Consider the following 112462-nt stretch of genomic DNA (forward strand, 5'->3'; position numbering starts at 1 on the left):
TAGTTTAACAATCTCTGCTATATATAACTGTCTTTTTCTTCTATTTCTAGATTTTCTAGATAACATTATAAAAGGTTGATAGATCGAAGCACAGGGTAAGCCCTTAGGGCTTTCGCTAGACGCGATAAAAGTTAAGTTAGTTTCGACAACCAGACGTTTACTTCAGGAACTAGAAATTTCGCACACGTCATGATCTTCTTGTGATGTAATCGTTTACTATACCTACAAAGGATTTTTTTATAGAAAATTAGGTAGCGAACGAGCAAACGGTTCAACTGATGTTCGCTCATGGACACTCGCAACATCAGAAAAATTGCAGATGCGTTGCCGGCCTTTCAAGAGGGAATACTCAATAGGTACGCACTTTTCTTGAAGGTTTGCAGGTCGTATTGGTCTGCAGGGCTAAAATCGTCGCTTTGGAGAATCATTTAATGAATCATAATATGATTCACTTTTTTAAAATCCCAAAATGCTAGTCTGCTTGCAAGTTGCAATTCATTAATTCGTACTAATTTGACATTTGTCAGTTTGACAGTTTTGACAATTCATTTGCTGAATTGATTGAGAGGAATTGCTATGTGACAATTTTAGCCCCGCAGTAAATGCTACCCCCAACGGTTAGGGAAAAGCTAGTTATGATGTGTCATTCCATTGGAACGAAAATGGCCGAGAACCATTAGTAAAATGATTCTGTTGTATCCTTCTCACAATGGCGTTTTGAGCCCTATCACACGTGGGTAAATCCAAGATTATGCTCATCTGTATGCGGGTCGCGGTACAATCCTTCCATACCTTTGCACCTTCACTCACTCGTACGATTAGCGTACATTCACTGCCACGAATAAGGCAGTAATTCAAATTGTCTGACTTTTGGAAACGTTTCGAAAACTGAGCCATCGCTAATTTTGTCTATGGGTGAAAATAATTGTGACATCGGGTGGTGGAGTTAATATGGTCATTATTTCTACGTCCATGGAATGAGGGTTAAAAGACAAACGGGGTGACTGGTGACTAAGGCCGACCGTATAAATAGTTTATAGTCAGTACTCAAGATGCATCTCGGTCTCAAGACACGGTTCAGGCTCTGTGATTGGTTGGCTGTCAAAATTTGGACCAATCACAGATCCGAACCGCGTCTTGAGACCGGGTCGCATCTTAAGTGACTATTTATACCTAAGGGTCCCCAGCCACCTTACTGTCGCACTCAGAGTGGAACATTATTTAGTTTAATGTAAATGTAATTAATTCAAAATTTTGACATAAGCCCCATGCATGATCTGTCAAACTCTTAATTAAATTAAAGGTTAATCATAATTAAATGTCTCTGAGTACGGCGGTTAGAGACTTTAAATTGTTGATGTATGTAAATTGTAAGTAGGTAAATGAAAAAGACAAGAATATTTTATTACTCATTTTATAGCTCAGTTAAGTAGACAATCTACAAAGTACTTATCTACTTTCTTAAACAAAACATTTCAGTATTTCCTTCAACCTCAAAAAAGGACCAGACTAAGTTACAGTAGGAAAAAGCTGAATACTAAAAGTAATGGAAAATAAAATGTCTGTGAGACAATGGGTACACGAATATGGCTAATGAATGCCCCGGGAACAGGGAATTGCCTCGAATCGGCCTCGAATAACAAAGAACCGAAAAAATTCAACAATTCAATTAATTCTGGACTTCTATTCAGAATACTTACATGAAAAGATTTTTATGTTAGGTTTGTAACGATGTTTAAAGACGTTATATATTTTATAAAGTTGAGTAGGTAATATTTATAATACTAAGGGCGGATTCGACCAAACTGGAGTAAAATTTTACTCGAGTATAACTGTTTCCTGATCTAAGAGTAAGCTGGTTTTGCGTTTTTCCAACTTCTAATCCAAGAATGAGGTAATTACACGGGAGTAAATATTTACACGGGCTATTTTGGTGGAGTAAATATTAAACTGAGAATAGTTGCACAACAGGGTTCAACTGTCACGGTCGGTGTCATTGTGAACTATAATTGACATTTTATTTAATACTCTTTGAGTAACTTGGTAAAATGCAAACGATAATATCCTAGAGTAAATTAAAGGAGTAAAATTATTCTCATGATAGTTATACTCGTGTAACTTCAAGTTTGGTCGAATCGGGCCTTATTAGGTATTTGTAGAAAATGAAGATGTAGTTGGTACCTAGCTAAAAAGTCTTTGGTTTCCTGGAGGTGGACTGTATTTGATTATAGTAACTATATATTATATTTCAAGTTTTAACGTTGGCGATTGTACAGAGATCTGAGGAATTGTTCGGAATCATACCTCTTGCAACTTTTCGCCATCGTTCCAAGCATAAAATATACCATCCACATCACCAGTCACCTTGATGACTGGCAGTCTTCCACCGTGCGTTTTTCGCGTATCTTTCTGCCGCGCACTGTAAAACTCTGGAATGAACTGTACCCAGTAGTATTTCCGGACCAATATGACCTGCAAACCTTCAAGAAGAGAGTGTATTACCTCTTAAAAGGCCGGCCATGCACCTGCTGCTCATCTGATGTTGCGAGTGCCCATGGGCGACGGTAGTTGATTCATAGGCAGATGGCACCCTATGCAATTTGTTTGCAGTTTGTCAAACCCAGCCTTTTTTATCCCCTTATCGATTCGTCATGTCTGTCTGTCTGTCCGTCCGTATGTCACAGCCACTTTTCTCCGAAACTATAAGAGCTATACTATTGAAACTTGGTCAGTAGATGTAGTCTGTGAACCGCTTTAAGATTTTCATACAAAAATGGAAAAAATATTAAAAATTTTAGGGGGGGATAGGTACAACTGAAACCAAAAAAAAATTCATCTAACCTATGCGTGTGGGGTATTTATGGATAGCTCTTCAAAAATCATATTGAAATTTCTAATAGCATTTTTTTCTAACCTGAATAGTTTGCGAGAGAGACTCTTCCAAAGTGGTAAAATGTGTCAGTCCCTTCCCCCCCCCCCTCCCCCGTCTAACTTCTAAAGTAGAGGCATAATTCTAAAAAAAATATATGATGTACATTACTATAATAACCACCAACGAAAATTGATTTGAACGAGATCTAGCTAGTAGTTTTTTTAAACGTCATAAATAGTAAACCCTAATTTAACTTTCATTGAATCAACTGTAATATAAAAATAAATCGAAAACCTTTTAATTTCATAGAAATAAACCTTATTGCTGCTGCGGAACCCTTCATGGGCGAGTCCAACTCGCACTTGGCCGGTTTTTTTTATTCTTATAACAAATCATGACAAACAGGAAAAATCGTAAGGAACTTTTTTCTTGATTAAGTTTGAAATGATATTTTGATATTGACAGATTAGCAATATAGATTAAGTACTTGTCTAACTTAACCCTCCCTCGTATTCTTAGTACAAAATTTTTCATTTTTATATCAACTATATAGTGAAGTGGTGAAGGCGCGTCATTTCAAATTAGACAAGCTATCTACCATAGTATATTATTTTTGAATAATTAAAATTAAAAGTGTAATTATCGAATTAGCAATGGAGATTATTCGCTCGGCTAATCACACACATAACATTGTTAGGACTTTGTATTACAATATAATATTTATATTTTAGGTGTGGGAAGAAAGAACAAAGAACAAAATATCTGCCACGAAAATAACAAGGAATATAAACTGAAAACTCAACATAAAATGTAAATAAATCATCCATAGTAGGTAGCTGCCTAAAAGTCTTCCTAAAAAGTGAAAGAAAAATCGACCGAAACTAAAAGACTCCATGCAACGAATTCAGAACAAACTATTATATGTGACTCCATGTTTGCGAATGAGAAGTGAGTTTCACAAAAACTGTAGTTTAGTCCACAAAGTCCACAAACTGACTCGAAATACATGTAACCACAGGTAACTATGTTCTCTAGACTCTACATTGTGTCGAGTTAGTCGAGTCCGTCGGGTCCTCGTCGGACAAAGTGTTCTCGTCGCCAGTTAGACGAGTCTAAACTAATTAGTTGTCAACTTGTCACCGGGCCGTGGCCCATAAAACATACTCCATACAACTTATCCCATTTTGCGAGGGCCTCATGAGAAATTAAAATGAGTTTAGAAACTTGGCGATGTGTTTTTCTTATGCTTTTAAAAGTTTCTTGTTTTCGGATTGTCCTAAAGCTGAAGACAAGTAGGAAGGTGGGTACGTTTATTATTTTTTATGACAATTAGAAAAAAAAACCTAAATCTTTCGAGATATGGCGGCTAGACCAAGGTTTGTCTTTCAGCTTAGGGAGCATACCCATACTACGTGACCGACTTTTTAAGATTTTGTGATCCCATTGTTTATAAGATAAGTTGTTTATAAGATAAGTTATCGTTTTACAATACAAAATTCGTAGACAACGCGCCAACGTCACCCCTGTGGGCGCAGGTACACAAACTCCGCGAGTTTATGTACGCGGGTCCGCGCCGCCCGCTTCCCCGCGGGTACCCCTCCGTTGCTCTGCGCAAGTACATTCGTTTCACTACACTGTAGGGATATGTCATATTGCTATACTGTGCTTTAGGGGAGGGGGGGCCAGGCCTCATTGCTTATCTCCAAACCAACTAGCAACAGACTAGTTATAGCCACGATTAATCTACCATGGTCTTAACCAGACCAGTAGCTTAGACCCTTTCGAAAAAAAATCGTTTATCGCGCGGGAACCGTACATTTTTCCGGGATAAAAAGTATTCTTCCTTGTCCTTTCCCGGGACTTACAGTATCTCCATACCAAATTTTAGCAAAATCAGTACCGTACAGTGTTTGGGGGCGAAGATAAATTAGTAGATATAAGGGCTCACACATAATATAACTGTGAATTCGCATCCCATCGCAAATATCTGCGACAAAACTCGTAATGGCATTGCATATAGCATACACATCAGATACACGTACAGCTGCGAATTCGTACAAATTTGCATGCTCTGTATTGTGTGGAAGCCCTAAGGCTGATTTTCCTGTCACGCTAACTACGTGCGCACCGTCGGCGCTGATGGCCCGTGATATATGAAATTGTAGGAAGCGTTTTCAAATAACGCGTAGCCTCAGCGCGTAGCGGTCTGCGCTGATATTTCATACATTTCAGTATCGGCGCCGACATCGGAGCGGTCAGCGTGACAGGAAAATCAGCCTTACAGACAGACACACTTTCGCATGTACAATATTAGTATGGATAAGCCGTTAATGGTCCTTGGATAAACAAAGTAGTGCCCTGTGAAACGCGTCAGTCTGTAGGCTCGTTGACACAGTCGATCGATTCAGCAACAGGTCGGCCGGAAAAACCCCATGCGCGTTTCGCTGGCTAGGTACATCGTTCACTCTGTTTTAATGTTAATCTTTGGATACTAAGGCAAATGCGTGTTTGTCTGTCTGTCTGTTACCTGATATGTATAGTCTGTCAAGAAAGTGAAATTAAAAAGTGGCAACATCGCAGTGTCATCCTTCTCAAATCAATCCAAGAAAAAAGGGATGACACTACGATGTTGCCACTTTTTAAAACCTTCCCTGGACTACTACAAATATTTTAAGACTAAAATCAGCCCAATCCGTTCAGCCGTTTTCGAGTTTTAGCGCGACTAACACATTTAAAAATTCATTTTTATATACAGTGTGTAACAAAAATTAGTGATAATACTTTAGGGTGTGTACGTGTTCCTTGTAGAGAGTTCACTGTGAAAGTAGCAGCTCTGAAAGACGAAACATTTTTTTCACTTTTGTTTGGGCAAGGGTCCGAGCGTCACGTGTTTCCCTATACAAAAGTGAAAAAAAATTTTGGTCTTTCAGCGCTGCTACTTTCACAGTGAACTCTCTACAAGGAACACGTAAACACCCTAAAGTATTATCACTTATTTCTGTTACACCCTGTATAAGATATAGATCATTGGATAAATTTTTATATTTGCATGTTTCACACACATAATTTGCCTCTTTAAGGAAAAAAGGATCAAAATACTTCCAATCATCCCGGTATTGCTAGAGTCAATTTATTTTCTCACTGTTTGCCATCAGATCCTGGTAGACCTATAAATGCTATAATAGCAGGCACGAAATACTTTTTGTTCATCTATCAGACTTTTACCTGAGCCTTTTTGTTTATGTAAGGACTTTTCCGTTGGGCTCTATTTTTTGTATTTAAATAAATAATTGGAGGCCTCGTGGATCGTAGGTTATCATCCTGAATAAGTGTTTAGCTCCCCGGGAGACTGAAATAAACTAAAAAAATATACGATTTTGGGGCCAATTGGGCTATTCTTATCTAATTTTAGATATTTATAAAGTAATACCTATCTATTATTATAAAACTCAGTCTGGATGCATAATCTTATATCTTTAAACGAGCAATTCTTGCATATATGTATAATCTCGGAATCGGCTCCAACGATTTTCATGAAATTTAGTAAAATAGCACGAAGCTCACCGGGACAGCTAGTCTTATATATAAAAATGGACTTTCAAATATTAGTCGCGCTAAAACTCGAAAACGGCTGAACGGATTGGGCTGATTTTAGTCTTAAAACATTCGTAGAAGTCCAGGGAAGGTTTTAAAGTGACACGAAGTTTACCGGGACAGCTAGTCAAGGATATTTTTTTGAAAATCTGCCATCAAAATTTACCATGTGATCCTGGTAGACCTATAGTTTTTATCTAGAACAGCGGTACGCAACCTTTTTATACGGACCACAAACACTCATAAAGTCGCGGCCGGCCGCATATTGAGTCTAGCTGAACTAGAGGTACCTACTTACCTATCAAAGGACTAGTGCATTACTCTAAATTAAACAGCAAGTTAAAAATATATTTTGTCTTTCTCCGAGGTCTTTTGGCATTACAAAAATATATCGTCGAAATCGGCCCCGTATTTTCATCGCGACCAATCATTAATCGAAGCGAATCACTATATGAATTGCACGCAAAGTGGAGTTTAAAAATGAATTATATTATGATTCAATATATGATTCTCCAAAGCGACCATTTTAGCCCCGCTGTAGGGCTAAAATGGTCACATTTAGCAATTCCTCTCAATCAATTCAGCAAATGAATTGTCAAAACTGTCAAACTGACAAATGTCAAATCAGTACAAAAATACAGAAATGAATTGCAAGCAAAGAGATTGCATTTTGCGATTTTAGATATAACATTATGATTCATATCAAGATTCTTCAAAGCGACCATTTTAGCCGTGCTGATCGCGTAAATGATACAAATGTGGACGAAGCCTAACACGGTGTTCGTGTGCGTGCGACTAGACGTAGGTATGCGAATTGTAATTGCATATAAGTTGATAAAAATGCTATATAGCTTTACCGCGGCAGTCCCCGAGTGCCACACGTATCTTTTCATATTTTATTTGTACTATCAGAGAAGCTTTGATTCCTAGACAGTTGGCGGACCTAGGTAATTTGGTCGCGTTTTTAAGTCAAACTCATTCGACTGAACACAGGCCACAGCTAAGATTGAATTGACATAAGCCGACCAAACGACGTAGGCTCAGACGTAGGTCTATCAATTGACAGCCTAGGCAGTTGCTTAGGAATCAATTTCCTCGGGTATACCCATAAACTTATATATTATAAGTTTATGGGTATACCTAATTAGATACCATCACACCAACTGTACCAGAAAATCAAAAACATAGATTGGCTGAAATAACTATCTAGGTTGTTCTTAACTACCTGTATGTTGAATGAATCGTCAGATCTTCACAAATGCACCCCTGAGCTGTTGACATAGATCTATTGACTATTGCAGGCTATGTGGCACACCCTAACCCCACTTCCAGACCCTCCTTTCAATTCATACATACACAATATTATATATAACTTATAAAAAAATTGCGTGTATATTTTGCATACCTACTTAACTATATAGTACATACTTAGAAAAAGATACATAGAGTCAAAACTTACCTATGGCCTCACCACTTACTCACAAGTGCCAGCTATCCGCAACTTATCTGACAGATACTCTACTGTCACAACTTATCTGACAGAGTATCCGTCAGATAAGTTGTGGATAGCCTCAGTACCTAGTTGAAACAGGTTTCTTGAAAAAAGACCACTAAAATTTCGTCATCGTTTTTAACGAAAGGCAGGACCGGAAGAAATTCAACCTGCTGATCGCCGAACTTCGATATAAAAAGCCAGAAGGCACTAGATGACGATGAACACTATTAGATCATCATAATAGTGCCTTCTATTAGACTAATAGAGAGGCCAGGCCAGAATATGCTGCAACTTCCAAGCGCTACCTTAGATATATTTTCTTACTATCACTAAACAAGGATGTCATCGTCATATTGTGTCACTCGTTACAAGCCATGGCCAAGGGGCGGCAGCGTACATAGAGGCCCTACAGATTAGAAAGGGGCATACGCTCATTTAAAAAAAATTCAACACCGTGTCCATATTATACTATCCTGTGTGTCTGCTATTTATTTACTTTAAAACACACGTATCGTGCAAAATCAACTCATTAATAAGGTCGAGTCCAGTCTTTTGATCAGCGTGAACTCTTTTCAGTAAATAATTGATGAGCCCCGAAAAGTGAAAAGGTAACAAATTGCATGTGTCGCCGCGCGCCGCTTTATTATCTCAATTACTGCTGATTCCGTCTGACGAACCCACCTTTATTGATTGGATAAACAGACATCTGTATGGTCACTGGTCAGTTTATATTGTGATATGGTCTATTCGGGGTGTAACAAAACAAAGGGATAATACTTCAAGTGTGCGTAAGTTGGTTCCCACTGCTAAGCCTCAAAGTTACAACTTACACTAAATTAGGGTTTCTCAAGCTTTCGGCTCTACGAACCCTTCACTAAGTAATGAAACCCCCCCCCCCCCCCTCTCAAGAAAGTAAAAAAAATGACTATTGTAATAAGGTTTTTATTCGAATAAAAGGTAACATATTAATATACTAGCTGTTGCCCGCGACTCCGTCCGCGTGGACTTTATTTACATTTGATCCCGTACATCGATTGAGTCGTTTACGCGCAAATAAAAAAGTACATTTTTCCGGGACAAAAAACATTCCTTATCCCAGATTCAAATTAGTATCTCCAATCTCCATGCCGAATTTCAGCAAAATAGATTAAATAGTTTAGGCGAGAATCATAAAAGTTTATTGTGCGGGAACCGTATATTTTCCGGGATAAAAAGTATTCCTTGTAAAGGACAAGGATACTTTTTACCCGAGACTGAAAGTATTGCCATACCAAATTTCGTCAAAATAGATTAAATAGTTTAGGCGATAACCATTAAAGTTTATTGTGCGGGAGCCGTACATTTTCCGGGACAAAATTAGTATTCCTTGTCCGTTCTCGAGACTCAAAGTATCTCCATACGAAATTCCATCAAAATAGATTGAATAGTTTACGCGCAAATCATAAAAGTATATTGTGCAGTAAACCCACATTTTTCCGGGACAAAATGTATCCTATGTTCTTTTTCGAGACTCAAAGTATCTTTATCCCAATTTTCAGCAAAATGGGTCCAGCCGTTTACGCGTGATGTCGTGACCACGCGAAATAAAATCCGCGCAGCTTCGCCCGTGTAAATTAGATATTTCACAGACAAATTAGTCTACAAAAAATAGCCTATGATCCTTCACGTGGTCTACTTCTTATCTGTGCCAAATAACAGAGAAATTGCTCCAGTAGTTAGTTAGAGATAAGCCCTTTCAAATAATTTCCCCCGTTTTTTTCCACATTTTGCTCTATTTCTTCGCTCCTATCAGTCTAAGCGTGATAAAATATAGCCTATAGCCTTTCTCGATAAATGGGCTATCTAACACTGAAAGAATTTTTCAAATCGGACCAGTAGTTCCTGAGATTAGCGCGTTCAAATAAGCCCTTTCAAATAATTTCTCCCCGTTTTTTCCACACTTTCCTCTATTTCTTCGCTCCTATTAGTATTAGCGTGATAAAATATAGCCTATAGCCTTCCACGATAAAAATGAGCTACCTAACACTGAAAGAATTTTTCAAATCGGACAAGTATTTCCTGAGATTAGCGCGTTCAAACAAACAAACAAACTAACAAACTCTTCCGCTTTATAATATTAAGTACTAGCTGTTGCCCGCGACTTCGGCCGCGTGGACTTCAGTTTATAGCGAGCGATGTCAACAAAATTCATGTCAAAAGCTTTTATAAAAAAAACCCTGGTACCCCTTTTAAATCAAAACAGCTGTGCAGTGTGCACATAATATTTCATTTTTTAAAATTAAACTTTATATTTTATGCCAAATTTTAAAGCTTATTTAGCCCCCCAATTACACAACTTTACCCATAAACTATTTATCATTGATAGGTTTAAGGTTACGTCACCGCAGGGTTGCCAGATGCAATTTTACGATTTCCCCCAAACTGATTTTTATATTTCCCCAAAATGATACGTTTTCAAAAAAAAATCCCCAATCGCTTTGTTACAGAAAAAAAAGCGAATATAAAATTGAAACTACTTTTATTCGATCTAGTAGTTTCAATCACTCGACAGTTAAACAGATACACAACACCTGGTCGCTCGCTCGACCAAAGAGACAATTTTTTTAAGAGGGTGACAGACGTGCGTGTAAGTACGCGGACTATGGCTCGACGATCTTAGGAGTTAGGCTGGTATATAGATATGGTCTCAAGACTCCAAATTTTGACAGCCAACCAATCACAGAGCCTGAACCGTGTCTTGAGACCGAGATGCATCTTGAGTACTGACTATTTATACCAGCCTTAATCGCCTGTGTGTCAGCAAAGAGCCGCGAGCCTGGGGGCATGGTAATCCAGTGTGAGCGATTCTCGTGTGTCACCTACGCGAGCCGAGTAAGTTCGCGAACTTAAAACCCGCGTAATTTAAGTTCGTACGTTTGTCAGGCCTTTTACGCACTCGACCAAACAAACAAAACAAACAAACAACAAATTTGCCAGGATGTTAATCGAATGAAAAGGACGTTGGTTTCATATTTTGTTTGTTATGTTTTTTAGAAGTGCTAACCCCAAAAAATCCCCATAGTGTATTTATTTTCCCCAAACATTTACCCAAAGATATTGTTTCCCCAAATTTTCGCCTAGAGTCAAAATTTTCCCCAGAATTGCGAAAAAAACCCCCAATCTGGCAACCCTGCGTCACCGTATATAATATAAAGTACCTACTGACTTATTAAATAACGTAAAAAAGAAATAACAATCGAAAAAAATCAAAGTTCTAATGTATGATGATACCACCTCTTATAGAAAGATGTTGGGCAAGCGTTAGCGCGATGTAAGAGACGCACGGCGCCATCTAGTATGAATTTTTGGAACTAACTTAATTTGAACAAATTTTCGTATTTTCACCCCCTTACAACCCTTTTTTCCAGTAAAAAAGTAGCCTATGTCCTTTCTCAGGCTTTAGACTATCTGTATACAAAATTTCATTACAATCGGTTCGATAGTTTTGGCGTGAAAGCGAGACAGACAGACAGACAGACAGATAGACAGAGATACTTTCACATTTATAATATTAGTAGTATAGATAGATAAAGTGCCAAAAGAGTGCCGCGCGTGCCAGCCAAGTGCCAGTTATCAAGCCACCATTAGCGCGCGTTCAGACGTGCGCCTTTTTTGCACATGTGAAATTGCTATGAATGATGAATCCGCGCGAGTAGAAAACGCGCCGAAAACGCGCACGTCTGTACGCGCGCTTACTAAAATCTTGTCGCGAACGCCCTGCCGTCGAATGGCGAACCCCTAAGGGTTCGCTTACCCCACTTTGAGAGACCCTGCACTAAACTCTAAATGTGGGTTGCACCAACTTACTTTAACTATAACTGTATCTATAACTACAGTGCAAATGTCAATCTTTGGTTAAGGACGCCTTATTTAACGATAACCATAACCGCTCATTACTTCGAAATTTTTTCATGAAAATTCACTATGGCTCAAAGTGTTGTTATAACAAATATTTTTCCTGTCGATTTTTACGGATAGGTAATTATTTTTTTTATACTCTCAATCCCATTAACTGTAGCTTTATAATAAAAAAATATACACAACAGACATCTATCAAATTCTAATTTAAGTTAGCCTTAACTATAACCATAACTTTGACCATAACTGTAACTATAACCACGCCTCTGGTGCAACCCACCCATTAACTTTAGGGGTCTGGCAATAGCAAGCCACTGTCAAAAACGTCCAAAGGTGGAAGTCGAAGAAGATGTTACTTCGGAAAGTTATCCTGAAGAAAATTAGAAGAAAAAACGTGTGGCACTCGGGGGCTACCGACGGTAAAGCTAATGCATAGCATTTTTTGTTTTTTGTCAAGTTATGCAATTGTTATTCCCATAGTCTAGTCACAAACACCGTGCCGATTCTGCCGAAGACTGGCAACCACGCGCACGCACAGACAGACAGGCAGACAGGCAGGCAGGCAGGCAGGCAGGCAGAAAAATGACCTTATTGCTCGATTTGCACGGGTGACGGGTCGATTTTAGTCGTGCGGCAAGTCACCAGTCGAATCGCCCATCCAAGCCGAATCGCCACCCCATTTACACAGTTCTATAAAAATCGCCTGTGTGTGTGTGTGTTTATGTATATTTTTGTAATAGCTAGGTAGAGTAGCCGTGACAAAATATTGTGACGTGTTACTGCGCCGCAGGCTGAAAAAGATTGGGAACTGGATTCCTCCTAAAGTAACCGCAACCGAAACTACATAGTTGGTGGTCGGTCTTACCTCTACAGGGGTAATAAAGAGGTAAACTCTCAGCTTTTATAAAATAACGAAAATCTGTCTGTCACTAGCTTTTGGGGTATCAGCTTCTAACACCTCGCATGCTGGCGCCATCTTCTGGACACAAAGTTTGATTTCAACTACCAACAACTAGATGCCTATTAGAAGTAATTTTAATATTAACCCATCAATCATGGAATAACGAGACACAATAGCTTATCTATTGTTATCCCGGCCGGATGCGGCCGCTTAGGGCTTCATGAATTAAGCTACAATTAATAATTTTTAAGATACTAATGTACTTATAAGAAAGAAAATCTATTTATTTAAAATTGTTATATTAATTTAATTTAATGCAATACAAAGAAGATCTTGGAGTTACTTAAAAATCTCCATTTACTGAGAGTTGAGACTTGATGGGATTGCTTTATATCCTATAAATTGTAATTCCTATTTTGAAGTATCCAGACCACTTTGTACATCATTGTGTTTTTTACATAGCATTGAAATAAAGGCTGACAATATATTATATTATCTTGCTTTTGCACGAGCAGCCCCTGTTACTAACTTTTCCTCTCTGCTCTGCAGTAATTTTTATTTTGGTTTAGAGTATTGTATAGTTTCATCAAAAGTTATTGTAATAACATCAGGAGTCCTTAATAATGCAGAACTCATTTTTATATTTGCTGGTGTCTTCAAATCGGTAACTAATATTTCTGATCCATTTGGCTTCCATGCTGTAAATGTTGCTTCCAATTTAGATTGCTCGTATGTAAGGATCTTGCATGATTTACCTAAAAATTTATTAGACATTTAATTTTAAGGTTTTTGGTGGTAAAGTTTGCAAGGAAAAATTGTGGACTAAACTTTAAAACTCAGAGAGGGCTCACACAAACATTGATGTACTCTCTCGTTCTTTATAATATTTATAAAATGAAGGAATCACAACACTGCCTGTAGATTACCAATAACTAACAACAGATGGTGCAAGAATAATACCTTATTATGAGCACTACATAAACCTCTTTTAACGTAAATAGAATATTAGGAATTTGCTGGAATTAATTACCGTTTAAATGGGTAACTTCTCTTAAAAATCTTTCCCTCAGTTGTGCTCTGATTTGTTTTGTTTCTTGCGAAGATTTATTGTCATTTTCTGAATCTGATACCATTTTATTACTTTTGATTACAGGTAACAAGATCTAAAACAAGAATAATATAGCGTTTTGTTACGAAAATATGCGATAAAACAAATTTAAAAACGTAAAATATCAATCAAAATAAACAACGAAATGCACATACTGCTTATTCTTCTTCTTAGACATGTGTCAAGTGTCATTTGTCTTTGACGCTCTATTTTTTTAAATTTGTTGGTAGTGCACAAAACGCAAAAATGATCGTAGCTCGTTTAAAATAGTTTCTTTACCTCTAGGCTCTATCTTGCCTCTGTCCATCGTAGCTAAAGTTAAAACAGATTCTTAAATATCCTACAGAATTTAGCTGTGCTGTATACTACATTAGTGTAGTATTTCTATGAACATTTCATATTGTTTTTGCGACCTTCTAAAGAGGAGTCCACACCGCCGTTTTTCCATACAAACGTTGTCCCCCTGTTTCCTCCCTGGATAATGCCGGTAGAGTTAGATTTTTTTCCTGAATAGCTATTGCCACTATTAGCATGTCCCTATTGTTTTTTTTTTTTTATATAATTTTATTATTTATTAAAAAAGATAAGAACGTCCAAAAACCCAAAAAAATGGCCAGATTTTCCTCTGTGTTCAAACACCCAGAAAACAAAACTAGCTAGAATATACAAAAAAATAAAACATAGGAACACAGCTCAAGCCTTGCATTAATTTTTAATGAAAAAAGTACTTAAATCGGTTAAGTTTTGGAGAAGGAATCAGCGGACAACGAATCGAAGATTTTCTGTTCTTTTATTAGAACTTTTGTCGTGTTGTCTCTATCGCGCTCTGCGGTGGGAGACTTGAGATTAGTGAGACAGCAATACATTTTCAAATACCTATTTTAATTTATCTCGCCCTTGGTGCTTCTTCAACGCTTCACCCACTTTACTTACGCCTTTGTAACGGCCTGTCAGCTGTCCACTTCTCCACGTCACAACGCGACACGCGACCTCACATCGTCAACGTGGAACGGTGCGGTAACGTGACGCGAAAATTTACGTCAACGTAACGTGAAAATGCACGTCACTGTGTAGCAAGTAGCAACATTTTACGTCTTTTTTTCTTAAATCTCTCTCTCCGTCTTCTTTACAATTATAGCAATAGCAGAATACGTATTGTGCGGTCCATAACAAGATAAAGTAGTAAAGAATGTAGCAGTTTTACAAGGCATGGTGACGTACAATGTTGCTACATCGTGATTCGTGACGTGCATTTTTACGTTACGTTGACACTAATGACATCCGTTGACGTAAATTTTCACGTTACTACAACGTACCGTGCCACGTTACCGCACCGTTCACGTTATAACGTGGACATGTGAAGGCCCTAATGTAGCTTGTAAAATGTAAGAGTTGTAACTTGTAAGCAATGATATTCTACTCAGATCTGTTACGTTCATACTATTTTCCGGCTATAAAATCTCTTCCGAACAACATTGACAAATTTTACAGATGTGTGAAACAAAAGATACGAAATGCCATTTACATAAAAGAGACAAAATAAAAGACGACCCAATTGGGTCGTATTTGAAGCTTCACAACGCGCGCGGTAGTAACATATAGGAGTAGATGACACGGCTACCGTGTCATCCGCCACGTTAAAAAAGCTTGATGGTTTTTTTTTGTTTTTACGCTTGTATTAACTTAATTTATTTAATTGAACCCAAGCTATTGTTGTTGACGGAAGGCTACGTTGTTTTAAGTTGATTTCGAGTAGTTTTACTAAGTGTAAACCTGAAAATGGCAGGTAAGCGATTTTTTTATTCAGATGTTGCAAACCTTTTGTAGGTTTCAAAGTTAGAAAAATGAGTACCTACCTATATTAAATAGATCTGGGTTTCCAAAGTAAATTATACGTTCGTAGATAAATTTAAAGAAGTTCGTAGTTAATATTTTTTATCCGACTTCCAAAAAAGAGGAGGTTATACGTTTGGCTGTGGATATTTTTTTATGTGTGTTCAACGATTACTCCGCTGTTTGTGAACGGATTTTCAAAATTTTTCTTTTGTTGTATAGGGTATTTGTTCCGATTGATCCGGTTCCGAGTGTGTACCATGTTCACAAAAGTGGTGATCTGATGATGGGAACGGCTAAAAAAGGAGACAGCCCCTACTTTTTTCAATTCACAGAATATTCAGAGAGGAAGCCTATAAGCTTGTTTAACGTAGAAAATTTAGATGGTTTTGTTCGGAGCAGAACCTTCTAAAGTGTAATCAGGGCTGTAGCTAGAGTCAAATTTGAGGTAGGGCAGCGTCGGTTACAGGTAGGGCGGAAGCAAAAAAAATCGGTCAAGTGCGAGTCGGATTCGTGCACGAAGGGTTTCGTACCGTTATAGATAAAAAATAGGCCAAATTGTGTTTTTTTGTAATTGAGCCCCCTTTAAATATAAATGTTATTTTAATTGTATTATTAATTAATTAAGTGATTTCGCAAAAATGTCCAGTGCCTACTGTTGCCATTAATATCAATATGCAGCAAAAAAGGCCAAAAAACACGAATCCTTAAATATTGATTTTATTTTGTTTTTATTATAATTGTTGTTTTGATTTATCTCTAGGTCAATGATGTATTTAATTCATTCAATAGTTATTCTTAGATACTTAAAAAAATTCAGTGACAAAGCATGAGCACTATATCTAAGAACTACATATTATTAAATCCTCAACTACGAAGAACAAGCGAACAATATGGTTAAACTTCTGGATGTACCTAGCGATCCACGTGTGAGTGAGAGTGAGAAAATAATAATTAATTGTTGGGTTGGGTGATACGAGTCAATAGATACGACTAAAAATATATTTAGATTATTATTGTTTCTGCAAACTTATTAAAATAATAATTAATAATAAAATAACATAAAATATTTAAAACAGCTGAATTCTAGGTTTCGCCATATTATTAAAAATGCAAAGAACTTCGTTCAGATCAACTTTTTTTGTTCTTTTTTTTTCAAAGGCCAGAAATACCATACCAGCCATTCTTTCGTGACCCATTGACAGTCTTTGAGGCCTATTAATTGCAGTTAAAGTTGAAAACGTGGACTCGCACACTGCAGTACTACATCTTTTTTTTCATTAAGATTATAATTAAATGGACGCATCGCTTCATGTAATCGTGATTCAAATGCCATCTATACACAGAACAAAGAATTATTATCGACGACTTCTGTGGCCCAATGGTTGGGCGTGTGGGCCCTGTGGCCTGTGGCCCTGTGGGCCCTGTGGGCCTGTGGCCCTGTGGGCTTAATCCGGGGGTCGCGGGTTCGAATCCTGCCAACGGAACAAAAAGTTTTTAAAGGTATAATAAAAATCTTAACTATATAATGTATAGTTTATATAAGAATAAAGTATATTTCTGTTGTCTAATACCTGTAATGCAAGTCCTTTAGGTCTTCCTTTTTAGGGTTCCGTACCCAAAGAGTAAAAACAGGACCCTATTACTGAGACTTCGATGTCTGTCCGTCTGTTTCCAGGCTGTAACTCAAGAACGGTAATAGCTAGAGAAATGAAATTTTCACAGATTATGTATTTCTGTTGCCGCTATAACAACAAATACTAAAAACAAAATAAATTAAATATTTAAGGAGGGCTCCCATACAACAAACGTGATTTTTCTAACATTTTTTGCTTAACTATCAATGATGACAACAGGTAGGGACTTGATTAATAATATATGTAATTTAATAAATAAGTGATAATAAAAGTTAAAAAAAAATATTTAAGGGTTAGGTAGGTAAGTAGGTCCCATACTATTTTTGCTCTATAACGGTACGTGCGCGGTATAACCCTTCGTGCGCGGGTCCGACTCGCACTTGGCCGATTATTGGTATTTTTAAGGTAGGGCATTGTGATTTTAAGGTAGGGCATTGCCCCACTATGCCCCCCCCTAGCTACGGCCCTGAGTGTAATTTGAGGGAGATACAATCGCTTTTTAAATGACACGGCTCACGTGTCATACGCCACACGTTAAAAACCCATAAGACGCGGCTGCCGTATAATCCGCAATGAATGCACCTTTTAAAAAGGGTTGACGGCCCCTACTTTTTTTCAATTCACAGAATATTCAGAGGCGAAGCCTATAGACTTGTTCTACGTGGAAAATTAAGATGATTTTGTTCAGAGTAGAACCTACTAAAGTGTAATTTGAGGGAGATACAATCGTTTTTCAAATGACGTTACGAAGTTAAAAACGCGTATGACACGGCTCCCGTGTCATCCGCACTGAATCGGTTAACCGGCGGTCCACGTACCACTGCAGGTGGTCCCTGGAGGCATTCCAAGTGGTCCGCGAAGCCATCCTAATAATATTATGTGAGAATTCAGAAGTTAGTAAAGTATGGGCTACCTAAGTACCTATGCAGTCACAAAAATCACATTTAAATAAAATCTGTACTTAACTTTTAGATTTTTGCCAAATAAAAAAAATGTGTGCTAAAAGTTGTCCTTGCTTTCTTTATCCAAAAACCAATAGTTTAGGTAAACATGGGTAAACCAACCGGGTGGTCCCTATCTAGATAAACATTTGGTAAAATGGTCCCTCATCAGTCATCACTCATGAGTCATGACTCATGAAGTCATGAGTTATGAATTTATGATTCATGACTAAAAGTGGTTCTTAACCTTTTAGTTTCTGGTATAGACAAAGTAATCAAAGGGGTAAATAAAACCATAAAATATGCTATAAGTAATATTTTAATATCCCTAATGGTTCACACAAATCAATGATAAAATCAATCACAATAGCATTATTTAAAAGAAATAAAAGGTGATAAATACCTGAACTCATCCAGTGGAATCTGGGTTACAGTAATAACCTCCTTAGGGATAATAGCAGAGGTAGCGTTTACACAAACTTAAATCTAAGTCGATAACAAATTTATTTAATGCAATTTAATACATGCATTTATATTATTTGGAAATTGTATTTTTTTATTTATGTCACCTCAAAACCGATGGCCCAGTGACTATTTGGTGGTAACAGCCAGCAGGATTTCTTCGCTCTTAATTTCAAATACCTCTTAGATGTTGAAGACTCCGAGACTTCTGCTGCCCCAATCTCCATCTTCGTTAAGTATTTGCCAACTGAAAAGCCCATCTATATGCTAATCATGACAGTAAAAGATACTTTATGTGAAATCAATTGATGAATGATAAGTTTTTGGACCTCAAGCTTTATATTATGTTACATATTTGTATAAAATATTTTCCTGTCACTTTATCATTTTCATTTGACTTCATAAGGGTATATAGAGTGTATTTTGAATAAAGTATGGCAACAAATGTGTAGAGCTGATTCTTGAGATATTTGTTGCCATCTATGGGTACCTGGAAATTCACAGCTGATGTAAAAACAGCATCCTTTTGTGTCATAGGAGCATATAGCATGCTCTCTGACATCTCGATCATGTCTAAAGCTAAATTAGTTATTTGCAGGTTTGTGAATCTAATATGGTTAATCCCTGAATGGAGCCCTACATCCCTTGAGCCCTAACAAATACCTGGCAATCAACGGCACCGGTACTCCGGGTCTCCGGTAAACGACGAAACATATACATGAAAATACCTCAACAATCGCCGCGTACGCAGACCGCTTATTCGAAAAATTCATAGACAATCGCTACCTTTTTTTAGACAAAAGAGTATGCGATCGCCGCAAGTTTTCCAATCGTCTGCAACCAGCAGCTATAATACCAATTAAATACCTGCCAAGTCCGTCGGTGTGACGACTAGCAAATCGAGTGCATGTGCACATTTTCCCTTACGTTTGCCAAATACCAAGCTTTAATTTTGGCATGTAACTAAAGCTGTAAAACAAGTGTTCACTTTAATACTTATCACGGTACCAATATTTGGAGGTGGAATATGGATGTGTTAGGATATGCCGGTCGTGTGAGTTGAAAGGACTTGGCATTCACAGAGTGATACAAAAGTATGCTTACCGGCTCGTGGTGCATTGTGATACCTCAGTCATACGCTAGTGACGATCGCGCGACCGACGCCGCGACCGCTCGCGAGAAGACCCTGCAACGATATAGTGTTATAATAAAACATTAACGGCCGTTCCCAATATTCAATCTATCTCTGGTTTGACTCACAACCGATCGCAGCTAGCATTGAATTGACATAAAATATATGTCTCTAATGTCTAATCAGGCCTGTAGCTAGAGTCAAATTTGAGGTAGGGCAGCGTCGGTTACAGGTAGGGCGGAAGCAAAAAAAATCGGTCAAGTGCGAGTCGGATTCGTGCACGAAGGGTTTCGTACCGTTATAGATAAAAAATAGGCCAAAATTGTGTTTTTTGTAATTGAGCCCCCTTTAAATATAAATGTTATTTGTATTATTAATTAATTAAGTGATTTCGCAAAAATGTCCAGTGCCTACTGTTGCCATTAATATCAATATGCAGCAAAAAAGGCCAAAAAACACGAATCCTTAAATATTGATTTTATTTTGTTTTTAGTATTTGTTGTTTTGATTAATCTCTAGGTCAATGATGTATTCAATTCATTCAATAGTTATTCTTAGATACTTAAAAAAATTCTGTGACAAAGCATGAGCACTATATCTAAGAACTACATATTATTAAATCCTCAATTACGAAGAACAAGCGAAAAATATGGTTAAACTTCTGGATGTAGCGATCCACGTGTGAGTGAGAGTGAGGAAATAATAATTAATTGTTGGGTTGGGTGATACGAGTCAATAGATACGACTAAAATATATTTAGATTATTATATTTTATGTTATTTTATTATTAAATATTATATAATAATAATTAATAATAAAATAACATAAAATATTTAAAACAGCTGAATTCTACGATTCGCCATATTATTAAAAATGCGAAGAACTTCGTTCAGATCAACTTTTTTTGTTCTTTTTTTTTTTCAAAGGCCAGAAATACCATACCAGCCATTCTTTCGTGACCCATTGACAGTCTTTGAGGCCTATTAATTGCAGTTAAAGTTGAAAACGTGGACTCGCACACTGCAGTACTACATCTTTTTTTTCATTAAGATTATAATTAAATGGACGCATCGCTTCATGTAATCGTGATTCAAATGCCATCTATACACAGAACAAAGAATTATTATCGACGACTTCTGTGGCCCAATGGTTGGGCGTGTGGCAGCTTAATCCGGGGGTCGCGGGTTCGAATCCTGCCAACGGAACAAAAAGTTCTTAAAGGTATAATAAAAATGTTAACTATATAATGTATAGTTTATATAAGAATGAAGTATATTTCTGTTGTCTAATACCTGTAATGCAAGTCCTTTAGGTCTTCCTTTTTAGGGTTCCGTACCCAAAGGGTAAAAACGGGACCCTATTACTGAGACTTCGATGTCTGTCCGTCTGTCCGTCTGTTTCCAGGCTGTAACTCAAGAACGGTAATAGCTAGAGAAATGAAATTTTCACAGATTATGTATTTCTGTTGCCGCTATAACAACAAACACTAAAAACAAAATAAATTAAATATTTAAGGAGGGCTCCCATACAACAAACGTAATTTTTCTAACATTTTTTGCTTAACTATCAATGATGACAACAGGTAGGCACTTGAAATTTTCACAAAATAAATAATAATAAAAGTTAAAAAAATTTAAGGGTTAGGTAGGTAGGTAGGTCCCATACTATATTTGCTCTATAACGGTACGTGCGCGGTATAACCCTTCGTGCGCGGGTCCGACTCGCACTTGGCCTATTATTGGTATTTTTAAGGTAGGGCATTGTGATTTTAAGGTAGGGCATTGCCCCACTATGCCCCCCCCTAGCTACGGCCCTGTGTCTAATGTGAGCTATTCCTATCTCTAGTAGGGCAAAACCAGAGATAGATCAAATATTGGGAACGGCCGTAAGAGGGCGACTAACCCCAAAAATCAAACATCGTCCTTCTCTCTTCACACTCACGCCCGTCTTTCATATTATGTCAGGTGAAAAAGAACGACGCGGATTCATCGCCAAATTAGTTTTCTCTCAATAACTCGATAAATATACAACATTTTAAAAATCCGCTAGGGCGATCTCACAATGATAGAATTTTATACAATGTGTTAAAATATTAACTTAGTTCAATGCACGGTTATGGCAATAAATGAAAAATTTGTGAAAATTAGATGCATCTTTGTGATTTTTTCTATCGAGAAAATTTTTAGATATCGTGTTTTTCTCAGATCGAATTCTCGGAAATATAATGTAGTATCTAATTTTAGAGAATGAAACAATTCGGGGCTTATTTTCAAGTATAAAAATGAAATACAACACTTTAGGGTTAGTCGCCTCCTTAACATCAATCATGAACATGTTGGATCAACTCGAGTCATCGTAAAGAACCGCATAATTTATCTTTTAGAGCTATCTTGCCTTTTTTTAAGTTTAAAATTTTTATATTTTTATAATTAATGCCATGGCCTATCCTGTGTTACACAATATTGTACCTTTCTTTATAAATAATATCAAGAACAAAGCTAACACTAACTTAATTTGCAGTAGGTATTGGAAAACAAAATAAACGACGTGTCGAAATTTAAAATTTAAATCACCGTCAAACTAAATTTAAATACAATATATTTTATTTAAATTTGAAAAAAAAAACAATATGAACCCTGCACAATTAACATGATTGCATCTTTTACAATACAATTTTAATACTTGAAAATTAAATTACTTTTCTATTAAATTAGCTGACTTTAACCCAAACCTATTTATATATTGTATTCAATAGTGTTATCAACTGACTATCGTGTTGAATGTCTGCTAATCAAGTGCTAGTTTATTTATTTATTACGATCAGTCATCGATCGATCGATTGATCGATCAGATCAACAGAATATCATCTGGCACAGTAAAATAAAAGACAAACAATGGTAACTTATGATAAGATGACTTCCAATAACAGCATGGCTAGCATGGCGTTGCCCAGTCGATTCTTCGAAAGAGAGTAATGGCAGTTTCTTTCCCATGTCTACTTTTTTTTCCCATAATATATCAGTTTGATATCAGTTTCGGGAATAAGACTGCAGGTTTTTTGAACCTAAGAAATAACTTCGTTCCAATCGGGTGTCCCTTGACATCTCTCAAGTTTTTTATTATTGTAGGTCTAGGGGCCGCAGTGTTGCAGAAATGACATTTAGGAATCGGTGTTGCTACCAACTAAAAATCGTGAGAAATAGGGAGATTGCTAGCAACTAAAAATCGGGAGATTGCTGCCTAAATAAATCAAATTAAAACACGTGTTAAAGTTATTAATCATTAGCCTCCTCCTTGCAGCTTAGACAATAGGCGTAGTTTGCATCTTTAATATTACTGCTTGCCTGTAACCACCCAGCAAACTCCGGGCGTGTTTCCTACTCTTTTTTATATTTTTGTAGTAAGTAGGTATATATTTTTCTTTTTGTTTCGAACGTACCACTACTAGTGGTTGGCAAATCACTGGGTCTGAACTAAACATTTGATTTGCGTTAATACACTACGGGAAGTTGCGTATCGGACGAATGTTTATTAATGAAAAATTTAAAAATGAAAATTGAAAATTTGAAACCTGTCGCATTCATATCGACGTATTTAAAAAATATATTCCCCTACAATAATATTCAACTTTAGTGAGTATGAATTACAGCCTAAATTTGCTTGTTTATTGAAAGGCCAATCTAATTCCTTGCCCCTTGGGGAATAACCCTAACTTGGGGAGTAAAATAATAATAATAAAAATGTTAAATTTGGTGTTACAAACTACAAAATGAGTATAAATTAGGTTTAATGTTTTAAAATTGAGTAAATCGGGAGATTATACCCTAAAATCGTTTTATCGGTATTTGTTTGCCAAAATCGGGAGATCTACCGATAAATCGGTAACTTTTACAACACTGAGGGGCCGGCTAAACTCACTTCTCTCTTTTCTATGCTTCCTGTCCTTGTCTCTCTCACGGTCGCGGTCCCTTTCCCTCTCGCGGTCCTTGTCCTTGTCGCGCACACTCTCCCTGTCCCGCTCGCGCTCCCGGTCCCGGTCCCTATCCTCGTGGCGGCTTTTCTCCTTCTCGTCTCGGCTGGACCTGTAATAGAAAATGTAAGTCATCATTATCCGACTTTTCCGACGATTGTGCAAATTTTTTTTATAGATTTTTTTTTTTTATGAAATAAGGGGCCAAACGAGCAAACGGGTCACCTGATGGAAAGCAACTTCCGTCGCTCATGGACACTCGCAGCATCAGAAGAGCTGCAGGTGCGTTGCCGGCCTTTTAGAGGGAATAGGGTAATTAATAAAGGAGGGTAGGGATGGAAGGGAAGGGAAGAGAATAGGAGAGGGTAGGGAAGGGAATAGGGTAGTGGATTGGGCCTCCGGTAAACTCACTCACTCGGCGAAACACAGCGCAGGCGCTGTTTCACACCGGTTTTCTGTGAGAACGTGGTATTTCTCCGGTCGAGCCGGCCCATTCGTGCCGAAGCATGGCTCTCCCACGTATAAATATATATAATCATATATATTTATACCACATATTTATTCCACATTATAAGATCATAGATAAAACTATGATCTTATAATGTGGAAAAAATTGATACAATCACTTATGTCCTGTAGTATTTTGTACAGCTTCTATAGAATCAAAGCTATATTTATGTTTTTATTACATGCAAACAGAGAGTTTTCTATTTTATTGTATTTGCCCCAACCCTATACCTGTGGCGCTCTCTATCTCGCTCACTCTCCTTGTCCCCCCTATCTTTATCTCTGTCCCCCCTGTCTTGTTCCCAGTCTCTGTCCATGCACTCACTCAACTGGCTGCAACTACACAACTGCTATTCAAAATCAACTTGCGACTGCGCAACACCCCTAGCTCGACTGTGGCGCTCTCTATCTCGCTCCTTCTCCTTGTCCCCCCTGTCTTGTTCCCGATCTCTGTCCATGCACTCACTAAACTGGCTGTAACTACACAACTGCTATTCAAAATCTACATGCGACTGCGCGACAACCCTAGCTCACCTGTGGCGCTCTCTATCTCGCTCCTTCTCCTTGTCCCCCCTATCTTTATCTCTGTCCCCCCTGTCCCGTTCCCGGTCTCTGTCCATGCGCTCGCGGTCTCGGCGGTCCGATCCCAGGCCCCCGCTGCTGCGGCTGCTGCGGTCTCTGTCCCTGTCCCTCTCCTCTCTCCGTCTCTTTTCTTGCTGCTCCTTCTCGCGAGCTTCGTTCATCTCCTCGTAGGCTTGACGCAGTTTAAAGTAGCTACAATAAATGATTTCATAATTTTAATGCTATGAATTTTTTTAAACATATATTATTGAGGATCCTAGGCAGTTGACGGACCTACGTCATGTGGTTGGCTTATGTCAATTCAATGTTGCTGCCATCTGCCTAGAAATCAACTTCTCTGATAGTACATTAGCATAATATAGTTTTTTTATGTTATTAGGGCGAAGCCAAACGAGCGTAATTTGTGAGTTATGAGTCGCAGAATTCCAGTTTGGCAGAATTCTGCTGCAATCAGTTTCATACAAAAGTCCTGTTTGATTCTCTCACCGATAAACTTTGGTTTGGCGAGGTTTAAATGTATTAGTTTTTAAGTTTTTTGAAATAAATATATTTAAAAAAAAAAATCACACAAGCGTAATTTTGTGAGTCATGATTTGTATGAAAAGATATTTACGCGACCGAAATTCTGCGACTCACAACTCACAAATTACTCTTGTTTGGCTTCAACCTTAGTAGGTGACTTTAATTTTAGCATTTTCTTACATAATGTTATATTATACTAGATGACGCCCACAACTCCGTTGCGCTTGAATTCTTTTATCGCGCGGGAACCGTAAATTTTATCAGGAAAAAAAGTTCTATGTCCTTTCCCGGGTTTCAAAGTATCTCCATGCCAAATTTCAGCAAAATCGGTTCAGCCGTTTGGGCGTGAAGAGATAACAGCCAGATAGACACACTTTCGCATTTATAATATTAGTATGGATTAAAACAATGATGATATTTGAAAATGATAAAGCATATTGGAGTAACCTAGTACTAAAATATCTTATAGATGTAGCAAAATTCAATGCCAACATTTTAGTAACTCTATACATTTTTTTTTTACTCAACAGTATGCATTTTTTTTTTTATGAAATAAGGGGGCAAACGAGCAAACGGGTCACCTGATGGAAAGCAACATCCGTCGCCCATGGACACTCGCAGCATCAGAAGAGCTGCAAGTGCGTTGCCAGCCTTTTAAGAGGGAAATGGGGTAATAGGGGAGGGAAGGGAAGGGAATAGGGGAAGGTAGGGAGGGGAAGGGAATAGGTTAGGGGATTGGGCCTCCTGTAAACTCACTCACTCGGCGAAACACAGCGCAAGCGCTGTTTCACGCCGGTTTTCTGTGAGAATGTGGTATTTCTCCGGTCGAGCCGGCCCATTCGTGCCGAAGCATGGCTCTCCCACGTATGAAATATCATACCCAACATGTTGCTTGCCGGAGAGATGGTCATCAATCCGCTGCTGTGCATCACCGACAATGAGGAATGCTCCACACACAGGACACACTTCCATTTGCTTCTCCTGGGCGGCAGCCAGTTCAGCTGTCATTGACCAGTGGCTAAAAAAATAATGTTATTAGTGACAATGATTAGATAAAGGGACTTTCTTACTACAGTTTCTCCTTGATTATTTAAAATTATTAGTGTAAGCCCCCACTGCAACTGGACAATCTAAATGTTATATTATGTATTCTCCCAAAAAAATTTATTAAATGAGTTAATAGAATAATATAGACTGATTATCCTTATTCAGTCAAAATATGCTTATGTGGGAATAAAATAAGCCTGAACACAACTAATTACCTATTCTCTTGTTGCTTCAGCAGTGAGTCTTTCTCCTCTTTCAGACGGTCGCAGAGCTTCATGAGTCCCTGGGCCTGCTCCACATTACCACAGGTTCCGGCTTCTTCTGCCTCTTGAACCAGGGCAGTGATCTTCTCCGACAACAGCTTGACCTAGTAAATAAAATTGTGATACTGTGACTTAAGTCTTAAAGAAACATGATCAAAGTAGATATATGTATTCTGAACTATAATATGATACACATATTTTTTTCAATGTAAATTTTAAGTAATCATTTAAAAGTATTCAAACTAATTAAGTTGAATTTCTGTTTTATAATTTGGTGTTGGATGAATAAAGTTTGTCCTTATCAAAACAAAAGACCAAGGAAATATGAATCAGTATTTGCAATCATTTCAATGGCTATTACCTGTTCTTGGTTCTTTTCAGTTTGTGCTTGAGTCATTGGTGGACATTCAGGCTTGGAGTTCATCAGTTCTAATCTCTGCTTACCTTTAAGTATTTTACCTGAAACAAAGAAGTTAAAATGTGAAACTTTTATACATAAATTTAAGTTTTTATGTAAGTACTTACCTATTCCTTACAGAAATTATTTTGTCAAGTAAACTAGGTATATTCATTACATATTTTAAATTAATTTTAAGCAAAGTTAACTCACGTTCAACTTCATTAATCATATGGCGACAGTATCTTAGGAATTCTTCAACATATTGAGATTTCTTGTATGATGGTTCAGCTTTCTCAAACAAGTCTTTAACCTCCTCATCATGGACTTTGGGACATACACCGAGATCAGCTCTTGTGTTCACAAACAAATCGTGAGGGCAGAACTTCACCATGTAATACTTACAGTACTGCAAATATTGATCAAATAATATTTGTTAAAAAAATTGTAACAAGATAGGTTAGAATTGGTTTTGTCAATAAAAATGGAAATCTCACTTCAGGGTCCTCCCAGTTAGGCTTCTTTATTTTTTCATTTGGATTTGTATTTCGATGTCGCCCCATCAATTCGTCCAATAACTGCGCGGCCGCTAACACAGCCATGGTTACAGTTTATACTAAAAGTTGAAAATATAAGTAATTACATTATCATACCATATAAATTTATGCACACAAAAAGAAGAATTAATAATTTAGTTCTTACTAGTTACAGAACACGAAAATTATATCACTATCGCAATGTATTTCGAAAAATCATTGATGAAACAACGCCATTCATTGAAGTACGAATAGACTTTTTTTTTTTTATTCGTCCCGTCGGAACAGGCAGTACGGTACATGGGCATTGGGCAGTACCACAGTCCACAGGGCAGTACTAACTACGAATCATAAACTTATAATGCATAGACCTCGCATAGACCAACAAAGAGTGCGAGAAAGAAGAAAATCCTTTATGGAATTATAACAAGATGAAAAGAGAGAGGTAGTGTAATGTGAACTGTGACCACTTTTATTTGACAGGTCGTCAAAACTCGGCCACCGTTTTTATGACCTTTCAGTATATTGCAATTTATTATTTAAAGCGTTTGTTATTTTCAACAAATACTATTATATATAACAATAATAACTTGTTATGTGAGTGATTGCAGTGTAAATCATAGGAATAATCATGAAAAATATACATTTCGCAAATAATTAATCTTAATGTCCTAATTGCTATGACGTGTTTATTTTTGCTAATATTCTGTCTTTAGTTCTCTATTTCAAATAAAAATATAAAAATATTGTTAATCCTCCCTTTTACTTCCATATTTTGCGTAACTAAGCCCCAATTTCACCAACGTATGTTAGTGTTAACAGCTTGTTAAAATGTCATATCTTCTCTTTCATTCATAAGAAAAATGAAAGAGGTAACGTGATACTAATTCGAGCGTTAACTTTAACAGTCGTTGGTGAAATTGGGGCTAAAGGTACTATAATTGTTCTTAACTTAAATTACACAATGAGAGATTTTCATTTATATTTTTTAATTTTAATTTTAACAATCTTAACTAGATGGCGTAAGGATAGACACTTCTAGATTTTCTATTGGTTTCTCACTGAACTGAAATTATCTGCAGGTTGGCATCACTGACTACATCTTCTTCTTCTTTTTTAATGGCTAGCTCCATGAGTTGCCAATGTCAGAGTGGTTTAGAAAGACTTTGCTCTATAATCATTGACTTTTATAAGTGGATACGGCATAATGGTCTCTAACTCTCTACCAAATCAAAATACTGTGGCCGTACAAATCAAAATTTTATGTTCCGGTTCTCCGAGGTACATAAACTGTCAAAGTGTCGTATTAAAGGGATGTCGAAATTGAAAGAAAATATCGATATATCGATACATAGATATTTGAAAAAATATCAATATCGGTCTCGATATATCGCGAAAAAATGTCGATATATCGGTAAATTTTTCGACCAATTTGCTTTTTTTTAAATTAATTTATAGTCCGTCAAAAAAGTGAAGAAATTTTAAAAAGTTTGTCCTTGGATCGGTACGTTTATATTTTTACTAAAATGTTTGTTATTTTACCGATGGCTTGACTTCGTATGTGCTAATTTAGTTAATAATTAGACAATAAATAAGATTTGTGATAGAATAGTAATATAACATGGCTTGATTTTCGATATTATTTAATCATCATAGAAATTAGTAGATTTGACGTTTAGTGTTGTACTTTTTTATCGAATTAAAAAAATATAAGGTGAAGAATCTGAGCATTTATTTAAAAGATTTTAACCTTAATAGCTCACTTATAACATCTTACTTATCGATATCCTCGACAAATATCAACCGAGTGTCCCATCACTATAGACCGCCATGTTTAGTTCTTGGCAATATGGCGCCGGCCACACTTTTTTGTCAGCTACAAGTGATGCATATATGCCTTGTTTTTGAATTAGAAAGCAAAAATATGATGATTTTTGGTTTTTAGTTCAATTTCATCAATCCGGTCAAATCCGGTCCGGATTGAAAATGACGCCGGATTGCAATCCCTAGGACAGACGGACAGGCTGATATTTTATCTTTGTGATCGGGTTCCGTTTTTACCCTTTGAGTAAGGGACCATAATAAGGAGAAAATTATCTATTTCCGTTATTATATAGTATAACATATATAGCTATAATATATTATATTTATAATTATATGATATAATATATATAGCTAACGCGGATGAAGTCCCGAGCAACATATTTTATCCATACTAATATTATAAAATATGCGAAAGTGTGTTTGTTTGTTTGTCCTTTCTTCGCAGCCTAGCGAAGCAACCAATCGACTTGATTTTTGGCATAGACTTAGTTAAAAGCACGGACGTAAAAAAAATACGGACGGATCGCCATTAAGAAATGAGTGAAGCACCCTTAATAAGCCCAGGCGATCATATGTACACATCTTGCACAAACACTCGCACTGTAATAAGCCGATCGTACCGCCATTACGCAATTAGACTGCATCGCGGTGACACATCTTTGTCATTCATAAATAAAAATAAATATGCCATCTTGTGTTGTAAAATGGTGCAAGAACAATACAACCTTACACAAAAAACATCAAGGAATAATATTTCATAAGTAAGATAACATATTTTTAAAGTATTTTGATAAAATAATGTAAATATTAATTCAACTTCAACAGGTCAGTAATGTCCATAACAAAGTGGGGAAATTTTCCCCAAACCGGGGAAAATTTTAAATTATTTTTAAATAATCAAATAATTAATTTTATTGTCTTTTATTAGTGGCATGTAAGTATTTAGCATACTATTGACCAGTAATTAGGCAGGAATACAATAATAGGGGTGTAGACAGTAAACGAAATCTAATACAAATTATTGTTTTTTTGAGAGTTTGTATTATAGAATTACCGAAAATGGACATATTTTACCTAATAACTTTATAATATTATTTATATTTAATAAGTGATTTTTTTATTGAAATAAGAGTGTATTTATTTTTTATACATATTTTTAGGTGTAACAAAATACTTATGTACTATCAGAGAAGTTGATTCCTATGCAAATCGGGGACATAAGTAGTTTGGTTGCGTTACGTCAAACCCAGCCGACAGATCACAATTAACATTGAATTGACATAAGTATTCGACCAAATAACGTTGGTCTGTCAGTTGCATAGGAATCAACTTCCTTGATGGTGCATCTGTAAAATAAATATATTTCCTAAAAATAGTCTACACCCCTATTAATTTCTTAATTTACAAAAGTGGATTATATCCATGTTTGACGACCTCTGTGGCTCAGAGGGTGGGCTGTCGGTGGCTCAAGCCGGGGGTCGCGGGTTCGAATCCTGCCGACGGAACAAAAAGTTTTCAAAGTTCCTGGGTCATGGGTGTGTATTAAATATGTGTATCATATAATAAAAATCTTAAATATATGTATAGTATAACAGTATTAAATATATTTCCGTTGTATGGTACCCGTAACACAAGTCCTTCAGGTACTTAGCACGGGGTCAGACTGACGTGGTGTGAAGCGTCCATAGATAAAATTGTTGTCTTAGATTTCCTTCAGTAGTAGGGGAGGGAAGGTGCTATTGGTGTAGTCACCCGAGCGTCATTGAGACCTAGTAGGAATGAAAATATTGAATGGACCTCTAGACCAGGAATAAATTTAACACCATGTTAGGTGATTTGATTTGACGTTAGCGCATGGTAGAACTCTCGATAGCTCTAACAGGCCGTTAACTGATTTAACAAGCCATTATTTATTTAACATTTCTTGATTGTTTGATGAAACGGGTTACGGGACTTAAGTATTTTATATCTTTTCGTATACAGGTTTCTTATATAGGTTTCGGGGGCGATAAATCTGTCTAGCTAGGAATTATTTTTAGAAAATGTCATTTTATTCGTGTTTTATCGAATACCGAGCAAAGCTCGGTCAAATAGCTAGTAATAATTTTATTATTGTAAATGTTTGTACATAATCATTATTACTAATAATGTTATGTAAATAATATACTTCTCTGTACGTAACATGTGTTTTTTTTCTATCTATAGTGTCATAAAAATAATATTTTCATTATGACATCTTTAACAACCGCTTACATTTCTGAAGCGAAAAAAACATAAAAATATGTTTAAGTATAAAAAATACATTTAACTTGTCTGAGTTTACAAAATTTAAAAGTAGGGAAATTTATGATTTATATGGCAACCCTCATATCACGCACACGTCCTACACGGGCGGCCATAACTAGGCTTCACTCGTGATTAGAGAAGGTTACGTCCGTACTTTTTTTACGTCTGTGTATTTTGTATATTTTTTTAAAATCTGCTGTCAAAAATTGCCATCAGATTCTGTTAGACCCGACAGTATATATTATGTCTATGGTTAGACCTATAGCTGTACGAGTTACCTATGTAGAGTAAAAGTTGCATAACTGTGTCAAATGACACGCCGAAAAAGTTGACGCAACAAAATTCCAAGTTTGAACTCATACAATGTCAAGATCAGATAATCATTATTCATTTTACATAGAATAAACACGGACGTAAAAAAAATACGGACGGATCGCCATTAAGAAATGAGTGAAGCACCCTTAATAAGCCCAGGCGATCATATGTACACATCTTGCACAAACACTCGCACTGTAATAAGCCGATCGTACCGCCATTACGCAATTAGACTGCATCGCGGTGACACGTCTTTGTCATTCATAAATAAAAATAAATATGCCATCTTGTGTTGTAAAATGGTGCAAGAACAATACAACCTTACACAAAAAACATCAAGGAATAATATTTCATAAGTAAGATAACATATTTTTAAAGTATTTTGATAAAATAATGTAAATATTAATTCAACTTCAACAGGTCAGTAATGTCCATAACAAAGTGGGGAAATTTTCCCCAAACCGGGGAAAATTTTAAATTATTTTTAAATAATCAAATAATTAATTTTATTGTCTTTTATTAGTGGCATGTAAGTATTTAGCATACTATTGACCAGTAATTAGGCAGGAATACAATAATAGGGGTGTAGACAGTAAACGAAATCTAATACAAATTATTGTTTTTTTGAGAGTTTGTATTATAGAATTACCGAAAATGGACATATTTTACTTAATAACTTTATAATATTTTTTATATTTAATAAGTGATTTTTTTAATTGAAATAAGAGTGTATTTATTTTTTATACATATTTTTAGGTGTAACAAAATACTTATGTACTATCAGAGAAGTTGATTCCTATGCAAATCGGGGACATAAGTAGTTTGGTTGCGTTACGTCAAACCCAGCCGACAGATCACAATTAACATTGAATTGACATAAGTATTCGACCAAATAACGTTGGTCTGTCAGTTGCATAGGAATCAACTTCCTTGATGGTGCATCTGTAAAATAAATATATTTCCTAAAAATAGTCTACACCCCTATTAATTTCTTAATTTACAAAAGTGGATTATATCCATGTTTGACGACCTCTGTGGCTCAGAGGGTGGGCTGTCGGTGGCTCAAGCCGGGGGTCGCGGGTTCGAATCCTGCCGACGGAACAAAAAGTTTTCAAAGTTCCTGGGTCATGGGTGTGTATTAAATATGTGTATCATATAATAAAAATCTTAAATATATGTATAGTATAACAGTATTAAATATATTTCCGTTGTATGGTACCCGTAACACAAGTCCTTCAGGTACTTAGCACGGGGTCAGACTGACGTGGTGTGAAGCGTCCATAGATAAAATTGTTGTCTTAGATTTCCTTCAGTAGTAGGGGAGGGAAGGTGCTATTGGTGTAGTCACCCGAGCGTCATTGAGACCTAGTAGGAATGAAAATATTGAATGGACCTCTAGACCAGGAATAAATTTAACACCATGTTAGGTGATTTGATTTGACGTTAGCGCATGGTAGAACTCTCGATAGCTCTAACAGGCCGTTAACTGATTTAACAAGCCATTATTTATTTAACATTTCTTGATTGTTTGATGAAACGGGTTACGGGACTTAAGTATTTTATATCTTTTCGTATACAGGTTTCTTATATAGGTTTCGGGGGCGATAAATCTGTCTAGCTAGGAATTATTTTTAGAAAATGTCATTTTATTCGTGTTTTATCGAATACCGAGCAAAGCTCGGTCAAATAGCTAGTAATAATTTTATTATTGTAAATGTTTGTACATAATCATTATTACTAATAATGTTATGTAAATAATATACTTCTCTGTACGTAACATGTGTTTTTTTTCTATCTATAGTGTCATAAAAATAATATTTTCATTATGACATCTTTAACAACCGCTTACATTTCTGAAGCGAAAAAAACATAAAAATATGTTTAAGTATAAAAAATACATTTAACTTGTCTGAGTTTACAAAATTTAAAAGTAGGGAAATTTATGATTTATATGGCAACCCTCATATCACGCACACGTCCTACACGGGCGGCCATAACTAGGCTTCACTCGTGATTAGAGAAGGTTACGTCCGTACTTTTTTTACGTCTGTGTATTTTGTATATTTTTTTAAAATCTGCTGTCAAAAATTGCCATCAGATTCTGTTAGACCCGACAGTATATATTATGTCTATGGTTAGACCTATAGCTGTACGAGTTACCTATGTAGAGTAAAAGTTGCATAACTGTGTCAAATGACACGCCGAAAAAGTTGACGCAACAAAATTCCAAGTTTGAACTCATACAATGTCAAGATCAGATAATCATTATTCATTTTACATAGAATAAACACGGACGTAAAAAAAATATTTTTACGTCTGTGGTTAAAAGTATGGAGAGTAACATGGTCTACTTTTGGTCTTGGAAAAACATCATGTTTCCAAAGGAGATTTGCAAGAATATTCGTATTTTACGCGATTTTTGCATTCCACGTGAGTGAAGCCGCGGGCAAAAGCTAGTAAATAACAAAATTGAGGTCAAGTCACAACTCATATGCTATAATAGCTAGGTGACTAACTTGTTATCTTATCTAAAAGATAAGACTTTATCTACGGCAAAATTCATTTCGTTGATATCATCAACGGAAGACAGCGTTTTGTTATTGTTATCTGTAGTGTTCTTATATTTAGTGATCCGTATATTAAATTAAACAAACATGGCTAGAAATAGATCTTTATTATTTTATTTTGCAGTGTTACTGGGTAAGTAACTAATTTGCAGAAGTATATATATTTTTAATCAATGTAGGTATCCAATACATTGATTAAAATATACCTACTAAGTATATTAGTTTCTTGACATTCAATTAATTATTGTTTGAACCTGTGATAATAACAAATCCAAATTTTGTATTTAATGTACTTATTATATTTTACTACGAACAAGTTGGCTGTCGACTGTCGCCTCACGACTTTCGTGTCTCGCCACTTAGCCTGGGAAAATTAAGGAATTCAGACCGAATAATTCGTGTAGTTTTGAATGTTGGTACAGTTGTGCCTAAAGGTGTCCAAATGAATTTATTCTTTTTAAATATCTTCAGGAAGAATGAGACTATTACCACTACGTTTTTATTTTATCGTAAGCATCTTTGAAATTTATTTTATGGTCGGTCGATTGGCGGGGTACGGGGCATTAATTTTTTTGTAATTTTTAAGGGTCATATTTTTTATTTATTAGTAAACTTAGAAAAAATCGAACGTAACGTAACGTAAAGCTTTAACAGATCATAATATTGTATAAAATCATTTGTCTAAACGTATTGTCCAGGGAGTAAATTAGGGAATACGTTTGTATGGAAAAACAGTGCGAGCGTACCCTTTTAATACTCTATATTTTCTAAAGTGGGTGCCTGCAGATTACAGATACAATTTCAAATTCGCCGACTATCGTACAAACCTCAGAAATAGATCAAGATAGAAGCGCCATATTGTCGCTCCAATTTGTATGAACACGAGCGTGTCACTTTTTTCATACCTACTGAGAGCGCTTTAGTGATGGGAATACCCGTACGCGCGGAATCGATTCGAAATTCGCTCTTGTGACGTCACAGTAGGTATGAAAAAAATGTCACGCTCATGTTCATACAAATTGGAGCGACATGGCGTTTCTATCTTGATCTATTTCTGTGGTTTGTACGATAGTCGGCCAACTTGAAATTGTAAGTCTGCGGGTAGACTAATGATCGTAAGTAAAAATATTTGAATATAATTTATAGGAGATTTAATAATAAATAATTATTAATGTAGAAGTCACTAAAGAGATAGGTATTATAAATAATTTTCGAGTCACAAGCAAAAACCTTGAAAAAGAGACTTTTCCCTTCTCCCCCACCGCCGGCTCTTGTCCCACCCTCGGGGACTTTTAGTATATTCATCTGGACACCTTTAGGAACAACTACCAACTTTCAAAACTACACGAATTTCGGTCCGATCGTCGATTTTGAAACTAATTTTCTTATGGTGCCTTCTCACGGCACGTATTATCGCAAGCCACGCCGCACCCGCTCGAGCCACGTGCCGTGTGAAGCTGTGGCGCGGCGCGGCTCGTGCAGGCGCGTCCCGATTCGATTAAAGTCGGTAACTTCAAAGGCGCGGCTTGAGCAAACGAGCGAGCACGAGCCACCCCTTCTCACGGCGCGTGATATCACAAGCCGCGCCACGCCGACAAAAATTCAAGTAAAATTAAACTTTATTGACACCATAATAGATATCATTTTGCTCTAAATCACTTCGTTAAATAAGTAAATTTAAATGAAATGCAACCTTATTTACTAGGCAACTAGGTTGCATTTCAATCTTTGCCGCTAATTTTATTAAATTAAGTGTAATTCATTTATTTGATAACAGATGCCGCTGCTTGGCGGCTACATCGCGCTATAGCTAGCACGAAGATTTTTATTATAGGTGATTAACTAATATGAAACTCTTTTCACCTACACTCATTCTTGGTGTTGTAATATTATCACGCCAGAGGGATTTTAGAATTTAGTCCCAGGGTGGGATACCCTGGGGGCTGAGGCCTGGGACTAAATTCCGATACTGGTGGTCCTATACTGGTAGTCTTTAAATACTGGTGAGTTCATTCCTGAGTTTTACAGTGCATGGCAGGATGTTACGCAAAAAATGTACGGTGGAAGACTGCCACTTACCAAGGTGATGAGGATTGATGATGGTATGTTTTTCGCGTGGAATCATGACGAAAGCTTGCAGGATGTACGATTCCGAACATTAATAATTACTCAAAAGCTTCGCAGTTCCCCGTGATGCTATACTACTTTTATATTCACAATATTAATAATTACTAGCTGTTTGACCGAGCTTTGCTCGCTATCCGATGAAAATGACATTTTCTAGAAATTATTCCTAGCTAGCTAGATCGATTTATCGCCCCCGAAACCCCCTATATACTAACTTTCATGAAAATCGTTGGAGCCAATTCCGAGATTCCAATTAATAATAATAATATCTATGGACGCTTCACACCACGTCAGTCTGGCCCCATGCTAAGTTGAAAACTTTTTTGTTCCGTCGGCGGGATTTGAACCCGCGACCCCCGGCTTGAGCTACCAACGCGCTCACCACTGAGCCACAGAGGTCGTCATTATATATACCATTTTGCTCTAAGTCACTATATATATATATATATATATATATATATATATATATATATATATATATATGGAAATATATATATATATATATAATAAGAATTGCTCGTTTAAAGATATAAGATTATGTTTCCACAATCCACTCGTACTGGTGGAAGAATGACGCTTCTGTTCGAGCACAACACGAAATTTATCTGTACTGGGACTAAAATCGCTCTGGAATGATAATTCTACAATATCAAGAGTGAGTGTGATTTGTGAATGGAAATAATTTCATACTAGTTAATCACCTTATACCTATAACAAATATCTTCGTGCTAGCTATAGCGCGATGTAGCCGCCAAGCAGCGGCATCTGTTATCAAAATAAAGGAATTCAACTTAATGTTTTTTTAACTTAAAATTAGCGGCATAGATTAAAATGCAACCTAGTTGCCTAGTGAATAAAATTGCATTTCATTAAAATATACTTATTTAACTGTGCTCGCCTGTGGCTCGTGCTCACTCGTAATAGCTGGCTCGGCGCGGCGCGGCTTGTGATATCACACGCCGTGAGAAGCCAGCTTTCTCTCAAGTCTTGATTGGTGTTAAGTGTTGACCGTTTGCATTGCAACTTAAGTCACCAATCACCATTCATCAGTCACCACCCATTAAATGAACAATTTACTGACTATACTGTGCCAATTCCACTGGCCACTGCTGTTATATTTTTATAATATTATTTGATATTATGATTTCAGTCATTCTGAGCACCCTCACACAAGAGACTGAAGCAAGGAGAAAAATTCTTCGTGGTAGACGAGTTATGACCCGCACATACTACCGTAAGTGCAATTTAATGTTACAGAAATTTCGTATTTGCCAATGATATTCTACTTATACAGATATGTTACGTCCATACTATTTTCCGGCCTAAATCTCTTCCGAACAATTTTCTAATTCAAAATTGCAAACATTGACAAATTTGACAGATAAGTGAAACAAAAGATATGAAAAACCATTTACATAAAAGAGACAGTTCGATTCTTAAACGTCGAATCGTATCGCTGTCTCTTTCTTCGTCTGAGCTATGACGAAAATTCGATTTTTTCTAGATTGTTCAAAAATAATTGAAAATGTAAATAATCGAGGTATTTATTCCAATCAAGACATGTGGTAAGTATGCAGATACGTTATGTCTCGGGAAAGGACAGAGAGTTCCCGCTTCTTCTTCCCTTCCCGCGCTTCCCGCAGAGTGCTCTTAAGAGGAGTCCACACCGCCGTTTTTCCATACAAACGTTGTCCCCTGTTTCCTCCCTGGATAATGCCGGTAGAGTTATGATTTTTTTCTTGAATATCTATGGCCACTTAATAGTGGCATGCTAATCATGTCCCTATGTTTTCTTTTTTTCATTATTTTATTATTAAAAAAGATAAGAACGTCCAAAAACCCAAAAAATTGGCCAGACTTTCCACTGTGTTCAAACACCCAGAAAACTAAACTGGCTAAAATTTACAAAAAAAATAAAACATAGGAACACAGCTCCAGCCTTGCTTTAATTCATAATGAAAAAATTACTTAAATCGGTTAAGTTTTGGAGAAGGAATCAGCGGACAACGAATCGAAGATTTTCTGTTCTTTTATTGGAACTTTTGTCGTGTTGTCTCTATCGCGCTCTACGGTGGGAGACTTGAGATTGGTGAGACAGCAATACATTTTCAAATACCTATTTTTAATTTGTCTCGCCCCTGGTGTGTCCTCTTAAGTATTGCGAACACATTTGGGCACTATAAAATTAATAATAATAATAATATCTATGGACGCTTCACACCACGTCAGTCTGGCCCCGTGCTAAGTACCTAAAAGACTTGTGTTACAGGTACCAGACAACGGAAATATACTTAATACTTTTATACTATACATATCTTTAAGATTTTTATTATATCATACACATATTTAATATACATCCAGACCCAGGGAATATTGAAAACTTTTTTGTTCCGTCGGTGGGATTCGAACCCGCGACCCCCGGCTTGAGCTACCAACGCGCTCACCACTGAGCCACATAGGTCGTCAATTACTCCTACTTAACTGGCTTTTTTAATGTTTTCATTGAAACCAGAGTGCTCTTGTGTATTTTAACGTGGGAGAGCCATGTTTCGGCGCGAATGGGCCGGCTCGACCGGAGAAATACCACGTCCTCACAGAAAACCGGCGTGAAACAGCGCTTGCGCTGTGTTTCGCCGAGTGAGTGAGTTTACTGGAGGCCCAATCCCCTACCCTATTTCCTTCCCTACCCTCCCCTATTCCCTCCCCTTCCCATCCCTACCCTCCCCTATTACCCTATTCCCTCTTAAAAGGCCGGCAACGCACCCGCAGCTCTTCTGATGCTGCGATTGTCCATGGGCGACGGAAGTTGCTTTCCATCAGGTGACCCGTTTGCTCGTTTGCCCCCTTATTTCATAAAAAAAATTAAAAAAATTGCGCACACATTTGGGCACTATAAAATTACTCCTGCGTAACTGGCCTGGTTTCATTGAAACCAGAGTGCTCTTGTGTATTGCGCACACACTTGGGCACTATAAAATTACTCCTTAACTGGCCTGGTTTTATTGAAACCGGCCACGGCCACCGAAACTAGTGTGGGAGTTTTTTATTTATTATAATATTCTTTTTCCAGTTTCCAGCATTGGACATTGGGCATAATTATTAAAATACTCGTTAGTCTAATTAAATTATTAATCTAATTGCAAACTAAAATTAGAATACATTTTATACATATTATTATTAATCAACTTACGAGTTACGGGTAATTTCAGATGCACAATTACTTCATCAATCTGATTAATTTGTAATCTGATTAAAATTACTAATTTATTTTTGCCCAAATCTGCACGTGACAAACTAATTATTTCTACATTAACTAAATTTAATCAAAATCGGTTCAGCAGCTTAAACGCAAAATAAAGTTTATTGCCTGAAAACCGAACATTTTTCATGATAAAAAATATTATCCCATGTCCTTCTCCAAAACCTTACGTAATATCTATGTCGTAGGATTATTTGATAAATCGAATTTTCGCGAAAATTCTAGGGATTTTTCGAAAACACGGATAATTAGATAATGGTGATAACATTTTTCCATTATCCCAAAAAATTAGGTTTTTTGGGAAAACGCGAGTTGCCTTAGTAACATTGCACATTCTTAACGCTGATTGGCTTGATTTTTGCTTACTGGCCAACTCTTATTCTTATTGGTTACTATCTTTTTCTATGTATCTTTGAGGTAATACACCATAGAATTATAAAGGACATAACCTCAGAATTAGTTTCTGGTTCTGTTAAACTTTCAGCACTAATACACATGTATCAGTCATTAATTGTAAATTTACAGACACACTTTTAGATAACTTTTCGCACTTATTTTCAAGTCCAACTGCAATTTTAAACACATTAAATACCAAAAACTGCTAGCTGGCTTACAAAAACAACCACAAACAAAACAACGCGTGACAATGAACTGACATTTAAATCGTCAAGTCTTCAACCAATCAGAGAAGATGTTGTTGTGAGGCGCTTAAACCGACCAATCAGTGAGTTTTTTCGATAATAACTAACGATTGGTTTCGCAATCGTACTAAGGCGACTCGCATTTTCGGGAAAACACTAACTTTTTTCAGTAAGATTGAAAAATGTAATTAACATTGTCTAATTATCCGTGTTTTCACGAAAACCCTAGAAGAAAATAAAAAATTCGATTTATCAAATCATCCTACGACATCTACATGTACTCAATTTCGATATCATAAGCCAAATTCATTTTTGTTGACTACGCGGGAACCGTCCATTTTCCGGGACAAAAAGTATCTAATGTCATTTTAATTGATTCAAAGTATCTGCATACAAAAATTTATCAAAATCAGTTCAGCGGTTTAAGTGCAAATCATTTTAGAAACATAGTACATAAATACTATATACAAAACCTCACTAATAAGAGAAATATAATAAGATAAAAGGATAAATAATTATAAGTAGTATTAGTATTGTAGATAAATTATAACTTGAAAGACTGTATAAAATTTGTACGCCACCCAACGGCAAAATAAGAGAGCTTGATCACATAACTTTAACATCATATTGTACCTTATTTCAGCAAATAAATGATTTCTATTTCTATTTCTAAGCATTAACCATTTTTGTACTCTAGAATATGCTACAGTGGGTTTTAAAAAAAATGGATTTCACTGTCGTAAACCTTAAAAGGCCCATTCACGGCAGGACTGCACGGCAGTTCTGCAGTGAATGGGCCTCTTCCTACTAATATTATAAAGGCGAAAGTTTGTTTGCATGTATGGATGTGTGGATGTGTGGATGTTTGTTACTCTTTCACGCAAAAACTACTGAACGGATTTTAATGAAACTTTACAATAATATAGCTTATACATCAGAATAACACATAGGCTACAATTTTAACCGACTTTCAAAATGGGGGAGGTGTTATGTTCATTTTCTTATATTCAACGATTACTCCGCCGTTTATTAACCGATTTTCAAAATTTTTCTTTTGGTATATAGGGTATCATCCCAATTTGGTATGATATTCACAAAAGTGGTAATCTGATGAAGGATCCATAAGTAATCGAGGGAACTCCTCAAAACTTATAGGGAAACATGTGGTGACTTCGGTTTCGTGAGAAGTATTCTAAGCATATGCTACCAACAACTAAGATTTGCACCGAGATATACCTGGTATACCGTGGTTCGGAAGGTGCTGAGAGAACTCCTGATTCTTTATAGATACAAGTTTGGGAGTTTCGGCGTTGTTTTAAGAACAGAAAGCATATGCTACTATGCAAATTATATTCATCATCATCACTACCATATTATACCATTTCATAGTCTTTTAGATCGAGACTCCAGTTTGTCAAGCGATAATTAAAAAAATCTATACCTACCTAATATTATAAACCTGAAGAGTATGTTTGCTTGAACGCGTCAATCTCAGGAACTACAGGTCCGATTTTTAAAAACTTATCTCAGTGTTAGATAGATAATTTATCGAGTAAGACTATAGGCTATATTATATTATCACGCTAAGACTAATACGACCGAAGAAACTCAGGTAAATGTGGGAAAAACGGGGGAAATATTTTTTATGGGAAAATGTACGGTTTCTGTAAAATTCCTAATTTACGCGGGCGAAGCCGCGCGGGACATCTAGTTATGTTATAAAGAACAAAACTGCATTATTAACTCAAAACCCGATTTTATGTGGAATGGAACACCAATGCTAAACAGCAGTCAATTGTTCTGTGAAATATCTAATTTACGCGAGCGAAGCCGCGCAGAACGTCTAGTTAATAATAATTATTAATTATTTATTAACGTCGAAGGGAATAATAATGACAAAATAAAACATCGAATAATGACTACTTTTATTTTGTTTCAGATGGAAACGCAGTGCCGGCTTGGGCAATAAGTTTGATGGCAGGTATAGGAATGTTAATAGTTGGAGGTATTTTGTACGTAGTGATGAGAAAAATCGTTCTATCAGCGGAGACTGGATATCTCAATACATATCAACCAGCCATGCGAAACGAAGTTTGAATTACAAAACTATATAAAATTTTAAGTTTTACTGTACAGTCATTTTGGGTAACTTTGAATTGCAGTTTAACTTTGAACAATACAATAATGTATTGTTCAAAGCTAGGTACCCACAATAAGCATATTAAAATGTTGTTAGTTATTATTTTATATATTTTTTTTATCTGGAATATTTTAACAATGTATTGTAAAGTGTAAGTTTGTTTTTTATTTATTAAATTATTATTTTTATTTAACTGCACATGCACATTATTGAATTTGTAGGTATTTGAAAAAGCGTAATTTTAATTGTTTTATTAAAATAAAATAAAAATTTCTACACTAAATTTTTAGTTCTGCTTTGAAACCTACGAATTTTTAAACATAAAGTTAATTAGCCGTGTTCGTACACATTTTGTCGAAAGTGGCAAATCTAGATAATCTTCATATCACGTACAATGCCTATGTTGACACAGTATTAAGGCACAGTTATATAGCAATATTAGTGTCATAATGCTATACTGTGATTAAGGTATGGAGTGATATTTTGGGGGAACTCCACAGATAATGAACGTGTGTTTAGGGCACAAAAAAGATGCGTACGATCCATGTGCAACCTAAAACAATCAGATAGTTGTCAGTCATATTTCAAAGACCTAAAGATATTAACGTTACCGTGTTTGTATATATATGAGTCTTTAGTATTCCTTATGAAAATTAATATACATTTATATGAAAAATTCAGTACCACACTTCACAAACGGAAATTAAAAATGCCACTATCAAAAACTACAAAATTTAACAAAAGTACGTAGGTATGTAATGATGCCGAAACTTTACAATAAATTATCCAATGAAATTATAGAAATTGACGATTTAAATAAATTTAAGATAAAATTAAAATCATTCCTAATCAAAAAAAGTTTTTACACAGTTAAAGAGTATTTAAATGAAATTCAATGATAATGAATAAAGTATTGTCCTGTAATGTTCAATTCCATTTCAATCTATTCCAATTTGTATGTTAATTAATATCAATGTTACATATTTACTTGAGAATCAATGAATATTTAAATATTTTGGCTGTTAATTTAGTGAATTTAGAGGATCCTATTTATTATAATATTTGCATGCCATTAAAACGGCAAAACATGTTCTGTTTTCGCAAACTTGTAACATCTTCTTATCACGTTTTGTGCAATTAAAGATATTGAATTGAATTGAATTGAATTGAATTGAATCTTTGATTTTTCAACTACGCATGCGTGGCTTTTTTGTGTGTCAGTGTGAGTGTCATATTCTAAAATACCATCAATTTCTGTCAGATTTTAGAAAATCTGACAGGTATTTTAGAACATGACATTCACACTGACACAAATTTATAACCTTGCGCATGCGCAATGTGCATTGAAAAACGAAATGAACATGACTAATTATGTTACATGGTCATGTGGGTCAAGTGTGCGCAGTGCGTCTAAAGAGACCCATCACGGCAGGACTGCACGGCAGTCCTGCCGTGAATTCAGGGCCTTTTTAGTGTGCGCATTGTAAATATCTCGAAAAACATATGACGCTAAGGCCTAAGGAACGGCAACCCCCATCTTCAATAACCCACAGGACTCCCTGCACGCGCGCCATTTTGGATTGACAGATAAATGAAGATTTTTGCATAAATGACGAAATAGAAAAACGATTCAGAAAATAATGAGGCATTTTCTTATTTTTTTAATTTGATTGTCAAACAGTTTCCATTTTAGTAACTAGATGGCGCATGGGTAGACAACTATCGGTAATACCCATTGAGGTACTATAGACTGGAGAGAGCCTTATATCGGTGTATAAGCGTCAAAAGCGTGTAATGTTATGTCCTACTTACTAGGACATAACAAAGGAGTCGGTCTGCATATTTCATGTGATAAAAGTGTTAATAAAGGTTTTTAGTGAATATTTAATGCTATATAGATTTGTTGAGTTTTGTGGTTCCGCTAAATAATAAACCATAAGAATGGTCAAAGAATGCCTCAAACACGTGGATTTAACATTAAATAAGTTTTGAACGTTTTTTGGGCTTTTCAATCGGTATTTTTGTAAGCTAAAAAGATAATTTATAAGTTTATTAACCCCTTATTCGTGCTATGTAAGCCATTAGTGCTAAAAATATCACATCAATTAATAATTTGGCTATAAAAATTGCATAGCTTTTTACGTGACGTGTTTACGGATTCTCATCACTTGAACTATAGTTAATCGATATCAGGAACTAATTGACTTTCTTTCCTGTATCATAATGTGCTTCGAAATAATCGACAAATAGAAATATTCAAGAAAATAAACGCACACTACTTGTATGAAAATAAGCACAAAATGGCCACGCGATGACGGGCTACTACATCTATACTTACTTAATCTATGGTAATACCAGGCAATACCATCAATTATTGCTACAAAAGTGGGCAAAATAATAAAACTTAATACATTTCAATTTGAAAAAGACACGATGATATTCCAATGAATAGGATAATAAAGTTATTATATCGATGTTTTAGTTAAAACTCACGGAAGAAATAGCCCTATTTATCGATATTTACACCAAATGTCACAGGAACAATCACAGGAATTATAAATTTTGGTTTTGACAACATCTTACCTGCACTTTTGCACGAAAACGGATATTTAATGGCCAATATTTTACCAATGATGAGCATCGTAAACCCAAGTAACACAATTTGGGAAAAAAATAATAAAAACCACACCAACAATAAATAGTAGAAGAAGTTTCAAAGTAACATGGCCGCCAAAACTGTTACGTAGTATATGACATTCTCTTTGGCCAAAACTCTTTCATTAGTTTTCAGTTTGACAAGTTTTTATTATGTCAGCGTGTTCCGAAACTATTACCAGTATACTGCTCTAATCGGTTAGGCCAATGATCGCTTAGGTTTAAGCATAAACTTGTATATTATAAGTTTACGGCCATTCCCAATATTTGATCTATCTCTGGTTTTGCCCTACTAGAGATAGGAATAGCTCATAATAATTGACATAAAATGGGTCTAATGTCTAATGTGAGCTATTCCTATCTCTAGTAGGGCAAAACCAGAGATAGATCAAATATTGGGAATGGCCGTTATGGCTTTAAGATATATATTTGATTTATGTCACACTTGACAGTACACTGATATTTTTTGGAAACGCAACCCATATGTAGTCAGTGATGCCAACCTGCAGATAATTTCAGATCGGTGAGGAACCAATAGAAAATCTAGAAGTGTTTTTCCTTACGCCATCTAGTTAAGATTGTTAAAATAAAATTAAAAAATATAAATGAAAATCCCTCATTAGTCATTACGGTATATTTTAATACAAGAATATATTATATTGTATTACTTCACACTGGCCAATGGCCATGGTTCTAGAGCCGAAGTGCCATAATAAGAAAAAAAAAGTGTCAACTGTCGTTACTCGTCTAGCTGTCTGCTGTCACCAGTCTGTCATTAGAATTGACAATACTGGTTCTAACCACAGAGTACTTTACTATATACTGGAATAGAGACCTCACTCTCTTTATTTTGTGGAAACCGCAATAAAGCGCCATCTGTAACTTTATAACAGTCTAGTACCGTCGTAAAGTTACAGATGGCGCTTTGTTGCGGTAAAATGGATTGATTATAGTATTACCATAGGTAAGTACCTAAATATTTATAGAATATTAGATGTACATTTAAAATTAAAATAAAACAACAGAATTTTATAAATATTATTTATTACAAGAACATTATTTTATTTCAAAACATTTTAAAGGAACAGAACACTTACAAAGTACCTACAAAGAGTCCTATCTCAGTTCTTGCACAGGAGCACAGACTAAGAAGAGATACTACGTATCACAGGAGCAATCTCACAGCACTTACAATTTACAAACACACAAACCGGAGGAACGGAGACTCTACTCGACGGACATATGCACAGAAACAAACAATTTTCTCCGTAATTCGTAAGCCGCAAGAAAAAAGCCTAGACCACAGTGTAGACGCATATCTATGACTGATAGCACCACACTCTTCTTCTTCTTTTTAATAATGTCTCCTTGGTGAGTTGCCAATATCAGAGTGAGTGGCAAAGACTCTGTGCTGAAGAAGGTCTAATGCTTAAACAAGTGTACGGTGTACTACTTTTATAAAATGAGTCTGTTGAGAGAACCTAAAACAACACAAACATTTAGGGTTAGTAACTACTAACTAATTACAATTTTATTTTATTAGTTTCAATAAATGTACATAACACTTTAAGAAAATATGACGTATTTATAGATTTAAAATTGATAGGACGGGGAATGGTTGCGGGGAGAAATTCATATAGGGAACAATGGTTATTAGGACAAGAGAAAAATATATGATCCAAGGTACCTTCGTGTAACCCACACTCACAAAGGGAACTATCCCTTACCCTAATTTTTGCAAGAAAGACAGGTGAGCAACAATGTCCGAGCCTAAAGAGCGCTACTCACACACCTGCCGTAGGGGCAAACTAGGGTGCATGGCGGTTGTGGTGATATCGGGAGTATCTCTACACACTTGCCTGCCGTGCAGTGTTTCCGTGAAGCTGAGCTGAGCACACGTTTTGAGAATGGCACCCGTATTATCGACCAATCAAAAGATTGGAGTAGCCTTGGTGCTTTCTGTGGTGCTATCTCAAAAAAAAGGAAAAGGAGATACTGGGTGAAGAAATGGCTACTGAAAAGAAGTGAGTTATGGCACATGAATATTATAAAAGAACGGGAAGTAGATGACTTCAATAACTTTTGATGGATTTTGACTCTTTTGAAGAGCTTCTTGCAATGGTGGCACCATTTATAGAAAAAAAAATACATTGATGCGGAATGCCGTAAGCGCTAGAGAACGATTAATTGCTACGCTCCGGTTTTTGGCCAGTGGACAAACCTACGAGGATTTGAAATTTAGTTGTATCATATCACCACAATTATTGATGTCAACAATGATTCCTGAGACTTGTTGAAACTGACTGAGAAATTGCCCCAATTGCGCTACACACGCAGCGACGGCAGGGACGACTTAGGGATCAAGGATGGTCTCGCGACCCTGCCGCCCTGCCGCAGGGCCAATCCTCTAAATTGCCCCTGCATACCTACACACATCACAATTAAGGATGCAATTAAGGGTCATCCCCACTCCTACACCCTAATTTGCCCCTGCGGCAGATGTGTGAGTAGGGCGCTTAACTCGACAAATTGTAGAGCACACTGTTTTACATCCTTCTTTAGCACCACACTTGAAAGCAAAAAGTTTGATTGACTTTGACATCTTTGTTGGGATATTTTTTATCGATGTTACCAGAAGGAAAAATAATATTATAGCTGTTATGTTACAAAAACACAACACAGTACCTTTTATTGAAAATATTTTATTTTAAAATACTATTTTCATAAAAGATTCACAAATTTTTTATATTTACATATGTATTTTAGTTACAAATAACTCAGTAGTGACATCTAGTACAATTTATGATAAAAATCTGACGTGAAAGCTTTACAAGCGCCATCTCTTATTTTGCGACAGAGTTATTAACTATTATTATCCTACCAAATTAAAAAGTAAGCATTTCATACAATAATTGGGTACTTGGCTGGTCTTCTTTATTTTGGAGGTTTAAAATTCTTGTTACCGTGTCAAACATTCTAAGATTGTACACCTGGTTCTAACTTCTAGGCTTTTATCACAGAGTACTTTATTATATAGGTACTGCTTTTATTTTGATGATTTTAAATAATTAATCTGTTCGCAATTAATTTATTATAAAGCGCAAAGTGGTGAAGAAATATATAGTTTAAAAAAAACTATGCTCATACGTGAAAAGTAATTATTATAAGTCAATTTCATTACTACGTTTTTAGAATCTTCGATCATCATTGTTATCTGATAAGTTTGAAAGTAAATAGTAATAATAATGGGTGGGTTTTTTTCTAAAAGTAAGAAACCTGTGAGTCGTATAACTCCACAAGACAAAGCAGTTTTGGAGCTTAAACAACAGAGAGATAAACTGAAACAGTATCAGAAGAAAATTGAAATAAATTTGGAAAGGGATCGCCAATTGGCTAAAAAACTTTTAGCCCAAGACAAACGTGATAAAGCGAAATCGTTATTGAAGAAAAAGAAGTACCAGGAACAACTTTTATTAAATGCAGACATACAGTTGGAAAAAATAGAACAGCTCACCCATGACTTAGAATTCACACAGATAGAGATACAGGTATTTACAAATACATTTCCTATGTTCCTAATAAAAGGTCTTCGATTTGAGCAGGTCAAGAAAAAGAATAGTAGAATAGTAAATACCTTACCACAGTATAAACTACATACACATTTAAGATAGATTCATAATCTATAAAATATATCTTTTACTGGGTGTGGCACATTTGTTTAACAGAATATTATCGAAAATTGTTTATAGGTAACTAAACAATAAAAGTTAATATGATTTTATTAAATTTTCAGGTACTGGATGGACTGAAAACTGGAAATGAAGCACTTAAGAAGGTGCACGCTATATTGAACATTGATGAAATTGAAAAGATATTAGACGAAACTAAGGAAGGAATTGAAAAACAAAGGGAAATAGATGAGCTTATATCTGGGCAATTGACCGAAGAAGACAATGAGGCTATTGAGGCAGAACTAGAAGACATGCTCGATGTGAAAGACCAGTTACCTGAAGTTCCTATGGATGAAATTCCAGAAACCGAAAAGGAAGACATTCCAGAGAGGCCAGAAAGAGTCAAAGCACCAAAAATTGCCCTTGAAGCTTAACTTGAGCATTAATTAATAATAATTGTATAATTGTAATATTGTACATACTAAGCAAATAAATTATCTATTTTTGTTAATTTTAATACAGTTTTAACAACACTACATTTTTAGGGTTCCGTACCCAAAACTATCACTCCCTATCACTAAGACTTCGTTGTCTGTCCGTCTGTCTCCAGGCTGTAACTCAAGAACATTAAAGCTAGAGTTAAAAATTTCACAGAGTATGTTTATGTTAGGTTTATGTATTATCTGTTGCTGCTATAACAACAAATACTAAAAACAAAATAAAATTAATATTTAAGGCGGGCTCCCATACAACAAACATAATTTTTTTGGTCTCTTTTGCTCTATATCAATAATGGCAACAACAGGTTGGTACTTGAATTTTTCTCAAAGTCCTTATTTATAACCAAGACACACACACCAAGCGAGCAGCCTCGGGCGAGGCAAGCTCATTGCTCACCGAGGGTGAGGCGGACGGACGTACACAGAGAGGCAGCCTCACTCGAACAGCCCGAGCCATTGCTCATTTGAGTACAAAAACACGATGGTACCGCACGTACGCACAGCCGTGACAGCTTATGGTTTTATTTTGCTATACACGACTATAAAAAATAGGAGAATCTCATCTGTATGATCGATGATCCTAACAAAGACTCCATTTTTTTAGATCCTTAACAGGAATGTATATTTTGCGGCTGATTTCTATCTAAGAATCTTACCTCATCCCCCGTTAGTGTAATTGGGATCTCTGGCATCCCAAAGCCATTTGCGGCGTACAAACTTATTAATTGTCGACAGGGGCGTCTTTCCCTTAGGTGCAATGTGTGCGGTGCACACGGGCGCCGCGGTCCTAGGGGCGCCGAGCGCCGCTCGCACTCGGCGCGCGCCCGCCACGGTCCACGCTTTATCGACTAAATGACGTAAAAAGAACTACAGTTTGCAAACATTTTTGTGTAATATCCGAAGCTCTTTTTATATTTTTGTAGAATTCCAGCAAAGCATTTCGCGCCATGAGCGGCTCGGCTTTTGCAATATCAATATTATATCAATATCAATCTTTATTTTTCAATGTGAAATGAACCTTATAACACATAAATGAAGATTATATTATTTGGTGTAATAGTGAGTGTCCTATCGCTCGTTTTTTCAAAATAGGTAGTGGGAGGATTTGGATTTAGATACAAAAAAGCTCAGTGTTCTAATTTAGAAAGCAAACTGTGCCATGCTGGCTCTTCGGATGTAGAGAAGTTAGAGCTCTTCAATGAAATCGAATTAATACCGATGTTGTGATGTTTAATAAGCTGCCCCTCTTCCTGCCCCTACCTGGGTACGCTCATGACAATGACTGTAGCCAGTTAGCAGGAATAAGGATAGTCAGTAGCCATACTGGGCATAAGTTGTATTCTGCAGGGGATCATAATTTTTTTTTTTGCATTAATTAGCGATAAGAACAGTGCAACTGAGATCTCAAAACTTAATTTCTAAAAAACACAAAGTCTGCTAGCAATTCAAGTTTACTTTAGCCCTACCCTTGACTATACAATATATAGTTGATAATGTTTTATATACTTTGATCAAAACTTTCAAATCTCTTTGAATAAAGAAAACAAAATCTTTATATTTTATTGTTTAATCTCATCATATCAAATTACAGAACATAATTTATATATTTAGCTTGATATTCTATGTGATTCTAAAAGTTTCAAATCTGTAAAATATAAATTAAGTGCCACCATTGTGTGCATACCTTCCTGAAGTCTTCGCAACAATTTACAAAGAAAATCCCTACGATACACGATTTTAAATCGCGAAACCCTTTACAACCTATAACACATAATATTATCATCGCTATTCTGACCGTTAACATAATATGATATATTTTATTAGTCTTAAGTAATAACTACATAGTACTAAATATAAAGTTACTTTTATATACAATTGTCGTGTAAGCTATAATTAAGTTTACAAGCTTCGAAACCCATGCCGATCAACAAAGAATTCGTAAATGGCAGATGTTATGATTCAAGTGGCTATGGCGTTATATTACTATTACCTACCAAATACAAAGCACGATGGATTTAAAAATAAGAAGACTTAAATTAGACATGTCAAATGTCGCACAAATACGCACTTGCGTCACTTTACGCCGACACGCGACGCAGCGCGGCACTTTTTGATGGCGATAAACAACTTTATTTAACACACACAGAAAACTTTCTATGCGAGTTCAAATTTCGTGCAAGCACCACGTTAACTATTACTAATCTCGCAATAATTCTTATTGTGTGGTAAGTAAAGTTCAAAAATTTTAAACATGCCCCAACATATCGCGTGTCTGTGTGAACTGACCCTCAGAATTGACGTTGCCTTTTTAAGATTCATTTTCCTCTACTCGTCGTTTCTATTGATTAGTAAATTATGCAGCTATTGATATTTGATTAGCAGTTCTATGCAAGTGAATTCCTTAAAAATTAGTAGGCGATATTTCAATCTAATAATAATATACATACTCATTAAAAAAATATATAATAAAAGTGGACAAAACCAAGGCCCGTTATGAATAAAGATGTTTACGATTACGCTAAATGTTACCGCCATCGTCTGAAACATTAAAAAAAAAAAACCATTCGACACATAAAGAGAGTAGCATTTATTACTGTAAGCCCAGGCGCGCACTAACGGCCAGGTCGCGTATTTACAAAGGCTATACCATTTGAGTCACGAGCCAGACTCTAATAGATGAGCTTTTGTTTATGCATATTACTCGACAATACCTATTCTATCTCAGCAAAAAAAATTGACTCAAGTGGATTAGCTTTTTGCCTTGATATTTTCAAAGAAAATGCATGGACAAAACCTAGTACTGTATTATACATATTTACTCAAATAGATAAGCTTTTGTCGATATATTTTCAAACATTACGTACGAACAAAACCTAGTCGAGTAGAGGCTCACCGCCATATTTGTTTATCGTGCCCACGGAGGTAAAAAATATTAATAATATTTTTTTTACGTCCGTGATCGTGCCATACTAAGTATGGCACGATCTGACTGTTACCTACTACGTTTAAATTGTAAAAATACTAAGCTAATCGTAAATTAGATAAAAATGATGGCTAAGGTTCAGAAACCTACCACAATTTTTTGGTGCTCACATATATGTGCTATGCTTATAATACTTATAATATTCATTACTTTTTTTCGTAATTTATTTAAATATTGTGATTATTTGCAAAAAAAACCCACCAAACTGCTAATCTCGCGAGATCTCGAAATTGGCGAGATCTCGCGGTATTGTATTCATAAACTCGCGGGATCTCGCTTGAGCCCCAATCTCGCGAGATTTGCATTCCCTAACTGTGACTGTGCTGCGGCAGCAGCCGGCGATCGTCACAAAACACGCCTCAGAATTACAAAAATTTCAAATATTCAAAACACGCATCAGAATTCCAAAAATTTCAAAGGTTAGTAGCTCCAAAACAGAGGGGTTTCTCAGTGTGGATTTGGTACGGGGGGCGTTTACCCCTTCTCCCCACTCCCCTCTCACCTCCGCTCCCCATAAATCTTGGGGTAGGTTTCCAAACCTTTACCAAAATTATTATACAGGATGTAACAAAAATAGGTGATAATACTTTGGGGTGTGTACGTGTTCCTAGTAGAGAGTTCACTGTGAAAGTAGCAGAGCTGAAAGACCAAATTTTTTTTTAACTTTTGTATGGGGAAACTCGGGATCGTCACTTATTTTTGTTACACACTGTAGACTGCGTTTTGTATTTTACATTAGAGGTACCTAACTACTCTAGAAAAATATTATAGTTTTACATATAGAAACGTATAATTTAACAATAAAATAATAACATCCACCTACATATTTTTAAAGATAACGATGACCTTATTTACCATATCGGTATCAAATTGAATAGTATTTGTAGCTGTAATGTTAGAAAGAATTTAGCTAACAAAGCCTAGGCGATTTCGATCAATTTCTGTACTGTAATAGATTAGGGTTTTGTCAAGTTTTTGTGTAACAAAAGCTAAGCCAGTTCAGTTCACGCTTTCACTCTAATGGTATAGCCTTTGTAAATACGCGGCCAGGTCGCGGCGGCCAATGAAAGTATGGTGTGGCCGCAGGTCGCGCTGCGGCCAGGTGCGCGTCGTCTATGGCGGTTTCATATTAAGGTATCTATCTCGATGGCAGCTAGTGCGCGCCCGGGCTAAGTGTAACGTATACTATTATTCATAAAGAGTTTCAATTTTAAATCAAATTCGCGCCATTATCAAATATCTTGGTTAGATGACATGGATTGTTGGTTGAAAGTGATTATAACACCACTTTCATGGCGGTCCACTAAGCTAAGTATACAGCCACCAGTTACTATACATTTTCCCTTAAAATTAGAATTATCACACCTTTTACTGTACACGAATGGCAAAAACGAGCTTATATTATAGGGGGATAAAAACTAGCATAATTTAATACATAGTCCCATGATTCAAGATTAAAACAAAATATTATGTGCGGCCGCACTGAGCAACATGTGACTTGATCATTAATTACATAGCGAATTAGCCGCACTCAGCGATATTTAAAAAAAAATCACTTGACTTTAATGAAGTGAAAATTTTCACATAAACATTTTCTGTTCATTTATTGATGAGATTCATCAATAAATGACTCTGACGGGGGTCTTTAGTGGTTAGGTTTTGACATAAATTTCTGTCTCCTAAGTAGTTATTTGATGTTTTCATGAAATAAGTACTTAAGTAATTATTTACCTACCCCCTTGCTAATAAATATTCAGGACGCAACTATTAAGGGCCGATTCACACCGAAATGGCAGCGCAGCGGCGAGCATTTTCAGTGTCATACGATTTTAAACTTTATCTTCATTATTGTTATTATACTATGACACTGAAAATGCTCGCCGCTGCGCTGCCATTCCGGTGTGAATCGGCCCTTAGGGGTTGGCTTCCTTTATCTGTCATGTGGTTTTTCCAATGTGCCAGACAAGGAGAGGGTGAGTATTTTTTTATTAGATAGGGGGTAAGTGTGTACGAGTATGATTGTAAGCATCAGTTTACACTTTACACCAAGAGTCAATTTATTTTCTCACTTTTTGCCATCAGATTCTGGTAGACCTATTCGCGGCACTGCATGGCAGTAGTCTAGGTGGCAGCTGACTCAAGCCTTTTGCCGATTTATAAAGAACAATTGACAAAAGTCCTTTTTATGGGTTTCAAAAAATACTTTCCGCTAACATGGGCGTACCCAGGATTTCAGCGCCTGGCTGCCCCCCCCTGCCCCTACCTGGGTACGCCCATGTCCGCTTACGCTCATTTATATTGCTGTCTGTGTATGATAAGTTAGAAAAGTCACGTGCCAACCAGTAGGATATTATGCATAAATGTAATAAATATATTTTTTTAAACAAGGCCGTAACTATTGAGTGAAATAGAACGGCAGTAGTCATTAGTCAGTTCTTATTTAATCGTGCTGTAATTACGGTCTGGTCCCTACTTAAATCATAAATGTAATGAAAACATTTAATAGTTTTAAAAGATCACATTATTTGTCTTTCAGAACTGTCGTTTTTATACAACCATTCCTTTCTGAAAAAAAAAGAAGATAGCCGAGCATCGTCAGCAAAATAGTGGTACTATACAATAATGTACGGTAAGTAAAAAAAATATGTGAATATATGCTGCAATAATTTTACAGACAATAATAAGACAAATTTACACTCTTGCCTTTGTTAGGAATGTAATGCTTGTATTCAAATGTTTTTCGATTTTAGATGCCATATTTAAAAAGTAGTCATACTGTATATTAAAAATAACCTGCCAGTGCGAAAAAATATTTTTATTATCAAAGGTTAAAACTTATAATAAAAACAATAATTTCTAGTAGCTTTCTACAAAATTGCATAATAATATGATGTTGAGTAAAATCTAAAAGTTATTGTGATTATAATTTTTGCTTCAGTGCATTCCATAATCCATTTAGAAAATATAAAAATCATCATTTTAAAACAAAATCAGATGTTTCACTTCGCGGAAATCCATACTATGATACAATTTTTATATTACATAATATTATATTTAGCCATCCTGTGCCTACACTGTAGTGCACAAACGCTCAAAATGTTTTTCCAAAAATCTAGTGGAACTATCACATGTATTACTTCACAACACCTTTGATTTTCATGATATTTTTGCCAATTTATTATGAGGTATAAATAGAAATGCGCGAAACAGTAATTATAGTCGTGTTCGTAATTTTTTTTATTACGCTAATCTTTATTGCGCATGTCAAAATCATGTAATGACATGCATGATGCATCATGCAACACCACAAACAAGTTGTTTATATTTATTATTTAGTTACATGTCAAGTTGCGCTATCATGACATGACATGATTTTGACATGGGCAATAAAAAAATGAGACGAACAAGAATAACACAAGTAAACTTTGCCTTTGGCTTCTTATGAAAAAAAAACCAAAAGCACACAAACTTTATCGTTTTGTAGTTATGAGGGTGACCTACGCTTGACCTTGTTATTTTAGCAGCAGTAAACATGACTCTAATCTTTAATGACAAACTCATTACCGTTTCGCGCACTATCGCCATGGTTGTGAAATGCTTTCTGACTAGCGCGTTACACTTGTGATTTCTAGCGCATGTTCGTCCGTCTCAGTCTCCGACGATTGCGTTTTCACCGGAGATAAACTAAGCTGCGTTGCGAGGAATGTGTTTTTAAGAACCAATAGAAACGCTTCATTTGCCTGACCACATTCAGCGCAACGATCTGACCGAGCGGCGCGCGGCGTACTAGACTGCTTATCAATATAAATCTACACATTGTCAAGCGCCGCGCCCGTCCCGCTACCCCCTGGTTTCGAGACTTCGGCCTTATACCCAACTTATTTAAGCTACTACCGTTTCGCGCATCATCATCATCATGAAATGCTATCTGACTAGCGCTTTAGTCTCCCTGGTGCATGTGTGCTAGTAGTTGACTGTGACTGTGTGATGGGCGATGGCGGCGCCGGAGTGATGGCCGGTCGCGTGGCCGAAGCTGCCCGTACCGACGGTGGACCCGGTCGGAGGTGCTCGGACTTGTGGCTGTGAATATACAAAAGGTTAAATTATTGTATAATATGATAATAAAATATTATAAACATACTACTTCCTAGTTTTTATTATTCGTAGCTACTTCCTGTCTTGTTTTAACAGTTTCATGATATGCTTCTAAGTGCTTCGCAACCATATTATAAGGATAGGTTTTAAATAACGTATGGAGCTTTTGCCTGATTTTTAAAGGTTTAATTATTTGTTAAGACTTAAGATAGAGACTAAGCTACTACCATAACTTAAGTTTTCATCATAACAATAAAATGCAAGTATCAAGATTATCTCTTTTATTAACCGACTTCCAAAAAACGAGGAGGTTATATTATGTTCGGCTGTGGATATTTTTTCTTTTTTAGTTAAAAAAAGAAAAAATATCCACAGCCGAACATGTGCACGTAGATGAAATGAAGCACATACCTGATTTGTGATCTGTTGCATGACTGTGGACGTATTCTGTTGGCTTTGAACAACACTCTCCGTTGATCTACCCTCAGACGGTTCTCTGTGTAGTTAAAACAATAATTGTTGAACAATACAATATAAAATAGTTAGATCTATATAGATAGTTAGGTCTTATTAGATCCTTCGATCAAATAAGAGATCTAAGCTTAAATTAACAACGCAGCTGCTCCTGTGTTGCTTTTGAAAGCTAAAAAAATTGCTTTATATCCTGTCCTTGCTAAAGGCCTTGGTACAACTACCGAGAAAAGTGGCGGCACAGTGCTCTCGGCCAATCAAATTGGCTGAGAACACTGGTTCGCCAGTCTAATCGGTAGGTGTAATCAGGCCAAGCGCAACGATTATATTGCATATTAAAACTCTCGCAAGGTAAGTCCGATGGAAAGGCAGCCTTAGAGCCTCCACAGACCGCAAACTTTTAATCGGCCGATAGTTTAGTTTGACTTGATCGGTATGAAGCTGTATGGCTTATACGTGGGAGAGCCATGCTTCTGCACGAATGGGCCGGCTCGACCAGAGAAATACTACGTTCTCACAGAAAACCGGCGCGAAACAGCGCTTGCGTTGTTTCGCCAAGTGAGTGTATTTACCGGAGGCCCAATTCCCTACTATATTCCCTTCCCTACCCTCCTCTATTCCCTTCCCTTCCCATCCCTACCCTATTACTTTATTCCCTCTTAAAAGGCCGGCAACGCACCTGCAGCTCTTCTGATGCTGCGAGTGTACATGGGCGAAGGAAGTTGCTTTCCATCCATCCAAAGGTGACCCGTTTGCTCGTTTGCCCCCTTATTTCATTAAAAAAAATGGAAGGGAATCATATCACAACGGTACAGAGTCAGCCGATAATAAAGTTTGATGGGCTATAGTCTATACGATTGCCTTCAAACTTAACTATAGGCAAACTGTCGGCCGATGCTAAATCAGTACGACGTTCTTCCACGCGCGACTGGTCCATACACACCGTATATTGTGTTTCCTCTCAACGGGCTCCTCCTTGTCGCAGTCGCCGCAATCCTCGGCCGCCGCCTCACCGGACTCCACGTGCGTGCGCCGGTGCGCCATAAGATTGGCTGGAGTATAACAACATTATTACAAAATTATGTTGTTATACCTACATTATATTATATTATATTAGCGTGTGAGCAAGTCTTTACTTCTTTAGTAGGTAATAAAAGTTTTTTGATGAATAAAGTAACCTGATGAATAAAATATAACGTCTGTAATTTGTAGATATCACAATATGAAATTTTTAACTAGAACTACAGTTAAAGTATTGATCAATGAAAAGCCGAATATTTAATTGTTTACCTATTAGTGATTTGTTAACCCTTTAGCCGCCAAGGTCGGAATAATCCGACAAATATTTTCGTGCCCATTTCGCCAAAGTCTGATATTTACGACCAGTACCACTACTCGGTTAATCTGCCTTTTTTGTTTGATAGCACTGTATCATATTAAAATAATGTTTATACTTGGTAATTAGTTAACGAAGTAATCATTTACAATTGATTACACTTTAGTTTCTTGATTAGAAGACCTAAAAATAATGTCTAAAGTTAAATAAATTACCGAAAATATTCTTAGAAAAGTGTATTGATATCCAACGCCCGAGTCCGAAAAATCCGATAGTAGGGACGGGACATAAGCAATGATTTACTGATACGAAAATCCACATTAATAAAAACATTTCTGTTTTTACTTACTTATTTATTATAAAACAAATAAAGCAATGGTTACCGAACAAACAAACGTGTTTGTTTTACTTAATTTATAATAAATATAGTATAAAAATTTCAGTGATTGAATTGACGATTCCCATCCCTAGCCTGCATGTTTAGAAACGAATGTTGTCAGCACACCCTGCGCCACGGTCGGAAAAAGACGACCGCTTCTGACGTCATAAGCGAGTGCCGCCTTCTAGAGTTTTCCACTAGTGTTGTGCTTATGATGATGCTATCGAATTATATATTTAAACAACTCAATTATTTAATCCGTGGAAACTATGAAATTAATATTACTTATTTGAAATGTAATAATAAATATCGGGAATTATGTCACTTCATTATTCAAGCTGTTTTTATTTAATGTTTTCGCCAGCGTTGTATATTTACTAACAACATTATGGATTCAAATACTAGATATCAGTTATATCATATCAGTTTATTCGGAGCGTGCGAAGTGGGTGGAGGGGGTAAAGAAAGCGATTGCCACGCTGCTTGCCGCGGCAAAAATATGCAACCAAAGGGGTTCAGCTAATAGTCAATCAAACATGTCACATCTTGTTTTAAAATTTTTAGAAATTGGTCTTAATTATTTTTGTATCGTAGACTGCAAAAATAACAGCAGAAATAGGTAGTCAGTACACAAATTTAATGTTTTTCCTAAATCCACTAGGAAATTAGATCAGATATAAATGGATAGCTGCTCTAAAAATGAAAAAGTATGTGATTCGATATAACCTAAAATTGCATTATCAGTCAAGTCAATTTTTTTTGAATTGTATTTTATAAAGATTGTTGAAGAAGAGTGTTGATGAATGATGGATCACCATGGTCTCTCTATCTGGACAAAACTTGAAGTGATAGTTTCATAGAATATTTCATTTAAATCCAAAGTACCTATCAGGTGGAAGAAATAGTGACTCACAAATGACGATAAATCAGATACTACTTCTGGTTTAACTGATCTTTTAGAAGCTGGAGATAGGGCATTGAATGAAAAAGGTTTTTCAAGTTAGCAAGTTTTAGATGAAAGGAGTAAAAAAGTTAAAATTATTATGCCCCCATTTTGAGCAAAATAAAACGAGGACTCTCAAGAGGAAACCGAAAGGACTTATGATATTGCTCGAGTAAGAATCCATAGTGAAAGCAATGATATTCTATGTTACTATTTTAGAAACTCATTGATTAAAAGTGTACCTAACTCAGAAACATGAAGAATTTTTGCAGTGTTTTAGTAAAATTTATAGACTCCGATTTTCTTCAAGAGTATTAATGTTGTAAAAAATAAATAAAAACAAGATTTTAAAAATATTACATTTATTTTTTTCAAGTATAAAGTATTGCTCGTATTTTTGTTACTGATTAAAAACAATAGAGGGTCGATTGGTGTCGCAAATATTTTATTACATTATAACCAGTGTTGCCAGAACTGTATGTTCGAAATCATGCGAAAAATAACATTTTGAGGGGAAAAGTAACATTTCGTATTACTTATATAATATTTTAAATGCCGGGGGGGGGGGGATTCCGTATAATTATTTTACTATTAAAATTATTTATATACTTACCTATTAAAATGAAAATATAATAACATAAGCTCTTATACAAAAAAACACCATTTTTGGCCTATTTTTGCTCTATCATGGTACGGAACCCTTTATGAGCGAGTCAGACTCGTGGGCGGGAGCGCTGCTGATAAAGAAGAACTGTCAAAAATTTGTTTTTGTATGATGGCAGCGTTAGTTGCTTTTTTCGCCACGTTCATTCAAAGCATTGTCAGCTGTAACGACAAAACTCAATAAAAGTAAGTGTGTTTCGTTTTCGCATTTTTGGTTTCAAACATCTTTTTTTTTCAATTACCAAAAGTAACGTAAAAGTAACATCTGTAGTCATGTCACATGAATGTAACATGCAAGGGTCAAAAGTAACGTAAAATGTTACAAAAGTAACATTCTGGCAACGCTGATTACAACACCATTAGTATAACATTACACGTGTTATACTAATGGTGTTTTTTACAAACATTTTTTTAACAATTACTCCGAATAAAAATATTTTTGATTTTGATTTTGATTTTTGACAGATTGTGACATTCCACTAAGGACTTCCCAAACTTATTTTGTCTACTGCCCACTTTGAGAACAAATTATGTTTAGCACCCCCATTGTTTCAATTTAAAATGCATCCGTATGAAATAAATCACCCCCAAGCCTCTACACAACGCCCCCATTTTTTTCTGGGTCCCATTACATACCACCCCCCTTTAGTGCTCCAGCGCCCACAAGGGGGCGTAATCGCCCAATTTGGGAAAGAATGCGATAATGTATCAATTCTAGGGTCCCATTTAACCAGTATTTCGGAACACACTATACACAGTACGTAGAGTGTGTTCTGAAATATATCTCAGTATACTATCAACTGACCTTTACAAATGAAGTCCTTGGAGCACACGTCGCAGCGGAACTTGGAGCCGCCGCCCTTGTTGTGCGACCGCTCGTGGAAAAGCAGGTTGCCCTTCAGCGGGAAAGACTTGCCGCACTCCCCGCAGCTGAACGGCCGCTCGCCGCAGCTGTGCGATCTGAGAAAGTTTAACAATAAATCTCTGATTTCTGTTGGAGTCCTACGAGGAAGGGAAGCCAGTTTCCCCAAGCTAGTCCCAGTTGGCACCGTTAAGATGTTTCCAACATACACATAACGATTTGCTATATCAGCTGTATGTTAACAACATACAGCTGATATAGCAAGCAACAGAGTACGTAAAGTTTTAGATGACGAAAAGCTTATCTGCAAATCTTACCCCCGAAACTGATACGATTTTGATTTACGAATCAGGGGCCTTACTCCCGAAACTGATATCGATTTCGATTTTCGATTTCAATGGTTTTTGACACTTTAGACATCTAAAATAGCGCTATTTTAGATGTCTAACGGCCATTCCCAATATTTGATATATCTCTGGTTTTGCCCTACTAGAGATAGGAATAGCTCACAATTGACATAAAATATATGTCTCTAATGTCTAATGTGAGCTATTCCTATCTCTAGTAGGGCAAAACCAGAGATAGATCAAATATTGGGAACGGCCGTAAAGCATGTCTAAAGTGTCAAAAACCGTTGAAATCGAAAATCGAAATCGATATCAGTTTCGGGAGTCAGGCACCTGATTAGTTTAGCTAGACTAGCGCACGATCGTGCTGCGTCTCAAACGCAGCACGATCGTGCGCTAGTGTAGCTGTCAGAAGTGGGAAAAGCCGTTGAGACCGAATTAGTTCTAAATTGAGCCGCAACACGATTTTGCGCTAGTATATATGTCGGAAGTAGCAAAAGCTTTGAAATCGAGCTGCTTCGATTCTTATTCTGTCAAGAGTAAGGCAGCTGATCTCTTATTGTAAAATGCGTAAGATATTTGCGATTAAAGTTTTCTATCTATATCTCGATTTCTTTTCTTTTTTAAAAAGACGAAGTTTAGTATGGTCTTTTATTGTATGCAGCGCCTGTGATGTGACGTCAAGGTAACACAATTTTTTAACTTTTACTTGGCCTAGAAATTTTCTGTGTAAATTACCTCATATGCGTAGCCAGCAATTCCTTTCTCGAGAACGGCTTGGAGCATATCTTGCAGGGATGCACCGAATCACCAGAGTGTTGTTTCATATGGTTCGTTAGATGCTCCTTTCTCGTGAAAGTCTTGTTGCAGAACTCACATCGATGCGGCGACTCGCCCGTATGTATTCTACAATGAAAAAAGATTTTTAAAGCAATCTGTAAGGGAGCACTTCACTAAAGTTCAAACGGCGAATCGAGGCACAAACCTTCAATAAAAGGACGAAATTCGCATGAAGCTCTATGCCTCGTATCGTCATAAGATCATCTTTTCATCCAGATGTTTTATTTGAATTGTGCTTTGTGTAATAAGTTCAAAAAGTGGTTAGACAATGACATTTAAATGTATCACTGTAACAAAGTCTATTTACAGTACAGATCTTTTACTAGTTAGAGCTAAGAGCATTAGTAAGTACTATACTTCGTTTAGATTCATTTTTAATGTAAGGCAAAATGTAATTGTACTCATTTAAATGTCACACATTTACCACGCAATAAAGAACTCATGTAACTCAGTTGTTTTTAGTTTTTTCTTGAGTTGGTTGAGTTTAGTTTTTTAAAACGGAGCATTATTAATTTTAATTTAGACGGGAATACATTAGTAATATTTCTTAAGGATGAAATAAGTATAAAAGTGATAAATAATAAATATGCATTTTAGTAATTATTATTGGAAGAAAAACTACTGCAATTAATTAACATGTATTATAACGCCTTGTAATGTTTGAAATGAATTTAGTACGTGTCATGCTGAAGTAGTACCAATTTAAATATTTAGACACAACAATGATACCATCAAATAAAGTCACACCTACAAAAATCTACATACATTGACATGCCTTTATGAACTACGAGCTTTTGCCCGCGGCTTCGCTCGCGTTAAGAAGTATTATTATATAAAAACTTTCATTCCCTATTTTAATCCCTTGGGGTTGAAATTTATCAAAATCCTTTCTTAGCGGATGCCTACGTCATAACATCTACCTGCATGCAAAATTTCATCCCGATCCGTCAAATGGCTGTGCGTTGATAGATCACCATGTCAGTCAGTCACCTTTGAGTTTTATATATAAAGATTTCCAAGTTCTTGTTTGATTTGTTCTTTTTCATTGTTTAGAGGGGTGTAAATCATAAATATTAATCATCATGTAGTTACTTACAATTATTGTTCATGAAAATGAATTAAATAGTAACATATTTTTTATTCTAGTAAAGGTGTTAGGACTTAGGACACCGACGGTGCAAACTGCCACTAAATGACGAAAAGGCGATAAAGCGAGATGCAACATGACATAATACTGCCATTTGAAATGGGAAACAGAAAATCTGTGTTTCGCAGCGTCGATGAACTTACAGCATAAGGAGGTTATTTTTCACTGACATTATACTATCAGATAAGTTATTTCACAAGCAGATGGTGGACTTAGGCATGCAATTCAGCCAGATCACTTATAACGACTAACATTGAACAACGGATTTTGATATTCTATTTACCACCAGGTGCCGCTATGTATCTTTAGGGTCTATCGTGTCAAATAGGCACATTATCGTGACATATGACAGCAGTCTGACACGATATATCCTAAGGCACCTGGTGGCAAATAGAATATCAAACACCCTCATTCACATAACCCGACCAAATGACGTCCGCCATCTGCCTGTCAATTCCTTCCACGGTACAAACGGTACTCACCTGACGTGATTGGTAAGGTGCTCTTTCCTGGAGAATGTTTTCGTACAGATCGGACACTTGTGCGGCGTCTCGCCGGTGTGGAGGTGGACGTGGTTCGTCAGGTGCTCCTTACGCGAGAACGACTTTGTGCAGTACGTGCACTTGAACGGGGTTTCGCCAGTGTGTTGTCTGTACCAATACATTCCCATTGAGGTGGGGTGAAACCGGACGGATGTTTTGGGTATACGATCTACTGCTTTAAATATTAGGGATACTAGGCATAACTACAGTGCATCAGAGCACGCGTCGCTCTTAGGCGTTTCCACTGACGCGGAGAGGAGCTTAGCGGTGCCCGAATTGACCAATCGTGCAATTCCAGCGGAAGTACAGCGAAGCGGAGCGAAGATTTCGAGCATGGTGATTGGTCAATTCGGCACCGCTAAGCTCCTCTCCGCTCCGCGTCAGTGGAACCGCGGCCTTACACTTAAGTTATGTCTCACGCTAGCGAAATCTGTCAATTTAGTACAAATTTTGAAATGCATCTATGCGTCGCGTAGCGGTCTGAATTGACCCTAATACTTGATTGCCGTGTCGCGTAGTTCAGATGCAGCGAAGTGGTGTTTAGTTCATACAATTTCATAAAAAGCATATTTAGTCTAAAACGCCTTTCAAAATCTTACATACAACAAAAGAATATTTAGTCTATAACGCCTTTCAAAATCTTACATACTTACATGAGTTTTTAAGGCTTTTTATTTATAAGCAGTAAATCGTATGCTCAAATATCCGTAATTGATTTTACCACACCTTTGTATACCTTGCATCGAGGTTGCTCACACAACTTTTCTATGGGAGATTCCTCCATGCCAGGCTAAGGTCTTATTTTAGCAGCTGCAGCTGCCATAATTTCAACAAACGAATGGCAATCGCGCACTGCACTATATTAGGGCCGGGACATATAAAAACGATACGACGTCGAGTCGTTCCACGATGCGACGTCGCGTCGTGGGATGCGTTGTCAGTGCCACAGTTGTTTCAAAATTCAAAGATGGCGCATGGTGACTTTCTACGACGCGACGTCGTGCCGTGTATCGTGGCACGTTACGATGTCGCGACGTAGTTTTTTACGATGCTCGTCGCAGATTCCCACGACGCGACGTCGCATCGTGGTACGACACGACGTCGTATCGTGTTTATGTGTCCCGGCCCTAAGTCATATAACTAACTATTGTTAAACCTTATGCAATCTTTAGCATGCATTTCATTTCTTACTTGTTTTGATTTTTTTATTGAAATATCTAAATTACATTTTAACACATCTCCCTCAATCTTGTGCCTGCTAATAATGCCATCACCATGGTCAATAATAAGGTTGAGTTCGATCGCAAAGACACCTCAGTCTCGCATTTAAACCAGCACAAAAAATAGATCTTTTAAAAGGCGTTTGTTCTATCGCTTTCACTCCTATCTGCCTTTCTATTACAAACTCATATGCCTCCCCCATTTTCAGAGCAGGGGTTCTCTCTGGCCCGTGCCGACTGAATCTCTTTGTTTTACTGTTAAGATATCTTTTTCTAATAGTATAGTCGGTCATCCATCTCATTAGGGCTCGTATTAATAAACCGCTCTCATACTTCTCATACCTTAGCTGATACGCTCTTAGTATCTTAAGACGGTCTTTAATTGTTATTTTGACATTAAGAGCGTGTTGCACTCAAGACACACTTAAGTAGCGGCATCTGAAGTAACACAGTCAAACAGCTGCGGAGTTTCGTTCTCAAGAATTATCTGAGATGCAGTTAAGTGTGAATGGTGTACAACGCCTTGGCAATAAGCTGCGAGCGGTACGCACGGGTCCAAACCGCGCGGTTCCCGCTGTGTCTGAGCAAGCATTTTTAGAACGATTTATTAACACGGTCGTACGCACACACTCGGCCACTTTAAGCGTCTACCACGTACCGGATATGATTGACCAGGTGCTCTTTCCTCGTGAAGCTCTTGCTGCAGTAGGAGCACGAGTAGGGCACGTCGCCGGTGTGCTGGCGAATGTGGTTGGTGAGGTGCTCCTTGCGCGCGAACCCGCGCGGGCAGTACGTGCACTTGTGAGGAGTCTCCCCGGTGTGCTGTCTGCACAACACATTCCGATTTAGAACACGGGAAGCGGGCAAAAACATTCCGATCTTCGCAGCACGCGACCGCGACCGACAAAAAATCAGATAAATACCACTTTATGAACTAGGCTATCGGTTTCAATTTGGTCTGCGTCACAGCAAAGCCGCATGTGTCGCTAGACCAATGTCGGTAGAAAATAAAATCTACCGACTTCGGTCTAGCGACCAAATCCGCTTGCTTTGTAGTGGCGTAGACCAAAATGAAACCTATAGACTAGTCCATTAAGTGGCATTTTATTTAAAGTTTTATCGGTAGCGGTCGCGTGCTGGGAAGATCGAAATGCTACCCAAGGCCCAATCGCGCCAGTGTTAAAAGTTAACCATGTCCTTAATATTACAATAGGAACGGCATGACTCACATAGGGTTGATTTTAACTCTAATTGGCGCAAGCGGGCCTTAGTTCAAATAGGATACTGGGGCCATTTGGACGTCATTTGATGGCACAACTGCCTGATGGCACACAAATGACTAGTGCCTATTGGCTACTGACGCCCTAGTGAAAGTGACAGATTCTCTATCAGCCAATTACAAGATTCACTTTTTGTTGTGCGGGCAACCCAGTAATAATTGGATGGTAATACTGGTATGGGTACTGGTATACACATTATGTACTTAGGATTTTAAGTTACAACTGATTTTTTCGGCCGTAATCAACAAAAAGTAGTAATTTTAGTCAGGGAGAGAATTATTTAGTATTGGCCGATACAGAAACGTGTTTAAGAATATACTAAATCATTTGGACACCCGCAACACCAGAAGGGTCACAAGTGCGTTGCCGGCCTTAAATCGGAATGGAGTGCTGTGCAACGGCTAGGATAGGACTTCCCACAAATGTCGTACGTCAAGCGGAAGCGGGTGTATACAGACCTACAAGGCTACTTTAACGCCGCCATATTGTTAAATATCATGTGATAACTGTTTCGCACTTACCCCCTTGTTAATATATTTAAAGTATATTTTGTACGTAGGGTCTGAGTAGGTTCCGAAATAGAAGCCAGTATACTGGCAAGTGCTAATGACGTCTTGAATCCTACATCATATTGTACTGGTATGCCACCGGTAAGTGGTGACACTGATGTGACATATTAGTAGTACATTAATGGCTGGTTTACACGTATTAAGTAGCTAAGTAGTAACTAAATTTTAACTTAATTTAAAGTGCCTGCCCGAAATGTGTGAAGTGACAAGCCCCGCCTGCCAACATAATAGAAAATAGTCAAATTTCTAATTTCCTTGTTTAGTACGTAACTAAATTTTAACTTCCTACTTGCTACTAAATTTTGTGTTTACATGCAATAAATAACTTAAAATTAAGTTAAAATTTAGTTAACTACTTATCAACTTAATACGTGTAAACCAGCCCTAAGCCCGGGCGCGCACTTGCGGCTTGGCCATCGAGGTAGATACCTTAGTATGAAACCGCCATGATAGACCAAGCGCACCTGGCCACCATGCGGCCAGCGGCCACACCATACTTTCGATGGCCGCCGCGGCCTGGTCGCTGCGACTTGGCCGGTAGTGCGCTATTGGGCTAAAGCATATTTGTAATAATGATATTCCAACAAAGTAACATAATATGGCGTGAATTCATGACGTCATGAGCACAGTATACTGGGTTATATTTCAGAACGCACTGCGCGACAAAGCATCCTTGTAGGTCTTAACGATTGTTAATGTAAAAAGCCCTATGATTGACACCTCTCCATTGGTATTTAGTGTTAATTTCAAGAAGGAAAATTGATAAACCTTTATGTCAATAACTTTACCCTACCTCAACATAAAAACACTATTAACAACACACTTTTTTAAATACTTATTCACACGTTTCAACACCGCAGTTAGTTTTTGTAGAGAAAATCGGCGTTGGGTTTACTGAATACTGACCACAGACTGTCAGCTGACTGCTGATTTCAAAACGTTATATTTTAGATCATTAACGTTATAACGTTATATCTATCGTCATATTATCAGACTGAAATGCTTTTTGCAACCTAGGCTAATAAGCATGATGACTATTTTTTTTTCTTATCGGTAATTGAAAGTCACTTAAAAAATAGAAACATCGTTGAAAGAATGACTCTGATAGCTTAAAAATTCACCAAGATATGAATGACAATTCAAATATCTAATAAAAAAGACCTGCCCGAAACGCTCCATACAAAGTGCTACGAAAGTATGACGTCAGTCTTTCGTAGTTTGTACGCATCGGGAGACAACTTTGTTCGACAGGTATATTAAATATTGCGTTTATGAAAGTGGTTTCATAACAAAAGTTGCTTTTAATCGAATTGTATACAAATATTAAGAAATTTAATTAAAAAAAATCGACTTGAATATCCAACTTCGAAGGCGCATAACAAAAAAAATACAAATGCTATCAAGCTGAAATTTTGGGAACACTTATTTTTTACCGTGATTTCTTTATTTTATTAACAAAATTCGCTAATATTTGACCTTGTCATCATCCCTATTCATGCGCCATATAAAATATGGATTGGTTAGACAGTTAAATGACGCTGTCGATTGCGAATTGAAGCATGTCATAATAATGTGGTATAATAATAATTATGACATCTATTTCCAGAGGTCGTATGATCTATCTCAGCATAGCAATTAAATCTGATAATAAACAAAAATCAGGAAACAGTAATTTTCATTATATAACACAACACATAGTATGTTTGTTTTAATATAATTTGTTAGTTGCAAAATGTTGTTCTACAAAAAGTAACGTTGGCTTGCGCGTTAGAATGATAGTGCGCATATATTTATCAATTTGGCATATCAATTTTTAATTTATATCATGGCAAATAAACACAGCTATTTAAATAAGATTAAAATGGAGTTATTAACATATTAATGTCTTATGCACTTTGTTAATAGATTATACACAAAATATAACATGCAATCATGCAATAAACTTAAGAAGTTGAATATGATTAACGTCATGCTATGACTTTCAATTAACAATTTATGCTTGTAAAGAAAAAAGGCAACATAAAAACATATTATTATTATAGAGTTAAATGATACGCGTGTTTAGAAAGCATTTGCGAAAGAAATATAATAATTTAAAATAATAATATTATATCCATGAAAACGGGTACTATGAAGCATTGTTTAAAGGTGTATAATATATTTTACTTTTGAAAGGAATATAAATAAAGGAACATAAATACTTAATGGGCCTTATAATAATATGTATCTCACATTGTATAATTTTGTGTACAGTTGGGAAAAAGAAGTTATAATAAATAGCATTCATAAGAATACCATTTTGTAGTTTGATAGAAAACAGACTAGTTTGCACAACAGGCCAAGCTGTGTTATTATTGCATTTAAAATAGTTAAATTGCGGTACTGGATATCTATATTTTCGTGTATGAAACAAGCAAGTGGCAGCTATAGGTCAATCGTCGTTTTTTTCTCTACAAGGTGACCGGACTCTAGTTATCTCTTTTTTCCGACTGTACAACTCATAAAATGCGAACAACTTTAAGATCGATCGGGAAAAATTGAAGGAGAATTAGCAATATTGAATTTTTTGGTTGGGAAAAGAGTGAGCGTGACGGGAGTTTGCACGGAGATACGCTTTTGGGTCAATTTATACTAGCGCAGAGTCGAAATGCCTTACCAAGGACTTAACACAACAAATTCAACCTTAACTTCAGAGCTTAACACAAACATTACTTCTGCGAGACCAATCAGCGTTGGTCGCGCGCAGTCGCGAGAATTCGCGCGTCTTTTTGAAATCTCAGAACTCAGAAGTAATGTGTGCGTTAAGCCCTGGAGTTAAATTTTGGCAAGTCGCTTCGACTCTGCGCTAGTATAAATTGACCCTAAATCTGAGACCAGACGTGTCGTTATTAGTAGATCGCATTCCAACGGTGACACATTACTGGATGTCTCCTTCCACTTTCACCGAGCGATCTTAAAGTCATTCCCTGTAGCTTTAGCTCACCTGACGTGGTTATTGAGGTGTTCCTTGCGCGTGAAGCTCTTGCTGCAGTAGGAGCAGCGGTGCGGGGATTCCCCCGTGTGCTGCCGCACGTGATTGGTCAGGTGCTCTTTGCGAGTGAACGACTTGGTGCAGAAGGAACACTTGTGGGGAGATTCGCCAGTGTGCTGTCGGACGTGGTTCACTGGAATAGGATAAATTAAGTGTTACTGCTAGTAACTAATAAGTCTTATGTGATAATATTATTTGGCGTGACATTTTATACATACGAAGAGCCTTTGGTCGAAATTGGCAAATATATTCAGTTGCGACGGTCAGTGCAACCATCCTAATGAACTGTAGCAGACGTGCGCAACAATAGTATTCCGAACTGGTATCGCAATCCGACACTTAAAACGAATAATGTACTAGACCAGCACTGCTATCCTGCACCGTTCCTGTTATAATTATTCACCAAATGATCTTTCCAAGTGAAAGCCTTCGGACAGTATCCGCACTGGAACGGCGTTTCCTCCGTGTGTTGTCGCACATGGTTGACGAGATGTTCCCGTCGCGTGAAGCTCTTAGCACAGTAGTACAGCGATGGGGACTATTATGACTCACCTAAATGATCTTTCCGGGTGAAAGCCTTCGGACAGTATCCGCACTGGAACGGCGTTTCCCCCGTGTGTTGTCGCACATGGTTGACGAGGTGTTCCCGTCGCGTGAAACTTTTGGCGCAGTAGTTGCAGCGATGGGGCGACTCGCCCGTATGCTGTCGAACGTGGTTCAGTAGATGCTCCTTTCGCGTAAACGTCTTGGAACAGAAGTCGCAGCGGTGCGGAGTCTCACCTGTAGAAATAAAACATAATTATACAAGTTGATAAATTGAAAAATCGCTCAAATGCTATCATAAACATATTTAGTGTCAAACCCAGCAGACAGATCATGACTAACATTGAATTGACATAACCCGACCAAATAAAAGTGCCGTAATCTGCCTATGAATCAATTTCTTCAATGGTACAATTACTATAAAACACGAAATTAACCAAGAATCTACATTATCTTCAATAACATAATATTTTACACACATACTAAGCCACTACATTGGCCTCCCTTCATTGCCTTCAAAACTTTTTCGTGCGACTCCCAAATGTTATAAGGATCTCTTGCTATATAATTTGTTATAATACTTTTTTTGTTTTTTTTTTTTAAATAATATCTATGGACGCTTCACACCACGTTAGTCTGGCCCCGTGCTAAGTACCCGAAGGACTTGTGTTGCGGTACCAGACAACAGAAATATATTGAATACTTTTATACTATACATATAATATTTAAGATTTTATGATATCACACACATATTTAATACACATCCAAACCCGGGAACTAACTGAGCCACGGAGGTCGGGGGTCGGATATGCCCCATAATATGATTGTTACAGCTGTCAGTGGCTGCAATGGCCAATCCAACATTATTTACCACATATTACTTATCATACTTCAAATAAAAATTCCATCTCAATATTCAAATGCATTCTTAATATAAAAATTTCATTCACATATGCCATTAAACCCAAGCCTGTCACAAACAGAAAAGCAATACAAACCGGTATGCCACAGTATGTGGTTGGTGAAATGTTCCTTCCGGGTGAAGGACTTGCCGCACAGTTCACACCTGAACGGAGTGTCGTTCGTATGGGACCTCATATGGTTCACTAAGTGCTCCTTCCTAGTATACTTCTTGCCACAAATTTGACAATGGTGCGGCGTTTCACCTAATAGAGCGGGGCAGAAAATAAAATGTTAAAATTCAATGATGCAACTTTGTAATGTTTGATGACGTGAATAAATTCAATGATGCAACATTAGATAATATTTTTGATGACAAAATATATTAAGTCTTGCATCCAATTTTGCAAAACACTTTTGCATGGATTTACATTTAATTAATATTCAAAATGTTTATGCTTCGAGGAACGTAATGTTCTATTCATTTATTATTACTCAGAAAGAAGGTAAGTAATAATTTTAATTGTTTACTTTCCATTTGGTAGTTGAATCATTCAATTTATATTTACTTTCTGCACTAATAAGGCAAGGAATTCATAATAAGATTGTTGATTGATAAATTATATTTAAATTAGATCTGGTAATATCACTTTGGCGATTTGAACACAAATTCCTTGCATTATGTTGCATGCAATCCTTAGTGAATTGCCGTCGTTTGGTGCAGCAGGCTTGGGTATTTAATCTACTTAAATCATAATAAAAGTTACACATAGTAATAATTAACATGGGATTTTTTTAATTTGTACTATTGCTATTATCACACTGGACATACTTAACCAGCTCTGAATTTAATATTTTCTACAATAATCCGTTCTACTAATTGACCATTAAAAGTTTACTTTGCGATATCATAGATTTTTAATGCTACATCCACATTGACGCGCCAAGATTCGCGTCGCGTTGGCGCGATGAAAACCGCACGAACTTTGTTGCGATAAAACCTTTAGATGTGTGGCAATATACCGACAGCGTCGCGAAGGGCGTTCGTATTCCCGATAGAATTATTTGGCCAGAAGTGTCGCTACAACGCAAATCTTCGCGTTATCGCGGTGGTGTGGCCGTAGCAGAAAGGTGGTAAAAAATAGCAAGCTAACATTACAACAATCTGCGGTCACGCGCGGCGCGAAATCGCAGTGCAGTGTGATAGCCTTTCCTGCAGCGGTTAAACAACGTACCGGTATGCCACATGACGTGGTTCATAAAGTGTTCCTTTCTCGTGAAGCTCTTCTTGCATATCTCACAGCGATGCGGCGTCTCGCCAGTGTGTTTGCGGACGTGGTTCACCATGTGCTCCTTGCGTGTGAACGTCTTGGCGCAGAACTGACATCTGTAAGAGAAACGAAGACGCTCTGTAAGTAAAAGAGTATTTACACGAGGCGCTTTGCCACAAGCGTAATTTCAGCGTAATTTCGTCGTGCGGCGAAAGTCGAGTGGAGTAAGATTTAATCAATTTTGGTTAAAAAACTTAGATAAGTCTATTAAAAAGTTAGTGTGAAAAATTGACAGCCCGTTTCAAAAATACTGGACAAGTGTACACCTCAGTAGTAATAAGAAATAGGTTAAAGTAATTTACTAACAAATACTAACTCTTAATTATTAGTATTGTATACTAACCAAGCTACTAACACATTTGTTGTTATTTTTTATTTTTTGTTTTAGGCCACATTATGGGCTATTTGGCCTGAAATAAAGACATTATTATTATTATTATTAAGGGGGCGACTAACCCAACATTTTCGATTTTATAATTAATTTTTATACTTGAAAATAAGCCCCGAATTGTTTCATTTTCTAAAATTTTAAATTAGATACTACATTATATTTCTAAGAATTCGCTCTGAGCAAAAACACGATATTTTAAAATCTTTTCGATAGAAAAAAATCACAAAAATACATCTAATTTTCACGAATTTTTCATTTACTGCCGTAACAGTGCATTGAGCTAAGTTGATATTTTAACACACTGTATAGAATTCTATCATTGAGAAATCAACCTAGCGCATTTTTAAAACGTTGTATATTTATGGAGTTATTGAGAAAAAACTAATTTGGCGATGAATCCCCGTCGTCCTTTTTCACCTGGCATATGAAAGACGGGCGTGAGTGTGAAGAGAAAAGGACGATGTTTGATTTTTTGGGTTAGTCGCCCTCTTAACAAAATATTATAACTGTGTATACATTTTGGCTTTAATACATTGCAAGTCTTACAACAGACAAAGATAGCATACATTGTTATCTACTGTGAAAGTATATTACTTAGGTCCATCATCTACCTAGAAATCAACATCTCAGAATAGACAAAATTACCTATAAGGGGTTTCCCCGGTGTGACTCCGCACGTGGTTGTCGAGATGCTCCTTCCGCGAGAAGGTCTTGTGGCAAGTGGTGCACGCGTACGGCTTGTCCTGCGCCAACCTCTTCGCCTGACGCTCGGCTGGATCTCCCGCGGCTGGGTGAAAAGATGATTTAATTGTGTTATTTAAGGCCGGCAACGCTCTTGCAGCTCTTCTAATATTGCGAGTGACCATGGGCGATAGCATTTGCTTTTCCATCGAAACACAATTTTTTGGCCAAATTTTGCTTAATAACGATACGGAACCCTCCGACTTTTTTAAGTTGCTTCTTATCACTAGCTAATTCTGCTAAGTGAATAAAGGCTAAGATAGCTTCGCCTGTATATGTATAGGTATCCGTAAAAAAATTAGTCTATAAGTTTTGGGAGTATTAAATTTAGTTTTCTATATAACATTATTATTATTTAAATGCAACACAAGGAAAGATAATAATCAGTTTTAATATTTTCCAAGGCTATTTGTTTAAAATTTACTCATATAATATGTATTGTTATTATCCATACTTATATTACAAACTAGAAAGCGTGTCTGTCTTTTACCTCTTCACGCCCAAACCACTGAACCGATTTTGATGAAATTTGGCGTGGAGATACTTTGAGTCCAGGGAAAAGATATAGGAAACTTTTTATCCCGGAATAGTTTACGGTTCTCGCGCTATAAACGAATTTTGGCGCAACGGAATTGCGGGCGTTATCTAGTGGTAGATACAAAACGGCTTATAAGTTTAGTATAACATAAAAAACACTTACCCAGATGACATTTCCCGTGTCTTGACAGTTCAACAGGATTCGCGAAGGTCGAGCCGCAGACGTGACATGTAAAAGGTTTGGTTTCTCCGTGATATCGCCTATAGCAAACAATTTAATATCTCGAGGAATACATAAGGAACATAAGGAATATAGTTTACTTTGCTATTCCCTGCCTACCTTTGTTATATTAAAGCCAACTGTTTATATTTTTTATATCTAAGGTTAATTACTTAAAGTTATTGTTTTGAGTATAAAACTTGGAACATTTTTATACGCTTTTTTTGCTAAAAGTTTTGGCGATGTGACTAAACCTATACTAGATTGTGCACCTATCCTTCAGGCTGTATGCTGTATAGTATATACTCACTGAATGATGCAGTGAACCACAAAAATGTTTTACAATAAGAGTCATTGTAACGCATTGGTGAGACAGCACATCAACGGCTTTTCTGTGGTTTAGGCTGCGTTTCCACCAGAGATGTGCGATGGAAATGTGTCGTGAGAGGATGTCTAGCTGTGCTGTGGAAAAGTGGAGGTGTTTCCACCAAGGCTGTGCGATGAAAATGTGCCTACGAAGATGTGTAGCGGAGCTGTAAAAATTCGCTGGTGCAGTATGCGCAAACCTAAGCAACACATCCATCTCAACACACATCCCTCTCACACATTCCTCGCAAGACATCTCACGCACACATTCCTCGCTTATTTTGTATGCGCAAAAATCTAGCTCCGCCAAGCCTTTTCTACCAGAGCTGTGCTGAACGAGGCGAAGTAAATGAATCGATTCTATTGGTTCTTTACAAACACATCTCTCGCTACGCATCCTCGCACATTTCTGGTGGAAACGCAGCCTCGGATTACATGATCGGTGTGCAAGCCTTAAGCATTAACATATTTATTAATCACCTATGTACTATGAGCTGGTATCTGAACTGGAATATTTTCCCGCATATATCACAGGCGTGATGGCCCGGGGAGGTCTCGGACTCTGCCAACGCTCCGCTGGTCCCTGGGATCACCTCTACTTCGGCTATAACCTGGGTACAAATGGAATAATACAATAGTTTAAAATAATAAAAAAAATCACGCTTTGTTATTATTTTTATTCATTAATTACGGAAATGGTAAAAATCTTGTTCAAAGATTCCGTTACATACATACATCCCAAGCAAATAAAAGCATGTTAAAAAGCCTCCTGGCTAGGCCCATAAAACCTTTTAATAAAGCCGGGCTGAAATCCTTTTCAACAGATTTTTGGGCTCTGAAAATCAAAACTTGGCTACACCTTGTAGCTACCTGTATTTAAGTTTTATATTATAGAGAAAGGATGTCGTCGTAAGTCTAGAGATGGCAATATGCTCAAAATGTCCAAGTATTTTTCCGTATTAGATAGATATGGCAGGTAGAGTGCTTCTACCACTGTAGATAGCATTACTCATGGTTTACTATATTATAGTTATTTCATTTAAAAGATGTCCTTACTTTTGAGGCGCTTGTTATAATTACGGCTGACGAGCTAAAGCATTCGGGTGGACCTCCAGCCTTTTTTTGTATTTTTCTGACGACCTCAGTATCTCTTCTTTTATGGTGGGTATGCCTAGATTTTTATGAACCTCCATGTTGGTGATGAGCCACGGGGACTTTGAAATCGTTTTTAGTATGACGTTCTGCATTCTTTGTAGGATTGAGATGTTGGAGTTACTCGCACACCCCCATAGTTGAATTCCGTACATCCATACCGGTTTCAGGATTGTTTTATATATTAATGTTTTGTTTTCCAGTTAAGAATAAAATATAAACAACTGAACTGGGCTTTAGGCAGAAACAGTAGACTCTCTACTGTTTCTGCCTAAAGCCCAGTTCAGTTGTTTATATTTTATTCTTAACTCCTCTCTCTTGCTTGTGATGTGTTTATTCCAGGTGAGGCGTCTGTCCAAGTGTAATCCTAGATATTTTACACTGTTTTTGTGAGGTAGAATGCTGTTTTCTAGGGAGACAGGCGGACAATCTTCCCTTCGCAGAGTAAAAGTTACGTGCACAGATTTTGTGGTGCTAGCTTTTATTCTCCACTTTTGAAGCCATTTAGTAATGGAGTTAAGACCAAGTTGGAGCTGCTCAGATGCGGTAACTGGGTTTTTATTGGTCGCCAGAATAGCTGTGTCGTCAGTGTAGGTGGCAGTCTCTACCTCTTCTAGTGTTGGGAGGTCTGATGTGTATAAATTATACAGGTTTGGCCCCAGCACTGAGCCCTGAGGTACCCCTGCCAGTATTTCGTAGAAATCAGAGGTGGAATCAGCTTCTTTCACTTGAAAACACCGGTCTGTTAAATAAGATTTAAGTAGTAGAAAGTAGCTATGTGGTAAATACTGTTTTATTTTATAGAGCAAGCCTTTGTGCCAGACCTTGTCGAATGCCTGTTGAATGTCTAGGAATGCTGAGGAAACGTATTCCTTGTTTTCTAACGCCTTCCTAATTAGTTGGGCGACCCGGTGAACCTGCTCAATAGTGGAGTGTTTCTGTCTAAAACCAAATTGGTGGTTAGGGATGGTGGTATTGCTTTCCAAAAAGTGCAGAATTCGTTTAGACAGCAGTCTTTCAAATATCTTTGAAAGTATAGGGAGAAGGCTAATCGGTCTGTATGACGATACTTCGTTTGCAGGTTTCCCAGCCTTGTGGATCATCAGTATCTGCGAGATTTTCCAGCAGTATGGGAAGTATTGAACTCTTAGTATTCCATTAAAAAGAGATGTCAATAATATAACGGCTTTTTTTGGTAGTTCCTTCAAGACTTCCATTGTGATGAGGTCATAGCCGGGTGCCTTTTTAGCTTCTAGCCCCTTAATAGTACTCCACACCTCCCATACTGTTGTCGGTTTGGGAGGACTTGACATCTGAAAGGGCTGTGCGAGATAAGACTCTATGTCGTCATCAGTATCCACATTTGTTTCATTTATGTGAAAAACATTCTTCAGATGGTTAGCAAAGAGGTCCGCTTTTTCTTGTGAAGAACGGGCCCAGCCATTTGGCGTTCGGAGTGGAGGTTTGGTTATCTGTGGTCTATTATAAGATTTTGTAAATTTCCACAAGGAGTAGTCTGTCTTTGCAGTAGCTGTCAGTGTTTCGAGTTGGTCTTCGAGAGTCCTATCCTGCCAGTCCCTTAATATTTTTCTCAGGTGCGAGGCTTGATTGTTAAATGCAGATTTGACTACAGTATGTCTACTAAGTTGCCAAACACGTCTTAGTCTACGTCTTTCTTGGATTACTTTTTTTTTATTTCCAGAGGAAAATTATTACTCCTTTTGTTGCAATCTAGAGGTGGAGTGTTCTTCCAACAGGCTTCTTGTATTAATTGGGTTATGTGTGTGGCACTGTCTATATGGTCTTCAGTTTTTAAAGGTACATTTAGGTTTATATTATCTTCTATATAGTTTCTAAAACCGTCCCAGTCAGTTCTCTTATTATATAGTTTTTCTGGTCCCTGATGTTCAATAATCTTATCGCTAAGGGTCAGTATAACAGGAGTATGATCCGAAGAGCTATCGTGACAAGGTTCACATTTTATGTAGTGACCACCAATACCCTTCACAATAAAAAAGTCCAGCAGGTCGGGGATCTTGGATGTGTCAGTGAGCCAGTAAGTGTATTCGCATGTAGAGACTGCTGTTAGTTTATTAGTATCAATACTGAGTTTTAGTTGTCTTCCTCTTGTGCTAGATAGCCTGGATCGCCAGTGTGTATTTTTGGCGTTCCAGTCTCCCCCTGCCAGAAATCTGTTTCCGAGTGTTTTAAAGAAATAATTAAACAATTGTTCTGTGATTTTATGTTTTGGGGGGCAATATACTGATGACACATTGATGTAGCCCTTGTTATCTGCAATAGCCACTGTCGTAGCGAGACGGTACGGTGTTTTGTATTCTGGCATGATGTGATGTTTTAGAGATTTCCTAATAATTATTGCTGTGCCAGCATGTCTAGTGCCATCAGGATGCATGGTGATGTAGCATTCAAAGTTTTTAAATTTCAAACTGGTAGAGGCGGTGCAGTGTGCTTCAGATATGAGTAGAACGTCAAGTTTTTGTTGTTCAATTAAAAGCTCTGCATCATATTTGTTTGGTGTCAGTCCGTTAATGTTCCAGGTTGCTACTCGGATTGCCGTCATTTAGTTAACCTATCAACTAATTTTGTTATGAGCATTATTAGAGTGTTGACATAGTGGGATTCTTTGGCATGGACTTAGTTCGTCTTAGCAAGATTTGTCTATAAACTTCGAATCCTTTATAGTTAGCTGGATGTGGGCCATTACATAGGGCGCAGTGGGCTGGAGTTGACCAATCCTGTTTTTTGCACTCAGATGTTTTATGTGACTGTCCACATTTAACGCAGCGATAGGGCCTCATGCAGTAATTTTATGAGTGACCATATTGTTGACATCTTTGGCACTGGACAATTGTTGTTCTTCTTCTGGGCTCCTCAATAACTGTCGATTGATGATATATATTTTATTAATTTGGCGGCTTTATTATTAGGACCAGGTAAGATATTCACGAAGAATGTTGAGGTTGGTTTCTTTTCGGGTCCATATTTAACATTAATTATTTCACCGTGACCTTTATTTCCTGTTTTATTTATTTCCTCTATGATGGCTTCATGCGGAGTTGTGTGATGGAGCTTTTTTATCACCAGCCGACAGCATCTTTGGTCTTTTTGATTGAATGTGTGGCCTATCAAGTTCTTTTCTCACACTCGTAAAATTTTGCTGATACGATGGGGCTGTCTGAGTTTCCCAGAGGGGTCTTCTCAGAGAAGGATTCTCCGGCTTGGCCGGTACCTTCCTGGGGAATTGTGTTTTCCAATCCTGCTTGCATGTTTTCTTCGGTATATGTGTCGGGTATACGTCCTAGCCTTTGGTGATCCAACACCTGTGTACAAGGCAGCACATTTTGGTTTCTTGTTCGGAGTACCTTCTCCTAGACCAACTGCCAACCAAGGCTCACGAGGTTGGTCTCCCCGGGTCTAGTTATGACAAAACAAAAGTGGCTTCTTTGTGATTAGCTTAATGAATAGTGAGCGTTATCATTAAGTATTAACGCTACAAAAATCCCCATGTAGATTTTATAATGTGACCACAACTGACAACACCTCTCACATACTAACCTCTACAGGGTGTAATAAAAATAAGTGATAATACTTTAGGGTATGTTATACGTGTTCCTTGTAGAGAGTTTGAAAGTAGCAGCACTGAAAGACCAAATTTTTTTCTCACTTTTTGTATGGGGAAACTCGTGACGCTCGGGCCCTTGCCTATACAAAAGTGAAAAAAAAAATCGTCTTTCAGCGAGGCTACTTTCATAGTGAACTCTCTACAAGGAACACGTACACACCCTAAAGTATTATCACCTATTTTTGTTACACACTGTATAAGAAAACGCAAAGAATCACAATTTACTGAGAAAAATACGTACTTGGGGAAAATTACTTCTTATTTACCTTTGCCTGTGGTGCGGCCTCCGTGTTGAGTTTCCCAAACACCTCGTGGTAAGCCAACAGCTGTGATAGATCCTCCACATTTACTTTATACATGGTGTGTAGATCTTGATCTGAGCCCGTAGATATTTTCACAACCGTACCCTCCATACCCATTGCACCAACATTCTGGAACAAATAATATCCATACATACTTTGAGCCCTAGATAGGATAGGTTTTATAGCGGAAAAGAGGTAACATAGGATTTTTATGACGTAACATACGTATGATTGCTGTTAACGTTATGCATCTCACGTCGCATCTTTGGCAAAAGTGCAACTGCAGATAGCTTGGTCCTTAGCCACGTAATAATATTGTTACCACACATATTTGCGAAAATTACGCGACTTAATACATATTATGCCTATGTTGTTTGTAGCAAACATAGTAATTGCGTTTAGGGTCAATTTATACTAGCGCAGAGTCGAAGCGCATCGAAGCGAATTACCAAAAGCTGAACATAAACGAATTAACGTTGAATTTGTTATGTTCAGTTTTGGCAATTCGCTTCGATACTGCGCTAGTTACTAGTATAAATTGACCCTTATCGCGCAAACGATTTGAAGCGCAACAAAGTTGAAAACAAATCTATTTTTAACTGACTTCCAAAAAGGAGGTTATATGTTCGGCTGTTGCTTTTTTTTTTGTATTTATAAAATACGTCAAAAGGACTGATGTGATGGTGCACATAAGTCCTTTAACTACTAGCTTCTAACTTTCCTTCCCTCTCACCAGCCACCAGTGCCTAAGTACCTACCTTCAAGTCAATTCCCTTGATATCCTTGATGTCTGCCGGTATCGCGATGGTTGTCTTCTCGTCTTTCACCTGGGCCAGACTAAGTTCGCTGGAGCTCGTCTCGATGGAGGTGGTGCCATCGGGATTCTGTGTCACAAGTACATTTGCTGGGTCACCAGTACCTTGGCCTATACGTACTACACTGTCGATAACCTAAGGGGGTAAGTTCAAATTCATTCTGTGCAAAATAGTGCTTTGGACTTGAAGAGGATAGTAGATGAGGATGAAGGCTCAAAATTATATATTCGTGAACAGTATTTGGATAGGAGATCTATGATGAATGAAATATGTTTGAGAACAATGACAGGACAAGAGTCAAGAGAGTAGAGACATTTGAGCATATATTAGTACCCCATATTCTAAATTAAGAAAGAGCCATAACCTACAAAGTGTAAGCCAAAAAAAAAAAATAATGTATGTAGTACAAGATAGGAAAATGACTATTAAGTTATACAAGACATGTACTCGAAATATAATATGGTTAGACAATAGATGGTGTTTTCTTAGAACATAGGCAGATGGCGCGGCTATGTAATTTAGTCTCACTATGTCAAACCAGGTACCACGAAACGGTTTTGAGATTCAAACAATCGTACGAGAATGTTACGTGTTGCGTCCTATTCTAACAAACGTGAAATGACGTTGTTAGAGCAGGACGCGGCATTCTCGTCCGATTGTTTGAGTCTTTTAACGTTGTTAGTGGCGGCCGAAAAGGAAGATCTTCAGACCGAGCGAGATAGCATGCTCGGTCAGGCCGAAGCCCACTGACGTCATTTCAGACGTTGTATATATCTTGCCGTTCTCCGAAACTTCGATAGCGCGATGCAGGAATGTTAGGCGAATTGTGGGTACCGCCACATCACTCCCCCCCGAAGACCTGTGGTATTCTTCAATGCGCTTGTGTTGTCAGGTGTGGGCCGAAGCTACGCGTGCAATGACCAGGAGAGGGACCCCGTGCTCTGCTTGTTGACCGGTCGTTGTAGCCTATGGCTGCCCCGTTCAAGCCAGACACGGGTTCGACCGGCGCGGACCTCCAACGCGGCTTATGGTCGAGGCGACCCGGTTATGCTTGATGTCTGCTGACGTGGTGCGGAGGGGCGGGGAGTGTTGATGATGATTGATGTCCAGAAGGATGCGTGTTCTTGTCGGTGGTCACCAATTTAACGTTGTTCGTGGCGGCCGAAAAGGAAGATCTTCCGACCGAGCGAGATAGCATGCTCGGTCAGGCCGAAGCCCACTGACGTCATTTCAGACGTTGTATATATCTTGCCGTTCTCCGAAACTTCGATAGCGCGATGCAGGAATGTTAGGCGAATTGTGGGTACCGCCACATCCTCAAAACGAATTCGTAGTAGGCCTACTGGCTCAAAGAACACAACTATTAAGTTGAAATAACCTAACCAAATGTACCATTATAGAAATTGATTATTAAGCAGGTGGCGACCTGCTTAATAATCAATTTCTATAATGGTACCACAATACACAAGGATAGGGACATAGTCGCCAAAACTGTCTTACCTGGTGATGCCCCACAATCTGCTGCAGCTGGTGCACAGTGAGCGCGTGGTCTGTCGGCATCTTGATGGTCTCGTGTAGCTCATCCTTGTCGACCAACTTGTTGCTGCCGCCAGGCTCAACGACCGTCACAATACCATCCTCGCTCACTGTGAGTTGGATCTGCAAAAAACATGTGTTTCAGTAATGATAAGACAGCAAAACACCTGACAGCAAAACACCTGACTTTCAATAGAGTTGTTGATTGGTTAGGCCGCGTCCCCATCGAATAACGTGACGGCGCCGCAGCACGGTGCCGCGAACGGTGCGTCGCTCAGTGCCCCTATTCCGTTAATATTTGGCTATTTCGAACGTGTGTTTGTTTGGATATGGATCGCGAAAGAGTTATTATAAATATTACATCCTGTTGTTCCTAAGACGACGAATTAAAAAGAAACCGACGAAATGGGTAAATTCGTAAATTCTTCTTCGTTTTTTCTATCAGCCAATCACAATCGAATTTTTAAGCAAGAGATAAAATTTTTCACCGGTTAGGAGTAGATTTATATGTCTCATTTAAAGGAACGCAATTTTTTTGTCCAGAAGATGAATAGGGGTGCGTGTTGTACCGTTCGCGGCGCCGTGCTCCGACGCGGCGTCGTGTCATTACACGGCGACGGCGCCGCACCGTGTTTGATAGGGACGCGGCCTTATGCTTTGTTCAAACCTACGCGACCAGGCGACTGCGAAGCGGAGCGTCAAGTTGTCAAATGTGTGTTTTGTATACAAAAAACACATTTGACAACTTGACGCTCCGTCACTGACGCGTAGGTTTGTCCTGATCTTAATGCTTTGACGTGAGCCATTTAAAAACGCTAGTATGTAAATAGATAGAGCTGCTAATAAACCTCTGAAACTAGACATGAACCAAACAGTCATGCTTATTGTGTTCCATCGTAAATTATTTCTAGAAAGATTGCATAGAGATATTGTTATTAACACCAGATAGAGTAGTGGTAAGCATGCCAACTGCCAAGTCATAGAAAATGAAGTCCTTGATTAAATTAAATTCAGCTTTAGATAATTTTTCACATTTGCATAATTAATTTTCAAGTTCTAGATGAAGAAGTTAATATAAATCATAAGAAAGTTGTATAATAGTAAAGAAATGTCTACCGGGCAAAAATTAAGACTAAAGTATGGTTACCGAGTAAGCAGAAAGTTGTCTTTTGACCCAACACTTCTAGCATCTTTCACTTGCGCAAAAACAAATAGCTATCTCATTTTTACAGGTGCACAAACGAAAGAGACAAGTAGCAGTAGGTTAAACGACATATTTCTACTACCTGCATGACAAACTACACCATCAAATATTTTATACGACAAACTAACCTCAGACACCTTTTAATTTTTTTAATTAAAAGCAGCGTGAATACAAAATGACAATTATTAAATAATCCATTCTATATTGTCTAAATTAGCCATTATATTACAGTACACCTCTATGCAAAAACTCCTGAATACAGTACATGACTGCAGTGCATTTTGTGCAAATGCATGGTTCCCAAGGGATAGACGGATTGCCTGCTTAAAACCTCTACAAACCTGCTGATTTGCGTGCTCTTGTCGAGAAGCAGCCATCAGCTGTTGTTGAAGAAGCTGAGAATGATGTCCCTGTGCAGAAAAAATATAATTTAAAATTTAATTGATGTTGCCTGCAAATTGGAACCTAACTTAAAAACAATTTTATGCAATAAAAAGTACTCAATGTCCATTACTATAATACTTTATAAATATATGCCAAATTTCATCAAAATAGATAATAAGTAAAGAATTTTACTTCTTTTAATTCTTCAACTCCCAAGGGGTTGAATTAGACCGCGACAACAATATATTTCTAGGAATCCACAATCGAGGGATTAATATTAATTCGAGACTTCTACGGACATAATAATTTATGTGTAAAAACTTTACATACATTTCAGATTTGTGGGGTAAAGAAATATAGTTATTATTGTTAGATTAGAATTAGATATCTATTTACTAATTATAACAAAAGAAATACTGACAACATGCAGACACCATATACATTTCTAAAATATTAAAATTTAATCGGAACATGTTAAGAATTGTAAGAAATGTGTTTTTGTAGTAATTATTATATTGTATTGTACTCGTAATGTAATATGTAGTAGTACACACTCTGTATAGGATGATGATCAACTTTATGCTTGATAGGCCTCAAAGTGAATTTGTTTTAATACAAAATTTGTATACTGTGTGCTGAGTGTGAGTTTTTGTTTCACATTCGATCGTGAGCGCGTTTGGCGTTTACTAAGATTTTGTATGGGATTTGTACAGCGCCACCTAGCGATGCTCACGGGAGTGAGCCCAGTGCAGTGAGTAGTCCCATACAAAATCTTAGTAGAAGCCAAACGCGTTCATGATCCAATGTGAAACAAAAAAATCACACTCGGCACACTGAAGCTGCAATAACAAAGAATCATGCATAAATAATGTTAAAAATAGTTCTCAAAAGTAACATTCATGCAACAATTCTAAAAATATTACATTGTTATTAAAATAAAATGGTTAATTTAAATAGTTTTTGTAACTGAAATTTTAGCTGAAACAAAGAAATACAACTTGTGTCCATTTCAGCAAATACCCAAAGTAAACATCCAGTAATTATATTTTAATAATTTATTGTCAGTACTCAGTACTTAGTACTTATATAAGGTACCCAATTATAGTTAGATTAGAGTAGTGTACTACTCGCAAAGCTGGCCAAAGTAGCGCTAGACAAAATACGAAAAGTGTTTGTCATCATTGGAAATAGTGTTTTGGTGATTTTAAATAATATGTTTGAAAATTTAAATCTGTAAGTTATTTTAAGCAAAAAATTATTAAAATCACCATAAATGCAATGAAATAGTATCTTTAATTTGATAATGTCATATTTAGTCTGTTAAGAAAGTGAAGAAATTAAAAAGTGGCAACATCCTAGTGTCACCCCTTTCAAATCAATCTAAGAAAAAAGGGATGACACTACGATGTTGCCACTTTTTAATTTCTTCACTTTCTTGACGGACTATACATTCTCGTATTTGTCTAACCACAGCCAGCTTTTTGAACAGTATCTAGCGTAAAGACATAGTAAAAGGAGGGGAAGTAAGTTATCTTCATACAAAGGCACCGCGCGCGGCATGTATGTGTGGCACACAATAAAATCTCAGCCAGTTTAGCTTCGTGGGTACCGCCGAGATTTTGTTGTGTGCGGTATGTGGCGACGTATTGATAATATAGCGCACACATACAAGCCGCGCGCGGTGCCTTTGTATGAATATAACTTACTTCCTCTCCTTTTACTATGGTAAAGAGTTGAATACGTAAAAGTTACAACACAGAAAATTCTAAGACTACCTACCGTCTAAGATTCTATTTCTACGTAGGAGCTACATTTGCATTCCCGCTATAACAGAGTGTGTTACCACATAATTTACCATATCAATGTTATGGTGTTGTACAAACTCCACCCGGTTATTGGGTACCTGGTGCGAGGTTTGGGAGCCCCCGGCTGTGACCTGTGCGCTGGACGAGGATGACTGCTGAGACCCGAGTTCTGACTGCGAGTGAGCCAGGGCATCTTGAAAAGATAGATGTAATTATTGATCTACAATGTATTATGTAGGTAGGTATGCAAATTTGTGAATGTAGGTTATTTTTTAAACAGTATCATTGATATGCTGATTAAAAAATAATAAATCATCAATAAATATAACAAAATTCGAATTTTGTATATTTGGCCAGAATAACTTTTGCTCAAATATGATGATAAAAGGGATTACAAATTATATGGCTGACGATATGGCAAGGTCTATGAAGGTGACCTAAGTCTACTAACAGATCTGAATCTGTTAGTAGACTTAGGTCACCTTCATAGACCTACCATGATAGATACTAAATAAGTAATTAAGCTTAGAGCTTTTAGCCTAATTTTTAATGCTCACCTTGTCCTGCCTGTGATGCAATTATTTGTGATACAGGTATTTGTTGACCAGATGCAGAGACAGCTATGGGCTGCTGCCCACCATGGTGACCCAGAATTATATTCGGATCACCATTCAGTATACTTTGATGAGCTTGACCGAGATCCTGGGTGATAGAGAATGTTATACTATGGTTAAAATATTATTGAACACTTTTAATTAACCTAAATTAATCACTTATTTACAAAATATGGAGTTGAACTTTTACAAATTAACTACAGACAGTGATGCAGAACTTGTATAAAGTGCTTCCATATTATATAAATGTAAGGATTATGTACATATAACATGATATAACTATAATTACCTGGACAGGTTTTCCATTCTCCAGTCTGGCGCTTGTAGGCAGGCCGTATACAGACACTTGTGGTATGGGTCCAGGAAACAAATTTGTGAACACCCAGTATTTAGCGACGCTCGACAAAGCAACATTGACTGCCGCGGAGTTTACTCGTAAATCAGTAGCAGATGTGGTGGGAGGGAGACTACTTGACTGCTGCTGCTGGGACGATGGAACTCTCTGACTCTGAGCCTAGAATCATCAAATATATCCACGATAAACATCACAATCACGTCACACGACCGGGGTGTAAAAAATAAACAAAATACAAATTACGAACCTCCGAATTGCCAGGCGGTTGGCCACCACCCGTGTTAATATTATGATGATCCGCATTCATATTTAGTCCGTTCTAGTTTATAATGTACACACTTATGATAACTTTATGAAACTTAGAAACAGTTTTTATCAAAACTTATTCGTATTGTCATAATTGGACTGTCAATGAAATGGAGGCGCGGGGGACGCGACGGACCGCCATCATGAAACTTCGCACACAATAACATTTTCTTATTTTATCATTATAAACTACATTTAGGACATGGCTAGTATTGTATTTATTAAAAACCGCACTGGTAACTACTTAACCACAATTATATTTATAAACAAACCGTATTTAAGCACTAATTTCACTTATTTTTATTAATTTTTTGTCTAACATATTTCCCAAAGAAGAGAGAATGAAAGTTTTGTCATAGACAAGTTTGCCAACTTTCCAAAGCTACTTATCAAGTTCGCAACCGTTTTACTTAATTTACACAAAGCATTAAAATTTTTGACAAAAAATATTTTTATAATTAAGTTCTGTTATAAAATTAATATTCAGTATTATGACTAACATATAATGTCTTCCCATAAAATTATTTTTAATGTCTTTCGGAAGTAGGTCATGATTATATTTTAACAGTTGCCAACTGTATGATGTAAGAATTACAGATAAAAATTCATTCTGACAGTTACGTTTTATTCTGAGCGTTCTACAATCTATGGTATTGTTACTTTCTTATGTCATTGGTTAAAAAGAAAGGCGAATGTTGGGCGAGTGCATCGCTAAATGCAACGTTTTAATCTTTAGATAATGAGATTTTTGTTCAAATATATTTTTTTTTATGAAATAAGGGGGCAAACGAGCAAACGGGTCACCTAATGGAAAGCAACTTCCGTCGCTCATGGACACTCGCAACATCAGAAAAGGAAGGGAATAGAGAAGGGTAGAGAAGGGAATAGGGTAGGGGATTGAGGATTATGAATTATTTTCCTTTTCTCGTGTTTAATTTAAATTATGGTACTATTATATCTTTTTAACCTTTTTTAATTTATTTCAAAATAATGTGAAAATCACCATCTTATGACAAGTCATGATTATTATTTTTAACATGCGGTGGTGGTTTTACAGAGTAATGATATAAATAAGTATTAATAAAGTTTTTTCTTACTTGATATTATAAGTGCTAGCTAACATAATATTTGTAAGCGTCATTTTACTTTCCGGAATAAAGAAGACAATAATATAATATATTATTTCTAGTCTCTATATTTTAGGAAAGTCACATCTACTGAGCACTAGATGGCGCTTCTTGGACTCTGCATTAGAATAAATAATTGTTTTTTTAAGTTTGTGGGCATTTTCAGAATGAAGCTAATAATAGCGTGTTAAAAAAGTGTAAGTACCCTGGTCTAAAATTTGACCAAATATTTTATATTAATTGCCACCATTTCAATTTACAGTAGATAAGTGACTTGGCGGCTGGCGCCTCAAAATTTCCTTCCTTCGCCAGAAATCACTTGCACGTAATATGGGCAATTATGGGTAAGTAAAGTGTTTTAAACACATAAGTAGGTACTTAATATAAAGTTTGATTTCAATTTTAAATGTTTATCATTAAATTTTAGAAAAATGATTTATTTTTCCATTACTGCAGTCTATTCATGATTAAGTTTGATGGTATTAAATTGTACATATTATTAAGTACTTTTCAATGAGGGTGTTTGAAATTTTATTTGCCACCAGGTGCCGCTATGTAGCCTTAGGGTCTATTCACTATTGTCAATTGTGTAAAATATTAAAAAGGGATATTATCGTGGCACATGGCAGCTATCGATAGTGGCAAATAGAATTTCAAACACCCTCATTTACCCATTTTAATTGAAGTCTCCGATAATAATATCGAATGTCCCAAACCTACTCCTATGTTCCTCTTCTCCCGTATTGGATGATTCTATGACTATCTAGTGCAGTGGTTCTTAACCTTTTAGGATGGGTTGCACCGACTTACTTTAACTATATTGGCGCATCCACACATGCCGCCAGCTTATACCGCCGGGTTTGTCGCCGGCTTTCAGACTGCCTTGCCACCGAAGCCGGCGGCATGTGTGGATATAGTATAACAAAATGTCAAATGAGCTGTCAAATCTGTAGTAAAAGTCAATAGTGGACGCCACATTTGACGATACTTAACCTTAACCACATATAATATTGCTATACTGTGCCTTAACTATAACAACACCTCTGGTGCAACCCACTCTTAGGGACATATTAGATTATCATTTTTATTGGATCCTAGATCATTGAGTCATTTATATCGGATAATGTAATATAGACATCATATTATGATGACATGTGATTCATTTCTTCCTTTATATTGGATCATAATATAATATATTATGATCCTATAAATGATGAATATAAATGATAATCTAATATGCCCCATAGCCATGACTCATGAGGGACCATTTTACCAGTGCCGTAAATAGGGTGGTGCCACCGGTGCCCAGGCACAGGGCGTAGACTCTGGGGGGCGCAAGAATGGCCAGATCAGAGGGGCCTATACGTAGCATTGCTCGGGTACCTATAATATCTAAAAAAGAAACAGGGGCGCAGTTATAGAATCTCGCACACGGCACAGGGCGCAAAAAAGGCTATTTACGGCACTGCATTTTACCAAATGTTTGTGTTGCCGGGGACTACTTAGTTGGTTTACCTAAAGTAAGGGTTGTTTGATAAAGAAAACAAGCACACCTTTATAATTAGTACTCATTTTTTTATTTGGCAAAAATCTAAAAGTTACAGATTTTAATTTCATGTGATTTTTGTGACTACATACCTAATCTTTACTTCTGAATTCTCACATATTAATTTGTATTAAAGGATGGCTTCGCGGACCACTTGGAATGCCTTCAGACACCACCAGTTGTCTAGTGCGTGACTAATATTTTCATAAGTTGCGAAAATTGACAGTGAAAAATAACCTGAGTAATAATTTATCATATACAACAGAATAGAGCTGTAGAGCTAATAATTAATAATGCTAAAATTTTAAATTATAGTAGTAACTAGTAACTAGACCGTCAACCATTCAAACAAGTTGCAACTCTTGAAGTTCGAACTCAGTAACCTTTGTGAGGCTGAGTGGGCCGCGCGCCTCGACTCTATCCGTTTGCCGCGCAAACATTTACGAAAAAAATAAAACTTTTAAATATAGAATATTCGTTCGAAATTCAAGTGAAAGTGTTTCTAAATTATAAAATCAGCTTTTATTTAGCATAAAGTTGATAAAAAATCCCAGAACTCCGTAATCAGCTGTGCTGAAACTACCGAACGCCGGCTCAAGGTGTGTATTGACATGTAAACAGAACTATCGTGTTTCAGTTTTTAAAATAACGACATAAATATTATGTTTATTTATTACGTAACCACGTTTTGCTTACCTGTAGTTTGTATAGTATGAGTAATATTAGTTAGTATTTAGCATGTAATATTTTCTTAGGATAGAAATCTTGCGGTCTTTCCACCACAAGCTTTATAATACTTATTAACTCTATTATAATGAGAAAAATTTCTCTCCCCTCAGACAGGTTAGAATTAGATACTAAATTATCTCTCACTAAACAGATAGAGATACTTATGTAATATAATGATTTGCTATTTATTTTCGCTAAAATATTCAATTCGAAATCTGAAAGGACACGATTTAAATTGTAAATAAGTTTGTGCAACACTTTATGTTTCGTGATAAAACAAGCATTAAATTTGTGTAAGTAATAATAAAATTTACTGCAAATTGCCGACATGCGTAACTACATACATAAATCATAATATTGATAAAATAAGTGTTATTTAACTTATAAAAATGTAACTTTTTTTCTACATTTTTCACAGTTAAAACAATTCCTACGTATGTCCGCCCCAGCAGTCTCTATGTCTAAGCTAAAGTTAATAAAAATTGGTCCAGTAGTTTCAGAGCCTATTCGATGCAAAGAAAATTTTCCACTTTTTAATTAGTACCCTATTCCGTGAAAAATCTTACTCAAGATTTTACGACAAACTCATAGCGATAACGAAACAATAAAATTTGAAAATATCAGCCAATCAGAAAGGCACAATTTGTAAACATCATATTGGTATGTTCAATTGAAACGTTAAACAGCGTTTGAATTTGCTCTTACGCAATTTTTTGCATAACAAAAGGAATATGACACTTTTTGTTTGCTTTTGCACTTATATGAATAGGTAATTTAAGAACCATAGATTTGAATAGAGCCAAACACGATAATTAAGTTTCTACATATTTATCCCTTAAGAACTAAGAAGTCAAAATTTCTTCTTCCTAGTCGTATCCTCATGGCTGAGGGACGTGACCACCGAAATTTGCTTTCCGGGATAGGTCATAGGGCTCAAAAATTTACATCCATCTAAAAATGCTCACCAATATTATAAATGTGAAAGTGTACACTGTACGTAGACTCTACCTGTAGGCTGTACTTTGATGTTAGCACATTTGAGTCTCAGAAAAGGATAGATTTTTATCATATCATCATATCAGCCTATAGTCGTCCACTGCTGGACATATGCCTCTCTCAATGAACGCCAAGATGACCGATCTCCTGCTACTCGCATCCAACATGGGCCTACAACTAAGCGGAGATCGTCGTCCCACCTAGTTGGAGGTCGACCTACACCCCGATTTCCCAGCCTTGGTCTCCATTCCAGAGTAAGTTTACTCCAGCGATCGTCTGTTCTTCGAGCTACGTGACCAGCCCAGTTCCACTTCAGCGTACTGATTCTCTGCACTATGTCGGTGACTGTAGTCCTTTGACTCATTTCATTTTTAGGATAGATTTTATCTCGAAAAAATCACGGCTCCCACGCGATATACAAACTGCACAACTAATATCTTATCTATTTTTCAATAATAAGTATTACGGATCGCAAGAAAAGAAAAAGCGCCAATAATAAAGATCACTATTACACCCAAAACCTCTGGTAATTTTTTTTTTCGCCTAGGAAAGAAAATGCTAGCCGTTAGACTTATTCTATAGTAAAACCCATTTCTGCTAAGCATAGCTTGTACTAGTTAATATGCATTCTGTGGCATAGCTCTTAATTTAAATTCAATATTCTGATTTCTGAACCTAAGTAAATTAACAAGTTATGATATCGAATTGATATCTATCTGATTGTATACGAACTAAGTTATACCCGAATATAACAGAAACTTAAAACAAATGATACGGAGTTGGAGTTTACTTCGGATTCTGATTATCTTGTACAGTTTGTTCGGTGTAACTTAGCGTTTCTGATAATAATAGAAGGTATATCTTATGGCTTAGGTATCTGTAAAGTTGGTAAAAACCTAAGCGGGGAGTGGAGCACCATAGGGTTTTAGTGGGTAGTTCCTCGGAGAGTCCCACATACCCAGGCCGATGCCCCAATCCGCCGGGGATGCGCAAAGCATTTCCCCATGTAAAAAAAGGTATCGGCAATTTTGGAAGAAGAACGAAGAAGAAAAGCAGATCGCTTTGCAGCACCGTTGAAACGCACTATGCTGCATAGAGGATGTTCTCCTTTGATTTTGAGGTAGAGGATTGTAAAGGCAAAGTTTTGTTACTGGTTGACCAGGATTTTTTGTCGATGATGTATTTTAACTTATCTAGCTAAATAGTACTTAGATGAGTACTACATGGTCGCTGTTAAGCATTTGTGTATTAACCCACGAACCTTTTTTTTTGAGTTATGAACTGACTGCATTAATAACTCAATACGTAATTTTTTTTTGATGATATTATACACAAATGCATAACAGCGTCCTTCTATTGTTATTTTCTTTTACGATCACGGATCAAGAGAACAATAATTGCAGTGAATGGAAGTTGTAACATTCTTACTTCTTAGTTTTTTTTTATGAAATAAGGGGGCAAACGAGCAAACGGGTCACCTGATGGACAGTGACTACAGCCGCCCATGGACACCATCAGAAGAGCTACAGGTGCGCCTTGTAGAGTTGTGTACACGCTAAAAAACATTGAATGGCAAGAGTAACCACGAAAAATAGCTGATAAGTGGTTTAAAGGACTTTAATTTAGACGTGGGAGAGCCATGCTTCGGCACGAATGGGCCGGCTCAACCGGAGAAATACCACGTTCTCACAGAAAACCGGCGAGAAACAGCGCTTGCGCTGTGTTTCGCGTTAGAGTCAGAATCTTCATTCTAACATTGTGGCCAAAACATCTCATGTGGTGAAACGTTTGTAAATCAAACCCTCATACACGTTTTGTAATACATTTGACATTTGTATGTAATAAGTAACAAGATTTCTAGTCGTTTTCACGTCTGCTCTACCGCAGTCGAAGTATTGCTGTACCATTCAGCAACCACAATAGTCATAAAATTATTGTGTAAAGGAACTTGGCACCTGCTTCCATAGAGTTACTTTAGGACGAGGTAACTAGTTAAATTTTGCGTCTAATAAGTTTCTATAATTAAGGGCTACCACACATATCTGCGAATTCACATTGCACCGCAAATATCTGCGACAAAATTCATAATAAAAAATATGACATTACAATGCGTCATGCGATGCGTATTCGCAGTTTTGTGTGGGAGCCCTAATTATGTCGACGAAATAATGACACAATAGACATAACTACCAGTAGTTCGACTGCAAAGAAACTGTCCGTTTCAATATCTGTCAAATTCGTCGGGTTTCACTAGGATTATAAACGGAATGTGCCTCGCGCTGGCTGATATAATTTATTATTAAATATTTAAAATGAAAACTTTCAAAATTGGATTCTGACAATTTGAATCGCATGTGCCAAAACACAAACAACAATACGACCAAAGAAGAACGTCCAGCGAATATGCCATCATAGTTTTAAATTCGTAGGTAACAAGTTAACAACCCTAGCGACGATTTTCGTCATAATGCGTCAAATTTAAAAATTTCAACATCAGTTCTATGTCGGTATACTCTACCATTCTGTCTACTCTGATAATGACATTAGCTCGTTAAAGTACACGGTAATATTGAATGGCAAGAGTCACTACGAAAAATAACTGATAAGTGGTTTAAAGGACTTTAATTTAGACGTGGGAGGTCATGCTTCGGCACGAATGAGCCGGCTCGACCGGAGAAATACCACGTTCTCACAGAAAACCGGCGTGTAATAGCGCTTGCGCTGTGTTTCGCCGAGTGAGTGAGTTTACCGGAGGGCGGAGGCCCAATCCCTTACCCTGTTCCCTTCCCTACCCTTCCCTATTACTCTATTCCCTCTTAAAAGGCCGGCAACGAACCTGCCGCTCTTCTGATGCTGCGAGTGTCCATGGGCGGCGAAAGTTGCTTTCCATCAGGTGACCCGTTTGCTCGTTTGCCCCCTTATTTCATAAAAAAAACACCCAAAATGCGCCAGAAGGATCTTTAAGCATAAGATCAAATTGAAAAACACAAGCTTTTAGAAATAGATAAGCCACCAACGTAACCTTAGGCGAAGCAGTCGATTTCTCAAATTTATCCTTTTTCTTTCTCCCTCTCTCTATCTCTACTCTCTCTATTAGGCAAGAAAGAATGTAACTTATGTCAAAAAGGTCTCAATTTGAGACGCGTTTACAATTTTAGACAAGAAATGTTTAGTTTGGTTTAAACTTAAAGATCATTTATTTACCTGTTACGTACTTATAATCATTAAAATAAAGTTAAAATAATTATCATATGAATAATGTAGGTATAGGTACATAAATAAATACATAATCCCATTATGTAAGACAATTATTAATATGCTCCAGCCTCCGTAGACAGTATATAAAATAAATAATAATGAATCATTATATTGTTTATACCGTAACTAAGTACTACTAGTATAATTATACAGTATACACATTGATTTTCCTACTAACACGGAAAATATTGTATCGATACTAATTTGGTTTTAATTGTATCGTTAATGCTTCTTCTTCAACGATTTTACTATCGATTTTTATAACGGACGAAGTTTAAAATCGATATCGGATGATTGTCTACTTCAACGATTTTACTATCGATTTTTATAACGGACGAAGTTTAAAATCGATATCGGATGATTGTCTACTTCAACGATTTTACTATCGATTTTTATAACGGACGAAGTTTAAAATCGATATCGGATGATTGTCTACTTCAACGATTTTACTATCGATTTTTATAACGGACGAAGTTTAAAATCGATATCAGATAGGGTTTAATTTTAATCGATTATATGAGATTAGAGCAGATTCAATCAATTTTGTGCTACCATGTAGTTGTAGATTATGTATATTATGAACTATAATGCTAACAATTGAATTATATCAAGTTACTATCTATAAAACAAAATATACAACTATAATGTTTAAATCAACATTTTTTGGATTAAAAAAAAGGAATAAATTCTTTTTTTATTACCATGTCTGTTCCACACATTTGGGTGATGTAGGGTACACATATTGTACTTATAATTTTTTTTAATTTGAAAAAAAAAATACCTTCTATAATAATTACTATTACATACCTACTATACAAATACTATATTTCAAACTACATATTATTATAATATAAAAAAAAAAACTGAAAAAGTTCTACACTAATCATTCGACATTAATAACAGCTTGCATAAACATAAATCCTTGATAAAATTACATTGGGCCTTAGACAATGACCGAAAATATCAAGTTCAACCGACAAAAATGACGGTCTTGGCTAATAAGTTACATAATAAAAATGTACAGTTGTGAAATTATTGCACTAAAACAAATAGTGCGTTGCCGATCGAAACTTAGTAGACGGTGGAAAATAGATTGTACGAATGTTCGATAATTAAGTATAATTCGTTGGATTATGTTTAATACGAATTCTTCTTTCAACTATTACCCTGTGTTGTAGGTACAATCCGGAATGTATTCCGGTCTCAAAACGTAGCGTGTTGACATCATACGACGGCACTCATATATTTAACCATTACTTAACTTTAATTTAATAAAGAGATACCTATGTAATATCAGTAAAAATTTTCACACACTTTTCTACTAGGTATATACTGATCAGTATTTTTCAACATTAAGGACACTATCACAAAAATTACGACAAAAATTAGCAGGTCAGTACGAATATCGACGTTAAGAACATTAAAATAACATTCAATATCAGCGCGCCTTATATAGTGGCGGTTACGACGCTCTCCGCTTTGTTGATAGGGCGAAAATGTATGAAGAAATTTGAGAGCGTTTCTTATTTTTCTTATAAATGGAAATGTCACTTATTTTTATATAAAATATTTAGCTATTCGTATAGGGGACTAAATAAGCATATTTTTTTTGTATATTTATTTTCCTTAGTTCAGTGTATTTAACTATAATGGTACCTAATCAAACCCCATTTTTTATATTTTGCGATTATTGTGATGGTTAAAACGTATTTTATGTGAAAATTTTGTATGCGGCTATAACAATTTTATGGTATAGACGTGGAGATGAATAAATTATCTTTCATTTGAAACCAAAATATCCTCGCAGTGTGACTCCTAATTCTTTAAAATGGTACCTGAAAATCGCTGATATTTGTGAAAAAATGTGATAGCGTCCTTAAATAAAGTAAAAAAGTGTGAAAACTAACCAACTCCCAAAAAGTTGCAACCTACAGTCGCCAGCAATATTTCTAAACCAATACGACCTGCAAACCTTCAAGAAGAATATAATAATAGTATTCCCTCTTAAAGGCCGGCAACGCACCTGCAACTATTCTGATCTTATGAGTGTCCATAGGCGACGGCAGTTGCTTTCCATCAGATGACTCGCTTGCTCGTTTTAACCCTCTAATTTTATTAAAAAAACTAAAGAAGTTTTACATTCAAACAATGAACTAAGAACATTGGCAAATTGTGCATATCAAACGTTATCAGCGCACATGTTTCCTATTGCGTGCGTTACACGCTTCCTCTACAGCTGATCTATCAACCGTGCACTTTGATTTACTTTTACAATTCAATTATTAATTGTAATTATGTGTTATTAATTGTATTAATGTTCTATGTTCTATATTCAATGTCAATCAAATAAGGCCTAAACATTTTAAAGTTTCCTGAAGGCTCGAGACTGTTCTTTCCGGGTAACAAAATTCTCATACAAATGAGTTCAACGCCTATGAAACTTTCAGAAGACGAATAATATTTCAATTCCTTATAGGAGGTATGCGATTTAGTTGTATTGTAGAGGGAGTAGCAAAACACAGATAATACTTTAGGGTGTGCATAGGTATGTATATGGATTCCCGATAAAAAGTAGCAGCGCTGAAAGAGTAACTTTTTAAAAACTTTTGTATGTGCAAATTCATATCGCTGGGGTGCCTGTTTGCAAAAAATATTGCTCTTTCAGTGTTGCTACTTTCACAGTGAACTCAATATAAGGGACACAATATCCACTCTAATATCATAAATGCGAATTCGCTGCTTCTACATGGTCAATTAAAGTCGATCGACCACGTAAGTTTCCTTTTTTTTGACCGATCATTATATCCTGATCTAACGAGTTAAGAGTTAATAAAATAAATGAAAATAGCGAAACGTGTTTTAGCTAAAGCTAAAAAACTGCTAAAAAACCTGCAAATAGGTATAAAGAAGATTCGCTGGATGATTCTGATTATTAAATGACTGTAAAATTTTATTCGTTATCACATAAAATTTAACAATTTTGGTTTGCAGTTCTATAGTGATTGGCAATAATAATTTAATACCTATATTGTAAAGAGGCAGTGTTGATGCTTACGCCATAGAGTTTTTCTTACTTACAAGGCTTCTTGAGATACACAATACATGCATTTAATGGTTTGATTATACTAATTACTATGTAATCCACTCGTTATTCAATGTGAATACATACTACGTAGGCACTTGCATAGGTGTTTATCTCTGTAGTTACTTACTGCGGCACTCAGAGACGATTATTAATTATTTTCGGCAACGGTCGTATTTCCCGAGCGTCGGAAGACGTCGCTGCAAGCGCTGTTTTAAACTTAACTAAGAAAAACAGTGCTTTGCAGCGACGTAGAGGCGCCTGACGTTGCTTGGACGTTACTTGACGGACCGGCGATAGCGGTCCGACAAGTGCTCCGGCGGACGGCGGTGGTCCGGCGACGACGGAGTGAAGCGGCGGACAGCCTATTTACTTCTATTTCCTTGAACAAGGTGCAAAATGCAAGTTTCATAGATTCGGATGTTTTCATGATTACGACAATGAGCGAAGATTTCTATGCGCATTATTAATTTGAGAGTACTGTAATTAATAAGTGACAATTATTTTGACAGATAGTGTATGGCGCTTATGACAAAATCTTCATCTAATCTATTTACGCGAGCGAAAAACTTTGGATCCCTTTTTCAACGAAAAATGCGGAAACGTAGGTGATTGAAATTTTGCACAGTTGATCCATTTGTAAAGCGCACGTAGCGCTTTACAAATGGATATTTTAATACCACTATTATGGTCATAGACATATTATAATTTATAATATACATTAAGAAACATAGCATATTGAGGTAAAAATCGTTAAAATTAGGTAAATTCACCTGAAAGGCTGCCAGTTTGTAATATGAATATAATACATGTGATAACCTGGCCAAAATTATTGTCTCTGAACATGTCATACAATACTTTTCAAGCAGTAATTTTGTTGATATACAAACGTGGGCTACTAAAATCATTACTCATCCCTTTGGTTTAACCGAGTCGGTTAAAAAAGAAAAGCCACACCGATGAAAAGAAATATGCCGTAGCGTTACTAATTTAGCAATCATCTCATAGTTCTGAAGGTAATTAAATCTTATTTCCAAATTGACCACGCTTTGACTGAGTAAATGAACTACTGCTTTACTAATGTAAAGCGGAAAGATTATAATATTGTTTTCAACCAATATATAAAATATACTAAGACAAGCTTTTGCCCGCGGTTATATACAAGTTATATACAAACTTTCAACCCCTATTCGAACCCCTTGGGGTTGGAATTTATCAAAATCTTTTCTTAGCGGATGCCTACGTCATAACATCTACCTGCATGCCAAATTTCAGCCCGATCCGTCCAGTGGTTTGGGCTATGCGTTGATAGATCACTATGTCAATCAGTCTCATTTGAGTTTTATATATATAGAAGAACGACTGTGTTAAATTCGACTTGTTATTATAATACAGTTCCGAGGGTTTTACTCTTCTTACTAAGACAAGGAAGATTAGTTAAGAAGAGCATCATATTATACTCTGTAACTACGATGTTATTGGTTTTCTTGGTAATTGGGCTAATTTGGGAATGAGGAATATGAGTGGGAGCCTTAAGGTCGATTTCCGAGCTAGAGAGGTAGTATGCTTGGTTAGGCCGAGCCATTGTCTTCTGAAACCAAAAATATGATTGCGCGATTCAGAATTTTAGGGGTAATAGTCACGCCACATTGCCATCTTCTCAATGGCTAGGTATTTATGGATATAGTCATTAGTCTTAGACTATAGCTATTAGTACTTATGGAAAAATATACAAGCAGTCGATGACAATTGCCATGTTCTGTTTAAGTTCTGACTGTGAGAATCTACGCGAAATCAATACTCCCATTACCCATACTATAATATTATAAATGTGTGACTGTCCATCTATCTATCTGTCTGTTTGGCTGTACCGATTTTGCTGAAATTTGGTAAGGAGATACTTTTTGTCCCGAAAAAATGTACGGTTCCCACGCGATAAACGGAGTTGCGGGCGTCATTTAGTTGTTACATAAGTTTAGAATTGATTACAGATTATTCTTTTGTCACCGTTACCACTACAGTAAAGCAATAGTGTCTATAATTAGCAATCATTAGACGAAGGCGTAACGTTGACTAGATTTTTTTTCTGATCTAATGCTTATTTTAGATTGACATGATTCACAGCGTAAAATGTAGAGGTACTTCACAGAAATAATTTAAATTGAAAACAGCATATTTCCTTAGAACGAGGCCAGGTACCTAGATATTGCATGTTAGAAATCCAAAGGATAACGGGTAAAGAAGTATGGGAAGTGTACCCAACACCAATAAATGTTAGGTTAGCCTCCTGGGTTACTGGTTAGGATAGCCTCCTTCTTTTTTTTGCGGTGGGAAATGCGTTACGCAGTCCCGATAGCTCGGGGGAATGTCCGCCGGGATATGTGGGACTCCCCAGGTGCTGTGGCAAGGAGGATTTATACCCGGGTTTATACCCACTAAAACCCACCGGTGCCTCCTTTCTCCGCTATGCTGCTTGGTCACCGGACCCGCCTACGAGGGCGATATCTGGGGCAGCCCAGTTAGCGGCATCTGCCTGTTTAGACTCCATTGCAGTAGCTGTAAGTTGTTGAACCTTCGGGAGAGCAGTCCGAGGCACCGGGCACTCATCTACTGGGTAGGGCTCGTGCAATGGACAGCGGATTCCCTAATCCACCGCCTGAGCACTGATTTAAGTTAGCCTCCTAACCTAACCCAGAAGCTAAAATTTTAAAGTCAAAAATAGGATTGGTGCCATGTGATATTTTGCTCGATATTAATAATGGCAACAGATAGGCACTTGAAATGTTCATAAAATACTCAGTTGTATTTATACTTTAATAATTAACAATAAAATTCAAATAAAATAAATAACAATAATTAAGAGGAGTTTATACAAAAAAACAATTTTTTCGCGATTCCAACTCGTACTTGGCCGATTTTTTATCTGTAATAATCTAAACTGCAATCTGCATTTCGGACGTCATTTAATTATTATTTTGTATTTGCAGATTAAATCGAAAATATTAAATTAAATTGAAAATATTGTGATTAGATAGAATCATTTGCAATATAGAAAGCTGATATTTTAATTGCATAAATTAAGATAACAATCAATCAATCTTTCAGATTTAAGTAAATGATAATGTATTTTTTTATATTAATTATGTGATTTTTATTATAATAGGTATCTTACTAAAAATACTTCTTATTCACTGAAGGAGAAAACTTAGAATAATATTATTTGTTCTTTTTATTTATTTATTTATTTATTTGCTCAAATTACATAATATGTTCCTTTATAATTTGTACATAATACAGAAATTCAGGCTGTATGTAACTATGTACATTATACACATTTAATGTTCTGCTGATACTTAAAATAGGATAACCTGTGCTATAAGTATCAGCTAACAATCAGTAAAGGTTTTCCAAGTTCGTTTTACATTAACATAATGTAAGAGCAACTAGGTTAGTACATGTTAGTATGGTTGTGTGTATGTGTGTGTGTGTGTGTGTGTGTGTGTGTGTGTGTGTGTGTGTGTATGTTCATGAATGTTCAAATCGAATATTGAGATAATATATTCTCAACGGATAGGGCAAATAATACTTTCTGATTCATTGTAAGACAGTTTTTGTAGCCATTCAGTAACCTTCTTTTTACAACTATGTGAATTAAGTGTATGAATATTCAGAATTTTATCAATTTTGTTGTAGGTGTAGCGTCCAAGGAAATAGTAAAACCTTTCACTAAAAGTTGTCCTGTGCCTTTTGGCTGGGGGAAGTTTTTTGCGCCGTCCAGTCACAGGCAAGATGTCAGTTTTATTCGATGCATGATATTTTAGGGCAATTTGCAGTATAAATATTTGCCTCACAGAGAGCACTTCGCAGTATTCATAAAGTTCCTTAGTTGGAAACCTAAACTGTTTAAAAGTACTCACTTTTAGCACTGCCCTTTGAGCTCTCTCAAGCTTAATTAGGGAAGATTTACACGCCCCTCCCCAAGACTGTATGCAATACCCTAACAAAGATTGACACAAAGCATAGTATATACTTTTAAGAGTTGCAGGTTTTGTTACATGTCGTAGATATTTAAATATGTATATAAGTTTCCGAATTCTCCCCGTGAGCAGATTTATATGGGACATAAAGTTCAACTTATCATCAATGATGATACCTAAATATTTTAAATTAGTGACCTTCTCCAGTTTTGGGCAGTTATTGCATGTAGCACCTATATCAAGTGAATGGTTATCCAGGACTGAGATATGGTGGTCTATACTGGGTTTCTTCGACTTTTTAATTTGAAATTCAATCATCTTGGTTTTATCTACATTGAGGGACAGAGTGTTATCTGCCAGCCACTTGGTTACTCTATTGAAACCATTTTGTGCCACCTCATAAACCTGGTCCCACGTATCTCCAGTAAAGATAAGTGCTGTGTCGTCAGCAAAAGCCAGCAGTTTGCCATTTTGTAGTTTAAGTTTGCACATTTCGTTTACATAGACTAAGAAGAGCGTGGGACCAAGTATGCTTCCCTGCGGCACACCAAATACAACAGGTAGCTCTCCACTGATATGATCGTTGATCTTAACGCTTTGGGTGCGGTTATTCAAGTAACTTTTAAATAGTTGTAATTGACGGCCTCGTATGCCAAGACGTTCCAGCTTCACAATCAGTTTGGGGATAGAAACTGTGTCAAAGGCCTTGGCGAGGTCTAGGAAGATGGCAATACATTTTTTGCCTTTATCAAGAGTCTGTACAATATGATTTGTCATCTCAAAAACTGCATCATTTGTGGATTTGTTATTTCTGAAACCAAATTGGTTACTGGATAATATATTGCCATCCTCCAGGTATCTTCTTAATCTGCTGTCCAAAATTTTTTCCAAGATTTTAGAAAGACATGGCAAAACCGAAATGGGCCTATAATTATTGACACAGTTTGCATCACCGGACTTGTGGACTGGGTGTATAAGGGCTTTCTTCAGAAGGTCGGGAAATACTCCTGTTCTTATACACAAGTTGAATACATATGTTAAAGGCCGAAGAAACAGGCACTTGTTCTTTTTTATAAATTTTGCTGAAATACCGTCCACACCCATTGCACAGTCGCTACGTAGTGATTGAATCAGTCTATCCACTTCCAACTCATCAGTTTCCAGTAATACCATTGACGTACTAGGAGTTGGAAAATTATGTGGCTTATTAGTTGAGCTTGCAACCTTGTTATGCTTTTTTGCCACCTCTTCAGCAATTTTGAAACCGGTTTCAGCGAAGTGTTTATTTATACTATCTATAGAACATGAACCAAGGAGAGGAGCAGCAGAAACCTTCTTTTTCTGAGTATTTGTTACGTCTCTAATCACTTTCCACATGCTCTTTGGATTTGAACCTGCTTTACTTAACTCCATTTCCTCGTGTTGCCTTCTAAGATTACTTAAAACTTCTGTAGGTATATTATGCCATTTTTATACGTGGGAGAGCCATGCTTCGGCACGAATGGGCCGGCTCGACCGGAGAAATACCACGTTCTCACAGAAAACCGGCGTGAAACAACGCTTGCGCTGTGTTTCGCCGAATGAGTGAGTTTACCGGAGGCCCAATCCCCTACCCTATTCCCTTCCCTACCCTCCCCTATTCCTTTCCCTTTCCATCCTTACCCTCCCCTATTACCCTGTTCCGTCTTAAAAGGCCGGCAACGCACTTGCAGCTCTTCTGATGCTGCGAGTGTCCATGGGCGACGGAAGTTGCTTTCCATCAGGTGACCCGTTTGCTCGTTTGCCCCCTTATTTCATAAAAAAAAACAATTAATTTGAATTGAAATGGCGTACATACATTTAAAAAGCAAAAGCTGCCTATGTAGATCATTGTATGATAACGTATAAACAGGCATGTAGGTACATACTTGTAGGTAAAGTTGTAGTGTTTCAGAACGCTGCTAGGCTTCCCAACAAAATATATTCGGTAGAGTTGTACACTATTATTTATAGTTTACCTAAACTATTAAAATACTATAAATTCTAAGAAATATATTTGGAACTAGATGACGCCAGCAACTCCGTCGCCAGAATTCGTTTATCGCGGGGAACCGTAGACTTTTCTGGGATAAAAAGTATCCTATGTCCTTTTCCGGGACTCAAAGTATCTCCATGTCAAATTTCAGCAAAATCGGTTCATCGGTTTGGGCGTGAGGCACACTTTTGCATAATATTATAATATTAAGTATAATTATAAGGATTTTAGAGACCACATAGTCAACAAGTCAAGGATTTTTTAAATTAACATTAAATTCAGTAGTTGAGCTATTGTAAAACAGGAAAATCAGTATGATTGTGTTCCCAACACAATCTTGGGAGGGGAGATGGAACATGAGGTCATCTGGGGACAATTGATTCACCGAGACGCGCCAAATGTCGACCGTTCTATACCGATTATACGCGCGAATAATACTTTTTAGGGTTCCGTAACAAAATAGCAAAAACTGAACCCTTATAGATTCGTCATGTCTGTCTAGCGAGTAGTTTTTGTGAACCGAAAATCAACCGAAATATAAAAATAAATCAAAAGATTTTTAAATTCATAAAAATAAACGTTATTACTGCTGCGGAGTTAAGACTTCATGGGCGAGTCCAACTCGCACATGGCCTGTTTTTGATAGCTGACATGTTTATGTTTATTTATTTTTTGCAAATTCAATGGAAGTGCCATGCCGTACAGCATATTTTAATCGTCGAAAAAATGGAAACTGTGGATAATAATTATGAAGGAGTCTTCTTCGGTCTTCTTCTATTTGTGTAAGAACTCCTTGCGAAGAGCTGACTTGTGTCGAAATTAATTATTGCACTTAATACATTTTATGTGAAATGACGCTAATACCACTAACTAGGACTGTCAAAAAGTTATCCGATATTTAAGCAAGCTTCGGGCTCTACGTGGAGTACATTTATGCGTAACTATACGGACTATACGTACCTGGCTATTTTCTTCCTCATCTTCTAATTTAACTTACAAAAGTTCTACCCCCCGTTTATTAAAGAGGGTGTCTTATGTAAGTATACATAACCTTTATTGAACATATCGGAATAGTTTCACAACGCAAAGGTCAGCGTTCACTTTTGTGTATCTATCCGCCTTGCACAAGTTTAAAGAGCAAACACGCTTCCGAACGTTCGCAATTATTTTACCTTCAACAAGGCCTTTGTGGCAATGATGTAAGGACTGTTTTCATATAAGAAAAGTTAAAAATGACTAAATGGGCCTATAGTTAGGTGACGCTTTTGTAACTGTCCTTAGAAGTCCTTAGTGAAACTAACTATTGTAATCTACTGTCTGCCAAGTTTCTGAAGTTCTTCTTTTTAATAGATTTTGGTTGACTATTCATTACCCAATGAAAAGCGCTACTGAACAAGACGTCAAAAATCTTATTAAATGTCCAAATTCTTGTGAAATTTTGTGCCACTGTCTCGTGGTTTGGACTAGATATCCCTATGGTCCAATTTAGACTAGTTTAATTTTAGGTGTAAGTATTAAAAATATTTTTTGTATTACATTTGTGAAAAATCGCTTCAGCAGTTTAGGTGTGAGGAGGTAACAGACAGATAGACAGACACACTTTCGCATTTATAATATTAGTATAGATATGGATATTGGATATATAAAAAAAAATTAAGAGTGGATGGTAAAATGGATCTATTCTTAACATAAGTATACAATATACATATAAGGTATCTTGTTATAACGTCTTTTGAATATTGTAAGTTTGTATAAAATTCTTTTAATATCGTAGAAAATACGTCAAATCATTAGGTATTTTTTTGCTTACAATAATTATAATTAACCATCACAACCTAAACCCATTTTAAACGAGAAAATTATACAACAAAAACAACAATTACTGCACCTAATAGAATCATGCGTTCCGATATTGCGGTCTAGAAAAAATAATAGATTAGAAATACTTGGAATTACATTGGAAATGAGGACAGGTTAAAAAATAATGCGGCAATAGTGTTTAGTGTAGGTAGGTCTTATGAAATTAATCACTGTTCTACTAAGGTCACAATTTTTTTTTTTTTTTTTTTTAAAGAAGGCAGGTCACTGTAGCCCTGACGTCACTGCGACCCATGAGGATCTATTGTGACTCCTTCGCACTAGAGTATCATCCCCAACCCTATACTGCTCATAAATTGAACGATATGGTTGGGGTTGGTGCCACGAATTTCCTCTGTGGACGAGTATTCGCGGCGACCAAGGTGCCTGTTCCTGCTCTGTAGTAGAGCAGGGCAGTCGAGGAGAAGGTGAATAGGTGTTTCATCCTCCTCCTCACAGAATCTGCAAGTCATTATGCTACAAATACCCATTCTGTTTAGGTGTTTGTTGAGCTTGCAGTGCCCAGTTAGGCTTCTGGTAAGGATTTTTAATTGGTTCCTACCCAAGGTGAGCACTAATTCTGATTGTTTCTTGTTGAAGTCAGGAATTAGTGCTAATAAGGTCACAATATTATTATGTATTAATTTTTGTTGCTGGTATGTACTATGTACCAATGGTACGCAAAGTAGTTAATAGCTGTGCACTATTAAAATAAGAACTTCGAAAACAATAATAATATTATTTTGTCGGGTTGTACTCTTCCGAAACGGCTAGACCGATTGTAGTGAAATTTGAACTGAGAATCGGCTAGCAACCGTTCATACTTTATAGCCGAAATATAATAGCCGAATTAGCACCAATTTTAGAACCAACCAAACAGCGCACAATCCTGAATCACTTTTTCTATAGTATTTATTGTTTCATACTTGGAAGTTGGAAGGTTTTTTTATTACAACTCCTTGTTCGTCGCAAGATCTTCCTTTGGGGCTCTCAATTTCATACCATACATCGCAGAACAACGTTGTCGGATCAGCTAAGATATTATAATAGTTCACTAGTTCGGAGATATACACCTTGTATGTTACGCAAACAACACAATGCGCCGGCCTTGAACTTAAATTAGGGCTGCCTCTTTATACAATGCAATGATATCGGAAATCGGAATACAAATTGACCAAATAGCATAACCGAACTCCCTCTATCCTTTTAAGTTTAAGATCTTATTGGCTTGGGAAAATTTGTTAATTTAAGTACGCAACTTCTGGCCATTTTATAATGAGAAAATGATCTTTTGTTGTTGGATTCGAAGTCGTTTTCTTACCTCAGATGTTTGAAACACAGGATTTACTTCATCTTAAAATCTTTGGTTTTGTTGAGAGGCTTACGCCTGAAGAGGTAAAGAAATGACAGACACATTTTAGCATTAATTGTAATGTTAGTATGGATGTAAATTACCTTGTTAATATACTATAATGTACCTCAATTAGTATTAATAGCGAATTATTAAGTATAAATAATATAAAATATAACTGTTATTATTTTGGCTGATGTACCTTGGATAAAATTGAGGCTATGAAGTTACTTAAGACTGCTCATAATGGCCTTGAGCTTGTGTGTAACAGTTCAGATGTAAGTAATATTCTATTGTGTATTTTTATTGAGACGGTTTAATTTTAGTATACAAATACAATAGCGAACTCTATGTAAATAAAGTTTTAACCATTAACATCAGCAGTATATTAAGGTCGGCCGGCCCGGCGTCTCATAGAAAACAAGAAATGGAACAGCAAGAAATGGAAAGGGCGTAAGCAAAAATATGGTTTTTGTCGCGTAATTTAAAATCCATAAATATATTTCATATAAGCTATGGGCAAATTAAAGTGTATGCTTGAACCAATCTTTGTACAAATTTTGGAAGATTAAATCACTCTCCTCTGTTGGCAAAATTAGAATTCCTTTTTTTACAGAGGTCTTTTTGATTGATTATTCTGTGTTATAAAAGTTGACCAATCGTGTTATGCTATGGGTAATTCAAAGACAATGACATGATGAATACTGACAATGAACTTTAATTTCTTAGTCATTGCTGAGAAAAATCGATATCGCTACAGTCAAATTATCAAGGCGTCGCCGTAAGAGAGAGGTAAGAGATAGGCGGATAGAAGGACATTCTTTCGCTTTTATAATAACTCGAGAACGGCTGAACCGTTTTGGCTAATTTTAGTCGTGAAATATTTATGGAAGGCTAGGGAAGGTTTATATTATGTGAAAAGTAATACAAAGTTTTCCTGGTAATCTATATGTATAAAAATGGATTTTCAATTATGTTAGTTACGTTAAAACTCGAAAACGGCTAAACGGATTGGGCTGATTTTGGTCTTAAAATATTCGTAGAAGTCTAGGGAAGGTTTTAAAGTGACACGAAGTTCACCGGGACAGCTAGTCTAGTAATAAATGGATTGAGGGAATAGAAAGAAAAAAATGTAGAACTTTATAGTATTCGGAGTGTGGACCAAATATCTCCATTCTTCTTTATTTTATTTATCAACGAATACTTTCAATTTGCGTTCTCATTTAAACTCTGAATCATGAATACAAAAAGTTTAACACAGTAATTTTGGTTAATGCTTATCCTTGACGAAGGTAAATTGTTAAGTTTTTGCCGGCTTTTATTAACTATTATTTCCTCGTTAGAATCTTTGTAAAATCACACTTCAAAATATTACCTTGTATCTTGTATTGTTAGAGGCAACTCTACTTACAATTATTGTTGCTTTCAAAGTTGTAAGGAAACCATAGAAATAAAATAATGGGATTGTTTCTGCTCACCTGTAATAGTGTTAAAATGTAAACAAAAACAAATAGCGCTTATTAGATTGTATTTTTTTTCGTAATGTGGCAACTGGCTACTAGGTTGTTATTTTTTTTAATTCTTTATATACCGTGCGATGAACTTTGTTCTGTTTTCAAAATTGGAACTGAAATATTCTTCACCATCTTTTTTTTTATGAAATAAGGGGGCAAACGAGCACACGGGTCATCTGATGGAAAGCAACTTCCGTCGCCCATGGACACTCGCAGCATCAGAAGAGCTGCAAGTGCGTTGCCGGCCTTTTAAGAGGAATAGGGTAATAGGGGAGGGTAGGGAAGGGAATAGGGTAGGGGATTGGGCCTCCGTTAAACTCACTCACTCAGCGAAACACAGCGCAAGCGCTGTTTTACGCCGTTTTTCTGTGAGAACGTGGTATTTCTCCGGTCAAGCCGGCCCATTCGTGCCGAAGCATGGCTCTCCCACGTATTAAACAAGTCATTTTATACTGAGGAGACAGTAATTGCTCTTATTCAGATGATAGCTTCAGAGATAAGGCTAAACCCAGGGGCCCCCAATCTTTTTCAGCCTGCGGCGCAGTTACACGTCACAATATTTTGTCATGGCGCCCTACTCTACCTACCGATTAGAAAAAGATACATATAGAAAAAGATATACTTACAGATTAAGGAACAAAATATATTGAATTATCTACCTGCTGGCTGCTGTACATAATTAATATTATTATTTTATTTTATAATATTTGTGGTTTTGGATGGAGGATCGACTCACGACACCCCTCTTATTTTTCCACGGCGCACAGTTTGGGAACCCCTGACCTAACCTGTATAGTATACAGGTAGCTCTCTTACATTTTGAAGACCGTCAATATTTGTCCGTTAGGATAGTTCGAGTTGTTAAGCTCGACAAGGCTATAAATGAACGTGGCGAAAAAAGGAACTAACGCTGCCATCATACAAAAACGTTTTTTTTAGGAGGGGATATGCATTACGCATCCCCCACCCCCTCGGGAGAAGGGGCAGGGGTATGTCAGACTAACTCCGCAGAGGTTTACCGACTAAAACCGCCCCATGCCCTCGTCAACGCTACACGCGGAGGAGCGGGATCGCTACGCATTCCACCGCGTCGCGTCAGGGTGTGTAGCACCTAAGGATAAAATAAATATTGAGGGTCTTCAAATTGAAGCTGAGAGGAATGGCATTATAGGAACTGCTGTGATGTCGGTTGCGGTATTTAATTTGTGGTAGTTGATGGTACTAGTTTTACCATTAAGTTTTGGCTCTTTTACTATATAGGGGTATAATACAAATTACAATACACCACATTTTTAAACCACTACAATTTTATAAAGATTTTATAATATTACGATCGCTTTTTTATTTCAAAATGGTTTCGAAATAATTATTGCTGACACATCCACGCTGGGTTTTTTCGGAATGCGGAGTAAGTCAAGGTTAGGTGAGTGTTACGGATATATCATACAGATAAATATACTGACAGAAACCATATATTGCTGATGATATTATTTTTGAAAAACTCAGAATGTCGCACACGCAAGAAAAAATTGAAGAACAGTCACTCGAAAGGAAAATCTCATGCAAGTAAAAGGATGGACTTTTTCCTTGATATCCCATGTCTATATGATTATTGTGTCGTGTTTTGTTGATTTCATTATAGTAACTGTTAATTAATTTTAAGGTCTATCCAAAAAAACATTATATTAGTTATTTTATGATGCAATTGTTATCATTTCATTTAGTTTTTCCAAAAATACAAGGATAGGGATAAAATACAGAGTTGATTTTCTTATAATATGAATTATCAATATTATTGTACTATTCAAGTGGTAAAGGTAAAATATTGTTATTTTTATGAATGCATTTGAATGAACTCATAAAACGTATATTGCAGTTGTGGTATCTTTTTACACATTTTTAATGTAAGTATTTGTTTTTCACATCCATTGGCTAATTTATAGATTATACTAAAGTAGTTAGTACTATTCTTTTTTACACCTCACAAATAGAAAGATAGATAGAAAACAGTTAAAAAGTAAGTCGCCGGAACGTCACCGACAACGAGATTATTTTGAGCCGGTGAAATGCCACTTTATGACCTAGGTTATAAGTTTCATTTTGCTCTATGACACTAAAAAGGTTACAGCCTAAAGTGGCTTCCCGATCTTTGCCGCGGGTAGCCGCGACAGACAAAAATTAAAATAAAATGCCACTTTATGATCTAGGCTATAGGTTTCATTTTGCGATGGTAGATAAACGGTCTAACAGTCACAATCCCGGGGTAACTGGTGTGAGTAATTGAATGAAAACGTAACAGCGGTCACAGATTTCGCGCTCGGTTCGCCTTGCTCCGTTGACATAGTCGCTTCGCAAACAAACATTAGGGTTGCCACTTATGAATTGCGAATTAGCCTTTCATTTTGTAAACTCCATACTAATATGATAAATGTGAAAGTGTAGACACACTAGTGATTAGACTATCTGTCTGTCTGTTACCACCTCTTTGCTTTTCATCCCGCAAAATAGTTGGTTTACGATAAACGAATTTTAGCGTAACGGAATCGGAGTAAGGCAGAGGAGTCGGAGTAAGTAATTGTAGTCGATACATCTAGTAGTTAATATTTTTAACACACCCCGATCTTACTAATTATTGTTAGGTGTTTTTTTTTTCAATGATTCAATTTTGGCCAAATTATATATTTCTCAGTGTTCACTGCTTAGGTTTTAAGAATAGCACGTTATAGGAATATAATATAGGCAATTGTTAATTTTTTTTAATATTTTCATACTTCATGTTAATATCAAAAACCTTTATTTTTGACAAAAGCTTTCTGAAGAATTTAAGCTTTAACAGTTAGGTAACCTTTCGCTTTCAAAATATTACTTAGTATGGACAACATTAAACATGACGTGCCAACCCTATTGAAAATGATGGGAACCTGTTGAACAACTTTCGCGCTTCGTCCTAATAATGCAAGTAAACTGTTACGTCAATTCCATAACCATCTGCATTATTATAGCTATTGTATCACCGGTTGCGAGCCCCTGACTCGTAGTAAATCATATTGGTTGTGGATCTTTGACACACCTGTCAGAAGCTGACAACCTTTTGACCCGAGTGTGATTTTTTGACAGGGATTTCCAAACTGTTGACAGAATAGCTACTAGCGCAGAAATTTGTATGCATTCCATTGACATGTATACAAGATGTCATTAATTTGTTGTACGAATGGCGTTTTGTTCATATGTCAATTGTGCAACATATTATTCACTTGATAAACAAATGACTTTAAAGTGAATAACTTATTGCGTCTTTTGATATAACAAAGTAGTATTTTGCTGTATAACTGTGTCTCTGTGTCCGATTGATTATAAATGAGTGTTACATAAATTAAAAGTGAATTCCGAATTCCGATTAAGAATTGCGTAGACAGTTCCGTAGTTTATAATGGATTATGTTTGAAAAGCTAAAGTTGGGTTTAATATAACTTTATT

The 112462-nt window shown here is 36.8% G+C and overlaps 4 protein-coding genes and 2 long non-coding RNA genes across 14 annotated transcripts; 4 read left to right on the top strand and 2 right to left on the bottom strand.

The window, feature by feature from the left end:
- Positions 1–3488: 3488 nt before the first annotated feature.
- Positions 3489–4099, top strand: LOC121732339. The gene is made up of 2 exons (XR_006036356.1): positions 3489–3820; positions 3908–4099. It is a non-coding gene; the product is annotated as an uncharacterized LOC121732339 (long non-coding RNA).
- Positions 4100–18579: 14480 nt separating this feature from the next.
- Positions 18580–27953, bottom strand: LOC121732446 (luc7-like protein 3). 3 transcript variants are annotated; one of them, XM_042122324.1, is made up of 10 exons: positions 27863–27953; positions 27658–27776; positions 27374–27569; positions 27125–27222; positions 26716–26867; positions 26334–26471; positions 24884–25123; positions 23791–23954; positions 19845–19926; positions 18580–18987 (listed from the first exon to the last, which is right to left on the bottom strand). In XM_042122324.1, the coding sequence occupies exons 2-9, from the start codon at positions 27760–27762 to the stop codon at positions 19880–19882; spliced, it is 1140 nt and encodes a 379-aa protein (XP_041978258.1). In that variant the 5' UTR covers positions 27763–27776; positions 27863–27953; the 3' UTR covers positions 18580–18987; positions 19845–19879. The 3 variants fall into 3 exon arrangements, with proteins under 3 accessions (XP_041978258.1, XP_041978259.1, XP_041978257.1); XM_042122325.1 differs by having other exon boundaries at positions 18580–19709; XM_042122323.1 differs by having other exon boundaries at positions 18580–19926.
- A 6733-nt stretch (positions 27954–34686) lies between these two features.
- LOC121732418 lies at positions 34687–42943 on the top strand. The gene is made up of 3 exons (XM_042122285.1): positions 34687–34821; positions 37966–38049; positions 42655–42943. Exons 1-3 carry the CDS (start codon positions 34776–34778, stop codon positions 42810–42812), a joined length of 288 nt encoding a protein of 95 aa, XP_041978219.1. The 5' UTR covers positions 34687–34775; the 3' UTR covers positions 42813–42943.
- A 5669-nt stretch (positions 42944–48612) lies between these two features.
- Positions 48613–49674, top strand: LOC121732332 (charged multivesicular body protein 6-A). The gene is made up of 2 exons (XM_042122187.1): positions 48613–49058; positions 49304–49674. Exons 1-2 carry the CDS (start codon positions 48756–48758, stop codon positions 49613–49615), a joined length of 615 nt encoding a protein of 204 aa, XP_041978121.1. The 5' UTR covers positions 48613–48755; the 3' UTR covers positions 49616–49674.
- A 5855-nt stretch (positions 49675–55529) lies between these two features.
- Positions 55530–87851, bottom strand: LOC121732760 (zinc finger protein 271-like). 7 transcript variants are annotated; one of them, XM_042122721.1, is made up of 22 exons: positions 87476–87851; positions 87163–87387; positions 86817–86961; positions 86358–86452; positions 84412–84480; positions 82831–82989; positions 81274–81465; positions 80480–80644; positions 75899–76029; positions 74996–75093; positions 74200–74341; positions 73068–73219; positions 71931–72098; positions 70942–71169; positions 70342–70522; positions 66168–66335; positions 64230–64397; positions 62499–62666; positions 61357–61511; positions 58174–58282; positions 57171–57255; positions 55530–56744 (listed from the first exon to the last, which is right to left on the bottom strand). In XM_042122721.1, the coding sequence occupies exons 1-22, from the start codon at positions 87533–87535 to the stop codon at positions 56628–56630; spliced, it is 3180 nt and encodes a 1059-aa protein (XP_041978655.1). In that variant the 5' UTR covers positions 87536–87851; the 3' UTR covers positions 55530–56627. The 7 variants fall into 7 exon arrangements, with proteins under 7 accessions (XP_041978655.1, XP_041978656.1, XP_041978657.1 ...); XM_042122722.1 differs by having other exon boundaries at positions 81274–81399; positions 86310–86452; XM_042122723.1 differs by having other exon boundaries at positions 74996–75015; positions 86310–86452.
- LOC121732765 lies at positions 70508–89796 on the top strand. The gene is made up of 3 exons (XR_006036430.1): positions 70508–70517; positions 74886–74891; positions 89725–89796. It is a non-coding gene; the product is annotated as an uncharacterized LOC121732765 (long non-coding RNA).
- The last annotated feature ends 22666 nt before the right edge of the window (positions 89797–112462 follow it).

Source organism: Aricia agestis, chromosome 12 (assembly GCF_905147365.1).
Source record: "Aricia agestis chromosome 12, ilAriAges1.1, whole genome shotgun sequence".
NCBI classification, from domain to species: domain Eukaryota; kingdom Metazoa; phylum Arthropoda; class Insecta; order Lepidoptera; family Lycaenidae; genus Aricia; species Aricia agestis.

Excerpts from the sequence above, each read along its gene's own strand:
- LOC121732446 (XM_042122324.1), bottom strand. The coding sequence starts at position 27,762 with ATGGCTGTGTTAGCGGCCGCGCAGTTATTGGACGAATTGATGGGGCGA. Across the intron at positions 27,570-27,657 it reads CTAACTGGGAGGACCCTGAA|TACTGTAAGTATTACATGGT; the intron begins GTGAGATTTCCA and ends CAATATTTGCAG. Across the intron at positions 25,124-26,333 it reads TCCGGCAAGCAACATGTTGG|CTACTTTAAACTGCGTCAAG; the intron begins GTATGATATTTC and ends CATTTATTGTAG.
- LOC121732418 (XM_042122285.1), top strand. The coding sequence starts at position 34,776 with ATGGCTAGAAATAGATCTTTATTATTTTATTTTGCAGTGTTACTGG. Across the intron at positions 34,822-37,965 it reads TTATTTTGCAGTGTTACTGG|TCATTCTGAGCACCCTCACA; the intron begins GTAAGTAACTAA and ends TTATGATTTCAG. Across the intron at positions 38,050-42,654 it reads TATGACCCGCACATACTACC|ATGGAAACGCAGTGCCGGCT; the intron begins GTAAGTGCAATT and ends ATTTTGTTTCAG.
- LOC121732332 (XM_042122187.1), top strand. The coding sequence starts at position 48,756 with ATGGGTGGGTTTTTTTCTAAAAGTAAGAAACCTGTGAGTCGTATAACT. Across the intron at positions 49,059-49,303 it reads TCACACAGATAGAGATACAG|GTACTGGATGGACTGAAAAC; the intron begins GTATTTACAAAT and ends TTAAATTTTCAG.
- LOC121732760 (XM_042122720.1), bottom strand. The coding sequence starts at position 87,535 with ATGAATGCGGATCATCATAATATTAACACGGGTGGTGGCCAACCGCCT. Across the intron at positions 84,481-86,309 it reads AACACCATAACATTGATATG|GGACATCATTCTCAGCTTCT; the intron begins GTAAATTATGTG and ends TTTTCTGCACAG. Across the intron at positions 57,256-58,173 it reads GAGAGGAAACACAATATACG|AGAACCGTCTGAGGGTAGAT; the intron begins GTGTGTATGGAC and ends TTAACTACACAG.